This window comes from Hesperophylax consimilis, chromosome 22, assembly GCF_061612785.1.
Source record: "Hesperophylax consimilis isolate HC1 chromosome 22, BYU_Hcon_1.0, whole genome shotgun sequence".
In the NCBI taxonomy this organism is placed as follows: Eukaryota; Metazoa; Arthropoda; class Insecta; order Trichoptera; family Limnephilidae; genus Hesperophylax; species Hesperophylax consimilis.
This window is the reverse complement of record NC_142857.1, coordinates 6,276,957-6,420,861: the sequence shown is the minus strand read 5'-3', so window position 1 is coordinate 6,420,861 and position 143,905 is coordinate 6,276,957. Positions and strand designations below refer to the sequence as shown.

The 143,905-nt window shown below is 35.3% G+C and overlaps 3 protein-coding genes across 6 annotated transcripts; 2 read left to right on the top strand and 1 right to left on the bottom strand.

Annotated features, from left to right (window-relative positions):
- Positions 1–6,969: 6,969 nt before the first annotated feature.
- psidin (phagocyte signaling impaired) lies at positions 6,970–20,061 on the top strand. Its single transcript, XM_089645410.1, has 6 exons — positions 6,970–7,036; positions 7,222–7,446; positions 8,378–9,106; positions 12,021–12,589; positions 14,330–15,007; positions 15,894–20,061. Exons 1-6 carry the CDS (start codon positions 6,970–6,972, stop codon positions 16,173–16,175), a joined length of 2,550 nt encoding a protein of 849 aa, XP_089501536.1. The 3' UTR covers positions 16,176–20,061.
- Positions 20,062–34,759: 14,698 nt separating this feature from the next.
- Positions 34,760–122,707, bottom strand: Osbp (oxysterol binding protein). Of its 4 annotated transcripts, none has more exons than XM_089645328.1 (11): positions 122,389–122,707; positions 120,607–120,663; positions 87,413–87,548; positions 81,826–82,273; positions 53,607–53,737; positions 50,576–50,662; positions 49,923–50,121; positions 47,712–48,160; positions 46,129–46,314; positions 44,181–44,449; positions 34,760–38,874 (listed from the first exon to the last, which is right to left on the bottom strand). In XM_089645328.1, exons 1-11 carry the CDS (start codon positions 122,529–122,531, stop codon positions 38,652–38,654), a joined length of 2,328 nt encoding a protein of 775 aa, XP_089501454.1. In that variant the 5' UTR covers positions 122,532–122,707; the 3' UTR covers positions 34,760–38,651. The 4 variants fall into 4 exon arrangements, with proteins under 4 accessions (XP_089501454.1, XP_089501455.1, XP_089501456.1 ...); XM_089645329.1 differs by having other exon boundaries at positions 53,607–53,728; XM_089645330.1 differs by lacking the exon at positions 120,607–120,663 and having other exon boundaries at positions 87,413–87,561; positions 122,390–122,707.
- A 1,173-nt stretch (positions 122,708–123,880) lies between these two features.
- Positions 123,881–135,010, top strand: mms4 (Methyl methanesulfonate sensitivity 4). The gene is made up of 8 exons (XM_089645408.1): positions 123,881–124,078; positions 124,341–124,654; positions 127,005–127,184; positions 127,976–128,148; positions 128,673–128,785; positions 131,122–131,227; positions 132,206–132,288; positions 132,755–135,010. Exons 1-8 carry the CDS (start codon positions 123,979–123,981, stop codon positions 133,027–133,029), a joined length of 1,344 nt encoding a protein of 447 aa, XP_089501534.1. The 5' UTR covers positions 123,881–123,978; the 3' UTR covers positions 133,030–135,010.
- Positions 135,011–143,905: the final 8,895 nt, after the last annotated feature.

The window sequence follows — 143,905 nt, the reverse complement described above, 5'->3', positions numbered from 1 at the left end:
TTTTCTTTTATTATACTACACAGGGGCGGACTGAACATTTTTTTAAATTAGATGTTTTAAATGTAATGGGTTCAACCACAAGGCTATAGATTGCAGAAACCTAAAATCTTGTCCGAAATGCGCAAAAAATCATGACGTAAAAGATTGCATGGATGAGGATATTCAGTGCATCAATTGTATAATGACGAGTAAAAGATTAGGACTGAAACTAAATTGTAGTCACTCAGCCATGAGTAAGGAATGCCCAATTTATAAAAGAAAACTAGAAGCAAAAATGAGCAGAATTTCTTTTTTATAAACAAAAGTTACGAGAAATATGAAATTATATACTTGAACATACAAAGCATCATAGCACACTACGAAGAGGTCAAAATACTTTTAGAAGAGAAGAAACCTTTTATGCTTATGATGAGTGAAACACATGTGACTGAAGATATCCAAGATAGTGAAATTATATTTGATCATTATAATACCATCCGTTGTGACTCGCATAGCAGACATACAGGAAGAGTGATGATTCTCTTAAATAATAAAGTTCCATATGAAGTGATATCAAATCACCAATATGAAAAAAATTGTTGGATTTTAGCCATCAGCATTAAATCAGGAATCAAGAAAGGTGTATATACTGTTATTTATAGATCACCAAACACAAGTAAATGCGACTTCTTAACATATTTTCAAAGATGGAGCATGGAAAATTTGCAAGATGAAAATATTAATATCATAGTTGGAGATTTTAATATAAATGTTAAAGCAAATGCAGACATATACACAAATAAACTGAAATCTATTATTCAAACTGCAGGTATGAAACAATTAGTTAAAGATTTCACACGAATTACTAATACCTCTAAAACATTGATTGATCTGGTTATCTCAAATAAATTTAACCTATGTGTTAATGTATTAGATAAACCTAAAATTACCGACCATAATATGATTCAAATTCTATTAAATGACAGAGAAAACTACAACTCCATTAAAGAAACACAAGTAATAACATTTAAAAATTACAAAAGATACAATAAAGAACTCTTCATTCAGACCTTAGAGACTATTGATTGGAATGAAATAAATCAAATGGAATATAACAAAAAAGCTGACCAGATGATATTAAACATTAAAAAATCCATTGATGAAGTAGTTCCAGAACAGAAGATACGTAAAGGAAACAATAATAAATGGTTCACAAAAGAACTACGCACAATGCAGCACGATAGAGATACATTTTACAAGAGAGCACTCCTTACTAATAGTACTATGGATTGGAATAACTACAAAAAAATGAGAAATAAACACTCTAAAGACATAAAAAGAACGCATAATGAGTACATAAAAAATAAAATAAACTCGGAAGGAGGGGATCCCAAAAAAATTTGGAAAAGCATTAAAGAATTAGTACATGGCGATAACAAAAACAACATAAAAATAGTAAACTTCCCAAAAGATATAAACGAAGAAAACATGGCTAATAGCTTTAATAAATATTTTATAGAAAGCATCACTCAAATTAACAAATTAATACCCAACATTGTTTTCAACCCCACAAATGATAATAACAACTCAAACAAAGAATTATTGGTCTTCAGAAAAATAACTGCAGAATATTTATTTAATATTTTAAACAAAATTAAATCAAAAAATAGTTCAGATGGATTAACTATTAGTCTGATAAAAGATGCTTTTCCAGTAATTGGATCTACTCTATTAAATATTATTAATCAGACAATTGAAGAGGGAAAATTTCCACAGTCATGGAAACTGTCTACCATTATACCGGTCCCAAAGGTTAAAAATACCAGAAAATGTGAAGAATTTCGACCAATAAACACCTTACCGAAATATGAACAGATACTTGAAGTGATAATAAAAGAACAAATATTGCAATACTTAGATGAACACAATATTTTATACCAAGAACAATCGGGATTCAGATGTAATAATTCTTGTGAAACAGCGTTAAATGTAATCGTTGAAGAATGGAAAGAAGGAATGAATAGTAATAAATTTATCTTAGCAATATTCTTGGATTTTCAAAGGGCATTCGAAACCATAGGTCGAGAAATATTGATAAGAAAGCTTAAAGAAATTGGTTTCTCAACTCTAGCCATTAAATTAATAAAAGATTATTTGAAAGACCGAATACAGGTAACAAAAATTAATAATCAATTTTCAAAACCAATGGAAAATAAATTAGGAGTACCACAGGGATCAGTCCTTGGACCTCTATTGTTCATACTCTATATTAATGACATGGTGAAAATATTTTCACAATGCAAAGTACGACTATTTGCCGATGATACACTTATATATATAATTGGAGAAAACTATGAAGAACTAATACATATTTTAAATAATGAACTAGATAATGTATCAAGATGGCTAAAAATAAATAAGCTTAAATTAAATACAAAAAAAAACAAAATGTATGGTAATTGGTTATAAGAAGACATCCAGTGAACGCAAAATCAAAATTGATGGTGAAATTATTGAAAATGTTACCAATATAAAATACTTGGGAGTTATAATAGATTCCAAACTGAACTTTAACAAACATGCGGAATATACCCAAAAGAAAATTGGTAAAAAAATATCTTTTTTGGGAAGAATTCGCCAAAAACTGTCCGAAAAAACTGCAATCACCATTTATAACTCCATTATTGCTCCACATTTTAATTACTGCTCAACTATCCTTTTCCTGTGTAACGACCGAGAGCAAAATAAATTTCAAATTCTCCAAAATAGGGCAATGAGAACAATACTCAGACGAAATAGGTATTCAAAAGTAAATAAAATGTTAAACGAACTAAATTGGCTAACGGTGAAACAGATGTTGACCTTGAACACGATGATATTTTTACACAAAATTGTAAACAACCTGCTACCCAAATATTTTTCGAATAAAATTGTATACAACAAGGACATACACAAACATAAAACTAGGACGTACAATCAAATTAGGCTACCAAAGAAGGACAAAGCGATTACCCAGAATAGTATATTATATAAAGGGATGAAATACTATAACGCGCTGCCGGAAAACCTTAAGTCTGCCCCAATTGAAAAGTTCAAGATGTTGTGTAGGAGCCACATCAAGCAAGAAAAAAAAACATAGTATATTTGTATGTAATAATTAATTAGTCATTTGTAAACTTAAATGTACAAATTACTAAAATAAAAACAATAAATAAAATAAATAAAAAGCAAAACACTTTGATGTAAAAAAAAACCATAATATTAAACACGGTGTCCGGAAACTAGTGAAACAAGCTGGAAACTGGAGAATCTAATTTTTTTTTATTTATTTACCGAGCTTATAGTCCTGCTTTAACTCGTCCGTTTTGCAATTCATCAAATTTGTTTTGTACGTTCCGTTTCTGTTTCAAGATGTTGGCGGTTTAAATGGCTCAGTAAAGATTCTCAGTAATGTTTGAAAAACTAATTGTCATTGATATAGACAATTAATTATTCATCACTAACTCAATTTATCTAAAATATAAACTTATCGTATTTTATCTGATACAATACCATAATTATCATTGTTATGAACGCTTTTTGTTATTGGATTGTCGCCATTTTATGTCACCTGTAATATCTTTGTTTTTAGTATATGGACTAACCCACAGATGGAGCAAGATTATTATATAAGGCTAGCCTTAGATGGCGTTATCTGTCGTAAATAATAGGACAATGAATAAGGTGACAACTTCAAGGACGAGATCCAGATTATTCCAACCGCCTGCTAACTAAGATACGAGTATCTTAGTTAGCAGGCGGTTACGGTATACGCCTGTTTTGATTTATGCAAGAAAAAAACATGGCCAAAAAGTGCCTTTTATTTTATTTTGCGGATGAACATAAGGAGGAAGCATAAATATTTAATTTTTTTTCGATCATTTTATAAATAACTTAATTTGCCACATTATACAATAAAATCATAACCGAAAATGGGTTTGTAAGTAGGAGATTTTGAACTTTAAAGCAGTTTTAATAGGCCTTATACATAATTTTTTTCTGAGCTTATAAAAAAACTTATCTAGAAAATATTCGATTATTTCAAAGGCCAAGATGTATTCTACTCGCAGTATTTTATTAAAGCATCTGAAACATTTCTAGGCGACCAAATTTTCAAACCAAAAACACATTATTTTGCATTACTACGCATGGCATCGCCTTAAGAGTTTGAAATAATCTCGGAGATACCATATAATAATAATAATTATAATAATAATTGGATGACTTGTTTTTGTGCAAAATCACCTCAAGGGCGCTGTACAAACTTATAATACATCTCTACAGTGATCTATGTTATTACTTAACTATTAATGGAGATAATATATTATACAGTACAATACTTACCTGGTAGGTCACTTAAGATTAATACTTAATTAACATTATATAATTGTTTATTAGCGAAATTTAGATACAGGATTTAGGACATAATTGGAAAATTGAATATAACTGGACTTTCTCTTAGGAGTAGTATATTTAATTTAAGGATACGACAGCAAATGAGAAGAAATAAGAAAATATATCACTTTTGGGCGCATTTAGACTGCCTTCTGGTAAATCCAACATCCAACCCTGTTTATAAATTATTTTGTTAAGATGATAATCCAAATAAAATAGCATTATGATTGACTGAGAGTAGTGAAGTCCTGTTTTAACTCTACCGTTTGGCAATTCGTATGTCTGAAAATTTGTTTGTATGATCCGCTTCCGGTTTTTACTTTATTTGATAACTGTGAATGAGCTTTTCAATATTATGGTAGGTTCCTGCCTGAAGAAAGTTTTAAAAAGGAACTGTCATTCTTAGAACAAATTGAATAATTCCTTATTTGAAATTAAAAAATGTTATGGTAGTATATGTATAGCTACGTATTTAAGTATCTACTTACAAATCGGCTGTGGATCGATTTGCCGGCTTCTTTGTTTCCTCCTTCTTACAACATAAATTACAATTACCTCTTGGATAAAATGTCTCTATTGAAACTTTCAGAAAGAAGAATAAGCACAGATTCAATACTGTTACAAAGAATACTACATTTTAAAATTGACTGTCCCGAATTACTTCAATGTATCAATATCCATGTTTCCAAAAAACATGCCGACATTTCTTACCTTTTTACTTCAATAACACCAGGACACTAGCTTACCAAAATTCTCCGATTCCGAGACTTCACAATCTCGGAAACAAATATTCTGATCTGGGTGATATATTTCATTTGAAAACTAATCAGTATATATGTTGTATATTCCATCATTTTTATTCTTCAAGACACAAATAGACCTATGTACCCATATAACTTCTCCGCTTCTACTATTTTGTTTTTTTGAATCTTTTAAATTCAATTATATGCGTGAGGTCTCATTTTTGCCATCATGTTTACATTCTTCTTTATTTTATTAATTTTTAAGTGTTTACTCTGATACAAAATGCTTGTATTTTAAAAAAAAAGAAAAGCCCACTAGAGCGTGTAATAAATAAATAAACATGAGTCACCGTACACGGCAATAGGCATTTCAAGCAAAGTTTCAATTCTGAATAGTGGTCTTACACCAGGGCGATACTGAGAGTATCTTCTGCACTGGGACGTGCCGCATGTTTGTAATTAATAAATTAGCGTATTATCCAAGGTGGATATTTTCAATTACGAACTTACCAAATACAAGAGGTCCGTGGTTTGTGAATAATGTTATGTCTCTATTGTTTATATGTCTATTATGATTTGATGTATGTCTACAACCTCTTTCCATGGCTATAAATATATTGATAAATGTTTTGTTTTGTAATTTTTCGTTTTATATAATCTTTAGTTTTGTATAAATTTTTAAAGTCACAATCCTTTCTTACAAATTTAATTTACTTATTCCTTATTATGCTGTCTCAGTAGAGGTAAGTCACAAGTAGGAAATCCATAATTGGTTTTATTTTGGCTATATAATACTTATGTACAAACTGAAATAAATGTAAGCTGTCGATTTCCCGAAAATTAATAAATAACAAAAATCAAATAAAATTCGCGACCTTCGGATTACTAGTCGAGCACACAGGCCTTAAACAAATGTCAACAGATTGTTCACTTACAGATATTAATTATAGGAAAGCTGATGTCTCATAACATGTCATTATTTTATGTAGTTTTATATTTATTCAGCTCACAATAATTGAAAACTCCCAGTTTTCATATTATATTATTGTAATATAATATTACATAGTCCGTTCAAGAATTTTATTTTTATTTTACCAAATACATATTTCTTTCGGTTATTATTTATTATTTGTCCTCCAAAATTTCAGTTTTCGCTGTTTTCCAATTATTATTATTATTATTTATTAATTTAAACACCCTAATAGGCTTTTACATTATGCATATTTTACATAATTTACTGCATAATACAGTGACAATAGAAGGTTTCATAACATCAACACAAAAATAATATTTTTTTTAAGTTAACAACATATCTACAAGAAAACAACAAATAAACGCAATCGCTCTAATGCTACATAAAAATGTCATTCAGGTATCTCTTAAAAACAAGCAAACTTATATGAAATATGTCGATATTTGAGGTGAATTTGTTTTCAAGTGTGTGAAAGCGAGAAATAGGTGCATGTTTTTATTCATGTTTTCCAGAATTACGAATGAATGTTAATCAAAAACTTGTGTTGAACTCATAAAATTTATTATTTACGTACAAATATATATATTCTAATATCATTATAAATTTGATTTTGCTCGTAAGCTAAATACCTAATACAAATGTTGAATTTTGAGCGGGAAACTCGTACGTTATTATTCTTGATAATAGATGTCTCTGAAATCTCTGAATCGCGTTAGTAATAAGGATAACTTTTGCATGTCATAAGCGTAATACGAGAAGTGACAGTCGTGGATACTGGTGAGCGTGTAGCCGGCATGGCGTAGCCGCTGTAGCCGGTCGTTTTGTCTTCTCCCGTCAAAAATGGCGGCGAAGTCGCAGCATGTGCACGACAGTTGCGTTGTCGAACGCCGCTTGCGTCCGATTTACGGTAAAGTACGCTCAAGTCTCGCCACTAAATACCCGCGTCCTCCGATGTGTGTGCTTCCTCCATTTATCAGAAAATTTTACCGCTGACAAGGGTCGTAAACAGGCCCGATCGTCCTTGCCGACCGCCGACCCATCCGTCAGAAAGTGAACTGATTTGTAAATATGCGTGTGTTGTGTGCCTTGCAGATTGGCTGGATGTCGGCAATAACAAGAAGGCGCTGCAGGAGATAGAGAAAGTGCTGAAGAAGTCTCCCTCGCTGCAGTGCGCGCGCGCCCTGAGATGTTTGGCCACTTGGAGGTTAGGGCGCGAGCGGGAGGCGCTGGGCGGGCTCGGCGCGTTGGCGGCAGACCTGCCGGCGGACGATGCCACTCTGCAGGTCATGACCATCTGCTACCGCGAGTCCCAGCAGCGTGAGTGCTTCTGCAACCACCGTTCTCCAAATCTCTCCTCTCTTCATTCATCATTCTGTTTTCCTGTCATGTGATTCTATTTTTGGGTCCGAGTGAAATCTCCTAAATCTATCAAGTTAATGTGTTACAGCGAGTCCAACGTCCTGAATGTCACTATCACCGACTCTCCGAACGTTTCCACACTTCATACATAATTATATTTCTCCATCATGTAATTCTATTTTGGGTCTATGTGAAAAAGCTTCTAAAACTATCAAATTATAATAGTGTGATGGAATTGATGGGTGAGATGAGATGACTTTAGAAAAAGATTTCCTTAATTAGAATTGCACATCTTGTTTTTGAGTAAGTTTTCAGAAAATATGGCCTAAATTGTGCAATTTAATATTTTATTTCAACTGCAAACATCTTGATATATTATGTTTAATGCCATAGAAATAGTCGTGTAAATTGAATTAGATTTCATATTAAACTGACAGCCAACCGGGTTTCGCTTATCTCAATTTTCATCAGGGCCATTATATTAACTTTTTTCAATTAATATATTTAATACATAATGTCTCGCCCCGAGGTATTTGCTTCCTTCGAAAAAGTAAATTACATTTCCGTAAATAATAATAATATTTTTAAAGCCAGCTCTAGGTTTATGGGCCAGCGTTGGACGGAGTTTGGCCCAATATCAAGATTATATGTGGGATCAAACCATTCACACCGTGGCGGTAAAATTGTCATAACAAAAGTAGGTATCGAAAAGATGGCGTTTGTATTAAGACGTAACATTGTCAGGAAGGTACTGGTTTGCTTCTCGCACAGTGCCAAAATGTACTTACATATCTATTTGTCTCGGTATTAGGATGTTGATTGTTAAAGTTCATGAGACCTGTCGTACGGCATATTGACGATATATAAACATACAATACCTGTATTTCAGTGGACAAGGTGTGCCAGATGTACGAGGCGGCCGTGAAGAAAGATCCGCAGAACGAGGAACTCCACACGCATCTGTTCATGTCATACGTCCGCGTCGGAGCACTGGAACGTCAGCAGCACGCAGCCATGCAGCTCTTCCGCCACAAGCCCAAGAACCCCTACTATTTCTGGGCCGTCATGAGCATAGTCCTGCAAGCCACACGCGGCGCAGGAAGTACAGATCCGATACGACGCGGGGTGCTTCTAGAACTAGCGCAACGAATGGTCGATCGCTTGGGAGAAGAAGGCTTACAAGCGGAGCAAGAGTTACGATTGTATCTCCACGTTTTAGAGCTTCGCGGGATGCAAACTCGCGCTCTTGAAATTCTAGCAGGACCACTCGCAGCCAGACTCCTACCCGGTGCGTGGCCTGCGGCAGCTCTACCTTTACTAACACAGATCTTGGCGTGGCGTCGACTTAACCGCTTGGCGAAAGGTCTGTTGAGAGAATCGCCTGATCGCTGGGATTACTATCTCGTGTATCTGGATTCTGTCTTCCGTCTGATGGCCGGTGAAGGTGAAGTTGGGGACACTCCTGGAGAGGGAGAGGAGCAGGCCGATGATAGTCTCGCGCTGTGTGCCGCTTTTCTGCGATCCTGTGGGGCGGACAATAAGAAACCCCTCCGAGGGCCGCACCTCGCTTTACTGGAGTTTTACCAGAGGCTCAAAGTGCAGGATAAAGATCCTCAAAGTAAGTCCACATTCATACTATGTACAATGATTTCAAAACCCATCCGAGCAATGTTATGATTAAAAATCAAATAAATAACTGTCCTAATTCTCACTAAAGTTATTCTGTTTGAGCAAATTTTATTGAACATAATATCAACACTACCTATTGTTTAGTTTTGTGCAAACTAAGATTAATCTGACATATCAGATTGCTCCATATCGTTGCGCAAACAAAATTGTAAAGTGATAGATTCTACTAATGGATAGGAATCTTTAATAATACTGGTGTGTCTGATATATCCCAACACAACAAAAATTGATACGTATAAAACTGCTATATTTACAATGATGTATTAAATTTAATCACTTCGCCATTAAGATCTTGTTACACAGTCAGAAAAGTACCGAAGGGAAGATAAAATATGACAAATGTAACACAGAACAAATGTATCCCATTCATTATTACATCAGTTGTTTCTTTGCCTCAAAATAAGCTGATGATTTTTTATTTATTGTTATTAAGTTTAATTTGTAGAACTCCATTTTATTTTTTTTTTATTTTTTATATATACAATAATATTATTATTGGGTTTATAAAAACAGTTTATTTTTAAACAAGTTCTGCTGTGTAATTATTATTACGCGTGACAGCTGTTTCGCCCTCTGAAGGCATTATCAAACTGTGGGTAGCCCACTTACAGACGATACATTTATATTATTTCTAGGTAGGTATTTTAATTTCATTTACTGATTTCTTAATTGATTTCTAAGTAAAATATTAAAAATTATTAATGGTTATTACCCCAGCAAAGTTTCCCCAATTAGTGTAATGTTTAAATTTGACTGAATGTCTTTATGTTAGTTATTCCCAAACGATGACTCATAGGGTTATTTTAATAGCATAATTAAGTACTTCATAGTGCACTCATATTTGCATTAGGTTTGAAGATATCTAGTAGGGGTGAACGAATTATATTTGTTTGTTCATTAATTAGAATAGCTTTCGGATTATTAGAGTTTTTGTTAATTTCTAATTGCTCTAAAAGATTCAGTTTACGGCCTTTATTTTGTACGTGTAACGGAGTTGGTTTATTATTATCATTAAGTGAGTGATTTTCATCTAGGAGATGTTTGGCAAATTGAGATTTTATTTTATTATTATTTTTAAAAGATCTTATATGTTCTTTAAACCTTGTGTTAAAGGACCGGCCCGTTTGTCCAACATAAACAGCGTTGCATTCGTCACACTGGAGTTTATAAATGCCACTATTTTGTAATTTGAGTACCTTACTTTTTGAGTTTTTAAGAGATGATCCTAAGTTGTTATTTGTGCGGAAGGCAATATCTAAACCACACTTTTTGAGGACTTTGGCAATTTTATTAGATGTCTGTCCGATGAATTCTAAACACCCGAATTTATTATTCGTCTTATTATTAGTCGTTGGGTAAATTAATTTAAGGTTATTTTTGTGTTTGTTATTATTAATTATTTTTTCAATGTCTCTACCCTTGAAGCCATTATTTTTAGCAATAGTTAGGATTGTATTTTTTTCCTTCTCGTATGCTTTCTTGTCGAGTGGGATATTAGTAAGCCTATGTACCATTGAGTGGTAGGCAGATAATTTATGTGACCATGGGTGTAAAGATTTATAATTAATGGTCGTATCTGTAAACGTAGGCTTACGGAAAATTTCAAACGTATGTTTATTATTTTCTCTACCGATAGTTAGGTCTAAAAAATTAATTTTATTATTACTCTCTCTTTCAACCGTAAAGCAGACAAGAAACCGTCAAGCATGGTCACATAAATTATCTGCCTACCACTCAATGGTACATAGGCTTACTAATATCCCACTCGACAAGAAAGCATACGAGAAGGAAAAAAATACAATCCTAACTATTGCTAAAAATAATGGCTTCAAGGGTAGAGACATTGAAAAAATAATTAATAATAACAAACACAAAAATAACCTTAAATTAATTTACCCAACGACTAATAATAAGACGAATAATAAATTCGGGTGTTTAGAATTCATCGGACAGACATCTAATAAAATTGCCAAAGTCCTCAAAAAGTGTGGTTTAGATATTGCCTTCCGCACAAATAACAACTTAGGATCATCTCTTAAAAACTCAAAAAGTAAGGTACTCAAATTACAAAATAGTGGCATTTATAAACTCCAGTGTGACGAATGCAACGCTGTTTATGTTGGACAAACGGGCCGGTCCTTTAACACTAGGTTTAAAGAACATATAAGATCTTTTAAAAATAATAATAAAATACAATCTCAATTTGCCAAACATCTCCTAGATGAAAATCACTCACTTAATGATAATAATAAACCAACTCCGTTACACGTACAAAATAAAGGCCGTAAACTGAATCTTTTAGAGCAATTAGAAATTAACAAAAACTCTAATAATCCGAAAGCTATTCTAATTAATGAACAAACAAATATAATTCGTTCACCCCTACTAGATATCTTCAAACCTAATGCAAATATGAGTGCACTATGAAGTACTTAATTATGCTATTAAAATAACCCTATGAGTCATCGTTTGGGAATAACTAACATAAAGACATTCAGTCAAATTTAAACATTACACTAATTGGGGAAACTTTGCTGGGGTAATAACCATTAATAATTTTTAATATTTTACTTAGAAATCAATTAAGAAATCAGTAAATGAAATTAAAATACCTACCTAGAAATAATATAAATGTATCGTCTGTAAGTGGGCTACCCACAGTTTGATAATGCCTTCAGAGGGCGAAACAGCTGTCACGCGTAATAATAATTACACAGCAGAACTTGTTTAAAAATAAACTGTTTTTATAAACCCAATAATAATATTATTGTATATATAAAAAATAAAAATAAAATAAGCTGATGATGTTTTTATTCTGTAAATCATTTAAATTTAATTTTCAGGTTTATTAGGAGACGCCACAGAGCTGCTTGTCCAATACTTCATTGTGTTTGGCGGCAAGCCCTGCTGCGTGGCAGACCTTCGTCCCTACCTCCCGCTGGGCTCCAACCTGCCCCCCTTACTCCTCGCATTAGAACCCCCGCCGGGGGAAGAGGATGCCGTCTCGCTCCAACGTCGTGTCACCCTGGCCCAACTCTGCTCCTGTTGCGGTGCGCCCTGGCCGAGCCTTCCCGACCTCGCCTGCGCGCCGCTCGAGGCGCACAAACGCTGGTCCGAATCCCTGGCCACGAAATCTTCAGCTCCGTTACTGCAAGGTCTGAAAGATCTAAGAGTCGCGTTGCTGGCTTGTCCCACAGATTACCATTGCAAATTGCTGGCAATGAAGTTCTACCACACGCTGGGGTGCGCGTGGGGCGCGCACTCACTGCACGAGGAGTTGGACGTGAAGCATGTGCAGTTGGACTCGTTGTGTCACCTGCACCATTCGCAGTTGGCGCGGTCTGGCTTGCTGGCAATGGCGAGAGAGATCTATATCCAGACAGTCAAGTTCTTTACCAGTAGCTATAAAGACGTGAGTATCTTTTCTTATAGAGTAATTACATATTAATCATTTTTCTTCTTTCTTAATTCTTCAAATATCAAAGTTAATTTTCAAGTTCTGTGAAAGATTTTTTCAAGTTCTGTTATTATTTCATTTCTGTCAAGCAACTAGCCTATAATGATATACTAACAAAACTTGAATAAAACTTTCACAGAACTTGAACATGTACGTTGAAATTTGATGAATTGTTCAAATTCTCCGAAACAACCCGTCCTAACAGTTATGACAAAGACTCGGTCGTTACGAAATCAGTTGGATTGTTTATTGAGTTATCGTAGTTAAGTAAAACAATTAATTATATTTGAATAACAGTTGCGGTGACGGCTCGGTCGTGACGAAACCGCTGTTCCGAGGTTGTTTGAATAAAATGTAAAAGAAAAATGAACACGTGGTTTCGGTACTTTTTACTTTTAATTGACTTATTTACTCATTTTATCTTATGGCCCAGTTTAAAACGCAACTTAGGCCTATTCATGTACATGATATTATATTACAAATAGCATATTTCATAGAAATAATTATCTCGAAAACTTATCTCAACAGTTGTGATTTACAACTAGTTTTAGATATGATAAGATTTTATCAATTTTTAGATAATAATTGTCTCAAGAAGTTTTCTCAATAATTTTGATTTTGTTGAACAGTTTTAGACTTTTTTTTCAATTTTTGGTTATTATATTAATATTTCACAATATGTTTAACAGAACCTAATTGAGTCGTCTTAAATTTAAACTGAAGCTGATAGAGCTTTTAATTGGTTTATATTAGTAGAATCGAGCAGAAGAAATGCACAAGTGTTCCAGCTGCTCTGGAGCCAGTGAGACTACGGCACCCCCAATTGGAGTATGCTTGTGAGGCTGAAGGTAGTGGGGAGGGGAAGAGGAAGGTGGGGGAGTACCTGGCTACTCAGATCTAGTCACCAAACATGACCAAAGCCATTTCAAGCGACGTTTGAATTCTGAATGGTGGTCTTACACCAGGGCGATACTGAGAGTATCTTCCACTCTGGAACGTGCCGCAAATATACAAAATATTTTTTTTAATGAGTAATTCGTGAAATAACACAAATGGACATTATATTTACATAGCACATATTTATTTATATGCATATATGTACTTTTTTTCACATATTTCTATGTAACATTTGCCTCCCTTGCAAAGTCTGCGTTTCTACCTGTCTAATGTTAACCTTTGCGATAGAAAATTTGCGATTAAATGATAGATAAACTGACGTTATTTATGTTACGTACATAATTTTGTTCCTTACTGCGATAATGATTCACTTTTTGGCTTTGAACAGTTCAATAGCTTTAACCTGTGGAAAGCCGTAGCGGAAAGTCCTCAGAATACACTTCACCGCCAGATGAAAATATGCAGGACTGCGTGAAAATTACCTTGGCGTATTTTGCTCAGTAATCAGAATAAAAACTACAATGTATTTATTTTTGCGATTGTTTTCTGTTTACGTATTTATCAGAATAGCTAACTTTATCTAAAAACAACAAAAAAAAATCTTGTTTGGGAGACGACTTACATTCTTCAAAGCATAATGCTTAACATCGCATCACAAAAATTCCAGCATGGATGATATTAGAGCGTTCACATGTAACCGAGCTCCGTTGTATAAAAGCCAATCACGTCTGAGCTAAAACCAGTTGACTGGTTAAAGCTATGTTTTTTCAACTAGTAAAATTATTTTCCTCTTTTCAGAGTGTGGATCATCTCACTTTCTCCTACAAGTTCGGGACCTTCATGAAGTTGACGGAACTGATGGACTGGAGGGAGCGCCTTCACAATTCTCTCTACCACGCCTGGTGCTCCGTAGAAGGGACGCATCTGGCCCTGTTGGGGGCCACCACCCCTGCCCAGGCCTCTACCCTACTCCAGGCAGCCCCTGCGCCCCCGGAGTTCCACATACTCACAGATAACAGGGATTTGCAAGTTTCCGCGCACTGGGACGCCCCGGCCGCCCGAGACCAAACAGCTAGAGAAGAACAATTCCGTCAAGAACTCACATATTTAAAAATTCGGTCGTTGCTTATCGAAGGTTTGCGTGCTACGACTACACCTGGACACACAATTTCCATACGCGATCAGTTAGCGGAACTTTTGACTGCGGAGCGAGCTAGGGCTCCCGAAGCTGTGAGGCCGCATAGTGCGGCGGGCCCCCTGCCTTCGCGCCTGCTGTCCCTAGTACGAGGGCCTGCGCTGGATGCCTGTCTGGCAGGGCTGTCCTGTCTGGGAGTGCCCGCCCTTGAAGAGCCCTGCGCCAGGCTGGTGCAGGAGTACTACTCTAAGACCCTGGCTGCGGTGGAGCGTCAGACCACAGCTATAGACCCTCTGTGGACGCACCGGGAGACCATGGAGGAAGTGGTCAATTTCCTCGAGGTGAGCTTCTTTCTTGCACTGTTCATTTATGAAAGGTGTATAAGATTGACACTTCTTTAGTAGAAAGTAGTGTAAGGTGAATATATGACGTGGATGTGAATGATAAAAGAAGTTGAGGATGCCCAAGGTAAACATGACACAATCAAATACTTGAGTTGGATGTCAAGTGTAAAACCAATAGAAGAGTGACTATATAACAAGTCTCGCATATTACGTTAAACAGAATATTTCTTATCTAGTAACATGTCATCTAAAATAGTGGTGTTACATATTAGAAATGTTGCAATTTACTTTCTTTTTTATTCCCTTTCTGTGTTTAAACATGGTTTATATTTTACTAGCTGTCGTTAACCCGACGTTGCTAGAGATTATGAATGGTTTGGAGAATAGTTTAGAGGTTGTGAATTCTAGTGTAACTGAAGGATGCATTTTTATGGCAGAAACAATATTATTGCGGAGAATTGAAAATTTACTTTTAAATTTAAGTATTTATGTCACTTGATTGGGCCATGTCTTCTTCGGATGTCCTCGACTTCTACCATTCTCTTCTACGTCGTACATTCTCCTTAAATCCTTTCTTCGTTTATCACATATGCCACATTTTACTACACTTAAGTATTTAACTGATTGGGCGTCTCCGCCTTTTTATATCATTCACTTCTGTTTACCATATTGTTACTGTTAAAAAACTACATTATATCAACTATGTATTACATTCTGGTGCAGAAATAATGCCCTAGGACACACCCATACAGATATCGCCTTTTATTAATATAGATTTATCTTATTTCTATTAGTTATATAAAGGAGTTTGTACGAAGACAGAGTTGTCTGGCGGTCTATCCTTTCTTAGTTAACGTTATTTATACATATTTTTGTGTTGCAGGTTGTATCCTTCCTGTGCGTCGTATGCGGGCAATCCAGCGACACCGCACGGGGACCCAAAGGCAAGGGTGCGCGCAAACCTGCGGGGCCTCTAACTGTTGCTCTACAGGAAGCAGTCGCAGGTCTAGCCCCCGCGCTAGCCTCCTGGGCCTTACCATCCCAGCTGGAGGCCCTGGGCCTGGAGCAGCCCCTATGCCCGCTGGCCGGAGGCCACGTCAAGGCCTCCGCCTGCCTAGCGCAGGCACTCAAGGACAAAGCTAAGTACCTGGCAGGCCTCGCGTAAGACTGATGGACTCGGTTTCACTGTGATACCTTTATGGAATATGTGCTCTTGTTATTGTTAGACGATGTGCTTATATTGATGGCCGAGTTCGAAACTGTCACAAAATTAACAATAGATAATAGAAACAAATGGAGATATGACAGAGTTGCTGAAATGGCTTTGGGCATGTTTGACGACCAGATCTGGATAGCCAGGTGCTTCCCACACAGTCCCACTGGCTCCTGACGATTGGGGAAGGCATAGAAGCTTGCCGACTCTCACAGAACTACGACCAAACTTCACAGTCTATCAAAGCTTCCCAGCTATGAAAGTGATGCGTTTGGTGTGGGTAGAAACAAAGGTGGGGCAACGCTCCGCTTTGATGATATGGTTGTATGGTTGAACGAGTTTATTAGTATTATTTAATGAGCCGGCAGCGTTCTAATGATGCGCTCATATCTGATTTGTCAAATTATAGCATTCTGGCATGATTTATTGGACTATATAGACAGAACAGATTATTCTCCACAATATGAAAACAAATCCTCTTGTGTCAACACTCTTAGGTGTTTATAAGAACAAAAACATAAAATTTCATACAAAGACGTACCGTAAGACCAAAGACGTTTCCGTATCAACTGTTGATACAGCCGCGTGTGAGTATAGACTTTTTGCTGTAACAACAGTTGATACGGCCGCGTGCAAAGAGTTAATTGTTTTATTATATTTTTGTTGGCGGTGAAGATTTCTTGGATGCTAGAGCAACTATATATTTTTTTTTATATTAACTCCACACAGGAGGCCCTGAAGAAAATAATTTCCCTCAGGGCCTATGTCATCTTTGGGGATGCTGTGTGGAGGGTCTTTTTGTGGAGAGGAAGGAGTGAACATGGGTCTTGAAGAGTCCCATGTTGTAGGAGGGAGGAAACAGAGAGGCCGGCAGTTCGTTCCACAGCCGAGCTGTTGAACTTAAGAACGAATCGTAGAAGCGACCCGTTCTCATGTGACAAATGTCAACTGTGTACAAGCGTTTGGCGTGTATCCCGACTACGCACCGGTGCCGAAGGGATCAATGACGCTAGTTCCTCAGAGCATCTTCCATTGTAATACCGATAGAACAAGGACAGCATACCTACCTGACGCCTGTGCTCTAAAGATTGCAGTCCGTTTGTTAAGATTGGGAAATCTATCAAACGGACCGCCCGTTTTTGCACAGAGTCAAGGGTTTTTTCAGGTATTTTGGGGCTCCGGACCAGAGATGGCTGCCAAATTCGACAGTAGGGCGCACTTGCGATTTGTACAGGGTCAGCAGTTGTGTACTATTAAAGTATCTGCGGGCCCTGTACAGTACGTTCAGCTTCTGAGAGGCCAACTTTGCTCTGGCTTCGATGGAGCCCCCGTACCTGAGCTGGTCACTTATAGTTACACCAAGCATATCAATCGAAGGCCTGTTCGGAAGATTGCTTCCGTTGTATAATATCCAGACAAAATTTTGAAAGTCTCAATCAAGTCCCCCCTTTCTCTTCTTTCTTTAACCTTAGTAGTTCCTTAAGTCAATCTTCATATTGCCGGTCTTTCAAAGCTCTTGCTATTTTGGCGACACTTAGCGCCTGCGGTTTAATATTACACAATAATGGTTCATGTCCCTTCTCCCTTATTTCTATTATTTATGGTTGTAACATTAAATTATTTTGCTTGCGCCAATGAGAAAGACGGTGTTGGCGAGGTCCATTGTAATCCTATTGTGTCTTACCATTCTATTGTTAATGAAAGAGGAGGAGAATTTACAACATATATAATCATGTTTTCGAGTGCAAATGTTACATAGTATACGAATCAGAATTAACGTAGTCATCATAACTTCAAAATGTCTAAAAACACTTCTCAAGTATCCACTGTGCAAATGTAATTAAATTAACCATTAGGATACGACCAACCACAATAGCAGTTTAGTTAAAACATGACTACCTTCAGGTGCACTGCAATGTGCAGTGTATAGAGCTAGGTTTTAGAAGTTTTGAACGCATTTCAATATTGTCCATGAAAATTATTAAGTAAAACGTTGACATTGTAGATGCCTGTCAATTATTTCCATTATATTTGGCTTTGAGATATTTACAAAATATGAGCCGTCTTCTAAGGGTTAATTAAACCCACATGTTCAAATACATTATTTTTTTAAAACTGCATTTTAACAATTCAATAAATAATATATCACTAGAAGTGCCTTCTGTACAAACTTGAATGGAAACAAATGTTCCATTTAGCCCAACTGCCCTGCGTTCCGTCTCACTTACACTCGCCTCATGTTGTAATTCTCCCATCTCATTTGAATTTAGAAAGCATAGTTTTGTCCATAATATAGGCCCGAATTGGGCAAATGTTTGTATATCGAAACACTCCCACAAGGGTAACCAGATAACTCATCAAAATGATAATTCAACACATCTATAAAATGTGTTGTAAAGTTATGAAAAGTGATGAAACAAAAATTAGTTTTTGTTTCATCACTTGACTTTATATCACCTTTTGAAAGTGTGTTGAATTGTCATTTTGAGGAGTTATCATGGAACCTCCAACAAGACACTTCTTGTATTATTCTTTATTCTATGATTTTAACACTCTCAAAAATATGGTGCCTTGTCTTATTAACCAACTTTAAACAAATATCTCACGGCTTAATAAATCCACTTCTAAACTTTGGCTTTTCTGGTATTTTTATGAATTGCTTTATTTTTTAATAAAGGAAATTTAAAATATGTAAACATTTTTTACCATGAGATTTTTAGATTGATTTCCTCTTTGCCAAAGATGTTATTCTACTAAAGAGGATGTTAAAGCATTAATAATCATTGAATTATTTGTACAGCGCCGTTTTTGTGAGAAAATCACCTCAAGGGCGTACTTTGAGCATTATTAATAATGTGATGTTTTTACTTTCTGCTATTTCACAGTTGATGTTATAAAGGCTGGCTTGTTTTAAACTCTCGTCACATTTGATGACCATCATAACATCGATCGGTGAAATTTTGATTTTGAACAGTCCCCAAATTTCGATCAAATTCATAAAATGTTTGAAACAACTCAATCTAAATGATTTTGACTTTTTTTGTGTTAATTTTCATCTTGTTTTGAACTCGGCCATTGATAGTAGATGGAAGGTCTATTAGACTAAATTACTTTGTACGTTTATGATATATTATGATATAATGTTAAACTCTACAGGTTGCTGTGTGGATGCCGGTTGAGTGTTTCGAAAGTGAGATATCGTATTAGTCTCGATATTATGGGGCTTAGATTTTTATAAACATTTCATAATTGTAACTGTTTTCTAATTGACGTAATGTAACATTGTAAGAAATCAACGATGTTATATTATAGCGGATGTATTGGGAGTTGGCGGGTATACAGAAAACTTATCTTATTTATTGTGTCAGGGACTTTATCTTTAAATTAAAAAGTGCTGCATACAGGAGATACCTAATATCGAAACGTCACGCGTTTAAATAATGGAAAATATTGTAGGAATTTATCAATTGTTCACAGAGGTAGATCGAATGTGAATGCAATAGAAAAGAGATTTGAAATTAATGCTAGGCCAATGTGAGCTTAAGAAAGGGATATTTATATACTTTGGAAATGTATAGTGGATGGTCAGAAGAAGGGGTGCAAGGGAATGTATAATGCGCGTGCAGATAGAAGAAATAGTCAGAGACATCCAAAGATGATTGAGTGAATCAAATATTTTAGTCATGTCATTTGAGTGAATCGAATACTTCAGTCACGTCATGTGAGTGAATCGAATACTTCAGTCATGTCATGTGAGTGAATCGAATACTTCAGTCACGTCATGTGAGTGAGTCAAATACTTCAGTCATGTCATGTGAGTGAGTCAAATACTTCAGTCATGTCATGTGAGTGAGTCAAATACTTCAGTCATGTCACTTGAGTGAATCAAATACTTCAGTCATATTATGTGAGTGAATCAAATACTTCAGTCATATTATGTGAGTGAATCAAATACTTCAGTCATATTATGTGAGTGAATCAAATACTTCAGTCATGTCACTTGAGTGAATCAAATACTTCAGTCATATTATGTGAGTGAATCAAATACTTCAGACACGTCATGTGAGTGGATCAAATACTTCAGTCATGTCATGTGAGTGAATTAAATACTTCAGTCAAGTCATGTGAGTGAGTCAAATACTTCAGTCATGTCACTTGAGTTAATCAAATACCTCAGTCATGTTATGCGAGTGAATCAAATACTTCAGTTTGTCATGTGAGTAGCAATCCGACAATGTATGAATGTAAATAAAGCTAAAAGTGGTATGCCAAGACAGAATTGTGCGGCATTCCAACCTCTCAATGTTTAGAATCTCCCTATTTGACCAGAAATTATAATATATGTCAATGTGATTTTTGGAAACTTGAATATTTTTTCCAATTGTGTATATGCAATATATGTAGTTATTTATGTATGTACACAATATATCTTTTAATATTTTCATCAAGTGCCAGTCATCATGTTCAAAGAATGAAGTTTTTTTTTAATGTTAAATGTGTCAGTTTTATCATTGTACAACCAATTTCATACTCCAATACAAATGATCTGATAGACATAAGAATTGGATCAATTAACAGATTATAAATATTTTTTTATTGAAATTTTTTACTCAATTAATTTCACTGTAAAACACTGCAATCTCATTGTATCGTTAGTTTTAAAGGTATGTTTTCTTCGTACTTTCAGTCAATTAAAACTTTACAATGGTATATTTCACAATGATTGTAACCACAGTATATATGTATCGACGAATAATAGATTGCCACAACACACTAATCAACACTACTTGAAGTTGTTGCGACTTTACACAAACTTTCTGAATTTCGGCAGCTTAAAATGTACTAATCGGCAATTTCTAAGAATAATTTTTGTATTTGGACTCATCTGACATTATTTGTCTCGAGTACACCGTAATATGTCTAACATCACAATAATCTGCACTAGTCAATGCATCACATGTTGAAAGATCTATTTAAACCTTGTAACTCAATACATAACCCAATCTGGCAAGATGTCATCTGTGATGACAATTCGTCAGTACACCACAACATAAAATTTTATGGAGTTATATACATGGTGTCCGGAAACTCGTAGTACAAGCGGGAAACTGGTGAATCTACATCACATTTGGAGTCGATTTTGTAGTATAATTGTTTTTGATTTGAGCTTTCGTTTTCGAGTAAATCGAGTCAGAAGTTTTTTTTGCTATTTGTTTTTGGGGTATTATGCCGTGTTGCGCTAACTCCTTCTTTAGCCAACGTTTCGGACAGCATTGCAGTGTCCATCATCAGGGCAGATGTGTTGATGATGGACACTGTTGGCTAAAGAAGGAGTTAGCGCAACACGGCATAATACCCCAAAAACAAATAGCAAAAATACTTTTGGCCGTGAAAATCTTAAATCATATTTGAGTCAGAAGTTGATTTTTTTTTTGATCAAATTCTTATAAATTATTACTGAAGATCAAAGTACCCAACTAATTAAAACTATTTAAAAATTTAAAAGTAAAACAAATAATGACGAAAAAATTTGAACCCTGAAATAGCCAAAAAATATATTTTTTTAGTTTTTTTTTTTTTTTATAAAAATGCTCAAATCAAAAAACTTTATGGTTATTTGGGTTCCCCGTGTGGTATACATTCTCCAGTTTCCGGCTTGTACTACGAGTTTCCGGACACCATGTATAAATAGAGTCTACATTCCTTGCAATATCAGTGTGAAATGATGTTCCCGTGCGGTAAGTAGGAAGGGGGGTGTGGCGGCTGTCGCCCGAATCCTTCCGATGACATTTTGAAGTTATCGCTGGAGACCTGCGCTTTGTAACCGACTGATATCTCTCATCGGACAATGATCCGATATGCTTGACCCATAATTCGAACGCCAAAGCTTACTCTATCTATATAACTCATTGGGAGTTTCTGACTTTTGGCAACGAAACCACAGTTTTCTGCCTTAGTTACTGTGTCATGTGTTTACCAAAGTATTGTAACTCAATCTAGATGTCATCTGTGACGACAATTGGACAGTACCCCATAACATGTTTATGGAGTTTCTGACTTTTGTCAGCAGCATGACAATGTAATCTATCTGAGCTGTCACATGTTTTACTCAATCGGACAAAACGTCGTCTGTGATGTTACTTACACAATAAGTTACTTTGAGATTATGTGATTGCAAATACTCTAATGTAATTACTTTGCAATGTTTTGCTAATATTCTCAGATTCCTTATTGTCTTTATCCCCCCATATTGCATTTTTATGAAAGTATATAATAATACTTTACCTAAAAAGTGCCAACACCCCAGCAAAGGTTCTCCTAGCGAGGTGTTCACAGGTGAACACTTCTTATTAGATAAATAAATCATATTTTGTGTTGATTGCGGCTAGCATCTATTAGAAAAAGACCTGATAAGTTTGATGGATTTCATAATACATATTATAGTTTATCTGGGAATCCTTCTGTATTTTTTTTTATAAATGACCCAACGATTGGGATTCAAAATTTGAGAACATAAATTAAATTTTCTGGATATCTTGTGACAAAGACACAAAGAAAAATCATTAAGTTCGCTCCATTAGAAAGGCTTGCTGATAAGCCATTTAACATAGGCCTTAAGAGAGACCCTTGAGGCAAGCCCGGCCAGCTCCCAATGACCACACTTAATATTGTTAACGTCTGCCATATCATAAGTTACGTCAGAAGAGGTTAGGTCTAGATCGGGCCAAGCAGGTTGTAAAATTTGTATAAAATACTGAATAATTATTGTAAATATTTTTATGAAATGCCTTTGACATTTTACTTTTGTCAATAAAAAAGTTGAGAATGTCCTTGGTTTTCTTATTCTGTACCCCATCATCATCATCATGGTGCTGAATCCCATTCAATTAGGGAGGCGGGTGTGGGTACCGCCGCCCCCGGGAACTATTCATTGGATAACCAACACCTCTGTCATGGGTAACCCCAAGTAGTTTGCTATGTTTGGTGACTTAGCAGGGTTTCTCAGGTTTATAGGGTGAGATTCTCGGATGGGTCTTAGTGGCGGATGCGTCTGCCCACCAGCTGCGTGGTAAGCCGGATCGGGAGACCCTTTGGCTTGTACAACTGGACTCTCCTCTCTCGCCCCAACACCCTGTACCGCAGTCGGAGGCATGGATTCATGCATCAATCCTGGAGACGCTGACCTTCCTTTGCTTAAAAAGACCTTCCCTAAGGTTTGGGGATCATCAGATACAAATATGAAGTTCAACATATATCAGATACAAATATGAAGTTCAACATACATCAGATACAAATATGAAGTTCGACAAACAATACGTTTACCAAGAAGTTAGTGGCTACTTATTGTGTTATACGCCCCAAAACTAGTTTAGGTGGAACTTAAAATGATTTGTAAAAGCATTGACATTTTTGGTAATAACCTAAAGAAATATCGATATGAAGTAATGCATACGATCGATTATTAATATGAGAGTATGGAATGTATTGGGAGCATCTCCTATCCTCTTCCTATTTTCGTCTTCCTCTCCCCTTCCTTTAACACCAAATTAATTTTAAGATATTAAAACTTCATTTCTAATGTTAATCATAATTTACTCATTAAAAAAATAACTCGACTGGGCTTCAAAAAAGACACACTAAAACTACTATCAAACTATCTTAAAGACAGAACACAAAAAACAAAAATTGGGAATAATTATAGTTCAGAGACACAGATAAAAAACGGAGTTCCGCAGGGAACTGTGCTTGGCCCGATTTTATTCTTAATTTATATAAATGATTTATGTAATTTTGTAATCCCTGGTAAAATTGTTTCTTACGCTGATGACACGGCAATAATAGTGGATGGTAATAATTGGACAGAAACTTTTTCGAAAGCAACTGTACGTATTTCACTTGTTTCAAAATGGTTAAAATACAACAAACTTGTCTTAAACTACAGCAAAACATTTTACTTACCTTTTTACAAAAACATAAAAAACAAACCAAAAGACAACCTTAAAATTAGAATCCATAACGCAACTTGCAATCAAGACATGTGCTTCCTGTGCAACAAACTCGCTAATGTCAAAAATATAAAATATTTAGGAGTATCAATAGATATTAATCTTAATTGGAAATCACATATTAATCAAACCACTTCTAAACTAAGATATCTTACCTAAATATTTTATAGACTCAAGGAAATTTTAAACGCTGAAAAATTGAAAATGATCTACTTCTCCCTGGTGCAATCTGCAATCACTTATGGCATAATAGGATGGGGTGGTGCACCTGATACATTTATTAAGCCCCTACAAATAATTAAAAAACACATAATTAAAGTCATATATAACAAAAATAAAACATTCTCGACCGACCTATTATACAAAGAATCTAAATTATTTCATTCGTAAATTATTTATATTACAAACTATGAAATATTTATTTAAAAACAAAAATAATTTCAAAATAAATGAAAACAGAATGAGCAAAAGAACAAATAATATATTTTACACCCCCCAAACAAATACTAAATTAATGCAGACACATAGCAGTTTCATTGGTCCTCGTACATTTAACCTTCTACCACTACAAACTCAAATGATAAATAAAACAATAGAATATGTTAAGGAGGTAAAATTATGGCTGAATGACGCAGATATTGAAACGCTTTTTATATAAATTTATTGATCCTTTCTACAACTCACTTGCTGAAACTTTATAAACTATTGTACATAATGTTTTTTCTTTACTTTTATAATAACTATAAACAAAAAAGAGTCACCGAACCTCGGTAGTGTGCAGTCGTGTTTACTTCCAGTGCTCTGTGTTTAACGGCTGACTGACGGCGGCGCGGCATACAGATAAGATTTATTTATTGTTACATTTTCGTATTCATTATTTTTGTTTCTATTGTTGGTTTGCGACGCAGTTGCGTGTATTATTTCTATCATTTATTATTTCTTAAATAGTATTTATTGTTTAATTTTTTTTTTAATTTGTTGAAATGGAGGAGGATGAAAATCGACCTCCTGACCCTGAGTCCATTTCTAATATTGCAGACGTCTACGATTCTGATGATTCCCAAGCTTCTGTAACCATTCCTTCCCGAAAACGACGACCTCCGCTTTGTCTTAATGTACCCCCTAAAATTAAATCTCTTTCACAAACAAACGAATCCCCAATCTCTCATGGAAGTTATAATGATACCATTCCTACAGAAGCAAAAGCCATTGAGCTTATGTATTCTATTTCATCTTCAGCTCCATTTATTGTTAATGTCCAAAGGACTGAACAGGGGAAAATAATTCATCCCCTGGATTTCGGTAAATTTATTTTTAGCTCAAAACTCAATAACCTCGGTATTATAAATGGATCAATAAAACCGGAAGGTCGATACAAACTATCCATAGAATTTAAATCCGCCACATTAGCTAATGATTTTGTTAAAAAAATAGGTTCTCTTTCAAATAATAAATTTAAATCTTTCATACCTACTTTCAATTTAACCAGAATGGGCAGAGTAATAGGTATCCCAACCGATCTATCAGAAGCAGAAATAGTAGACGCTCTTAATGATTCTCAATTAACTCCAAAAGTTTTAAAAGCACGTCGTTTGAATTTCAAGGATACTTCCACCGGCACCACTATATGAAAACCTTCCCAATCCGTTGTTATCACTTTTGAAGGTCAAACATTACCATCCCGTGTATTTATTTATTATAACGCTCTTCCCGTTGAAGTATACAGATTCCCGACGATCCAATGTTTCAAATGTTGCCGTTTTGGCCATTCAAAACCTATTTGTCGTTCCCCTCCTCGTTGTTTCCATTGCGGAGAGGATCATCTCTTTGAACAGTGTCAAAATACAACGAATAACCCTATTTGTATTAATTGTAAGGGCAACCATACTGCTGTTAGTGTGGCCTGTCCAGAGTTATCTAGACAGAGAAATTTCAAACAGTCAATGGCTGCAGACAACATTTCCTACTTTCAGGCTTCTAAATTATTCTCTCCTACGAAAAAATCTTTTGCAGAGATAACGTCTAACGCTTCTATCTTTCATTTTTCTTCCCCTAAATCCCCTCTATCATCTTCCCACAAAGAAACAATTTTCAAACCGATAAAATCTAATCCAAAATTTATTCCTTCTTTCGATAAAAAACTACATAATGATCTTTTACTTAACCCAAATGGGAATAATAAATCCCAGGCTCCCAATGGGACTGCCTTAAAAAACTGTTCCACTTCCGATATCTTACCTAAAGTCATGATTGAAAATTCTTCTTTTATTCAAACTTTAATTACCTTATTAATTACGATCCTTTCAAATAACAATAAAGTACCGTCCAACGCTGCCGATTATATGAAATCTTTACTCTCTAGCCTTCCCGATGTATCCGCAACTGAGCAAAATACTTCAATGGAATAGTAGAAGTCTATTCGCCAACAAAATTGATCTTATACAGTTACTTGATGAACATAATATTTCAGTTGCTGCCATCTCCGAAACGTGGTTAAAACCCTCATACCAATTTAAGATTCCTGGATATCATTGTCTAAGACATGATAGACTGGATGGCAAAGGTGGCACTGCTCTTATTATATATAATTCTATCCCTTTTAAACAAATTATTTTCAACACTCTCCCCAATAATTTTCAGATAGTAGCAGCTGTTGTATCTGATATTACATTACTATCAATATATATCCCTCCCTCTACAATTTTTGTTGAAAACGAATGGTCAACATTTATATCCCAGATTCGTCCCCCGTATATGATACTTGGGGACTTCAATGCTCATTCTCCTTCTTGGGGCAGTGAGTTAACAAACCGTTCTGGCCATAATCTATTAGAATTTATGGATACCTTTAATTTATGTATTCTAAATGATGGATCTCCAACTCGTTTCACTGCCCCTCAACATCGGAAAAGTGCAGTCGATTTATCTCTTTGCTCATCTTCGGTGATTCCCATATGTTCTTGGAACATTCTTAAAGATCCACTTTCCAGTGACCATTTTCCTATAATAATTACCTTCTACCATCTATCTTCCACGCATTCCTTTTCGATAAACAATAGTTTTAAATTTAAAACGAAAGACGCGAATTGGAGAAATTTTTCTTCAGAATTAGACTCCATTGTTCAAGCATCTAAGTCTTCCCTTGTCAACACTAGTTTACAATGTGAATTATTTCCTAACATGATAATAAAAGCTGCAGAAAAAACACTTAAAAAACGTAATGTAAACATTAAGATAAAACATTCCACCCCATGGTGGGATGAAGAATGCACTAGTGTCGTTAAATCCAGAAGAGAAGCAATTTCCATTTTCCGTAAATGTATGTCTTTCGAAAATTACCTTTCTGTGAAACGCGCCCAGGCAGAAGCGAAACGCGTTTTGAAAAACAAAAAGCGGTCTGGATGGCGAAAATTCTGTGAACGCTTGTCTCCTGAATCTCCCCAGTCATCCGTATGGTCCAATTTAAAAAAATTCGGTTCGTCATATACTCCCCAGCGTTCCAAACATATTCCAGAAGAAATTATTATAGGTTTTGCTGATAAGATAGCTCCTCCGTCAGTTGCCAGATCTGAGGAAATGCCTTCCTTTATTTCTTATCCATCTCACTCTAGCTGGCTGGACTCTCCTTTCTCAGTAAGTGAATTAAATCGAGTAATCAATTCCCTTCCAGACTCTTCTCCTGGCCCTGATGGAATCTTATATAGTTTCATTAAAGCATTCTCAGACATGTCGGTTGAATATTTTTTATCCCTAATTAATTACATGTTCGAAACGGGATTTATTCCTGAAGTCTGGAAAGTTCAAAAAATTCTTCCGATTTTAAAACCTGGCAAAAATCCATCTGAAATCTCATCCTATCGTCCTATTGCTCTTTCGTCGTGTTTAATGAAAGTAGCAGAACACTTGATAAAGAACAGATTGGAATGGTTTGTTGAAAATAACAGAATTATCTCTCCTAATCAATATGGCTTCCGGAAAAAGAAATCAACCATAGATAATTTAAGTCTATTAACAACAGACATCCGTATATCTCAGTCCCTTAATTCTTGCACTCTGGCCACATTTCTCGATCTTTCGTCAGCTTACGACGATGTATTAATTAACATTTTGAAAGAAAAATTAATTAAAATAAAAATTCCCTTAAAACTAGTTCAATTTATTATTAATTTACTAACAAACAGATCCATTATTATCCACTTTTCCTCAAAAACGATAAATCGCAAACTATGGAAGGGGTTACCTCAGGGGTCCGTAATCAGTCCATTATTATTTAATATATTTATAAGTGATTTAGACAATGTAATTCCTTCATCTATCAAGCGACTTTATTTTGCTGATGATTTCCTTATATATTTATCACACAAAAATCTATCGCGCGCTGCGAAGGAATGGTATTTGGCTTTACATAATATTAAAGTTTGGTTGTTGACAAATGGGATGAATTTAGCTACGTCTAAAACCAAAGTAGTGGCTTTTACGCGCAAAAGAAAAATACCCCCCTTTTCTGTCTGCTTTGATAATGTCCCTCTTCAAATCGTTAAGCAAATTAAATTTCTTGGACTACTTTTGGATCATAAACTTTCCTGGCTCCCGCATATTCAGAACATTTCGGCTAAGTGTGAAAAGGGGCTAAATATTATGCGAGCTGTTTCCAGAGTGTGGTGGGGATCTCATCCTACTACTCTTAAATTAATGTATGGTGCTCTAGTGAGAAGCCATTTGGATTATGGAACATTTCTTTTCGATCCTCTTCCTAAATATTTGGACAAAAAACTTGAAAGAATTCAGTCGAAAGCGCTCAGAATAATTATTGGAGCGATGAAATCTTCTCCAATTAATTCTCTCCAGGTAGAATGTGTTGATCCCCCCTTAATTTTGAGGAGACAATTCCTGGCTGATAAATATATTTTTAAATCTTTTTCTGTATCGCGTCACCCTTTAGAACAAAGCCTTGATTATTTGTTCAGTAACTTAAATAACGAAAAAAGATCGACAGATAAAAATCGACTTCCTCTCCTTCTAAAAAGTTTTCTTTCATTCAAATCTCTGTCCTCTTCCCTCCAAAATCTACAAAAAGATCCTATCCTTCCTATTTTCACTATCCCATTTGATTCTATCAATTATATCCCCAATGTTATAACTTCAGACTTCCGAACTGATATTTTAACCTCATCTAATCAAAATGTTGAGGAAAAATTTAAAAACATTACATCTTCTAAGTTTCCAGAATTTTCACTCATTTACACAGATGGTTCTAAGTCTGATAACAAAGATTGTGGAGCTGCGGTACACATTCCCGAATTCGATTTAGATTTGTCTTATAAATTGCCTAAAGAAATTTCTATATTTACTGCAGAATGCTTCGCAATTGAACAAGCTTTGAGCCAAATCCAGCTTTTCAATATTCGACGAGCCTTACTGTGCACTGACTCACTAAGCGCAGTGTTGAAAATTTCCTCAAATATCCATAAACCAGAAGACTATATTATTTATAATATCAGAAAAACCCTTAAATCTTTAAATGAATTAAATTTCGAGACAATATTGGTTTGGGTCCCTGGCCATTTGGGAATTGAGGGTAACGAGAAAGCCGATTTTCTAGCTAAACTTGGAACAATTTCTGGCTCTAATCCTTTACATTTTAGAATTCCTATCTCTGACGTCATCCCAATTCTTAAATCCAATATGATTCGCTCCTGGGAAGAAAATTGGTCTGATACGAAAACCCGAACTGGTGCTTTTTATGCTGGAATACAAAATCATATACCAAGTAAACCTTGGTTCCACGGCAAGAAAAAATCCAAAAGATTTATTTCCTGTATCTCGAGAATGAGAATTGGTCATTGCTCCATTGCATCCCATTTGTTTAAAATCCGGGTCCTAGATAGTCCACTCTGCCAGTGCGGCCTGGAAAATGAGACTCTTGATCATGTTTTCTTTAATTGTAAAAATCATTCATCTTTCAAAGGCATTTATCGTTTACTTATAAAAATCACCCACCAATCTCCCCTTAGTATTCCTTATTTACTTTCTCTTAACAATTCTCGCATTTTCTCAGTTCTATACAAGTTCATAGACTTGAATGACTTCAATATTTGAGATTTCCTATTCCCGTATAGATTTCCCATAAAATTATAACCATCTCCCCTAACTTTAACGGCACATAGCACTCTTTTTAGGGTGAATTGCCTAATACAAAAAAAAAAAATAAAAATAAACAAAAAAAAAAAAAAACTTTTTCTACTTATATACACGGTGTCCGGAAACTCGTAGTACAAGCGGGAAACTGGAGAATCTACACCACATGGGGAACCCAAAAAAACATAAAGTTTTTTGATTTGAGCATTTTCAAAAAAAAAAAAAAAAAACCAAAAAAAAAATTTTTTTCGGCTATTTTAGGGTTAAAGTTTTTTCTGGTGTTTAGGGTTGAATAACAGATGTTTTAACCCTGCAGAGCAGAAATATTTTATGATTACACCGGGTTAAATGAAGGGTGATTTCAAAATAATGCTTCAAATCCGAGTTTCTTCATTTGTTTTACTTTCAAATAGTTTTAATTAGTTGGGTACTTTGATCTTCAGTAATAATTTATAAGAATTTGATTAAAAAAAAAAAAAAAAATCAACTTCAAACTCGATTTACTCGATAACGAAAGCTCAAATAAAAAAAAAATATACTACAAAATCGACTCCAAATGTGATGTAGATTCACCAGTTTCCCGCTTGTACTACGAGTTTCCGGACACCCTGTATACATATTATACTTAGGTACTTGAAATATAGTAATGGTTTTATATTACCCACACTCAGGCAGTGCCTTAGTGGGTTTTCATTTATTTATTTATTATTGGATAATTTGTATAGCGCCACTTTTGTGAGATATCACCTCAGGGGCGCTTTACAGTTGATGCAGGTATTACAGAAAATATAAATTTTACAAAAATAGAGTGAAGTTAAGTTAAGTAAAATGAAGTAAAGGAACAGGTGACACGAAGATAGAAGATGGAGACTCTGCAGCAAGAATCCCTTTCTTGTGTATACAATTTGGTAATAAATATTATGTTATTATTTACTGTCTATTATTATGTATAATATCGAGCCATAATCGGCAGAACAGCGTAAGCAACGTTTTTTGTCAAATTACGATTTTTAACGAAAGCCGTTCAATGTTACCTAATACGTATGCGACAAAAATATGACAGTTCTATCTTACGCCTGACGCTTTTTTGGTACCTGTGCCTTTTAGAGTATGAACTTCCTTACAAATCTTATAGGCGAGCAAAACAGCGCAACCGACGTCATTTGATAGCGTAAGCGACAATATGGTCGGTTACGTTCTTACACCGAACGGTAGAAAATGTTCCAGTTTTGTCAGTTAGCGTCCATAGCGTGCGTTTAAGGGGTAAAATGTCATTGTGTTATGAAGTAAACTAATACAAAATACTTTTCTTGTGCAGATGGCTCCACAAACTCGAACGCGTAAGATGGTAGAAATAGCAATACAGTATATAGCCAATACCTCTTCATGTTCACCGATTATTCTGCCAAAGATAGATAGTGATTCAAGAAAGTCACCTACATTACCGAAACCTTTGACTACTGTCCGTCTAGTAGATTACACTGATAGCGAAAGTGATTCGATGGACATTCTGGAACCCCCCCGATAATAATTTAAGAACAATTTTATGTATTGACGAGGAGCCCCATAATCAGAAAATAGATGTTTGTGATGGGAACATTTCAGCAACAGCACATTTAAGTCCGATTGTTCAATTCTCCGATACTGAATTATGTTTACATTTAGAACCATCTGAAGAGTCTTGGAAGCCTGATTCAGATGATGCAGATGCAGAAATGAGCAATGAAAGTTTCTTTATTTGCAGTGTTAGTGATCCACATTTATCTGTTGGATATGCTGGGTTAAGGAAATCAAAATTAGTCCCAAAGAGAGTGCGAAGGAGAGGAGAAAAATGTACTGGACAGCACAAAAGTGTTAAACCAAATCCGTGTCTAAATAAAAAATGTGGCAACAATTGTGCCACTCAATTCAGTGAAGAAGATTGCCTTAACATACATGCATTTTATTGGGGCGTGGCCAGCAACGAGCGGCAGAGGGACTGGCTTCTTTTGTGTATAAACAAACAGCCAATCAAAAGAAAAAGGGCTAAAAATGATAGCAGAAGAAACACATCATATAAATATGTCATAAATTGGAACAGGAAAAGAGTTCAAGTCTGTCAGCAATTTATTTTGAAAACTCTTGACATCGGGCAAATGACTATCAGGCATGCATGCAATAATATTTTAGAAAATAATTTTTTTGTAAAGCCGATATGAGAGGAAAGCACGAACCATCCAATAAAACGGACCAAGAAAAAAAGGACATGGTAATAAAGTTTATAACACAATTGCCCGCTGTTCCATCTCACTACTGTCGAAATAAATCTTCGAAAAGATATCTTCCTGCCGATTTGCGTAATGTGAAAACTGTGTAATAAACATTGAAAATGTTAATTCATTAGATGAATCTGGGCATAGTAACATTGTGAGTCTGAATATTTTTATAAAAATATTTAATACGAATTTCAACTTGGGTTTTCATTTACCTAAAAAGGACAAGTGTTCTTTATATGAGAAAGTGAAAAATTTGTCCGGTGACGAGAAGCTTCAGCAAACTGAAATGGATATTTATAAAAGTCACCTCAGCGAAAAGGAAAAATGCAAATAGATCTTCATTAATGATCAGGCTAAAAGCAAAAATGATAATGATATTTTGTACGCAAGTTTTGACCTCGAGAAGGTGCTAACCACTCCCCATGGAGAAAACGTAAATTTGTATTATAGTCGAAAATACGCATACTATAATGAAAGTATCTACGAAAGTGGAACGAAGAATGGATATTGCTTTCTATGGGGTGAAACTGATGGCAAGCGTGGCTGTAATGAAATCTGCACAATAATGTACAAATATTTGGAAATGATTGAAAAAGCGAGGAAGAAACCCAAGATTTTATTGTACTGTGATAGCTGCGCTGGTCAAAATAAGAACCGAGCAATGTTAGCTATGCTCTCTTATTTCATGAAAAATGCAATGTTTCATTGAATCTTTAGAAATACGTTACCAGGTCACACCATGATGCCGGTCGATTCCATTCATGCGACAATTGAAACTTTCATCAGGCGCAGGGTGATTTGGGCTCCATCAGAATGGCCCACCATAATTTCCAATGCAATCATTGTTGTGTCACATGCAGAATTCCGGGACTGGAAATCCTTTGCTGCTGCTTACATTTCTTCAAAATTTAAAATTAAATTTGGAGAGTTACGACAGGCCTCATTTAAAAACAACTCATCAAATATTGAAGTAATGTAAGGCTTTTTCAATGAGAGTAAGATTGAGCTCTTAGACCTGGACAATGCAATCAGATCCCGATCAAGTGCCGCGATACTTCAATCGCTGCCACCAACACTGTACAGTGCTAAATTGCCAATATCGGAGATCAAGTATAGGGATCTTAAAGGTCTCTGCGAGAAAGGTATTATTCCTGAGAGGATGAGGCATGAATTTTTGGAACTGCCACATGGATCCTCAGTGGAAGATACCTTACCTGAATCCGACCAGGAAGACATGTGAATAGTTTTGAAAAATGTGGCTCAAACCAACAAAGTTTTGAAAAATTGCCGATATAAGTGCTATTATTAAAAAAATATATACGTTGTATCTATTATGTTTATTATTTGTTAAAATATTTTTGTTTTATTTTTATTGTTTTGGAAATAACATTTTTATTTTTATTGTTTTTAGAAAATAACATTTTTTCTTAATTTTCCCTGTAAAGTACAAGCAAAATAATTAAAAAAATATTACTTTAAAAATATATATGTTTTTTATTAGTAGTTACTTATGGCCTATAACATGATAAATTTTTTTTAAAAATCTACTCCAAATAGCGTAAGCGACATTTCAGAGGGAAAAAAATCTGTTAGGGTTACAGGCAAAACAGCGTTACCGCCACTATCTCGACAACTGGAGGCATTCAAATAAAAAGTATTTTCATTTCATACAGGCAGTAACCAAAGATTATTAATCTTGATTAACCTAAATCCTTTTTGGAATCAAGTAAGAAAGTTAATTAAAAAAAACCTTCTCCTGTATAATTTACAAATTGTCGCTTACGCTGTTCTGCCGATTATGGCTCGATATATGTAAAGAAATGAAAATAAATAAAGTAAAAAAAAAAAAAAAAAATGAACTTTAACATAAGAAACTTCATCTGTGGCTTGACTTCAGTTAACTTGTATATTTATATCTATCATTGTATATTATATAAAAGCTGTTTGTTTCTTACAAAATAAATAAATAAACAACTGTCCAATACATTTTTTCTTCAATGCTGACTTCTTCTGATGTCCTCTGTTAGAAGTTGTCTTGTCACCGGAGCAATCTTCAGACAACAAATAACCTCACTTCAGACAGCAGAACTGAGATATTAAATAGGGTTGAAAAGGATAGGAAGAAATTTAACTCAAGTTAGAACTTAACATTGTTTATTTAATGCAAAAAAACACTTAACAAATTAGCATTTACTACTTAAGGCCTCATCCACACCCCTCCTCCCTCCTCCCTCTGACACTGGCACGTGCCGTCATATTATATTTACAGATAACAAACAGGAAAGTTTACAAATTCACAGGTGACGATTATTTCTACCAAATCATACTTAGACAGACGAGCGTAACAGCGATGATTCAACAAACCCAAACCAAAATACTCGATTGTTACTTTACTGGAGCCAACTTATAAAATAATTAAAAAATCATTGTCTTGTCATAAATCATACTGAAATACAGTCAATTTAAAAACAGCATCACACTCTGTAAACAAGAAGACATTTTTAAAATGCAATAAGCAACATTTAGGCTGGGAATATGACAGTCGATATTGATAAATACAAGAGGTGACTGCAACACACAATATATCAACGGCTTTATAAATTACAAGCGCAGATGGGCGATGGACGGTAAAATGATTTGTAATAAGTACTAGACATTTGCAAATAAATATCAAAATTGTATGCACAACGCATTTTGTTAGTTCCCATTGTGAAATGTGTAAATTAGTACGATTTCTTCTCGATGAACATGGTTATTGCACGTTCTTACATTTGAAATTGATTCAATAAAAATTTTAATTTGTAATTATAAGGTACCAAATTAAAATTGAACGCATATCGCAATTTGTAAGTATTTAAAATGATATCATACTGGTTAATATAGTTTTTTCCACTGTGATGATGAAGGGAATAAAACTCACAATTTCCACTCACTCTTTGTGGGTTAATCAATACACTCCTGGCAAAATGAAATAAACGCCAAAGGTGGTCTTTAAGAAGATAAGTATTTTATCATAAAAAAATCACAGCAATGCAGACAGAGTTCAGCCGCTAACAGCTAGTTTCGATGTGTATTGTAAGCTAAACCAGTAGCTCGAAAGTAGATGTTCAAAAGCATCTTGTGTCACTTAACATAAACAGGATAATAATAGATAAAGTTGTTTTAAATATTTGAACTAAGAATTTTAGTTCATAACATATAATATTACATATTCTTTCCACCTTTTCAAAGATTATCTATGTATGACAAAGCAATGAAAATATAATTTTTAAGTTCGCTCTTGTAACGTAATATTTGCAATCAGGTAGTTATATTGCATTTGGCGGGTCGAAATCATTCTTCAAGCACATTATGCCAGGCAGCGGTTGCTTGCACAAGGAAGCGGATGGGATTGTGTGCAATAGTGCGCAGTTCATTTCGCGTACATCAGATACGAATATGAAGTCCGTAAAACATCGATTACAAATATGAAGTTCGGCAAACATCAGATACAAATACGAAGTTCAGTGAACTTCAGATACAAAGATGAAGTTCGACGAATATCAGATACTAATTTGAAGTTCAGCGAACATCCAATATAATATGAAGTTCGGTGAACATCAGATACAAACATGAAGTTCGGCAAATATTGCGTACAAATATGAAGTTTAGCGAACATCAGATACAAATACGAAGTTCAATGAACATCAGATACAAATATGAAGTTCGGCGAACATCAGATACAGATATGAAGTTCAGCGAACGTCCAATATAAATATGAAGTTCAGCGAACATCAAAAAATATAAATATAAGGTTCAGCGTACATCAGATACAAATATGAAGTTCGGCAAACATCGATTACAAATATGAAGTTCGGCATACATCAGATTCAAACATGAAGTTCGGCGAACATCAGATACAAATATGACATTTGGTAAACAACAGCCCGCTCGGAGCGTTCAACTCGGCCCCATTAATAATACCTTGTCGAACAAGACAGAATCCGATGAACACCACGGAAGTCGTTGTTACGATTAATAAATATTAAATTCCTATATTCCAATAATAACTAAAACCAATTTAAATCAGCCGGTAAGTTGCTCAGAAGCTCAGATTTTTATGTTACACCACACCACGTCCTACTGACTGGAGCTAGTGAATCTATCTCACCCCTATCAGGTGATAAAAAAGAAGTTCAGAAGAGTAAAACAAAAAAAAAAAAGAATTTACGTTTAACACATTTCGAGTTCGGAACCAAAGCCTTGTCTCGTCATAATTAATTAACAACATAAAATAATTCAGACCTTATTCAGAGATTTCTTGCAAAAAAATTAAACTTTTTTTATTCACCAACCTCTTGTTAATAATGTACAGAAAAAAAAATTGCAGGATTAATTAATTAGGATCATAATAGATTGTACACATTTTATTGTAGTTCTGAGCAAAATACTGACTCACGAAAATTGGACTCGAGACATTTTTATTTTACCAACGATAATGTTTAATAATTATAAAAGATTAGAGTCCATTTTTATATAATAATTCTGTAATAACTAAGCCCTTGGAAAACAACACTAAAGGCGCTCTGCCGATAGCTTCGTCATAACCTATCCGTCGGTCTCATAAACGACGCTTGTAACAGACAGAGGTTGAAAACAGTGACGGCTACACGGACTGTTGAGTGTGTCAAAACAGAAAGAAGTACAATAATCTATAGAAATAAAAATTTAAATGTTTGTTTGTTCAAAATCTTAAATCTCCAAAATTTCTTCACCGATCGCTTTAAAGATTGCTATATTTTATAGATGTCACCTGCGACAGGTAAAAATACTTTTTTTTTCTGTTGGACAAAAATGCTTTTTTTTTAAACGGCGCAATCTGTTGGACGTAAAAGCAACACGCGCTATTGTTTCTCTATCTGCACAGACACACTGAGCCACAGCAACGCGTGGCGGGGTAAGGCCAGTTACTAACATTGTTGTAGCCAAAAACTTTTTTTACAAAAATCATTTAGTATTTTTCAATGGTAGCACTCCAGCATACCCAATAGTCAAGAGTCACCACTGGCTACAATGGAGTTACTGGAAACAGCAGTAACATAGTAGTCAGTAGTCATCTATCTCTCCCTCATTCCGCTTGAGTCACAGCTGCATTATAAAAATGTTTTTTCGTTTGTACATCTTTGAGAATTAGGGAGAAATTGCAACGGACCACTCAGTTACCTTAGTTTGTTTGTAACGCCCCTAACCTAACCTAACCTCTCTTACGGTTGCATACTTCGTCTATGAGGTTACAAAATACATCTCAGCTCTGACCGCTGTTTATTCGTTTGGAAAGTTACAATTATTAATAATCTAACCTAATTTATCTTGCCGTTACATGCTTCGTTTATGAGAATTGTGGTTAAAACATAGTTCGCTTGGTTGTTCAAACACCCCGGTTAATGAACTAACCTTACATCTCTTACCGTTACATGCTTCGTCTATAAAATTACAATGTATATCTCAGCTCTGACCAAATTTTGGTTGTTTGTAACGGCCCAGTTAATAACCTAGGTTAATTGAACCTTACCGTTACAGGCTATGGCTATGAGGTTACAACGTATCTCTCAGCTCTGACTAACTTGTTTTGGTGTTTGCAACGCCCCATTTAATAACCTAACCTAACATCTCTCACCGTTACATGCTTCGTCTATGAGGTAACAACGTATATCTCAACTCTGACCGAAGTTTGGTTATTAGTAACCTAACTTATTCGAACCTCTCTTCTTACCGTTACATGCTCCGTTTATGTAAATAAGGTTACAACGTGAATCTCAGCTCTGATCGTAGTATGTTTGGTTGTTTGCAACGCTCAGGTTAATAACTTAACCTAATGTCGTCTATGAGGTTACCACGTAGATCTTATCAGCTCTGACCATTGTTTGTTTATTTGTTTGAAATGACACGGTTAATAAACCTAACGTAATCTCTCTTATCGTTACATGCATCGTTGAAAATGAGGTAACAACATAGCTCTGATGGAAGTTTGTCTGTTTGGTTGTGTTGAGTTAATAGATGTCCGGGCATCGGGACCAGTCCTGGCGCTCTTTGCACGGCCAGTAATCGCCCGTGTAGAAGTGGGTGGTGGAGTCGGTGGGCGTCTGGTGGCGGCTGAACCAGGCGGGCTGCTCAGGAGCGGGGGCAGGGGACGTGCCGGCGGCGGCTGCTTCAGCTGCGGCCTCGCGCTGCCGCCTCTTGCAACGCTGCTTTTCCTCCAATCGCAGCTTCTCGCTGTAATAAATATTTATATATATATATATCAAAAGACGTAACGAATTGAGAGTTTAGTGGGAGATTAAAAAGAGAGAATAAAATTCCCTCAGATAAATTAAAAATCACAATTATGCTTGTCTCCGTATTATTTTATGATACAAGACACTTGACATAGACATTTATTTAGAGATAATTTATATAATAAATCACCACACTAGGTTCATGGAGACCAATAGAACATACATAGTTATTTTGCATGAAGTCTAGTGTAAACATATATTTTCGGGTTCTGTGAAAGTCCTAATGAAGTTCTGTTTTTATATCATTATAGGCTAGTTGCTTGACAGAACTGAAATAAAAACAGACCTTGAAAAAATCTTTCGCAGAACTTGAAAATGAACATTGAAATTTGATGAATTGTTCAAATTCTCCGAAACAACCCGTCCTTACATAGTCTCACGTCTCGATTACTGCAACGGCATTTATGCCAGCCTACTAAAATATCAAAATGACAAACTTCAATCAGTGTTTAATGCAGCAGCACGGCTCATAACCGGGGTGTCTAAATGTTCGCACATTTCAGAACACCTTCATAACCTTCACTGGCTCAAGTGCCCTGAAAGAATCCAGTACAAATTGTGCTGGATGGTGTTTAAATCCATCAATGAAATGGCCCCACCCTACATCTCTGAACTATGCGTCCCGGAAAACACTGGTCTGAGGCAGTCAACTCTTAGATCAGCAACATTATCAGCTGTAGGCAGACTGATGGAACCTTAGCGCAAGCCAAATACTAAGTTTTCGGAGCATCTGGGCCGAAGGCTTGGAATAAACTCCCTCCGGAACTAAGATCCATAATAAGTCCAACAGAATTCAGGTCTAAACTAAATTTTTTAAACTGTAATACCTTTAAAGTAAATATACTATTCCTGAGAGCTTAATTTAACTAATAAACAACTAGTAAATTTTAATTAAGTGTTAATCTCAAGTGACCTACCAGGTAAGTATGGTACTGTATATTATCTCCATATCGTCGCATTAATTCGTAGACTGCGTAACTCCAAATTTTTCGAAAATACGTTTTTAATGCCATCTGGTGTTAAAATTAGACCCGCATCGACTAGTAAAACTCGAAAATTTAAAAAAAAATTAACCTTTTAGATAAACACAAATTAGAAAACTGCGTAAAATTATGGTGCCATTTTTACTCGCGAATACTTCGTAACTCCTTAATTCAGTATTGGCCGGTGAGCCGCGCACGCTTGTTGTGTTTTTGACTGAGGAAATTTATTTACGGTGTAATAGTTTTACCGTGAAATTAACTGAGATAAGTTGATTAATCAATTTTGAACATTTTATAACCTTAATTTTAATTGTGAAGTCACGAATAGTGTTTTGTATCTGTAGTCTAAACTGACGTCTTCTGCACCGTGTGACGCTCTGCCGTAGCTCTCTTGTTTTATGTGCCTCTGCGGTTTCGTAAATACCTAATAGGTCCTTGTTCTGTGATTATCTCTTCTTCAAGGTCACCATCTCTTTGCAAGTGGATCTCCTCCTGATGCATATCCGGATCCGGTTCTTCACTGTCCTCTTCAAACAAACCCAAAATATTTACGGTGGAACGTGCGGCAATTCCATCTCGTCTCTCCTCAGACACAGTCCGTTCTCTGTCAGGCATCTTCCGCGGGTCAAGCACATGTCTTGGTATGCCATCTACTTCGATGTTGTTGACTGAAGTAAGTCCTGTCACCCTTCCATGCACGATGTGCATCTCCCATCTACTGGTTTAACCGCAAGAAGATCGCCCACTTAGAGCTCAGTCAATACTTCCTCTTCTATATTCACTTGCGCAGAAGGGTGTCTCCACGAGTGTGAAGTGTGAACTATACTAGACAGCGCAATACCTCGATCATCCTGACTTTTTGCAGCCAAAGATTGTACCGAAACACTGCCTGCAGGGGATCGCTTCCACTTCTGGCTGCAGTTCTCTTTATTGTTTGATGATGTCGTTCAACTATACCGTTTCCAGCTGGTCGGTATGCCGCGCAAAATCTTTGACGAACATTCCATCTCTTACACTTATCTGTAACACTGTAGGAACAAAATGCAGTACCATTGTCCATGAGAACTACTTTGGGCGGGCCTCTTTCCTGAAACACTTCTTCCAAATGTCTGATAATCGAAGCTGCACTATCTGACTTGATTTCCCGCCACACGGCAAATCTACTTGGACCGCAATCGATAAATGTGAGTAAACATTTCCTACCGAAATGAGTAACATCAACTGCCAAGCGACTCCAGGTTGTCACAACATTAAGATTACCCGCTTCATGGGATGATGGTGGAGGGTCAATTGTCCTGCATTGTACGCAGGAACGCACGCATCTATCGACGTCCTTTCTTCTCGCCTCGGGATCGACCAGCCGGGCAAGATGAAGCGTTCACTTTACTCCAAAGTGATGCTGAGCATGAAGAGTTTCTACGCTTAAAGCACATGTTTGCTCACCAGTTCCACTTTCAAGTCTCTCCCACCTATCTTCACACTCTGAAGAGTCTCTTTCACAACGTTTCCTGTCATGGCTACTCTTTGCCCGGGTCTTGCAAACCCTAGTAAGTACATCAGTTTTATTTCTACAGGACAACAAGGGTGATCGACAATGTCAGATCAAATTCTTCTACAATCTCCTTCATCAACTCCAAGCGTCACTTAACGATCATCTCTGACACGACTACTCCCGGTCAGTGTAGATCTCACCCAGCACAAAACCGTCGCCGAATCTGTAATGATCTCCAGAGTTTGAAGATTTCACTTGAGAGTCAGATTTAATCCCTTAAGGAAGGAAAAGTACCAGCATTTACAAGACTTAAAACAGACATTAGAAAAGGATTACCACTCCTTTAACGATAACCTTCCGCATCATTAAAATCATTAAAATGCATCTAAATAGACTGCCTCGACATACACATACATTGTTGTGTTTTATTTTGTAAATGTAAAATTCCTATCTCCCAAATTTTCCGCTAGGTTGTTCATAAAACTGTTCGCAGAAAAGTATGTATCTTTTGTAAAATGCGTATCTCCATTCTCGGTTTTTACGTAAACTTCGTAACTCCGATTTGAAATAGAAAGCCTTAACTTACAAAAGTTTAATGATTGAAAATAAATTTCCAAATATATTATATGTTCGAAACATAAATAAAAAGAATAAGCCGTCTTTAATTTTTTTTCACTACGAGGTTTTTTGTGCCTCCTGTAAAATTTTACATTTGGGAGTTACGCATTCTACGAATTAATGCGACGATATGTAGTTAGTAGATCATTGTACGTAGAAGTGTATCATATATGTATTTGTACAGCGCCAATGCAATAAATCGTCCAAATATTATTATTATTATTATATAAACATGTCGAAAATCGGAAGACTTAAATAGAAAGTAGAAAATATAAAGACATATTTACTATGATCGCTCTATTTGTGTAACAGGCCCGCTCATTTGGCATTAACTTCCCTCAGCTCTTACTAATCTCCAGAATTTAAACGGGCTTTAAATACATAATTATTAAAAAATCTTACCATTCACAAATCTTATCTTCTTTTCAATATGTATTTTATAATAAGCCATATTCTCAAACTTCCGGTAATTGTTTAGTTTCGGTTGCCTCCTTATTGTACCTTTTTAAAATGTCTGCTCAGAAAATTCTCATTTCTGAGCACAAACTGCCTCCTGTTTTATATTATGTTTTAGTTTTAATGTTCTTGTTTTGTCATGTCCTGCTGTTATTGTTGTTCTAAGTTTTGTCATCTCTTGTATAAACAATATGTTTAGTGTTATAATATTAGATCTGTATTGGGTAAGGCAAACTGTAGGAATAATTTTAAGGACATGACCACTATTCTAGTAGATTCTCAAGGATTGCAGGTCTACCACTCTGGCGCCACTAGTTTGTTTTATATGAACCTAAGAAATATAACGGAAGATCCATTGATGTATTATACTAGATTAGCCCTGTCTAGTTAAATTCATTTAAAAAATAATGCCACGTAGCGTACGTCACAAATATGGAGATGAACTTAACCTCTCAGAAAAAGACTATTATTTACTTTGTGTTCCTTTGCGAACTGTCAAAACGTGAAAATTTTTGTGTTATTCAGGAGTTTTGTTAAAAGCTCCATAACTCACGTTTTGGGAAACGTAGCCTCATTCTAAAAAATGTTTTGGAAAGATTATGAAATTCACTATCGTATTGTTTTGTTATACGTAAATATTTGCGTTTCTAAATATACATTTTCTGAAAACGTCAAAAATATGTAAAAATCGCTGACCATTATTTCAAAGCTGTGAAAAATGTATTTTTTTCTGAGTATCATAAAGAAATAACACTTTATATATTGAAGAAATATAATTAAAAACTATTAGTCACCTCAAAATATTAACCGTCCAAACTAAAATATTTTTAATAAATTATTTAGAAACGCAATAAATTATGAACGAACAAGATGACAGATCCAATCGCCTTAGATAATGCACCTCTACTTTCCATAGATATTCTTGAATACAGACGCGTAGCGTTATTCATTATCGATACTCTGTTTTTTAAATCATTGCAATCCGTATACTAGTGATGGAAATAAATCGATTTTTGTAAAATCTCGCGCGTTTACGTGAAAAGACGTTCTAATGTCTTGACCGCTATTATCATATTTACGTCTTTTGACGTTCTAATGTTCTGAGTGGTTAACAACCCAACTCTGTTTAAACTGCTTGTACAAGCGTTCAAACTCGTAACTCGTAATATGGACATAATTCAAATTTAAAAATTTGGAACTGGGTTATTTTTGTGATTGAAAAAATGAACTTACCCAGCATAGCTGAGAAGTAAAATAGCTTACTCTAGACCAACAAAAGGTAAAACTCAATGCACAATGCCCATTTCGCATTGCGACACAATTCGTGGGCCTTTTCATAAATGTGCACGTGAACCAAACCAAAAATTGTGTTGGGGTTATGTTTAAATGAATACGCCGTGTCTAGTCTAATTTAGTCTATGGGAAGATCCCATAGGAGCTGATATTATCAATGCACCTTTGGGATTTGGGATTCATTTCGGACATGCTAGGGCTTATGCTTCGAGCAGTACGAATATCATTCGGATGGGTGGAATTTTTAGCATGGAATTTGAATGTGGCGCTGTTTAATTTTGATAAAATTATAATTCAAGTTTATCTGATTTCCTTATAGTTATGGGAGTTCACTAAACAAAAGCACTTTAGAGAAAACCGCCACCGGGTTTCGTACGGTACGCCCTAATGACGTCTGTTTACCTGTTGGCTGCGTCCCAGCGCCCCTCCTCCATGAGGCGCTGATCGGGACGATTTCTGGAATCCGTCGGGGCCACCCCTTCCTCGGGCTCGTTAAGCTGCGCCGCCAGCAGCGTGAAGCCGTAGTAGCGGTCACTGTCCTCAGGGGGCAGCACTCGCTGCCACGACGTGCTGAACTTGCCCGACTTGCACACCGTGCTGTCCGCGTTGGTGCTGGTCACCGGTGCCATCTCGATATTGCTGTCCCAGTGGCCCTGGATCACCCAGCGCGGCTGTAATACACCATAATACGGTTAAACGGAATAAATGCTTAGTACATAAATGGCAAACCATCTATAACAATACTATACACTATAACAATCTTAACATCATGTCAACAAGACTACTCTTTTACATTCAACAGAACCAACTGACACCAAATACAGACTGAAACAACGGTTATATGAGAACCCATCAAAATGACAATTCAACCACCTTTAAAAAGTGATATTAAGTCATTAAAAGCGATGATCACTTTTCACCGACTGAAACAGAAACCACTCAACTGCACTAAAAAAACACTACTTAATATATTTATAATTCATCCAGTAACTTTTAACTATACAGATAATTAAATTTTACAGATATGTAAATGAAATTCCCAGCATCGGAGATCCCAGTGTAGATATCTTTATCTCTATTTGTAACGAAAAAGGAAGATACTAACACATATACATGTTATAAAAAAAAAGAAATGAAAAAATATAGACTTTAACTTGAAACATACTCTATTCACTGACGATAATATGAATTTAATTACTTCTATCATTTAGTAAATCAAACGGAATGACGATACACAATGTCAGGCAGTGAAAGAATGTCCATTTCAATTCAAAATTCAAAAAATATTTATTGCACAAAAAGAGTACAAAGGGTATGGCTTATAGGTTACATCCTATTTCTTCCAGCTAACCCAACAAATACACATTATATTACATAACCCAACAATTACATGTTAACAAATAAATAACAGTAAATAAAAAATAAAAAACAGAGGTATTTAATTCATGTAAGGTATTCATTTAAGGTGTAGTGACATTTGTTTAAAAGAAATGTTTTTAGTGTTGATTTAAATTTAAGTGTGTCGGTTATTTGTTTGATGCTACGTGGAAGGTTGTTATATACTTTAATGGTCCTTTTTGAAAAATAGTTTTGTTTGCTTTTGGGATTAATAGGTTTTCTGTGAACCTTGTAGCGTGTTTATGTGTTGAGTTTTTTGTGGGAACTTTTCTGGAGATGATCGTACTAACAGGCATAACTCCATTATACAGGGTGTATCGGCAAGTACCCGACAAACTTTAACCAGCTATTCCTCAGCACATTTGGAGTAAAAAATATTATGGGCGCTTTGCTGTCCGGTAACATTTTTTTTCCATTAAAAACAAAAAATAAATAAAAAATCCACACTCCGTCACTGTCATTTGCCTTGTTTCTCGCGTTCAACAGCTGTTATTAGCAAGTGCGTCAAAAAGTGTCCTCGCTCTTTCGTACACACTAAATAATAATAGTCAAAAATGAGACGAATGGTGCTGTGCCATTTCGTTGTGATTGTAAAAGCGCGCCAACGTAGGTATGTATGTACATTATTCAACGAAACTCGAACAAAATATTGCCAGATGGGTTTTCAAACTTTGACAAAGGATAAAACATTGGTGACATGTGGTGAAAATATGAATGTTACCGGACAGCAAAGTGCCCATAACATTTTTACTCCAAATGTGCTAAGGAATATCTGGTTAAAGTTTGTTGGGTACGTGCCGATACACCTTGTATATATGTCCGTCACTGTCAGAAGTTTAAGATTTTTAAAAATTGGTCTACACGAATCCCGGTGATCAGAGTTTGTAATTTTTCGTAGGCACCTCTTTTGCCCCTGCTCGTCCACCCGCATCTAGTTATCATGATAAATTACCTTGCTGTCTACGTCCTTGACGATTCCGGTGACCTTACGCTGCGTCTCCTTGGAGAAGTAGGAATAGGGCAGGTATTTTAGGTGACAGCGCAGCCCTATGGCCGCCCCCTCTCCCACGATGTCCATGTCCCCGTGCTCGTCTACCCACAGCTTACCCACAATTATATTGTGTACGGTTGTTGTGACCTGGAATATTAAATGGGTGTCACAATCAGTATTCAACTGGTCATGGTTGGAATAAGAGTGACCATCTTGGATGTTAGTGTTAGGGCTGATTACGCCCAACTATCTCACAAACTGGGACTGTTTATCGGTTTTGTCACGTTGCATGAACAATTTTCATTTTGAATCAATATTAATCCATGGTAGCCGCGCATAGTGTTTGAAAATTATGCGCGGTCATCTTAGGTACTAGTTTGTGGGCCTTTCATACAATAAAAACAAAAATGCGTATCGACTGTTCCAAAGGGGTACAGTGAAACTCACCTAAGAAGTTCCCACTTGAGAACTTAAGTTTTTTCGGTCTCTTGAAAGCTGAATTTGAAAAATGTCCTGATTTATCCTACATATAGGGTTTAAGAAGTTTTTTTTCCTAATTCCTTGGAAACTTCTTAACACACTTCCAGCGGGAAAGGTAGTTCTATCTTTTACGTCGGTCCTACTATGTACTCCTATTTGAATGGCGGAAAAGGCATTGCTGTGCAATAATTTTATATAAACTTTTTATATCAATCTCTTTGTGAGGGTCCCAACTAAATGTATATGTATTTAAAAATGTGAACCAAATCTTCCCCATGTTCTAATTCTTGTCTTTTTTATAGAAAGAATATTTCATCAAAAGGAAACTATATTTAAACTCGTAGAATGGGTAATAACATCCTTACATTTATCACGTTCAATCAAAAATTGTAATATACATATACTTTTTACAAGTAAAACATCACTAAATAGCCCAACACTGACTTTAATCCAGTTTATGGATTTGTTACAAAAGTAGGCTTTAATTTCAAACAATAATTTTATAATTGGAGTGTGGTGAGTACTAGTAAAAATTATTATTTAAAATTATGAATTATTTTCAAAGATATAGCTATTTAAATCAAAATCCATTTTCTCGAATGGGATCCTTGTTTTCGCTCGCATGACATGTGTTTTATTGTACAAGCGACAATTCATCGATTTTCTAATAAATATCCAACTGAAAAGAAGAGATATGTCTGTTTATCTTGGGATGATCGCATCTCTAGCACCTGCAGACAAGCCAATATATTTGGCTTAGCAGGACCTTAAAATAACTGTAGCTTTCTAAATTATAAAATAAAATTAAAAATCAAAAATAATCTAAGATGGCCACCAATCACTACATAAAACAATACATTATTTGAACTAGAGCTGAACCTTTTTTACAGCTGGCGTTGCAAACACATGTAATGTAAAAATAATCAATAATAATCCATATGGACTCTGATCAATCAATTAACTCTTCATATAAAAAAAAATATATGGCTCCAAATGGCTAGGCTTTTTATGCAGGTGGCACTGCGCAAAAAAAAATCTCCATGTAATAAAAGGATGATGCATACCTTCCTCCACTTATAGCGATTGCCCGTATTGTTGAACTCGACGTAGGCATTTCCCAGGGGAATGATCTGCAGGTACTTGCCGCGGAACTTGGAGGTCATGGTGAACTCCTGCCAGCAGCGCCAGCCGGCCGCCCCCTCGCAGTACTGCGCCACCATGGGCGGGTGGTGGCTGACCTGCTCGCTGATGGCCCTCCAGCCCAGGTCGGCCATCCGGTCGCACTCGTACGTCTCGCCCAGTAGCGGGTTGAAGGGCTTGCCGGTTCGGTGGGTGGTGGTGGCGTACGACGATACGGTGAAGGCCGCCACGTGGGCCAGCTGCTCGGTGGCGTCTTCGCAGCGGGCCGCCGCGTCCAGGACCGACGAGTATTCAAACTCTTCCGTTAGGCGTTGGAGGAAGGACAGTGGCTCGCTGAAGTTTACGGGAATGGGGATTTTGGATAGTTCTTTTCCTGTAACATGAAACATACAACAGTCAATAATAAGTCTAAAATTCATCAGTGTAAAAGCAAAACCTTATATTATGGAACTATGGCATCCCCACATTAAGGTACATGGCAATAAAGATCTGATGGAAATTGCTACATTCTCATAATATTTTTAAAATAATCTGCGTGTAACTCGGGTTCAATGAACTCTAGTACCGTAATTTAATGATTCAGATAAGCAATAAAATAGGCACCACAGAATTTATTTGTTTATTAATTTACATTTTTAACATCATCTTGTAATGTCGACTGGTCGGTGGCCGAGTTGACATCGCCCTTGGGTCCCACTCAGGCGTAGTGTGTTCAATTCCTCGGCTGGCAAAGTCCTCCATAACAACACAAGCAACATTTTCAGCTTACTGTGGTGATAGTAGGAGATTTTCAAATATTGTCAGGTTATTTGTAACCCGGGAATGTTTGTCTTTCTTTTTAAAAATAGTCTAATAACAGTGTTCATTCGAAAGGTAAATTTCTAATCGTCTTTTGGCAATGATACTGAAGCAAATATTTTTTTTACAAATACTTTCAGCTTCACAAATCCTTAAATAATAACCCGCGATTTTTTACAGGTCTGCACTAGTACATACATAGTCCTCGTTCAAGAGTAGATCGAAAAGTGTGGGTTTAGCCATTTTTAATGACAATGTAGCGGTTATGTCACTGCTCCTAGGGTCATCAATTCATAACCAGACTGCACGAGTTAAACAGCTGAGACAGCAATCAGTCTTACGAAACATTGAATAAAAATATCAGTACCACAATACGTAAACTGCTGATTTGCATACAGGGTGATGCAAACGCTCATACAATAAACCGAGTCAGCGGTCCTGCGGGTTCGACGTCCAGACGCTACTCCAACCCGTGGCAGACGAGAACAAAGGAATCAGCAGCTATATAAGCGGTGGAGGACCTAAGTACGTCAGTCATCATTCCACATCACTCCAGTCAACAAGTTCGACGCGACATAATCCTACCCGAGATCTCCGACTCAGCGTAGTGGAGGAATCGGCCATCATGGCCGGTTCCCCCCGCATCACGCTTCGATCCTTCTTCACCTCAACGCCCTGGCCCAGGTTATCATTCCTGGCCAGCGCTAACCTCACGCGCCTAGACTCTACGATCAGCTTATCGTCGTCTGCGCCTCGGCTCCGCGATCATCGTCGCTAGCCTGTACCTCCCGCTCATCTGCCGACCAGGTCCATTGCACCTTCGGCTACCTCGTTCACGCTGAAGTACCCAGAAGACTCCTCGCCTTCATCAGTGCTGAACAAGTCTACGAGTCCGATCTCCATCAATGCGGTGTCGACCCACTGACTCGCATCTCAACCATTCTACCGCAGTCATCGCCGACTACGCCTGGTGTCATCATCATCCTCGACCTAGAGCCATCTCCCAACTGCGCAACTCAACTAATGTATTATCCTGACTCTCAATAAACACTGTGACAACATCCTCATATTTCATTGTCTCACTACCAATTCCCATAACAAGATATGAAATGCCAGATACTTCCAAACATTCCTATATCGTTTCTTCTTCGCCTACCCCTCTAAATACCACAAGTCTCAAAACATTCCTTAAATGGGAATGCCGTAGTACCATTGACTTAATTGAACTCCTGTGCGTTAATACATAAAAAATATATTGTAACAACTTTCGATTTTAAGAGTATCATATTATACCCAGTTGTTTCACACAGTTGAAGACATTTTTAAAAAATACATACCGATGCAGTTCTTCATGATGGACCAAAGGTTGAGGGGGTAGTTGGGCTTGTCAGGGATGCGCGTGCGGCGGACGCGGCCCTGCGGCCCCACACCCCCCGCCCCCGTCGCCACCAGCGACACGTGCGCGGCCTTGGCGCCCACGTCCAGCGGGCCGGCCCGGTTCTGCTCGGCCCTGCTCTGCTCCGCCACAAAGAGGACCTAGAATATTTTACAACATGATTAGCATCACAGATAAAAAAAGCAAAGAACAAAGTTTCGAAAATTTGTAATAAATCTTTTTTATATCAGTAAGAGACTATATCTATGCATATGTCGATTTATAACACTAAATATGAAAGAGTCTAACTGCTTTCAAAAAAAGTATTTTATTTATAAAAATGTTCAAAAAAAGAAAAATTTATCAGGAATCTTATGTAATGTGGAAATATCTATGCATATGTCGATTTATAACACTAAATATGAAAGAGTCTAACTGCTTTCAAAAAAAGTATTTTATTTATAAAAATGTTCAAAAAAAGAAAAATTTATCAGGAATCTTATGTAATGTAGAAATATCTCCCACACAATCAGCATTTCGACAGTTTTTTTTTTAAGAGAAATACATACGTTGCAAAATATAGAAGCTCTAGGGGTTAATGCATTATCTCATTACCTGTGTTGTCTCCGTCACTGTCTCTGTCTCGGATCCTTCAGAGCTCTCGTCGTTGTAGGAGGAAGAGTTTCTGCGGTGACCCTGGACCTGGAGACAGACAGATTGGTTAGCGAGTGGACTACTGGAGGAAATACAGTGCTCTCTTACTAATCCACTACCCCAAAAACAGGACAAGTGTACAATTAGCGGAAGCTGGTGGTAATTTTAACACGTTGACTGCCACAGCAATTTTCAGAATTCCATTCTAAAAAGCTAATTTAAATATTCTTGTACTACTTGATTTTGAATAAATTTTTTATAATTATATTTTCTATTCTTTTGTTCTCTTCCCAGAAGCCATCTATCCATATTAGCACTGATTTACTACGAATTTTATCATATTTTAGCAAATATGGCAAGTAAACACACTATGAGTTATTTTGTAGTCGGTGTCCTAGCAAGGAACGCAATCTATGAGTTATCTCGTAGTTGGCAGTCAACGTGTTAAAAATAAATTCAAAATATTTGATTGATTTTGAAAGATTTTCATATCATAATAAAGTGTTACCGTTGGTCGATGCGCAGATTCGTTGCATTTTCAAAGGCGAATTTGTATTATACTACGTTTAAATTATCTACGAATTGTATGTATAAGAATTTTGTTTTTATTTCAAATAAAATTACTAATAAATAAATCCGAGCACGCGTTTTGCGATGAAAATCCCTCAATTTGACTATTTATTTATGGTCTTACAAATTTGTATAGTTCCGATTTTTTTACAAAAATAATTTACCAAGACATTATAGAAACATTACAAATAATTTATGACCAAAAAAGATATTCTTAAAGTATATAATAGTAATTAATTTCAATTCGCATTTGTTGTTTGTTCGTTGTTTGTGATTACCACGGCGCAAGCCGAAATTTTGTCATTCTCCGCTGCGACAGGGCGGCGAACGGACGTCTAGACTAGTCCACGCCGGTCTAGTTAATAACATTTTGAAGAAATTCTTCGCTTAAAAATGGGGAGGAAAATACCCTTGGAAAAAAGTTTTATTAGAAAACACAAATTACGACATCAAAAATGTACGTGGGAGATATATTTTCAGAAAAAACAAGGGTTAGTACCATCATAGTATCCGTGTACATTGTACGTACTTATATGTTACAGGGTCGTTCAAATGAATCAGTCAGAATACGCATATATTTTTTATGACATTTAGCGATAATTTTCTGTTGTTTAATTTCCAGGGAAAAGAATCAACTATGGACTATCAGGAGTTTATGTTTATCATAGATATTCCATGTATAAATGTTAAAACTTATGCCAAAGTACATGAAACTGTTTGTGATTGGTGGTCAAAAAGTGCCACGAACCAAATAAATTTTGATTTGTGATGTGCGATTCAAATCATGTTTTGTTCATAATTTCTATTCTATTGTCCAATTCACTATTACATGGGTGTAATTCATAATTTCTATTCTATTGTCCAATTCACTATTACATGGGTGTAATTCAACATATTTAATATTTTTGTGTTACTTTTTTTCAGTTTCATAAAGTCATATTGTGAATTGAGCCTCTTGTTTTAGGAAAACGAGGTTATTTTTGACATACTTTCCTATGATTTTTCAATTGAAATTTACCTCAATTGATATGTTTAATAACAATTCGAAAATTAAACAATAGTCAGGTCTTTCTACCTCCATTAACCATGAAAACAAATACATGAAAACGATACAATATTATGCAATACCTACCTACATAAATACATATGTAGGTAGGTACCGTAGAAAATAGTTGGAAATAAAACCTAGTTTTGATATATATACTACTTCAGTTGTAAGGAATAAACCCTATTTTCAATATCATACGTATCAAATCAAGTAATACTTTAAAGATAAGTATTAGAAATAAAACATAATGGTAATAGTATATTCATATACCTACCTATTTTGTATCTACCATGTCAACGCACTGCATTTGTATTTATTTATGTTTACGTACTCCGACGTATAATTTACAAATATGTATGTAACTACTTATTTATTTGAGGAACATAAACAGTCTTAGTAATACAATATACATAAGAGGATAACAAAAAAAACAGACCAATTATTAATGTTCACAGATATTCAGAAACATAAAAATAACCTGTAAACTAGAATATTTAATAAAAATAGAAAGAAAAAAAAACAGAATAAAGCAGCAAATAAGAAAAATAATAATACTCACTTATAAGAAAGAAGAAAGCTACAACCGAAAATTCAACAACAATAATTGTTATATCATCGGAACCATGCTGTAGGCTTCAACAGCTGCGCGGGGTGTACAGCTCGCAGCGGAATGAATGCGGTATTTCTATCTCGTTCTAAAATCGCGAGACCGCCTTTTAACGAAATTTGAATTCTCGGCCGCTGGTTAAGACGCCTTAAAGACTTCTGGCAGGAAGCCGACAATACAGGGTGTATCGGCACGTACCCGACAAACTTTAACCAGCTATTCCTTAGCATATTTGGAGTAAAAAATCTTATGTGCACTTTGCTGTCCGGTAACGTTTTTTTTAATAAAAAATTTATTATTCATATTTTCACCACATGTCACCACTGTTTTATCATTTGACAAAGTTTGAAAACCCATCTGGCAAATATTTTATTCGAATTCCGTTGAATAATGCACGTGTGTACCTATATTGGCGCACGTTTACAGTCACAACGAAATAGCACGGCACCATTCGTCTCATTTTTAACTATTATTATTTAGTGTGTGCGAAAGAGCGAAGACGCTTTTTGACATACTTGCTTATAACAGCTGTTTAACACGAAACGCAATGCCAATGACAGTGATGTAGTGTGGAAATTTTAAATTTTTTTGTTTTTAATTGAAAAAAAAATGCTACCGGACAGCAAAGTGCCCATAACATTTTTTACTCCAAATGTGCTAAGGAATAGCTGGTTAAAGTTTGTCGGGTTAGTGCCGATACACCCTGTATATTCTCTCGCTTATACAGTCTTCAGAGGGTTATTGTACTCGGGAGGTTCTATACTCACGGGGATCTTGATGATGAAGGAGGAGGTCTCGTCATGTCCGGACAGGTTGGTGCAGCTGCCTCCGTCCTGCGCGTCGTAGAACTCGTGCTCTTCCTCTTCCTCGCTCTCCCGGGAACTTCCACCTGGACCACCAAAACATATAAATAAACCATTAACCACAACAATTATGTGACTAAATCAATGTGAAATATCCCGCAGCAAGCCTTCCATTGAAATGCTCGGTGTAACTCTAAGGACAGGTTGTTTCGGAGAATTTGAACAATTCTTCAAATTTGAAAGTAAATTTTCAAGTTCTGTGAAAGTCCTATTCAAGTTCTGTTATTATATCATTATAGGCTAGTTGTTTGACAGAACTGAAAGAACACAGAACCCGAAAATGAACGTTGAATTGATGAATTGTTCAAATTCTCCGAAACAACTCGTCCTAATTGGCCAGCACAGGCAAGATTACTGCGTAATGCATAATAATATTCAAGTTACGTGAAATTTTAATTTTAAAAAATTGGAACTGATAGGTATAAATCGTATCAGACAAGCGATACAGTCTGTACCAAAATTATTTTATGAATGAATAATTATTTTTTGAAATGTGTATTTCTTTTGTTTAAATGTTTGACAGATGCTTGATAGATGTCGTAAAGTTTATGAAAGTTCGAAAGGCAAATTTCTTCTTTTGAAATGTAATGATTTTGAGGCAAACATTTTTTTTCACCAATACTTTCAGCATCGCAAATCTTACAATTATAATCGCGGAAAAAGTCGTTTGTTGGCTGCCATTTGCTAAAAAAAGATACCGGACGGTTTTTGACTGCCACTGTACGACACGATATCGTTTCGCGATGAAGACATTACTTAGTTAACATTTCGTGATAAAGATAAAATATATCGCATGTTTTCCTTCCTATTGAAGAGGTTTGTTTACATTTCACGCTTTTCGACTGCCAATATCGACAGGGCATTAGTAATAATATACTATATATATTGTAAAAACATAACATAGCTATCGTTACGTTTAAGTATCGCAATTAAGAGAAACTGCTTTCTGGGAAACTGGTGAATATAAAATGTTTACGTTTGGCGATGAAGACATCATGTTTTCGCTTCGCGATGAAGTGAGAATGTTTTAATGTCACGAAGAAGATGGTGTACCAGGCGTCAGAAACTAATACCTACAATAAAATATGCATTGCAGATTCTTACAGAAATCATAAAATTTTCGTTTCACATTGAAGACAAAATATATTTCATAGTGAAGAGAGTATGATTCACGATAAAGAGATGTTGCTTTAATTTCGCGATGAAAAGTGTATTCGTACAGAAAGCATGTTATCGTTTCACAATGAAGACAGCATGTTTTCGTTTCGTAATGAAGAGAGCATGTTTGCGATAAAGAGACAATGCTTTAAGCCTATGACAGACCACGCTATGAGCGCGCTATATTTTCGTGGCTTCGCCTATTTCAGCATGTGGCTCACACATACATTCCCATTTGTAGTGTATAGCGAGCGATATGCTGAAATAGACGAAGCCATGATGCGTATATAATGTGTCGACTACCTTAATCTCGCGATAAAGAGTGTACCCGTACAGAAAGTTTGTTTTCGTTTCACAATGAAGACAGAATGTTTTGTTTCGTAATGAAGAGAGAATGTTTCGCGATAAAGCGAATGCTTCCATTTCGCGATAAGAGTGCATCCGCAAAGAAAGCATGTTATCTTTTCAGAATGAAGACAGAATGTTTAAGTTTCGTAATGAAGAGAGAATGTTTCGCGATAAAGAGAATGCTTCCATTTCGCAATGAAGAGTGCATCCGCAAAGAAAGCATGTTATCTTTTCAGAATGAAGACAGAATGTTTAAGTTTCGTAATGAAGAGAGAATGTTTCGCGATAAAGATAATGCTTCCATTTCGCAATGAAGAGTGCATCCGCAAAGAAAGCATGTTATCTTTTCAGAATGAAGACAGAATGTTTAAGTTTCGTAATGAAGAGAGAATGTTTCGCGATAAAGAGAATGCTTCCATTTCGCAATGAAGAGTGCATCCGCAAAGAAAGCATGTTATCTTTTCAGAATGAAGACAAAATGTTTAAGTTTCGTAATGAAGAGAGAATGTTTCGCGATAAAGAGAATGCTTCCATCATAAAGAAACCATGTTTTCGATTAACAATGAGGACAAAACGATTTCGTTTCGCGATGAACAGATATAGTTTCGCTTTCCGGCGAAGAGAGAAGAGAGAAGCCCCACCGCGGTACGAATAAAGCTAAAGTGAAGCAGTGTTCCCGATACCGGCGGGTAGCGGATTACAGCACGGCTTCAGTCGGCCAAGGCTCCCCAAGGCCGAGTCGTCGCGCGTCACCGATCACCGTGCGACCTTGGGCCGGGCCCGGCATGCAGAACTGGATGGTTCAGACTCTGGACTTGGAATTAATGAATGCGCCCGGTAGACACTGTATATTAATTATGTTGACCGGGTGCAGATTCTATAGAATCAACGGTCCAATTAAGCCTGACTGCGCAAAGTCGAGAGCGTATTTTATACGAGAATCAAAACATAGTCAACGAAAGGATTTTAAAAAAATGTATAAGAGAGAAAAATATTCGCGGGTTTCGAATAAACTGATAATATTTGAATTCCTCATACTGCCATCATTGTAGTGGGAAAATGTTACTTGTCAATTCCTCCAAGTGTAGATACAATATGACGCGATTTGTACCGATTTGAAAGGAAACTGATGTCGACGATTCACAAAATACCTTTAGGTAAGCTCCAAGGCACCCCAGGCAGGCCAGTGAAAATTTTCTTTACTTCTGACCAGACACTCCCACCGAAATATCGGCTTATATATTATTCGCATTATACACGGTGTCCGGAAATTACAAGTAGCACAAGTGGGAAATTGGTGAATCTACATCACATTTGGAGTCGATTTTGTCGTATAACTTATTTTTAGTTTAGCTTTCGTTTGCGAGTAGAGCGAGTTTTTGAAAGGCAATGTGATTCTTGGGCAAAATGCGTGCATGTAAACTCGACCATCCTGACAAATTGGCAATTGCCGATCATTTAATTGAAACCCGTCATTACTTTGGATTTGTTCCGGAAGACAATTGGACAAATGACAACAAAGAGTCAATTGAAATTCACAAAAAATCCATTCATATTAATGAAGACGACTGGGTTCAATTAGTTATAATATATAAAACCATTTTAAATTATACTGTAATACCAGCTCTTAGAGGATCGGAGCTGGCAACACGGTTTCGCATCTACATAAGCACACCACAATCTTCTATTACACATCTGCCCTGATGATGTACACTGTAAAACTGTCCGAAATGTTGGCTAAAGAAGGAGGTAGCGCAACACGGCATAATGCCCCAAAAAGTAAATCACTATAATACTTTTTGTCGTGAAAATTTCAGATCATAACCGAAATAATTCCAGCTTCACAAATCCTACAATCTATCATAATATTCCGTGTTTTTTTGATGAGTCTGCGCTAGTCTAATATACATAATAACAAAGTTAATGAATCCGCCAAGCGACTTTGTATAGTAAGTATATCAAATGAAATAATATGCACTCTTGATAATGCCGCAATTTAATAAATTATATTGAGTTTGCTGACTTTGTTTGCCGATAATAAATTACGTAAATAATTAGTGGAAGCAAGTGCACGTGCCTTTGTCATAATATTGCAATGGCCATCGGTAGACAGTCGTGTTGGGTCATTACTTATTTTATTAGGAGCGGGAGCTACGGTATCATTTCTATATTTTCTTACGGCTTAAAGAGTAGACTCAATTGAACTACGACTCAATTGAAGAACAACTCAATTGAACTACGACTCGATTGAAGAACAACTCAATTGAACTACGACTCAATTGAAGAACAACTCAATTGAACTACGACTCGATTGAAGATCAACTCAATTGAACTATGACTCAATTGAAGATCGACTAATTGAAGATCAACTCAATTGAACTACGACTTAATTGAAGAACAACTCAATTGAACGACGACTCAATTGAACGACGACTCAATTGAACGACGACTCAATTGAACGACGACTCAATTGAACGACGACTCAATTGAACTACGACTCAATTGAACGACGACTCAATTGAACGACGACTCAATTGAACTACGACTCAATTGAACGACGACTCAATTGAACGACGACTCAATTGAACAGGAGCCGCGAGCTCACAGCGTATGAGAATACCGCACAAGAGTCTCAACTGCTCCCAACCGTCTGGAGCCCGTCAAAGTATGGCACCCCAATTGGGATATGTTGTGAGGCTGAAGGTAGTGAAGAGGGGAAGGAAATGGAGAGAAGAAGAAGGTGGGCCGTACCTGGCTATTCAGATCTGGTCACCAAACACGGCTAAATCAATTTCAAGAAACGTTTCAATTTTAAATGATGGTCTTATAACATGGCAATACTGAGAGTATATTCCACTCTATATAGCTCCCCACTTATGAATGATCGTACGACTTTTGGTACCGGTGCGCCACCTCGTACCACGAGAAAAAAAACTAGATAGTTAGTAGGTATAGGTACATATGTTCAAGTCCAAATGGCGGACTGTCAGACGCCATTCATGTCTCTAAGTACGTAATAACAATTAATATTTGATAATTTTAATGCAACTATTCTTTCTAAAATATCTCTTGATAACAAAAGAGTAACGGTTCAATTGAGCCGTGGTACGGTTTACCGGGAGTCGTAAGAATACGGCTCATCAAAAATAGCTAGCTCAATTGTGCGGCTCACTCATAAACGACTCATCGCTATAGACAAGTCTACCAAACGATATTTCGTTATCCACCATATTCATAGTAATTTATTTTTTTACAGTTGAATATAATATATCGCACACTCGCAACCACACTAAGTAAAACCAATATAAGTTGAGACAACCTGTAAATAACGATATCTGCTACAAAACATAAATATCTAGTCTAAAACTACCACTTTTTTGTACTCGGAGAGCTATTAATACAATTCATTTACTTTTTAAATTACCAAAATTACTTCATAGACTGCACACAAGTACTGTAAATATCCGTGTCCTTGTAAAGGCGAAGCTTAATGCTAAATCACTATTTCGATTAATCTTTATAACGAATTGGTGTACATGATGATACGAAAAAATATGCTTTAGATAAATTGAAGGTTATCCTATCGTTTCGCTTGAGTAGAATACAAATAAAAATTACTCAATAAAAAATATTAATGTAAACTAAAATGTTCAATTTTTTCAATAGAAATGTATGAACGCGTAAATGAAACAACATAAAAAAATACAGTATTATAGCTAAGATTTTCTGTGACAGTTTCACTTGATTAACTTTTTTGCATTCTTAGAAAATTATTTACAAAATAAATAAAAACCAGTTTTGTTCATGAAATCGAACGTTTCTAGACTCCGTTTGTCAAGCGATTTTAATGCCTATTACCTACAATATAAGGTATACCAAGAATATACACATTTTTGGCTTGTAGCTTCCCCTTAAATCTACTAGACCCCATCATCGTTTCCACCGTGACAACTATAACACCATCTATTCATAAATATAATATAACTATAAATATAATATAAACTTTATATTAGAATCTTTTGCAAAAAATAAACAAGTCGACTGCATATATACAGACTTTTCAAAAGCATTCGACAAAGTATCCCATAAACTAATAACCCGAAAACTATTTGCCCTAGGAGTAAGAGACAACATGCTAAAATGGTTTACTAGCTATTTAACTAATCGTAAACTATTTGTTAAAATAAAATCTTTGCTATCGAAAGCTTTCTGTGCGACCAGTGGCCTACCGCAAGGTAGTCACCTTGGTCCGGTTTTGTTTCTCATTTTCATTAACGATATAACAAATTGCTTCGACGATGTCGAGGTATTGCTCTTTGCTGATGACATCAAGCTATACAAAAAAATAACTGATGTAAATCATTGCCAAATACTACAAATTAATAAGTTTAAAGATTGGTGCGTACAAAATAATCTGTTTTTAAATGTAGACAAATGCAAAACCCTGACTTTCTGCAGAAATAAAAATCCTGTTTTATTTGAATATTCCATTAACAATACAGCTTTAGAAAGAGTCACGGAAATGAGAGATCTCGGAATTATTTTGGATGAAAAACTAAGTTTCGCCAATCATATCCACCAAATTGTAAACAAAGGCATGAAAACACTAGGCTTCGTATTAAGAACAACTAAAAACTTTAACTCCATACAAGCCATTAAACTGTTATACATATCTCTAGTTAGAAGCATAATTGAATATAACTCAGTAGTTTGGTCTCCCTCTTACAAAATTCACATTAATAACATTGAGCGAATACAAAAAAAAATTCTGCGTTTTATAAATTTTAAATTAAATATCCCACTAGAAGACTTACAATATCATTTCTTATTAAACACTCTAAAAATACACACATTGGAAGACAGGCGTAAAATAAACGACTTAACTTTTTTATTCAAGATTCTAAACTCTAAATTCGACTGTTGCGAACTTCTGCAACTCATAAACTTACGAATACCTACAATAACAACACGACAAAATACACTATTCCACTGCAACACACATAAGCGCAATTACATTGCGAACTCCCCAATACAACGGTTTCACACTATGGGAAACCAATACTTAGGTGATGTCGATATATTTAATATTAACTTTGCGAACTTTGTTGATTACGTAAAAGACCTATTTCAATACTATTCCTAAATGGAAGTTATATTTTTGTAAACCAGTCAAAACGCTGTATTTTTTAATTTATGTTCTTGTTATTTTTAAGTTTGTTTCTCGCATATACTTATGTAATTTTATTTTTATTATTTCTTTATTTTCTTTCTTATGTTTCAAAACTGTCATTAAATTTGTACCACCCACACGTAAAAGCCCTCTGGGCGTTAAATAAAATAAATAAATAACTAGTGAGTTAGCTAGTGAGCTAGTGAGTTAGCTAGTGAGTTAGTAGTATTTCTATGTTGTTTTTGCACGGATTAGTGCGACCAGCGGTTTTCACCGAACTGCCAATAAGTACATTAATAGACCAAACTGAGATAATGGACTTTGAATTGGTCAATGACTGTTCTCTATCAGCATTTTAAAAAATCACGTGCTTGACTCCTCGGGTTGTACTTTCTGTGATCTCGAAGTGGGAGATTTAAATCACATATTTTTAGATTGTCCCTTCCTAAACAAATAATATCCTAATTATTGAGACAATATTAGCGATTTCTAAACGAAAATCCCAAACAGAAAAATCAGAAAATAATTCAATATATACTAGTGTTTCATTCAACAATTACTGCTTGTTACATTTTGTTCACCTGAAACAACCAACTTTATTTTATACGAGAAAGGCATTGTAAGTGCTAAATCTCTCACTAGTATATATTGAATTATTTCGCGGATAAGAGATAAGCCGCCATAGCTCAGTGGTCAGAGCTGTCGACCGGAAATCGAAAGGACACGGGTTCAAGTCCCGTTGGTGTCATGTATCTTTTATCAGGAGATTTTTCAATGTGGATGAGTGTTTCAGGCTAATAATTATTGCTTATAAAATAGTGCTATGCATAAAAAATCTTGCCTTATAACTGTCTATTCAATCATCATACCCATGGCCTCCCTATTGATCAACACTGATGTTTTGTTATAACATTAGTTTACCAAAAAAATAATAAGTACTCATATTTTATTAGGAAATGCCTGCCATCACCTTTTTAACAGGATTTTAATAAATTAGCAATATGTACTCTGTACGTTTCTCCGTGTAATAATAATAGTAACATGGCATTTATATAGCGCAGTTTAGTGTTATTTCACTTCAAGTGCGCGTGTACGTCAAACGACGTGGAAGTAGTACGTAATCCTGCTAAGTTAGCGAATTCTCGCATGTGATAGATGAAAAGTTAATAAAACGGTTACAAACTGACTTCAATCTAAGTGCAAGAATTCCCAATTCCCATAGCAATCTTCTTCTCATAGCACAAAGCCCTCGGAGGAAATAATCTAGAGACGAGCCACTGATGAAAGAATACTATAAAGTATAAAATACTGGGAATGATCTATCACCTATAAAAACATTATAGCTGACGATGATTACCATTACAAACAATAAAACACTTCTCAGAAAAACTTAATTACGAAGCTGATGTCTGTTTTCTGAATAGGCACAACTCCCGACCAAGAGTATTAAAAAAAAAATTGGGTTTGCGAATTTTTCATTATGTTTTTTTTAAATTTCCGACTTTATGTCCGGGTTAAATCTTCCCCATAGGAAAAATTAAACCCTTCCACACATTTTTCCACAAATGATCATCTAGTCCAGGGGTCTCCAAACTACGGCCCGCGGGCCGTATCCGGCCCGCCAGTGTCTTCCATCCGGCCCGCGACATCTAATGACCAGTGTCATCAAGGACCCGTGACAGCTAATGGCTAAGACCTGGCTCAGAAGGGGCGAAAACTCCGCGAATTTTTTCGTGCGAATAAATAAATATGCTCGTTGGCGAGGAACTTGGCACCAATACATTTCCGCCACAAGTATCGCGCGAATATATCAAGAGGAATTTTTTGAAAAATGTTTATTTGATTCGCAATGATATCAAGGTCTGAGAAACGAGTATCAAAAAATATCTTCAAAGCTACGTTATCTAAAGCTATATTTTCATCCCTGAAAATTCTATTGTCTACCCCCCCCCCTCCCTAGGACAGAAAATATGGGTGTCTAGAAATTAAAACGGTTTTGGCCCTCCGAACTCACTGGAGTAGTCAATGTGGCCCTCCGGCTGAAAAGTTTGGAGACCCCTGATCTAGTCAATCAACATTATGTAAGTGCATTATATAAGCAAAATAAATACAAAACAATACAAGAACAACACGTAAACTCACCAGAGATCAAATGGGAAAATAATTCACCGACTCCAGATAACTATTTTCATATCAGAGGGTTCGGCTCGGTAGAACTCCTAACAGGGCCTATAAATCCTACTGATCCCTCAACATCTCAAATCTTTCGTAATCCTACATTATTTAAAATGAAATTTTTTGATAGATCTAATACGCCTAAATTTTGAATGAGATTAATATTTTTATAGTCTCAGAATGCCAAATTCTTTTTATCTCGCTTCCTAAATTTTTATTATTATTATTAACAGTTAAAAAATCGGTTAAGTTTTTAGATTCTCACGGCCAAAAGCATTTTTGTTGTTTGTTTTTGGGGTGTTTTGCCGTGTTGCGCTAACTCCTTCTTTAGCCGACGTTTCGGACAGCGTTGCAGTGTCCATCATCAGGGCAGATCCGGTAGATCCGAAGATGTGTGATAAAACACATCGTGTGATAAAACACATCTTCGGATCTACCGGATCTGCCCTGATGATGGACACTGCAACGCTGTCCGAAACGTCGGCTAAAGAAGGAGTTAGCGCAACACGGCATAACACCCCAAAAACAAACAACAAAAAAGTTAAAAAATCAATCCATAAAAAACAAAACCAACCAACAGACCGATGTTTACTTCATTTATGACCTGCTGTAATGTCATCGGATTTCATTACGTGATTGCCACTAAAAGTTGATAAATGCATTGTCATCGACAACGAGCCTATCTGCCGAGTTTCAGCTCGATCGGATGTCGGGAAGTGGGTTAATTTCCACTTCCAAGATTTGCATATATTACATTACCGAAAACATAAGTGAAATTCAAATAAATGTACATTTAAAAATGAGGCATCTTGCCTTCTTTTTGAGAAAAGAAAATTTCAAACTCGGTACTAGCCGGCACGAGAAAAAGTGAGATACCTGAGGCGTATGTGTGGTAAAACCGTGTCGAAAATGTGGACATTCGCAAAGTATCAAAGGTAGATGTAAGCATAATGAGTTTAAGAAAAGGACGCATAGATGGTTTGGGCAAGTGGAGCGAATGAACGAAGAAAGGAGTGTAAGAAAGATATTTGACGCGAATGATAATGGTAAAAGAGTTGGGGGACGCCCGAGGAACACATGGCACGATCGAGTGAAACAAATACTTGACTCGGGCCATGTCAAGAGTCAGAATAACAGAACAGTATGTATAAGACGATGCATGAATGTGAATGAGGCAAGGAGTATGTGTGTCAAGATCGAATTGTTTGGCGGTCCGTCCTCTCTGCCTACCCCTGCAGATATGGCGTGATGATTTGTTAGTTAATTTATAAATACAACGAGATTCTAACAGCCTTATGCGATATAATCATTTCGCAGTCCAAAAAAGAATAAAACCTTGTACCGAAGAGTTGCTAGGCTATCAAATACTGACGGTACGTCGTGCACCATTAAATTTTAATTACAATATAAACATAATCACAACAAATCTCTAAATAGTATAAAATAAAATCGCTAACCGCGTCTGTCTGTTTGTGTGTTTAGTTCTTCTAAACTACGCAACGGATTTTGATAGGGTTTTCACTATCATTTAGAGTATTTCTTCCGAAAGGTTTATATATATAAAACATGCATATTATATTTATAGAAAGTAGAGAAAAGTCGATGTTTTGTAATCAAGTCGTAAAAAATATTTTGAAGCGCTTACATTGTTAACGCTGGCTAAACCTTATTAGATACATCAAAATAATGTACTACGGAATTGTGCATCTTGAACAGGCCTACAGAAAAGTCCTAGGAGATATTTGCCTATCTCTTAAGGATAACCCCCACCAACGCCAGGTACACGTCAGTTAGTAATATAATAATTGAAAGTTGCATTGTTGTATGAAACAAAAACTATTTTATTTATTATTTAGTTTTTAAACCAAACATTCTTAAAGATTTTGTAGATATATTACAAATTCAACGTAAATATTTTTTGCACAAAATATCGTTTCTGCCCTGAGATATAATTAAAAAATACTAATTTTGGTTGAATGCCTGCGATTGAAACTTCAAATGTTTCAAATCAAATTTGTTTTGAATGTAATCGTCATTTTCAAAATTGGAACTGATGCGTCAAGAATTCGCGAATTTCTAACTATGAACTACATTTCAAAATTGGAACTGATGCGTCAAGAATTCGCGAATTTCTAACTATGAACTACATTTCAAAATTGGAACTGATGCGTCAAGAATTCGCGAATTTCTAACTATGAACTACATTTCAAAATTGGAACTGATGCGTCAAGAATTCGCGAATTTCTAACTATGAACTACATTTCAAAATTGGAACTGATGCGTCAAGAATTCGCGAATTTCTAACTATGAACTACATTTCAAAATTGGAACTGATGCGTCAAGAATTCGCGAATTTCTAACTATGAACTACATTTCAAAATTGGAACTGATGCGTCAAGAATTCGCGAATTTCTAACTATGAACTACATTTCAAAATTGGAACTGATGCGTCGAGAATTCGCGAATTTCTAACTATGAACTACATTTCAAAATTGGAACTGATGCGTCAAGAATTCGCGAATTTCTAACTATGAACTACATTTCAAAATTGGAACTGATGCGTCAAGAATTCGCGAATTTCTAACTATGAACTACACTTCTTCTGAGACATTTTTCAGAAAACTCTAGAAAAAATTTTTTAGCACAAGGCTGCATCGCAACTGATATAATCAATGCATGTAATTGATTAACCCTTCAGGCCTCTGGCACATTGACCGTTACATTTCTTAAAGATTCTCACAATGTCTGAGAGTCACAAAGTCTGAGAATTTACGTGTATTTTCGCTTCTCAATAAAATCCAAATAAATGGAATATTTCTGAACGTATCCGAAAACTAATAACTGTTTTTTAAAGGTGATAAAATACGCATTCAAATATTATTAAAATTTTGAAATCAAACATAAGTAGTTTTAAAAATTACTCACCTTACTTTTTTTCATCTAAATTAATGACTGATAACAAAAAAATCGCATATTTTATTAGACAAATGTATCGTAAACATCGCCTCAAACTAACTATCAACTCACTATTTTGTCGTTTCATATAAATATCTACACAAATAAACAAGTAAATGTTCGTTTGTTCAAAATATTAAATCTCAGAAATTTCTTCAGCGATTGCTTTAAAATTTTCACACAACTTTGCATTCGAATACGCGTGTGTTTTTATATACCTATATTATATAGATGTCACCTGTGACGGGTAAAAACTGTGTTTTTTTAACACCGCCATCTGTTGGACGTAAAACCAACATGCGCTATTGTTTCTATATCTACACACACTGCACAGACAGAAAACAATAAATAAAATGCATATTCATGTATAATTTTTAGCTAGCTCGATAGATTTACATGTTTTGATAAATAAAATTACGAAGGTTGGTTATTATTTTAACAACAAAATATAATGTAAAACAAACAACATTTCTGAGAATCGAACAAGTCATAACATAAATAATGCAATCACGATGTTGCACTTATAAAACCTAGACAACTTTGTATCACAATATCACGATCAAAACTTTCAACGTACACATCATTTGATTATGCTACAAGTCATACGGAGAAAAAAGAGTGTTGCTAATTTATCAAAAATCCCTTCAAATTATTAGTAATCCGGTTAAAAACGGGATTACAGGCCGTTTCCCGATATATTTAAACACGAATATAAAGACGAAATGCCAAAATGTTAAGATTTTTATGAATCGTGTTCCGACATCGTGCACGGAGAAAAATGTTCAAAAAGTGATAGCATGCCAATTTCCTTATAAAACATTGGTCATTCAGAATATAGCGTGAACACGAATTCTGTTCCTAATAAATATCGTGACGGAATGCGACAATATCAGTATTTGTATGAACACGTGTTCCGCATAAAATCTCCGCTTTTAACTCAATTGTCAATTCATTCATTAATGGCATGCAATCCCGTTTTTAACAGGAAAACGAGTAATTTGACCAGATTTTTAATAAATGAACAGTAAATTATATTAGTAAGTTAACTCCATGTGATAATACAGTGGTATTTTACTAAAAGTTTATCAGGAAACGTGTCAATTTATTCGTTAAGGGCCAGCAACCCAGTTTTTAATACGAATAATTTGAAGACATTCTTAAGGCGAAGCTTAGTGCTAAATCACTATTTTGATTAATCTTTATAACAAATTTGTGTACATTATGAATACCAAAAAATATGCTTTTGATAAATTGAAGGTTTTCCTATCGTTTTGCTTGAGTAGAATACAAATAAAATAAAAAAAATTACTTAAATAAATAAATGAACGCGTAAAGGAAACAACTTTTAAATATGCAGTAATATAGCTAAGATTACCTGTGACAGTTTCACTTGATTAACTTTTTTGCTTTCTTATAAAATTATTAACAAAATAAATAAAAAACAGTTTAGTGCTTGAAATCGAACGTTTCTAGACTCCGTTTGTCAAGCAATTTTAATGCCTACAATGTAAGGTATACCAAGAATATACACATTTTTGGTTTGTAGCTTCCTCTTAATAAATTAGTAATACTCATTATTCATTATTCTCCGTGTAACAGGTTTGTTTATGTTTTTTTCTTGATATTTTTACCACTTTTCTTCAGAGTTCTGTTTTGTCACTGAACCAATCAAATAATCCAAGTATTATTATTATACATACTAACTACTGGGACGAAGCCGAGCACGAAAGACATTAATTTTATAAGCACACGCAAACACACGTCACAATGTTGTTCTTATCTAAGAATGTTGGTCACTGCATAAAATCTCGAGCAAACATTTCCAAAGCATACAGGTGAAAAAAAAAACTTAGCGGAGATTCCGCGATCCACTTTCACGGTTCCACTGTAGTAGCGACGAGAATACGTACATATTATATTATACTACCGGATCGGACAGTGAGATTCTGTCACAAATCAACCTATTTGTGTCGGAGACTCACACTCGGGGACGTCGCCACAACTTGGTCTATTGCGAAGCGAGTCGTTCAAATCCGGTATCAATAAATTCCACGCATTCTTCGAAACCTACAACAGTGAATTTACAAGGTTTTGGCAATACGTACTGAATGTATCAACGGTATGTACTTACTACAAGTGTGAACTATAACTTCGGAACAACTCACTTTAATAGAAATTGTTGTATCTTCCTTATCGTTATACAGGGTTTTCCAATAAGAGGTGTTATTTTGATATTCAAAGAAACTTTTCAATGGTTTCGTTGCTTGTGTGGCACGTAGCGCCGTCTTGTTGAAAGTAAACTTTGCCCAGATCAATACCATCCAATTCCGGCCATAAAAAATCATTAAACATCTCTCGATACCGCAATCCATTCACCGTAACTGTTGCTCCAGCCTCATTTTCGAAAAAGTAAGGTCCAATGACTCCGCCGGACCATAAACCGCACCAAACAGTCACACGTTGAGGATAGAGAGGCTTTTCAACAATAACTCTTGGGTTTTCTGAGCCCCTTGCTTGTTGACGAAGCCACCGAGGTGGAAATGGGCCTCATCACTCAAGATGATTTGCATTTGATTAACTCAAGTGAATTTTAATAATTTAATTGCATTGTTGAAGCGTATATTGTTCCATTTTTATTAATGGCGTAGTTTCTACTTGTCAAATGTCAAAAAATGACAGCTTCAAAAGTAACATCTACCGAAATAGCTGGCTATTCAAAATAACACCTCTTATTGGAAAACCCTGTAGTTAGAAACTAAACATTGTTAGAAAGAAAAAAAACACCAAGCTTTAGATTCAAATATAAAAATTAACCGCAACCACAGAATAATTTAAATAATACCACTATGAAACTAAACGTTCCGACCGCAATTCGGGAAAAATTTAAGAATCTTTGTGATTATTTTTATTAATTACTAGATGTACCTACCCCGCCATGCGTACATACATTTGTCAAATAAAATATGTGTTTTTTTAAATATAACGATCAATATGCCAGAGGCCTGAAAGGATATATATACCAATTTGACAGAAAACTGATGAAGCAAGTTTACTAATAAGGCCTTCTGACTCGTGAGCTCAAATTGATACGAGATTCACGATTCACGATTCACGAAAAAATTTAGGTAATAATCACAAATCACAATGACACGTCCAACGCACCTGATCTACACAGATTTGAAAGAAAACTGATGTCCCCACTTTACAAAAGGTCTTACGACTTTCAAAGAATTTCAAAGCTATCATTTGATTCAATTTCACTTGGAGTATAGAATATTGAACCAACTTTAGTCACACGGAGTCCATTACACATTTCGACAGGTATATCTTCCCGATAAGTGGGGTCGGGCGCGCGAGGGAGGGTTAATAATATATACTAATAATAAAGAAGTATGTATAGTAATCACCGGTTTATGAAATGCGCGAATCGTTATCCCCTTTTGCCAACTGTACCGTCGCGTGCTGCCGGCGCGGATATCTTTAGAATACTAGTTCACTAGTTGATCAGTCAAGTTGGAAGTCGCGGTCACGTCACGCGCGCCGGGCAGGGGAGGTCAAACTGCGGGCCGGACGCATTCCAAGCGAGGCAAGGGCCGGACCCAAACGGAATGCAAAAAATGTCACGAAGTTCTATCGGAATATAGCCCTGGTGATTTTTGTTATTTTTGTGTATGTATACCGCACAAGAGATCCAACTGTCCGAAGCCGGTGGGACTACGGCATCCCCAGTTGGCAAATCAAAGCCATTCAGTCCATATAGACTCAAAGGCACACTAACTAACTAACAATCACGCCGTTTCCCGAAGGGATAGGCAGAGAGGACGGACCGCTAAACAACTCGGTCTTGGGACACACATCTTGCCTCATACATCGTCTCACACATACTCTTCTATTGTTCTGACTCTTGACATGGCCCGACTCGAGTATCTGATTCACTTGATCGTGCCATGTCTTCCTCGGGCGTCCCCGACTTTTGCTACTCCCCTTTCTTCGCTCATTCGCTCTACATGCCCTAACCATCTAAGCGTCCCTTTCTTAATCTTAATCATTACGCTTACATAAGCCACACAAAATACTGAAGTACAAACATAGGCATATGTATAAAATTACACGCATATATCAATATAAAAAATCTGATGAAATGAAATAAAAAATATGCAAATTGATTCGCTACAAGATAAGCGAATGTTCGTTGGCCGTATTTATTAGTAATTTTTAGAATGGAATGAATAAATTGGATGTTTATGTATTATAATGTATTATTCTAGGAGATAGACATATACAATCACTGACTTTTCTTTAGGCCTTTTTAAGATATACAATTCCGTAGTACATTATTTTGATGTATCTCATAAGGTTTAGCCAGCGTTAGCAATGTAAGTGCACGAAAATATATTTTTACGACTTGATTGCAAAACATCGACTTTTCTCTACTTTCTATAACTATAGTATGCATGTATTATATACATAAACCTTCCGGAAGAAATTCTCTAAATGATAGAGAAAACCCTATCAAAATCCGTTGCGTAGTTTAGAAGAACTAAGCGCACAAACAGACAGACGCGGAAAGCGACTTTATTTTATACTATTTAGAGATGTCTGGAAGAAGTTTGGGTACCATCTTATGTCGTTGTGTAGGTATTTAGCTAGTGTTTTTTTTTATAAAAAATTGTAAATTATTTTTTTTATAATTAATAGACATGAAAAATATAGTAAAATAACTCGCAAACAAATGATGTTTGTTTAAAAAACATCAATCTAATGATTTTTTTAAAATTAACGTTAACTTTATTTTCCTTTAAACCAGCTTTATTCAAGGTTAAACGCAACGCTCGTTGTATTCTACGTGTTCACAGATGGCGTTAATTAATTAATTTTGTTTAAATACGCTTTTGCAAGGTATTGCTTTACAATATTAAGACAAATCATTTGTTTGCGCCCTCATATACGCAATATGAATATGAATAAATAGTTTTGTCCATATAAAAACTCAATTCTATCGAGAAAGGCATACAAATACAATATTGGATTGAATCATCGGTAAAATATTGTATTTGTGTGCCTTTCTCGAAAGAATTAAGTCTTTAAACGAACAAAACTATTGATTCATATTCATATTGCGTATATACGGGCGCAGACGAATAATTTGTCTTAATACTGTAAAGCAATACCTTGCAAAAGCGTATTTAAACAAAATTAATTAATTAACGCCATCTGTGAACACGTAGAATACAACGAGCGTTGCATTTGACCTTAAAATTGACTTTACTCCAAAACGTGATTTTTTAAGTTAGCAACTTTTGGCAATAACCCCACGATATATTAAAAAAATAAATTACGAAATCTATTTAAGACGCCACAAAATTAATCTTACAAAGCTAAAATTAATTACGACGTCAGACTTTGATTAATATAATGTAGAAATGGGACATGGTAAAACACTTCCTTTTGATATAAATAATTAATTTAAAATATATACAGATTCGAACAAGGCTCTTTAAAAAAACAACACTTGATTTTAACTTAAATATTAGTATTAATTTAGACAACTATTTAAGTCGGGGGTTTAAGTCCCCGATGGTTTGAATGGGAAATATGTAAATAGGAGTGTTAGAGGGAGTGCGCCAACTTTAAAACCGATAATAATTAAGCGAAAATGATGAAAATATTAAAATAACACGACTCGTTTTAAATAGAGCAAAAATCTTTCGATAAATGCTTAAGTTGCATTTAAAGATACACTGCGATATTTTTCGTGTCTATAACATATTAAATAACAGAACAAAAAGTGTTTTTAATAATTTTTCGGAGATACTTTTCGATTTTTTTCTATTGAGTGAATTTCATAAAATTAAAATTTTTTGGCATAACAAATGTATAGATATCATCTTCATAAATAACATATATTTTTTTGAAACTTAAAAAATTAAAGAGTTAACGAGAACGTTGTTATAAATCGGTACAAATTGGGTATGCGGGGGTTTAAGTAAACATGCACAAAATAGGAAATTAGGGTGTTGTTAGTTTGGGTTATTTTAATAATTTTTATGCGTATTTTCTAACCTCTGAATATAACTTGGATGGAGGAAAAAATGAATCTTTTACATTGATGTACATAATCTTTTACCATCTCTTAAGACATAAATAGACATTTCTTGTAGTAATTAAGTTGAAACCAAGTGCTATTTATACTTTCTTGTGTAATAAGTGTACAGGGGAATTCGAGGCTCCTCCGATTACCTCTCGCCCCGGAGATAGGTGGAAACTTGAGTGGCAAACGGCCAACGTGGGAAATGCCCATCTCATACAGGACCCCACCGAGAGACAGCCTGGGTTCTCATTGCCTAGCAAAATCTAGTTCGCCATCAATAGGTTAAGGTGCTCCCATAGCCGCTGTGCTCACATGATGCATTGCCCGCTGCATTCATTCCCCGGCGGAATTGATGAGGTTCACATGGCGACGCCTGAGGCCCTAGAATGGCTCGCAGGCCCAGATGTCCCTCTCTGACCCCCCCACCATACGAAAGGAGAGGAAGGGGAATTCGACAAGTTTATCGTTGTATTGAACTAACTGAAGTAAATTAATAAATTTGCACGTTAAAAATATTCATCCTTCATACTAATAGAATATTGATTCTACAATAAGTAACTATGAAAAAACCAATCAAAATCGTGGCATGTGACAAAAACGCAATGTACACACTTTGGCTAGAATGGCCAGGACTTCTCTAACTTACTTTTCTAACGACTGCTGTCGAAAGATTGAGAAGTTTTGTTTAAATTGTTCTATTGAGAATTACATTTTTTAAGCTGGAAGTTTTTAAGTCAGTAATTAGGGTAACTATGTATTTAACACTGATAAACGAGGTTCCGTGCTTCCGGTTCAGAGGTCAATGGGTTCACAGATGCTGCATTATTTGACATTTTAAAGATAACACAAGCTAGACAGAAAGCCAGTTGAACGAACAAAGTATTAATTTTTGTTCATATGAAACAGATACTTTGTGATGTGGCAATATAATTTTTAATTATTGAAGACAATATTAGCGATTTTTAAACGAAAACGCTAATATTGTCTTCAATAATTAAATATTACAATTTGAGGTTTTACTCAATAAAGTTATTCCAAAAAATAAATATAATTTTTGTTCATATGAAACAGATACTCTGTGATGTGGCAATATAATTTTAATATATAAAAACTCGAAAAGTAGTTGACCGATATAGCTGAAAATTTCAAAGATTGTTCTTATTAGTGCCAGGAGTGTTTAGAGAGTGGTTTAAATTGTAGAAGAATAACAATAACGCAATATCTCTACACAGGAATGAGATAGGGAGTAGAATTAAAGTCGATGTAATGTAGTTTTTTAACAGTAACATTGTAGTATATAGTAGTGAATGAGAAAGATGTTAGCAATAGCGAAGCATTGATGGGTTTATTAGTTTTAAATAAAACAATAACTTAGTAAGCACCACTTTTATTTTTTATCATCCATCCAATTTTTGCCAACCATTTCATTGAAACAGACCACACATTTAATAATAAAAGCACGGAGGTCAGAATACTTCATAAAAATTGGATAGGGATCAAACTGGATAACTTGGAGGCACTAGAGTTATGGAAAGCCAAAAACATTAATAGCAAAGTTGTCAACAATCAAATAAAACTAAATAAAAGCCCAATACTTGGTGTGTTCCCTTTTGACAAAGGTGCACTCTCTTCACAACCCCCTACCTACTCCAACTACCTCCACCACTGGAGCTCAGCTCTATTTGTTGCAACCCTATGCGAAAGCTTAAATTGATAACACGCGATACTTGTAGATTTTAAAAACCCGCTAGCAAACAACGCTTGATTTCAACTTAAATATCTAATGGAGACAAATATTTAAGTCGGGGATTTACTCGACGCTCACATTTAAATTTTTTCTGATGAACGTATTACTAAAATCTCAAATTTGTAGAGGGATTCCTACGGATGTAAGTAATTTATATTCAAGATTAATAAAAACAGGACCTTAACATTAAAATATTTTATGTAAAACGGTTTTAAAATTTTATAAAACGTTTTTCAACTATAAAATTAGCGGTAAGCACCAGATTTTATTTTTCTAGACGTTGAATTAGTAACATCCCGAGGGATCACTCTAGAAACATTTGATATTTTATTACCACGTTCATCAGATATAATTAAAATACACCCCACGGAAAGATGGATTTTCGAGGCCTGCTACGGCAAAGTCGACCGTAGGTTGGTCCGTTACGCCGGGTCGCGCGCCGAATATTGTTTTTACACGACTTAAAGCCCCGTAATAAGCGTTTAAAATGGTTTGAAAGTTAGATATGAAAATACTAATGTTAGAGGGAGCGCGCTAATATTAAACAACGAAAGCAAAAATCTTTCGACAAATGCTTTAGTTACATTTAAAGATACATTTTTTTTTCATTCATGTAACAAATTAAAAAAACAGAACAAAACGTGTTTTTAACAATTTTCTTACTTATTGATTTTTTTGCTATCGAGGGAATTTCATATAATTAACGTTTCGGCATAACAAATATACAGATAATATATTAAAAAAAAAAAAAAATTTTCGGAACTTAAAAACTAATTGGGCTTAATCACGTATGTCGTTATGATTTCCATTTTATTTTAGAGATTGGATAGGGTTAATTCAACCGTACGTCTGTCCAATACACAATGGCTTGCGTCGCATATTTGTGTGCACGGTTGCTTCACTTACGTCATTAAGATTCTGGCTTTATTTTTGGGTATTGTCTCGTCTTAAGTAAACATGCACTGAATAGGTTTTTAGGGTGTTAGTTTGGTTTATTTAAATAATTTTCGCGTATTTCCTATCCTTCAAACATAAATTGAACTTTATAATACATCTTTTACCATTTCCCACGATATAAATGGTTATTTCTTGTAGTCATTAAGTTGAAACAAATTGCTATTTATATATTTTGCCTAGTAAGCGTGTAGCGGAATTCGACAAGTATATCAAGTATACAAGTATATCAAGGTGATTTTCTCACGAAAACGGCGCTATATAAATAATCCAATAATTATTATGAAGAAGCTGCGGTTGTACCGAAACCCGGCCAGCATTACATATAAAATGAAAGTGGTGGTTACTAAGGAGGGGTTTCGGAGAATTTGAACAATTATTCAAATTTCAACGTTAATTTGCGAGTTCTGTGAAAGATATTTTCTAGTTCTGTTATTTTTTATTTATTTTTTATTTATTTTTTTTATTATTTAACATTATAAATGATAACAATATGCAGACTTATAAATAATTTGTTCATTATTATTCTATTTCTCCATAAGTTGAGCTCCAGGAGCTCGTGTTTATGGGAGGAGTCTTTACATTTAAATTATTGTTATTATTTCAGTTCTGTCAAGCAACTAGCCTATAATTATATAATATCAGAACTTGAATAGGACTTTCACAGAACTCACAAATTAACGTTGAAATTTGATGAATTGTTCAAATTTTCCGAAACAACCGGTCCTTAGTTATTGTTTTATTTTAAAATATGAATTACCAAATTAATGAGCAGTAGCTACTGGACTAACCGAGATAAGCGCCCATAAGAGAAGTCTGCTCCTAATATGTCTTCGTCAAAGGTCTGAATTTCTGAGTGACACTATTATTTCGATTGAAAATTACAGGCGAGATTTCGACTGACATATTTTTACATGACGTTTCTCTTGTTCTATTTTTAAAAGGCTATTCTAAATAGAGAGTTCTTACCCACAGAGGACTGCCGTTACAACGTTATAAAAATTAAAAAATATATATATATATTACCCTACAACACCACACTGTTAATTTGGCTTTTATATTATTTATTTATTTCTTTACACAATTTTCAGTGGCTTTTACATATGAATAATAAAAATAATTCTATATTTATTATACACTAGCTGTACCTAGCCGAGTCTGTCTGTGTAGATAGAGAAACAATAGCGTGTGTTGCTTTTGCGTCCAACAGATGGCGCTTTAAAAAAAACATATTTTACCTGTCATAGATGACATCTATATAATATTTTAAAAGACATGTGTATTCGAATGCAAAGTTGCGTCAAAATTTCAAAGCTATAAAGCTAAGGTGAAGAACTTTCGGAGATTTAATATTTTGATCAAACGAACATTTTTATTTTTATTTATTTGGATAGATAGAAAACTGAACTGCCTCGGTAACAATTTGTATTTGTTAAGTGATAAATTGAAGATCTCCACTGACTTTTGTGTGAGGTGTAAGTGTTTCTCTCCATTATCCAATATTCTGGGCAATGAGGAATACTTATGGTAGTTACTCCCAGAATTTCTGCACTGAAATACATAATTTTAAGTATTACATAGTGAAATCCGAAAGCTTATTAATAATGCAAGTATGCAAGTAATTCTGTAATATCCGATGACACATTTAGAATTTTATATAAAAATAACAAGTCAGCGAAAATCTTTTTGACAATTTAAGGCGATTAATATTTTACGTCGTGTAATATTTTGAATCGAGCCGCTATCAATAACACACCTTACGTAGATGGCGATAAGGCTTAAATTCACGCTTAACACCATCCACCTGTTTTGATGTATGCAAGAAAAAAACATGGCCAAAAAGTGCCTTTTATTTTATTTTGTGGATGTTCAGGCACAAATATTTAAATGTTTTTCGATCATTTTATAAATAACTTAAGTACGAGCGTCTTGTATTGTGACAGTTGAACAGTTATTTCAAAGCTACGTAGCTCATGGTGGAAACTACCCAGTAAACTGAAAGATATTTATAAATACTACACACACTACGTGATTCCATAAACTAAGCCATACTTTGTTTAAGTATCGTAAGTTTGTTATAGTAAAGCGCACCTAAGCGAAATGACAATAAGCTACGCTATACAAATGATATGTTATTATTATTATAAAACTAAACAGAGGAAACTTACTGATAAAAAAATGCTAATATCAACAAGTTATTCGTATTCCAGTTAAAAACGGGAATGCAGGCCCTTAAAGAATGAAATGATAGGTTTCCTAATAAACTTTCAGTAAAACACAAATGTGTTATCACTATGTCAAAACACGTGTTCATAAAAATCCTTACATTTTCGCATTTCGTCATTATATATTATAAAGACAAACGCAGGTGCATGAACACGTGTTCCGATATTATTACGAATTTACAAAAAGCTTATCAGTAAGCGGCCTGCAGTCCAGTTTTTAACTGAATTACCAAGAATTAGAAGAATATTTTGAATAAATCAGTAATATCTACTTATTTTTCTCCGTATACACAGACAAAATCACAAAAAAAAAATTTTCTTCTTCAAAAACTGTTTTTTTTATTTATAGAAAAGAAGCTTAGGAATTCATTGCCTAATCTTAAATTCCGGAAAGATTTCACCAATTCAACTAAAATAGAAAATGTTTGCGAGCCACAGATTGAAAGCCCCTCGCAAATTGAACGCGCCGATCATAAAAACGGTTTATAGCAATATATAATTTCGCTTATCAGTGGCAGCCGAGTGTCAAACTCCGCACACACTGCCTGACTGAAGACTTGGTTGACAACCTCCACCCGGCGCTGCACGGTGCAGCACGAGGGACCCAGCAGCAGTGGGCACTTAGCCAGTGGCCACTGTCTGCTGTTTACCGCACCGGGGAACACTTGGTGCACGTAACAACAGCATGACAACACACAAAACAACAGAACTGGACGAAGCAACAGAATGGTAAAATACCATCATTCAGAATCGGAATTTTGCTTGAAATGGCTTGAGCTGTGTTAAGTGACCAATCGCCGGAGACACTTGTGAGATATTCACACAATAAAAAACGTAAGAAGAGAATGATAACACTGTTATTGTGGACGTTGAAAGACTAAAACATATATCGTTGATAATTTGTGACCACTCTTTCTGATGCATGCGTCATTTATGAGAAATAGGGAGAGATTACGGCAGAGGTTTAGCGCCATATTTACTGTATCACAAGACAAAAAATGAATAATTTTCTGCAACACATACACAACCAAATAGCAGACACACTCGCCAACCAATAGGATGGAGAGATTACGACAGAGCTATCAGCAGCAGAGTTACTGTATCACACGACAAAATATAGCATTTTTCTGCAACACATACACAACCAAATATTATTCGAAGTATCATACAGTTAAATATGACCGAAGGAGATAGGGTCCCATTAGCTTAGTTGGTAGAGCGGCGTCCCGGCAAGGCTAGGTTCCTTGGTTCAAGTCCTAGATGTGATCGCTAATATTGTCTTCAATAATTTAACATAACTTTTGCCTCGCGGAAAACTCGATAGGCGTAACAAAATAATAAGTGATACTCTATGGTCGATCAGCTGGGAATACCGCCGACAGATCTGTGGCAACCTCTCTCTATCTCTTTTTCTGATAAAATACTTTGTGTATCTGAAGGAGAGGTCACAACAGAGGAGTTCTCAGTTGCAGGGCCCACGCTGGCCACTGTTCCAAGAAACACAGTGACAATGCTTTGATACTGACGCTCCAAAAATGATTAACTGGGCATACCAGTGATAACTCAGTTGTAAGTTCTTTATTTTTCTTGCGTATAGTCGTCGAGCGAAAAGTTGTTAACTGCAATGTCATCATTCTTAGATACCAAATTAAATCAACACACACACACCCAATATGAAAGCAAAATATATAAAGGTTAATCAAAATTAAAGTGTAAAGGTACACAAATTAAAATGAATATTGTTTTATTCTGCAGTGGAAAAGATAGGCTACAATGTAGCTCTCAGGGGCAGTAGCTCACGCCATTGACGTCATCCAGCCGGTGAGAGATCCATTGTGACCCGTATTCCAGTCAGTTACAGTTGATACGAGAAATTAAAATTTACTATGGTAGGAAAATTCTCCATCGTTCTCATAAATGCAGTAGCACTAGCTCTGAGGCAGCACTATGAAAGCACACTGCAGTATTTGTTGCACACACTACGAGGAACTATACATAACTATAAGAGTATATTTAAATATAATATATTCGTGAATACACATAGTGACACGATGCTTACATTGGTAACGTACTCATTTAGCAGCGAAGGTCGGCGAGACCGGCACACAACACGCGGAGCGCGATACTAGCGGGGGACTGGCAACTGGCACTCGGCAGACTGGCTAGCAGGAGCTAGTAGCCAGTAGCCAATAGTGGCAAGAGAATATTGGATACAGACTAGTAAGTGCCTAACGACATTGAGATTAGCGGTGTGTAGATTCACCCGGAATGAGTTCTTGAACCTGAGTCCTTTGAGGGAAGCGGATCCCAATCATATGCCTTTTTTAAAATCAACCTCTCACTTCCAGAGAACTTATAGACACAAATTCCTCTTCGTATGTATCCAGCGCTCGGCAGTGTGGCTTCCCGCATTCGCGTTCATCGCGCGAGTTCTCCTGTGCGTCTTATGCTACCTATACACATACACGAGCCGAACTGCCGAACTGAACCTAAATTTTTGGGAAAGGAACGAAGAAACCTCAAAGGGCCTCGAAACGCCGCTTGCGGTTGCTTCGTTCTTTTCCAGTAATTCGTTGCTTGGCTCTCAAATGTATGCGTAGCATTACAGTTCGTACCCAAGAACTCGGAACCTGGACCCACTCCTAAAACCCGAGTTCTTTTAAAAGGAAGCACTCCTCGGAGGCCTCCGGTAAAACGCAGAACCTACACATCTCTAATTGGGATAATGAGGTAAAAGGAGACACCTCGCCACTAGTGAGATATTTAAAATAAAATAATAATGAGAAATCTCACAAAAGTAACAACTGCAGTTCAGCCAGTGGGGCTGTTGTATTCCTAATTTGGGGATGTTTTATGTTGTTAGGCTGAAGTATTCGGATCTACTCACCAAACACGTCTAAAGCCATTTAAAGCAACGTTTGAGTGGAGTTACTTCACTAGGGTGATTCTGGGAGTATCTGTGTAGAGTGGTGACCGGATAACTGATCAAAATAACAATTCAACACACCTTTGAAAAGTGATATAAAGTCATGAAAAGTTATGAAATAAAAAATAGGATAAATAGGTTAAGTGGATTAGGTTTATAGGACACTTTTAATGACTTTATCAGTTTTTAAAGGAGTGTTGAACCTGAACATGGAACCGTGTGGACAGTAATATGTCATACCGCGAAAATGATAATTGGCAGATTTGAGTGAAGAATAGGTAAATCGTCAAAATATTTATAGGATATAGATCAGTGATGATATGCCCAAAATTTTCGAATCCATTGGGGGTGGGTGGGGTTGGCTAGGGAATTTCGGGAGACGAATAATTCAACGAATTTCAGATACGAATAATTCCCCCCATAATTTCAAATATCCATGGGAGGGTAGGGGGAGGGGCTGATTAGAGAATTTCGGAGAGAATGATTCATTACAATATTTTCAAAAACATAGTATTTATGATATTTTTAAAAAATTGGTCCCAGAATTCAAAAACCTCGATACGTTTTCGGTGGATATTAATTAACTGAATTCGGTAGATCTTCAAATGATTCGATAAATTTTCAGTTTGATTTTTTAAGAAAATGGGTAGATTTTTGCCGAAATTAGTAGATCGACTAACATTTCGGTAGGTATGACATCTCAGCGTGTGGAAAAGAATTAGTGATTTTTATCTCGAAAAATCAGGTCGTGGAAAAAAAAACGCAGTAGCCAGCAAGTCATTCCAAAGCTGCGGAGTAAAATCGCGTATTGACAAGAAACGGCTCGTTGTCATGTGACAAGTCAATGTCAACCATATACAAATGTTGGGGCTCCAGGCTGTGCACTGATGCCGAAGGAGAATTGGTATAACGCAAGTTCTACGAAGCACCTTCCATTGAAATACCGACAGAAATCTGTTAAACCAGCCAGCGTATTTTCCCAAAACCCACTGCACATAACAAGTATGTTATCTTTTCTTATTCCGCGGTGCATACTGAGGCATTCAACTCTCAGATAAGAAACATCATCAGCTGTAGGCAGACTGATAGAACCTAAGCGCAAGCCAAATACTAAGTTTGGTGATCGCGCTTTCGGAGTATCTGGGCCGAAGGCTTGGAATAAACTCCCTCCGGAACTAAGATCCATAACAAGTCCAACAGAATTCAGGTCTAAACTAAAAATTTACCTCTTTAAGCTCTCATACCCTTAAATTTATATATATCAGCATTCTTGTGTTGCCTATAATACATCCTAATCACACTTTACTTATTGGATTTACATTATTCGAAATCTCTCTTATATCGGGGGACGAATCACGTTTAGGTAGATGAAATCTGATCATAACCTTGTACTGTAGTACCGTCCAGCATAAAATTTGTTTTTCCTTTCCTAAACACGCTCATTTAAGAACATAAATACATATTGATAAAATAAAGACCGAAAAATTCAATTATGTCCTGTGCGTGCGAACCGTATCTAAATTTCCCTAATAAACAATAAACAGTGTTCAAAAATCTCAAGTTACCTACCAGGTAAGTATGGTACTGTATATTATCTGCCTGTACAAAATATAAATAAATAACTGTTATATCTCTGCTTTACTTGCACATTTAGTGGTGGGAACTCTTGTGAAAAGTGAAAGGTTCTTTTACTATAATTGCGTTTATTTAAGTTACAATAAATAAGTCTGGATTTAGCTACACTGTTCATTACCCGAGGGTTGGTAATTCTCTGTTTCTAGAAGCTTGTTGTCTGGCAATAATATCCCACAGACAATTGCTACACTCTAGCGACATCTGTCGGACTCTGGAGTAAGCTTTATGACTGATGCCATCTATCGCTTGAAAACCCAACTTATTACCAAACATCACAATAACGTATGCTTATATTTGTACAGCGCCCTTCAGGTATTTATCACAAACGGCGCTATACAAATCATCCAATTATTATTATTATACCTATTCTGGGACTCTTGAAATTGTCTTGCATATATACCTACTTATTTTTATATTATATACATAAGTAGGTATTTTCCCTAAACCGACTGCACACATAAGTACGTCGTATTTTGTTATTTGGCGGAATATTCTCTGCGCATGTTCACGCATTCCCACTTCTTCTGGGATAAGGTATTATTGTTAGCAAATATATAAGTATATCGACTTTTGTTACACGGCCGAATAACCTCAATAGAAGTGTCCGAGGGACCAACTGTCGGGGATCAAGAGGCATGCATCTACACGAGGTTTACAACAAAGCGAAAATAACGGGGCTCTAAAGACATACTCCATGAAAGGAATAAAGAAAAATAGATAGAAATCAGAAAACACTTACTGGGCGGCTGCGCATTGACGCTCTTTTCGAGATTATCGTGCTGCCTAGCAAGCTGCTCGACAACCTCCTGCAGCCGCTGCTTCTGTTCCCTCTCGTGCTGCAAGAGGCGGCCCCACCGGCTGCCCTGCGCGCGCGCCACCGCCAAGTACTCCTGGCACGCGTTCATCATGACGTTAGTCGCGATGCGGAACAGCGTGGCCCGCTCGGCCACCTGCTCGTCCTGCTGGCCGAGGTCCGCCAGAGCGCGCTGCAGGGCGGCCCCGTGCTTGCTGATGAGCTCCGCGCACGTGTGCAGCGTGTCGAGGCGGGCGGCCAGCTCGCGGGTGGCGGCGGCGAACGCCTGCTCGGCGGGGGCGGGGGCTGCGTCTTCTTCTTCTTCGCTCTCTGCGGCCCTGATTGCTTTGGCTTTAGCGAGCTCTAGCGCTGTGACCCAACTCTGACGCTCCACCTAATCAGAAACATTCGTAATATAATTTTTTCTGGAATAACTTCATGAGTAAAACCTCAAATTGTAATCTAAGAACAGGTTGTTTCGGAAAGAAACAATTCTTCAAAATTCAATGTTAATTTTCAAGTTCTGTGAAAGATTTTTTCAAGTTCTGTTATTACTTCAGTTCTGTCAAGCAACTAGCATATTTTATTTTATTTAGGAAACAAACAGTCGTATATTTAATCATAAACAGGAATTATTAATATGTTCTAGACCAATAAAGTTCCATAAACAAAATGCTATATTTTCTAGCAGATATGATGAATCAACAAGATTGTTCACGATTTTGTATAAGAATAGAGCAAAATAATATAATGATATAAAAACAGAGCTGGAATAGGACTTTCGCAGAACCCGAAAATGAACGTTGAAATTTGATGAATTGTTCAAATTCTCCGAAACAACCCGTCCTTGATATGCGCATATAAATAAAACAAGTAGACCGATATCGCTGAAATCAGCCTGCGTATCTTTGTACTCGAAAGTTAATAGACCGATATCGCTGAAATCAGCCTGCGTATCTTTGTACTCGAAAGTTAATAGACCGATATCGCTGAAATCAGTCTGCGTATCTTTGTACTCGAAAGTTAATAGACCGATATCGCTGAAATCAGCCTGCGTATCTTTGTACTCGAAAGTTAGTAGACCGATATCGCTGAAATCAGCCTGCGTATCTTTGTACTCGAAAGTTAGTAGACCGATATCGCTGAAAATTTTAAAGTTTGTTCTTATTAGTTCAAGGATTGTATAGAGAGTGGTTAAAATGATAGAAGAAGTCGGGGACGACCGTGAAATACTTAACCCAATATCTCTGCACAGGAATGAGACACGAAGACGAATTAAAATCGACGTAATGTAGGTTTTTAACAATAACATTGTGGCGTACATTAGTGAATGGTGGGAGAAGTCGGAAACGCCCGAGAAAGACATTAGCAATAGCGAAGCATTGAGGTGTAAACTAGTATTTAATCATTAAAGACAATACTCTCAAACTAAAAATCCGATACGACGGAATTTTTTGTCTCTATCGTGTATGAATCGTTATTATTGTCTTAAATTATTAAATAGTAACATTAATCATCTTAAAATCCCTCAGGCCCCTTGCATATTATTCTGTCAGAAGATATTTAAATTTATCTTTATATTTGAAGAGTATTTTCGCTTTGCAATTAAATCCAAATAAATGTAATGTTTCTCAACATATTCCAAACCAAAAACTTAGAAAGTAGTGAAACACGCTTTCAAATTTTATTATTAGAAATAAACAAATGATTTTTTGAGTATTAACATTTTTAAATTACTGAAGTATATTTGAAAATTATTGATAATTAAAAAAAATGTTTAAAACACACACACACATTTTATTATGTAAATGTATTACAAACGTTACTGTCACCTCGCTTTGTTTCGTTTCACATAAAAATTGTCCATGCAATATCTTATTTATTTCACCTGGGATGAGAACGGTTCTTAATCATAGCTAATGAATACATGAGTAAAAAAAAAATAATTAAAAGGAAGAATTTGCAGAGATAAAAGAGAAATTTTGAAATCAAGAATTATATGCTCACGAATTGTAATTGACTGATATTAAAAGTGTAATGAAAATAAAGTAGTTTTAAAATAATTTAAATCACGCTAAAAAAATTAGTAAATTATTTTGTGCGTTATAAAAACGTTAGAAAGGAATTATAAAAAATGTCCAAGAGTAGCAAATTTTCGTAGCGGGTATATTATGTGATCATAGATTATGTGATGAATTGATGAGTTATTTTCTGCATTAGTATTGTTGGCTTCTATATGAAGAAGTCCAGTACACCTCATTTGGAAAATTTAAGACGAGACAATACCCTAAAATAAAGAAAGAATCCGACGTAAGCGAAACAGCCGTGCACAAAAATCAGGGACGCGCGGCCCTGGTGTATTGGACAGACCTGCGATTGAATTTGCCCAATCAAATCTCTAAAATAAATTGGGAATCTTGAGAACACATAAGTGATGAAGTTGTGTAAAAACAATATAAGGCGAGCGGCCCGGCGTAATGAACGGACCTACGGTCTATTTTGCCCAAGCAGGCCTAGAAAATCGATCTTTCCGTAGGGAAAGATCTCACTAAACTAAATTCTCAAAATTTTATAGAGGGATCCCTCGGGAAGTTACTAATTCATCGTCAAGAAAAATAAAATTGGTGCTTACCGAAAATTTTCAAACCTTTTTATACAAAACATTTTAAATCCGGGTGGTGTGTAAAAGGTGTTATGTTATGCTGTTTTAGGAGTGTTGAAAAATGTTTTTCGAAGGACCTTGAATGTTGGTGTAATAAGGAAGTTGAGTGAAAAATATTTTGACTTATAAAAAATATTTTTTTAGATTCTCACGGCCAAAAGCATTTTTATTGTTTGTTTTTGGGGTGTTATGCCGTGTTGCGCTAACTCCTTCTTTAGCCGACGTTTCGGACAGCGTTGCAGTGTCCATCATCAGGGCAGATCCGGTAGATCCGAACATCTTCGGATCTACCCTGATGATGGACACTGCAACGCTGTCCGAAACGTCGGCTAAAGAAGGAGTTAGCGCAACACGGCATAACACCCCAAAAACAAACAATAAAAATATAAAAAATATGTTCATGAAGATCAAAAAATATCGATTCTAAATATATAAATATATTTCTATATTATTATTCTTAGAATTAGTTAAACGTTCTTGAAAAAGCATTCAATAGCAATAGACTGTATACGCTCCACGATTGGTCGAAAGAATTCTGACGTCACATGTGTCGTGACTTGTACGTACAACGGATCACCTATGGTGCATCTCTTTCTATTACATGAGAGATGGTCGGTTTAGAGTATAGGCCAAAGGTATAGGCCAAAGGTTTATTTGGGTTTGTCAATTTTTTTTTTAAGTCAAAATATTTTTCACTCAACTTCCTTATTGATCTGTGGTCAACGCCGTCATCCAGTTTCCCGCCATAGTCCGCACACCGCAAAGTGTGCATTTTTTTGGTTATGTTATGTTGAATATCAGGTCATTTTAGATAGATTCGTGTCGAATTAATACATTGTTTCTTATTTTGAACACAATCAAATAATTCAGGATGGATCACACAAGCATTCAAATTCATTCGAGCTCTTAAAACTCGCGGCCTTCGCATCGCCGCCCTTTCACCTGCATCTGTAAATCAAAAACCTAGGTATCCATAATAATTCGCAACAAAATTCGACTCACTTCTCCGCTGTCAAACTCGGAATGTTTTGACGCCATCTTTGATTCGAGGAATAGCGCCTAACGTGAGGTTCGAGCACTGATTAGTCAAATCGAACTTTAACCCGAGCGTTAGCGTTATTCAGATATAGTGAAAACGAAAAAATGACTAATCCGCGGATTAGTGCTTAGTCAGAACATAATCAGAGATAGTGAAATACCCCCTTAACCAATGACGGATGGCGATTCGGGACTAAGTATCTATTTAATTACTGAGCAGATCACGTAGAAACAATATTTATTCAGATATAAGATGAGTTATTTTGGTGGTTGTACCTCACTGGCCGCCTTGATGTGGGAAGTGGGTACATGTTATGATCGCGCGAGTAAATGGTGAGTTATTTGCTGCATTAGGGTTGTTGACTTCTACGAGTATGTGAAGGAGAATAGTGTGACTAGGACGCCTCGTCGTTACATTTAAACCAATTACGGATGGCGATTCGGGACTAGGTAACTATTTAATTACTGAGCAGATCATGTAGAAGCAATATTTATTTAGATATAAGATGAATTATTTGGGTGGTTGTACCTCACTTGCCGCCACGACGTGGAAAGTGGGAATATGTTGTGAATGCGCGAGTAATTGGTGAGTTATTTGCTGCATTGGGGTCGTTGGCTTCTGTATGAAGGAGCATAGAATGACTAGGACGCCTAGTTGTTACATTAAACCAATGGCGGATGGCAATTCGGGACTAGGAATCTATTTAATTATTTAGCAGATCATTTAGAAACATTATTTATTCAGTTATAAGACGAGTTATTTGGGTGGTTGTACCTCACTGGCCGCCTTGATGTGGAACGTGGGTATATGTTGTGATCGCGCGAGTACTTGGTGAGTTATTTGCTGCATTGGGGTTGTTGGCTTCTACATAATCTACATGAAGGAGCATAGTGTGACTAGGACGCCTCGTTGTTACATTAAACCAGTGGTTCCCAAAGTGGTCTATATAGACCCCCAGGGGTCGATATCGGCTTGCTGGGGGTCTATGTCAGCGAGAAAAAAATTTGGGGGTCCACGAGATTCAAATGGGGGTACATACGAGCAGATCCCCATTTACCTCAACTCAATATTTAGGAGTTCCGTAAATGACACAATACACCTAACACAGTTTACGTAATACTAATAATTGACTGAGAAATTACTTATTTGATATTTGTATGGTTATATATCATAAAGTTGTTTATTGAGGTATATAAATAGAGTCTATGTTCCTTTTCTCGTCAGAATTAATATATTCAAGCAACACATTGCACATTGGAAGTCGGGAATTTTCCTAGTTCCCCAACTTGTTTTTGAAAAACGTGCAGGGTAATAATGACGTTCAAAATTTATATGTACTTCACACAGACTTCAAAACTAAGTTTGAGGACATTTTGACTCTGGAAATGGAAGGTTGAAGAATCGGATATCATATGACAAAAAGAACTGATGGGCAGTTCTGTAGGGCCAGCTACAGAAAGAAATTCCCGTTGCTTATCCTGCTCCATTTTCATTTGGTGTAATACCTCACAAGGGCGCCCCTGACTGCACAATGCAAAACAGAGGAACTATATCGCCACCCGGTTGTAGGGCAGGCAAGGGAAGGGAATATTTTTACGAAAAAAAATCAATGATTATCACATGGGACGTTAATAGATTTAGGAAAATTCAATATTCGGTAGGCAGGGGGTCTACAAAAAAAAATATTTTTGGAAAGTGGTCTACGGGGCAAAAATGTTTGGGAACCTCTGCATTAAACCAATGACGGATGGCGATTCGGGACTGGGTATCTATTTAATTATTTTGAAACAATATTTATTCAGATATAAGATGAGTTATTTAGGTGGTTATACCTCACTGGCCGCTTTGATGTGGAAAGTTTGTGTCCCGCCATTGGAGATGACGAACGTGCACGAATCCACGGTGTGGATGAGAGCTCCGCCCAGCGTAATAGTCCCCCGGCACGTGTGAGCCATCTCTGCCTGATTCCTGCGCACCGACCAACAAACCAAACGTATTGTTATTTATTTACATCTTTAAACATTAACAAAATTGACATTCATATACTTCTTGAGAGTACAATACAATAATAATGTAATAAAGAATAAAAAATATTTCTTGTTTGGAAAAAATTGTCACATAATCAATTTTGTTCCGTGAATTTGAGGCTATATGGAGTGCAATGCTGCGTATATAGGCGCGAGCCGAACAACGAATTACCGGAAAGGAACCAAGCAACCTCAAGCGGCGTTTCGGGCTGATTGAGGTTGCTTGGTTCGTGGTTCGGCTCGCGATTTTCTTCTCCTGTTTATACGTAGCATAACTGAACGTATCTGACAAACTTTAACCAGCTACTTTTTAGTTTATACACGGTGTCCGGAAACTCGTAGTACAAGCGGGAAACTGTTGAATCTACATCACATTAAGAACCGACTAAAAAAAACTATTAAAAAAATTCGATCTTAGAAATCCTATTTTTTTTTAATTTTTACCTTTTCACATGGTTTTAAAAAACTTTTAGAGCCGGGGTCTAGGCTTCAAAGCATTTTAAAAGACATAACAAGCTGATATTAACTCCTTAGCGACGATTTTTTTTTCAATTTTTTTCCAAATTTTCGTAAAAAAAATTCTAATTTGCACCCGTTTTACTCGAAAACGAAAGTTCAAATCATAAAAAAAATTATACCACAAAATCTACTCCAAATGTGACGTAGATTAGGTTTCCCACTTATAATTAATCTTTTAATTAGTTTGATTGCGAAACGTGATGCAAGTACAAAGCATAGTGTCACAGTTTTTACATTCCTCTTCATTAAGGCTTCCTGTAGGTATAATTAAAAATACTAATTTCGGTTGTCGGTGCATGGGTGAAGTGAAGTGATTGCGCATTCCTGCGTAATTGCTAAAATTATTCAAGTCGAATTAATTTTTAATTTTCAATATTGTTGTTAACTGTTATGTGTAAATCATATCAGAAAACGATAAAGTATGTACGGAAAATAATTTAATTAATTAAATATTTTTTTGAAATGTGTGTTTCTTTTGTTTAAATGTTTCGACAGATGTCGGAATCTTTTAGTTTTACTAACATTCGAAAGCTAAATTTTTATAGGTATATATTAAAACTTTTAGCTTCACAAATCATACAATAATGGTACCCCGTGGCTAATTTGTTCGCTTTTGGGTACAGCTTATAATGGTATCATAGAAATCGTTGTCTCCCTTACTGTCATATGATCTAATTAGAAAGAGAAAGCACCACGCTTTATATTAAAATCAACAAGTTAATCACAGAATAATGAGTTACTTACCGCTATTTAAAAAGAAGAGAGATGACAATAAGGTTGTAATACATGTGTTTAATAAAATGTATGTACGAGTCGTTGTGGAGTGGAGGAAAAAAATTATACGTTTATTTCTAACAATAAAATAATAAACAGTTTTTAGTTTTCGGAAACGTTCAGAAATTTTCTTTGGATTTAATTGCAAAGCGGACAGAATATGCCACAGGCCTAAGGAGTTAAATAAGAATTTAAAACTTTTTTAAAGAAAGAGTAATAACTAATAAGCAGTGATAAGCTCAGTAATCAACGGTTTAAAGTCTGACGAGTGTGTCTATATCGTATTAGAACCAGAGCAATTTTTATTAAATTTAATTAATTCTACTCTCCTAAAAGAATATCAAGCAAAAGATAGAATTTTTGTACTACATCTACTAACCATCCCGCCGTTCCCGCAGGGGTAGGCAGAGTGAACAGACCGCCAAACAACTCGGTCTTGGAAAACATTCCTTGCCTCATTCACAATCTTCTGTTATTTTGACTCTTTTATTTTTATTTTTTTTATTTGGTAAAATATTTTTTACATTTCAAAGTTTTCCTGTAATGTTGGCCACACTGGGTGGCTTGCCCGTTCTGAGGCCTTCATTTTATAATATGAAAATATAATCTACATAATACATTTGAAGAGAAAATAATACATTTAATATATAATCTTGTGTGTTTGTGAGTGATGTGTGTTTATATTGGTTTTGTGTGTTGCGTGTAGGTTTTATTTTTATTTTATGCTATGACATTTTGGTAATATTGTCTTTTTTGTTCTTTAATCGATTTTGTAATTTTGTGTGTGAATTTATTTTTATTTTCCTCAATTTTAATTTCAAGTTTTACACTGTTGAAAGCTTTTATAGCATGGTATTGGTAGTGTCTTTGTCCAAAGCTTGAATTTACTGTCGGAGTTTTTATGTTTTCTTTGTACGCTTGTCTAACTGGTCTGTTAGTGTTATATTGTGTATGTTGAATTTTTTTTGTCAAAAATGTAGTTTAGTAGTGTTTTAACGTATAATTGGCGTATATCTAGTAAGTCACAGATGTTGAATATTTGGTCTGTATCAGTCAGTCTATGTTTTTTTAGAATTACCTTTAAGATCGTTTTCTGTGCGGTTTCTATGTAATTGATAGCCGAGTTTGTTGCTCCTCCCCAAGCAATAATTCCATATTCTATTATTGATTGGCAAAGTGCAAAATATATTGTTTTCAATTGTTTTATTTTATATATGTTTCTTACGTTTAGGAAAATGACATGACATGACCCGAGTATTTGGTTAGTGCCATGTCTTCCTCGAGCGTCCCCGACTTATTTTACCATTCACATTTGCGTCACATATTCTCATTAAACTCCTTTCTTCGTGCCCAAACCATATGAGCGTTCCTCTATTAATCTTTCTTGCCTTGCAACACGTATGAATCAAGGATCTCATTTCTACAGAGTTCAGCCTACTTACATCCTTCCTCTACCAATTCCATGCCTCACTGCTATACATCAGGGTAGGTACCAGAACTCCATTGTAGAATGATAGTTTCACTTCTTTGAACAGTTTTTTGTTAGCGCCAACCGCGTTCAGTCCTCCATTAATGGAGTTACCTGCATTCACCCTTCTTTCAATATCTTTCAACTTCGTGTACAAAATAGCGATTTTATTGTGTTAATTCATAACTCACGCAGCACGTTCACAATTCTCATTAGACAGTCCCCACGTTCATACAATGTATATAGTATTATGGCGTATATATTACTATACTTGCCGCATTGCATCACACTTCCCAACTTGCACACGGGATGGGGAAACTCCTTGTACGGTGATAGTTATTATAAAGTCGGCAACTCTACCTCTGTCAAATAATCACGAATTAAATAGTCCTAACTGCTTATCATTTATATACCGGATATACTAATAAGGAACATTTTATTACTGGTAGTTCTTTAAACAGTAAACTTCGCGTAATGTTGATTATTCTGACTTGACAGCTCGTGCGCACTTGAGGAATAAAAAAAGCAATAATAATAATATACATATATTTTTATTATATTGGTTTGACTGACAATTGAATGTTCCTTCCAAGTGACTGGAGTCAACCACGCTACCGACCTTACCCGATACCGACCGGGAAGGACCGACATTTATTACGTACATTAACTTCTGCAATGTCGTCCGATTTCAGATAAATACATTTAGTATCTGCGTAATTGATACCAAAAGTTGATAGAATGTATTGTCATCGACAACGAGTTTATCTGTCGAGTACCATCTTGATAGGATTGGACAGGTAAAATGTATACAATAAGGTATTTTCACTGATTTTTCAATTCTCGAATTTTTTTTCAAAAAAAATTATAATAATGAAGCCATTTTAATTTTATTTTTATGTTGACGAATAAATATTCTATAAAGATTTTCGATTTGTCGCCAAAACGACAAAATTATAATGGGATTTTTATATGGAAATGTATTAGCGTTTAACTTCTTAGGCTAATTTGTTCGGTTTTGGGAACAGCTATTATCCGTGGAGCAAATTTGTTCGCTTTTCGGAACAGCTCATAATATATGGTCTCATAGTAATTATTGTGTCTCCCTTACTGTCATCGTTAGAAATGTGAACTAAACGGTATTAGAAAGAGAAAACACCAAGCTTTATATTCAAATCTACAATTGAATTTTTTATTATTTATTTTTATATAAAAATACAAAAAATTGAGGTGGCTGTAATGTTTATACCTAGTACGTTTTTCGAATAAAATATATGTTTTTTTCCTTGACCGTAATTTTAGTGAAAACCTAAGGTGAGCCATTTTTTAAACTTTTTAATGTTTTTTTCTAAAAATAAATTTTAAAAGCGTATTTTGTCAGCAGTTTTTAGTTTTCGGATACGTTCAGAAATATTCCATTTATTTAATTTATTGTGACGCGGAAATACAGCATCTTTAAGAAATATAACGTTCAATATGCCAGAGGTCCGAAGGGTTAAAACTTCATTGATGAAATGGATATAAAAGATTTAAAAAAAAAACACATTAATCGGAAAATCGCATGTGTCGTAATCGGCGAACGTGATTCTTTGTAAAATTGTCTTATATCATAATTTGTAATGTCACTATTGTCTTTGGTCTTATTTGCCTGTGTCATGACATCAACTGTTTACCATAACTTTTAAACACTCGGCGAACTAACAAGTTCAATAAATATTTGTCATATCATAGTATACAAATCGTGTTCCATTCATTACACTTTAATATAACAACTTTGACCTTGACGATCTCATGGTTACATCACAACAAAATATAGGTATACACGGTGTCGGGAAACTCGTAGTGTAAGCGGGAAACTGCGGAATCTACATCACATTTGAAGTCGCGTATAACACAAATAATGAGTGTTCGTTTGATCAAAATCTTAAATCTACGAAAGTTCTTCGCCGATTGCTTTGAAATTTTGACAAAACGTTGTATTCGAATACGCGTGTTTTTTATATACCTATATTATATAGATGTCACCCGTAACGGGTAAAAGCGTGCTTTAAAAAAAACAGCGCCATCTGTTGGATGTTAAAGCAAAACGCGCAATTGTTCTGTTTGCAGACAGACTGAGCCACAGCAACGCGTGGCGGGGTACAGCTAGTTAGTCATAAAAACAATAAGGTAAAGATTTGATAAAAACTACGCATTTCAATGAACGTATATTAGAGTGGAGTGAAAAAAAAAACATTTTCTTGTTCCTGGTATTAAGTATTGCTTAACAAGAAAAACGGTGCAGGAAAAACGTAGTTTTAAAAAGGCTGTATTTTTTATTGTGCTAGTCATAAACTTTTGATAGTGTTTGCTAATTTCTACTAAGTCAATAGGCACAATGTAACAACATGCATAAATAAATGAAAAAAAAATGTTTTTGGCTTTTGAACCAACCGAACTGTCGAGCTGAACCTCAACTTAAGGGAAAGGAACAAAGCAACCGAAAATGGCAAGAAACGCCGCTTGCAGTTGCTTCGTTCCTTTCCCGTAATTTGTGGCTTGGCATACCATAATGTATGTAAAAAATTACGGTGGAATTATACTTTTTTTTTTGCATATTTATTACATACAGTCTGAATTTGCTACAACATTTAAAATGCCATTATACACCAAAAACAGCAATTTTAAAACATGATACTTTAAAAATAAGTATTAAAGATTTGAGATTTACACGGCCAAAAGTATTGTATTGATTTAATTTAAATAAATTACAGTTTACACGATAAAATCCTCGGTAAGCGACATTAAAACTTCATCTGTTTGTTTTAAAAATTTTAATTGCATTATGTCAATTTTTAATAAAAAAATCTGAAAGAGTATTTCACCTGCTTTCAAAAACAGAATTTTATTTTTAAATACGTTCAAAAACAGCGAATTTATCTGGAATCGAATGAAATTCAAAAACATTTTCAGTATGTCAGCATTTTGACAGTTCACTTAGAGAAATAATATTTGGATGATTTGTACAGCGCCGATTTGGACGATTTGTACGATTTTTGTGAAAAATCACCTCAAGGGCACTGAACAAATATAACATATTTCTACAATGCACTATTTTATTACTTACCTACTAGGAAAAAATTCGGTTTATGGGAGTCACTCGAATAACCGAAATTGAACTTGATTTAGACTAATTTCAAAACTCTATAACTCAGTTAATAGTGCCGACCCCCACCTAATTCTTACAGATTCGGATTCCCCAGCCCTAAATTAGTCTAAATCAAGTTCAATTTCGGTTATTCGAGTGACTCCCATAAACCGAATTTTACCCTAAAACTATATGTACAATGCATTTGACCAATGAATGTGATGCTGCGTTAAAATGTACATGCATTGCAACATGTGAGAGGCTCCAGGGGTTAATAATATAATATAAATAAAATGCAAGTCACCCTGCATAAAGTACAGGGTGTTTTAAGAAACAACTCAGTTTTAAATGGACACAGTGGGTGGCAATGAGAATGGAGCATATATGTATGAAAACAGCTGCCCAAGGCATGCAATAAATCGATAGTCCTCACATACATATAGTGTTTCACGCTACGCTCATACCGCGAAACTACAGGGGGTGAAAGGTTGCATTCATGATAGTAAAAAAAATACTTTACACTATATTTTATTTTTAAGGCGAAGCTTAATGCTAAATGGCTATTTTGATTAATCTCTATAACGAATTGGTGTACATTATGAATACCAAAAAATATGCTTTAGATAAATTGAAGGTTTTTCTATCGTTTCGCTCGAGTAGAATAAAAATATAAATGTAAACTACTAAAATATATTATTATTTTTTTCAATAGAAATGTACGAACGCGTAAAGGAAACAACTTTAAAAAAATACAGTATTAGAGCTAAGATAATTTGTGACAGTTTCACTTGATTAACTTTTTTGCTTTCTTATAAAATTATTTACTAAATAAATAAAAACCAGCTTCGTGCTTGAAATCAACCGTTCCTAGACTCCGTTTGTCAAGCGATTTTAATGTCTATTACCTACAATATAAGGTATACCAAGAATATACACATTTTTGGCTTGTAGCTTCCTCTTAAGGCGATGTCATACGTAGTAATGCAAAATCATGTGTTTTTGGTTTGAAAATTTGGTCGCCGAGAAATGTTTCAGATGCTTTAATTAAATACTGCGAGTAGAATACATCTTGGCCTTTGAAATAATCGAGTATTTTTTAGATATGTCTTTTTATAAGCCCAGAAAAAAATAATGTATAAGGCCTATGAAAACTGCTTTGAAGTTCAAAATCTCCTACTTACGAATCCATTTTCGGTTATGATTTTATTGTATAGTGTGGAAAATTAAGTCATCTATAAAATGATCGAAAAAAAATTAAATATTTATGCCTGAACATGCACAAAATAAAATAAAAGGCACTATTTGGACATGTTTTTTTCTTGCATAAATCAAAACAGGCGGATGGTGTAAAGCGGGAATTTAAACCTTATCGCCATCTGCGTAACGGTTGTTATTGATAGCGGCTCAATTTAAAATATCACACTACGTAGTGCATCGCCTTAAGTACGGTTTAACATTGTTTTACTTACTAAGGTTACGCGTGTCATACGTATTAGCATTTTTCAACATTAACTCCACATATCATCTTTGGGGGTGCTGTGTGGAGGGTCATTTTGATGAGAAGACGGAGTGAGGATTGGTCTCGATGAGACCCCAGCCGACAACGTTCGAGCAGTTGAACTCAAGAACGAGTCGTAGAAGCGACCCGTTCTCATCTGACAATTGTCAACCGTGCACAAATGTTAGGACGCGTATTTGGCATGTTTCCCTACTATGTACCGGTGCCGAAGGGATCAATGAGACCTTAGTTCCTCGGAGCAATTGAAATACCGGTAGAACGAGGACAATATTCCTACCTGACGCCTGTGCTCTAAAGATTGCAATTTGTTAGTTAAGATAAGAGAACCTATTTTTTTATTTATTTATATATATAGAAGGTGTATCGGCACGTACCCGACAAACTTTAACCAGCTATTCCTTAGCATATTTGGAGTAAAAAATCTTATGTGCACTTTGCTGTCCGGTAACGTTTTTTTTTTAATAAAAAATTTACTATTCATATTTGCACAACATGTCACCACTGTTTTATCCTTTGTCAAAGTTTGAAAACCCATCTGGCAATATTTTATTCGAATTCCGTTGAATAATGCACGTGTGTGCGTATATTGGCGCACTTTTACAATCACAACGAAATGGCACGGCACCATTCGTCTCATTTATAACTATTATTATTTAGTAGGTGCGAAAGAGCGAAGACGCTTTTCGACATACTTGCTTATAACAGCTGTTGAACCCGAAAAGCAATGCCAATGACAGTGATGTAGTGTGGAAATTTTTAATTTTTTTGTTTTTAATTGAAAAAAAAATGCTACCGGACAGCAAAGTGCCCATAACATTTTTTACTCCAAATGTGCTAAGGAATAGCTGGTTAAAGTTTGTCGGGTTAGTGCCGATACACCCTGTATACGCCTAAAAAGGCATAGAAGTGATACAAGATGCAGTGTACATAGGAGAATATGTATTATACAGGAGATATTGACAGTAAATAGATGTACATAGTCCATTTTAAAGAAGGTACAAAATACACACTTGTAAAATTGTGATTACAAGTATAATGGGATAATATTAAAAAATATGAAGCAATATTAGTAAAACGTGAGAGTAACATAAATTAAAAAAGAAACGACACAACACTACATATGAGACAAATCATTAAAACTAATTTACCAATGCTACTCTAATTTGTAGGATTCAACAAAGTGTTGGTGTAGATTATGCTTAATTCTATATATGGAGTCAATAAATAAATCAATAGCGCCCCCATACTTGTTGCCCAGATCATGCATCCTATTGGTCAGTGAGTGTGTCTGATAGTTGGTCGAGTATGTATTACAGAAGAATGTTATATTTTGTCTTGTATTCCTAGACGGCACATGTAGTTTAATAGTGGCAAGGATGGCAGGACTATCAATTAAGTTAAGTTATCATTATTATTACCTATCAAACGGACCGCCCGTTTCTGCAGAGTCAAGGGTTTTTACAAGTTTTTGGGGTATCAGATCAGAAGTGCCTACCAAGTTCAACAGTGGACGCACTTGTGATTTGTACTTGGTCAGCAGTTGTGTACTGTTAAAATTATGCGAACCCTGTGCAATACGCTCAGCATCTGAGAGACTAACTTGACTCTGGCTTCGATGGACCCCCGTGCCTGATCTGGTCACTTTGAGATACACCAAGCGGTTCCATGATAACTCAACACAGTGACAATTCAACACACTTTTAAAAAGTGATATTAGAAACGATGAAAAACAAAATTTAAACCTAACTTAACCTAACCTACTTAACCCAGTTAATAAAGTTTTTGTTTCATCACTTTCCATGACTTCATATAACTTTTTAAGGATGTGATGAATTATCATTTTGATGATTTATCCGGTCACCACACCAAGAACATCAATGTAAAGCATGCTGGGAAGATTGCTTCCGTTACTTCTAGATTTGAATATAAAGCGTGGTGTTTTCTCTTTCTAATACCGTTTTACCCTCCACACAGCATCCCCAAAGATGACATAGGCCCTGAGGGAAATTATTTTCTTCAGGGCCTCCTGTGTGGAGTAAATATAAAAAAAAAAAAAAAAAAAAAGATAAAAAAAATTACCATGACAGTAAGTTTTTGACGGCCTCCGTGGTCGAGGGGTAAGGCTCTCGACTAGCAAGCCGAAGATCGCAGGGTTCAAATCCCGGCGAGCGCAAGTACATTTTATTTGATTAATTTGTGTTATTTCACAAATCAATATGTCTGTGTAAGACCACCATTCAGAATTTAAACGTTGCTTGAAATGGCTTTATCCATGTTTGGCGATCAGATCTGAATAGCCAGGTACTCCCCCACCTTCCTCTTCCCCATCTACACTACCTTCAGCCTCACAACATACCCCGATCGGGGATGCCATAGTCTCATTGGAGCCAAACGGTTGGGACTCTTAGAAAAAAGATAAAGACAACGATTTCCATGAGACCAAATGAGCAGTTCTCAAAAGCAAAAAAAAATAGCATGAAGTGTTAGAGAACTATCAGGAAAAAAACTGACTAGTACAGTAGAACAAACCCCACCCAAACCGTGAAATTGTACCTTGCTAGTCGCTGGAAATAATAATAATAATATTTGGCTAATTTATACAGCGCCGTTTTCGTGTATAAATTAGCCAAATCACCTCAAGGGCGTTGTACAAACATATTTATTAAATAATTAATACTACAACTACTGACTTAAAACAAGCGACTTACATCTAAGACTTATATCTAGTGACTTACGACTAAGGCCTATAACTACTGTCTTACAACTAAGGACTCAGAAAACCCCCTACCCAAAATCTGGTCCACGGAGAAAACGGTGACCGGATAACTCATCAAAATGACAATTCAACACACCTATAAAAAGTGTTCTTAAGTTATGAAAAGTAATGAAACAAAAACTACGTTAAATTTTTTATTTTTTTTTATTTATTGTCAATTTTTTTGATACATACAGTTACATATACAATTATACAAAATACAAGGAGTAACAAAAAAATCCCACAAAGGCGAAGCCTGTGCGTGGGCATTATAAGGTGAAAATCAAAACAGTGGTGGTTATATTATCTATGGTTTAAATGAAAAAAGAGATAAGAATAAAGAAAAAAAATAAATCATATAGTACATTTGGTTATTTTAATAAAAAAACAGTTCAAAAGAAGTTAAACTTTTTTTTTAATTTAGATGGTAACATAATATCAAATATAGGTATAATATTCGTATAACTTATAGAAAAAATTCTCTTACTTCCAGATACTTTTTTACCCAGCTTTTGACATTTATTTTATACGAGTTTAGGTTTTGGCACATCTTGATGGAACTCGGCAAGGAATTAAACAATTTTGGGCCAATATAGTTAATGTGTCTTTGGGCTAGCCTAGTTTTGCAGTGAGGCACTGTGTACATGCATATGTTGTGTCTCTGGCTAGAATGATTTGGATTTTTACAGAAATTATAAGGACGAGTGTATACAAATTTAAGACATTGGACACAGTAGATCTGCCTTAGTTCCATAATGTCAGTTTCCTTAAACAATTTATCGGTGGGATATGTCTTGGTCTTCTGGTGCATTATCTTAATGATAGACTTCTGAATAATTTCTAGAGGTTTCACATGGTTATTGAATGTTCCTCCCCAGGCGATTATTCCGTAGGAAATGGATGAAAGTACCAATGCATATTACTAGTTACATATGTAACCTATTTAACCTAGTTTTTGTTTCATCACTTTTAATGACTTTATATCACCTTTCAAAGGTGTGTTGAATTGTCATTTGAGGAGTTATAATGAAACCGGAGAAAACTTACTGCTATAAAATATTGTTAATATTAAAATCCTGGTCAAATTGTTCCTTTTCCTGTTAAAAATGGGACTACAGGCCTTCAACGAATTAATTGAAAGAGTTCTTAACAAATTATCAGTTAAAAACTAATGTTTTGAGGACGGCGGAACACGTGTTCATACAAATACTGATATTGTCGCATTCCGTCATGATATTTACTAGGAAAAGAACGCGTGTTTCGATATATTCTGAATGACTAATATTTTATAAAAAAATTGGCATGCTATCACTTTTTTAACAGGATCTTTTTTCTCCGTGTGGGATCTCCTAGGGAGGAGAACTAAGAAAATATTCTACATTTAAAAATTATAATAAAGTAATAAAAATTAAATATTAAAAAAAAATTAAAAACATTAAGAAATATTTGCATTAATAAATAATATCTATTATTGGCAGTTTGTTTAATTATGATAAACAGTTAATTCGTAACAAAAGTATATAGTTTATATGGAGTAGTTTTTGTACTGCGGCAATACAAACGTACTTACAATTATTCAACATAGGTGCAGAGTCGACGATTTATCCGTAGTGATGGGTAAATTTATTTGTGGGGAATATTCACGAAACGGGGAACATTGCGGGAAATTTCATGATGTTTACAAACATATCATATGAATTAGAGGTTCCTGAAGACGAAGATATAAGCCGTCAAAACGATAAGCGAGTGATGTCACGGTATATTAAACCACAGGACACAACTATAAAATTAGCGGAAAGCACCAGATTTTATTTCTCTAGATAATGAATTAGTAACTTCCCGAGGTATTCCTCTATAAAAATCTAGTAATACGTTCATCAGAAAAAATAATTAAAATAACCCACGGAAAGATAAATTTTCTAGACCTGCTAGGGCAAATTCGACCGTAAGTCATTCTATTATACAAGGCCGCGCGCCGAATATTGTTCTTACACGACTTCATCACTTACGTCGTTAAGATTCCCGCTTTATTTTTGAGATTTGCTAGGACAAATTCAACTATAGGTCTATCCGATACGCAAGGCCGAGCGTCACATATTTGTGTGTATGGCTTCTTCACTTACGTCGTTAAAATTCCGATTCTAGAAATTCCTTCGTTTTAAGATATTTTTTAGGTTAAAAAGTTGAATTGTTTGTATGAGAAAATAAATATTCTTCTATGGAAAAATATTTTATTTTCTGAAAAAAAAGAAGTTAATTGATCTTTTTTTATTTCTACCACCATATAGAATCACCATCCTAAGTTAGTGCAGTACCCCCCGGACACCCTGTATATTAAGATTTTCATCAAAAAAAGGAAAGCAAACTCAATTTAAAAATTAAAAATCCCGACTTTGGGAAATTTTTATCATTAGGTCAGGGAATATTCCAGAATGCACATCACTAGTTATACGCTTTGCTATCAGTTTGTTTACACAAGTGTTGTTATCTGTCGGAACTCAGCTGGCTTATGTTATGATAATATTACTCGAGAGGTTAAATAAATACTTCAAATTCAATTCATCATAATTTTAATCACTAATTTATTACGGCATAAATAACGCCTTTATTACGCTCGCCACAAAGGCGATTGCACCGATACAAATTCTACTTCTTTGTATGTTTGATACATAAGTTTTTTTATAACGTAATGTGTGACAAAGTCCAAACGAAACAGATGGCAATGACGTCATGACTGATGAATCAAGGAAATGAGATATTTACATTAATTTTAAATCATTTGAATACAGTGCAAAGGCTACTAGAAATATTAATAGTATTTTTTTATAGTAAAATAAACAATTTTTATGTCACAACAAAATACATGTTTTCTGTTGTATTTTAATTATAATTTTAAAACCAATGAAACTTTGAAGATGTTTCGGATAAAACGAATTGTAAGCTAATATTTAATAATTTGATTCATTAAGTTTGGTGATCGCGCTTTCGAAGTATCTGACCGAAGGCTTGGAATAAACTCCCTCCGGAACTAAGATCCATAACAAGTCCAAAAGAATTCAGGTCTGAACTAAAAACTTACCTTTTTAAACTGTCATACCCTTAAATTAAATATACCATTCCCGAGAGAAAGTCCAGTTATATCCAATTTTCTAATTATGTCCTAAATCCTGTATCTAAATTTCGCTAATAAACAAACATTTAGATCATTTTAATTAAGTGTTAATCTCAAGTGACCTACCAGGTAAGTATTTTACTGTATATTATCTCCATAAATAGTTAGTAATAACATAGATCACTGTAGAAATGTTTTATATATTTGTACAGCGCCCTTGAGGTGATTTTGCACAAAAACGGCGCTATACAAGTCATCCAATTATTATTATTAATTCCTACAATCCTACTTGGCTTACCTATTAGATTCTTACACGCCGGTTCAAATTCGGTAAAGTTAACATGACCTTGAGCCCGGATTAGGGCCGGTATATACCTGCACCGTGATACAAATCAAGTTTAGAACTATTACGACCTTACGCTAGCTAAATGATTATCAACTGTGTAAAGTTTAAAACACGTTTATTAGTAAAGGGGTAAAACTGTAATAAGCCTGCGGGATGAAGGAGGGTTGGAAAATTTTGGGTTGTTGGATGGTGTGGAGCCGAAAACCGCACCTTACTTCAGCCGTGTTACAATACAAATATACATAAAATATTGGAAGAACCTGGCTATTTAAACCTAGTCTCTAATCTTAGATAAACCAATTTCAAGCAATGCCTCGATATTATATTACTAGTCACCTTACACAATGGAATTAAATAATTAAAATAACTACCAGGTAAAAATATACTACGAAAATTTCAATAGTTCTATTTGAATATTGTAGATGGCAGCACTTCCATTAGTATCGAAGGTGTACGACAGACGTTAGCGTATTAATAATATAGTATATTGCATTAATCTATTGTATAATTAAATGCACAATTAATCGCTCTCATAAAGTAAATTTATAATTAATTACATATTCAATGTCGAATTTATCTACAGTGGACATAGACTAAATAAGACTAGACACGGCATAACCATTGAAAAATAACCCTAACACAATTTTGGTTTGGTTCACGTGCACATTTATGAAAAGGCGCACGCATTGTGTCGCAATGCGAAATGGGCACTGTGCATTGCGTTTTACCTTTTGTTGCTCTGGAGTTAAGCTATTTTGCTTGTCAGCTATTTTTGCTGGTAAAATTCCTGACGTCACATGAATAACACACCCACAAGGAATCCACCAATAGGGTGATTCATGTTAATTATTATCACGTGAGGATATACAAATATCACGCAACCAATGCGTGATAATTATTGATGTATTAGTCGTCTAGCGTTGACACGCGTGACAGCTCAAGTGTGTGTGAATTATTTGGTCCGTGCATTTTGCCAATCAGGGTTGTATTAAGTCGTTATTGCCTTTTGGGTAATATCTGCTTCGCCTTTTCGATTTTTTGTAGAAGAATTGATAGAAATAAATTTGCGTCATTTAATGAATTCATTTTTTAATGGGTATTTTCGCTTAGCTTTCCCCACAAAACCGGAAAAAATGGAGAAATGGTTAGAAACAATCCGAATTCAATTATGTGACAATAACTGGGTACCATCAGCAGGAAACCGCGTTTGCTCTAATAATTTTCAAACATATTTATCTCACTGCAAGCGGCCTCCGACGTGTAGACTGCAAAACTTTGCCTGTTTTTCCGGTAATTATAAAAAACTTTATAAAGTTTATTATGGATTGATCAGGTTTTAATTGATAATGTCGGTGTTTTCAGGCTGATATCGGACAGTCGCTGTCCACTATGGGCACAGGTCCTGCGAAAAGAGATACCGTCATTGTTTTTTCTCGAACAGGACTGGTTCTCGATCCAGCTGAACCTTTTTTTGTAATCGAAAAGCCGGTTGTTCCTCTATCAGAATTGCAACAACCGATGTGCGTGGATGCCGTAAATAATACGTAAAATCCTATTTAACGGGCGTAAATAAATAAATAAGTATATATTGTAATCATGTAATCTCCACCCCCCTTAACCCTTACCCATACGCTCTCTGAAGCTCTGTCATAATCATTGTTGCTTATTCAATTAGGTTGCTTCGTTCCTTTCCCATAATTCGTGGTTCAGCTCGCTTGTGAACCCGCAATATATTATGATTTATCTCTCTCTTTAGGTTAATCTTACATTATGTTTAATGTAAAGTCGTTAGGTTAGTTTTAGTACTTAGGTTAGTTTTCAATAATTCTATCTTGAAGAAGGTTGAGAAACTAGCTGACCAAAACTAGTTGACACAATTTCTTAATTCTAACAAAGTGGTTGAAGACAAAATAACTTTTAATTGAATGATAGTAGTATAGTTATTAAATGATACGTAGTGTTGTTCTAGTCTCTATAATTTTATGTTACTGTTAAATTTTTAACTAATATTATTTTATGCTCATCAGTTTTAATTATTTTGTATCACTTTCGACAGCTTACAAGATATATTCTGTTTTAAAATGCATGCAAAAGCCAGACTGGGCATAAAACCAAATTAAATTAAATGATTTCAAGTCACAAAGTGATTGCTTTCTTCAATAATTATATATCATTCTTTATAAATACTGTGGTAAATTAAAAAAAAAACCTATTCACAATAGTAAAAATATATACGTTTTTGGTTCTATAAGACCTGTATAGAATTCAAAACCAAAATATAAATTAAATTAAAATCATTTTGTATTATTTATCAATTCTTTCCTGATTCAGCCCTTATTCAGCACATAAAATTTGCTGTAAGTGTTAGTTTCTTTTTGGCTTTATGTCCATATTACAAAACCTCTGACAACAAATTCTCCGTGGTTTTGATTACGAGTTTGAACGCTTGTACAAGGAGTTTAAACAGAGTTGGGTTGTTAAGTTCATCTCCATATTTGTGACGTACGCTATGTGGGGTCATTTTAAAAATGAATTTAGCTAGACAGGGCTAATCTACATCAATGACAGTGGAAGATAGAGAGTGGTACTCTCAGTGACCATTCATAAGAAATATAAAAGTTGGCTGATATAGATTTAGCTCTTATACGATCGACAGATTTCCCTGTTTAGGGGACAGATTGTAATATTTAGAAGATAGAGGTCACGTGGAAATGTTTTGTCTGTTCTACCAGTAGAACTACCATTCAATGTTCATGATTGATCACTTTAGCACTGATGCACAGCCGAAAGACAAGCCCAACGCATGCCCGACATTATAGAAAACGATCGACATTCGACATACCGTCACCTCAGTTGGAACAAGGTTCTAAGGGCCAGTTGCATCGAAAATAGTAAAAGTAATGTTAAAAATATTTAAACTGAGTTAAAGCCCTAACTAAAGTTAAGCTGAGATTCAACATAATTGAGTTGCATCAACATTAAAAAAGTTAGTTTAAAGTTATCAGTGTTGCCAATTATCAATGGTCTTATTGATTGTTCGCCCTTTTTGTCTGAGATTAATTTTAGAGTCCCAAGCTTTAGAACTAGAGACAAATCACTTTTTCATCTTCAAAAATGTTCTACTAATCTCAGACAAAACGCTTTTATATTCAGAGCGTGTACCCTATACAATAAGAATTTTAATGATATTGACATATTTTCGTGTGGTTTTAGGAGCAATTAAAAAATATACCTTAGCAGTATCTATAAGTTATCATGTTGTTGATATAAATCCCGTCCAGTTGCATGTGATTCATTTTATAAACGTTTGTTGAGTTTAGTTTTAGGTATATACATATATTAGTGATTATTGGTGTTGAGTGAGGATAAAATTGATATATTGTAATTTATTCTAATATCCTATGTTATTTTATTTTATTTAATATTTTGTTAATATTTTTTACCCACGGGTACTGGACCCTTGATATTATTTGTAAATTGATTATTTAAGAATGTAAAAAATCTGTTGGTTTTCCCAAATAAATAAATAAACTTATATTGAAACGAATTTTCCTTGGATTTGATATACCTATTTAAATTTTTTTTTATGTTTCTTTATTCTTTGAAATTATTTATTACATGCATTTAGGATTTTTCGACCATTTTAGGACCATGCTAGGCACATGCCCGTGTTATTATTAAAACTTATATTGCAACGAATTTTCCTTGGATTTGATATATTTAAATCAAAACTTATATTGCAACGAATTTTCCTTGGATTTGATATATTTAAATCAAAACTTATATTGCAACGAATTTTCCTTGGATTTAATATATTTAAATCAAAACTTATATTGCAACGAATTTTCCTTGGATTTGATATATTTAAATCAAAAGTTATATTGCAACGAATTTTCCTTGGATTTGATATATTTAAATCAAAATAAATACACAATTATTTTTATGGGTGGCAACACTACAGATTTTCAGCAAAATTTCTACAGTCGTTTTTTGACGTTTGTGAACAATGAAGTTACGACATTTATTTACAGCAGTAGAAGTATATATTTTTTTAAATTAATACACTGTCAAAGAGTAGGTTTAATAGTTGTTGATATATTATTTTTGGTGGAATATTATTTTGACTGTTTCGTACAATATTTCAATAGAAGTGTACATTTGTTGGAATAAATTAATTTGTTTTCAGTTATTGTGATGTCGTTGGTAATGACAATGAGTAAAGTTGATTCCCTAATCACATTTCCATAATAATAACCCGAAATCTAGCAATAAAATCAATCACTTTCTACAATGATTGGTTCGTGGTTTGAATTCCTTTTTTCCTATTTCCTTGTCCGTGAATCCGTAGGTTGCGTGTTTAAATCTCAAATAAAATCTCTATGCATCTCCCTTTCAAACCAAATTTTTCTTATTGTTTTTGGACGTTTACTACGGAGCCAAAATACAAAAAAAGCCATGGTTAGTCAGTTAAGTGACAAGATCACCAGTATAGCTATAGCTAGCAATTCCCAACCTTTCTCTTGTTCTCTACTTTCACTTTTGACATAGCACTTATTCCGGGCACTTGTGTATTCACCATTATCAAAACATATATTTAACTGAAAATAAACTTTTTTTAAATCTAATTCCGGGGCCCAGGCCGTTGTCAAAAATTTTGCTACTCCACTGGTATAGAAGTAGTGCAAATTACTATCATTTAAAAATAAGTATGGCTTCATGTAAAGTTTATCATGTGAATTATTATGAATAAATTAACAACGTATTTGCATAATAATGGGGGCATGATATAAAATTGTTATGTTGCACGATATAACATCATTATATCACACGATATAACGTAGCAGAGAGGTTAATAACAAACAATATATATTAATTCTATTAGGCTAGGTGGCAAGTTCAATCAGTCCCAACTTTTAGAACAGTTTCTTACAACTTAAATGGACAGAAGTAGGGTTAGCAATCCCGCACCTTTTCCAAATCCCGTGGGATTGCGGGATAGAATTTATAAATCCCTCGGGATTTGTGGGATTTTTTTAATTAATGGGTATCAATTTAAATAATGCTAACATTTGTTTTTGGATCAATTATTATTTTTCATACTATTAAAAAAAAATGAAAAGTTGACATGGTAAGTCATTTAAGAAGTATTAGTATTATAAAAATAAAACCCGGCATTGCAAGGATATTTCTCTCTACTTTCTATAAATATAATAGGCATGTATTATATACAAAAAAAAAATTAATAAATCGTTATATTCACATATCTATTGTACAATCAATGTGTATATATTTATGGGACGTGTGGAATTGCACTAACCTCCCACATCCCGGAATAAAAAATATTATTATATACATACACCTTCCAGAAATTATTTTCTAAATGATAGTGAAAACCCTTTCAATACGTAGTTTAGAAGAACTAAGCGCACAAATAGACAGTCGCAGATAGCGACTTAGTTTTATGCTATGTGAGATTTAAAAGGTAGCAGAATAAGTACCTATTTTAAGAAAACTTCTCCACAGTAATGTCGATGTGAGGCCAATAATCTTTGGTACTAGTAGTAGAAGCGATAAATACGGGCTTCTGGGCATTTTGACGGTATTACGATTATGACGATTCGCAATCGCAAGCACGTGAAAATCAAAACAGCACGTTTTTGTGTAAATATAGTTTTTTTCAATCCCGAAATCCAGCAAAATCCATAAAAATCAAGAAAATGCGGAGGATAAAATATTGCTGAAATCCCGCTGAATGATTGCGGGATGCGGGAAAGCGGGTGCAGGATTACGGGATTGCAAACCCAAGACAAAGGATGTGTTCAGTTGATAATCGCTTACAAGTCGTATTTTAAATAAGTTGATTATGAATTGTATGTAATTAGATATAAATTAATTTAATAAATACAGGAAAGTCCAATTATATCCAATTTTTCAATTAAGTATTATGAAACATAAAATTTTCTAATAATCAATAAACAGAGTTAATCTCAAGTGACCTACCAGGTAAGTATGGTACTGTATATTATCTGCCTGTACAAACTATAAATAAATAAGAATAATAACATATGTACATTCTAGCATCACGTTCATTAATCAAATGCATTGTACATATAGCTTTATATTAGTGATCGACGAACCGGTGGATGCAATCTGTTAGACATTAATTGATAATAGTTTGACTAGTATTTGGTTAGTAATAATAATAACATAGATCATTATAGAAATGTATTTGTACAGCGCCCTTGAGGTGATTTTGCACAAAAACGGCGCTATACAAGTCATCCAATTATTATTATTAATTCCTACAATCCTACTTGGCTTACCTATTAGATTCTTACACGCCGGTTCAAATTCGGTAAAGTTAACATGACCTTGAGCCCGGATTAGGGCCGGTATATACCTGCACCGTGATACAAATCAAGAACTATTACGACCTTACGCTAGCTAAATGATTATCAACTGTGTAAAGTTTAAAACACGTTTATTAGTAAAGGGGTAAAACTGTAATAAGCCTGCGGGATGAAGGAGGGTTGGAAAATTTTGGGTTGTTGGATGGTGTGGAGCCGAAAACCGCACCTTACTTCAGCCGTGTTACAATACAAATATACATAAAAATATTGGAAGAACCTGGCTATTTAAACCTAGTCTCTAATCTTAGATAAACCAATTTCAAGCAATGCCTCGATATTATATTACTAGTCACCTTACACAATGGAATTAAATAATTAAAATAACTACCAGGTAAAAATATACTACGAAAACTTCAAGAGTTCTATTTGAATAATGTAGATGGCAGCACTTCCATTTGGATCGTGTGTGTACGACAGACGTTAGCGTATTAATAATATTGTATATTGCATTAATCTATTGTATAATTAAATGCACAATTAATCGCTCTCATAAAGTAAATTTATAATTAATTACATATTCAATGTCGAATTTATCTACAGTGGAAGATAGAGAGTGGTACTCTCAGTGACCATTCATAAGAAATATAAAAGTTGGCTGATATAGATTTAGTCCTTATACGATCGACAGATTTCCCTGTTAAGGGGACGGATTGTAATATTTAGAAGATAGAGGTCATGTGGAAATGTTTTGTCTGTTCTACCAGTAGAACTACCATTCAATGTTCATGATTGATCACTTTAGCACTGATGCACAGCCGAAAGACAAGCCCAACGCATGCCCGACATTATAGAAAACGATCGACATTCGACATACCGTCACCTCAGTTGGAACAAGGTTCTGAGGGCCAGTTGCATCGAAAATAGTAAAAGTAATATTTAAAATTAACAATATTTAAACTGAGTTTAAGCCCTAACTAAAGTTAAGCTGAGATTCAACATAATTGAGTTGCATCAACATTAAAAAAGTTAGTTTAAAGTTATCAGTGTTGCCAATTATCAATGGTCTTATTGATTGTTCGCCCCTTTTGTCTGAGATTAATTTTAGAGTCCCAAGCTTTAGAACTAGAGACAAATCACTTTTTCATCTTCAAAAATGTTCTACTAATCTCAGACAAAACGCTTTTATATTCAAAGCGTGTACCCTATACAATAATAATTTTAATGATATTGACATATTTTCGTGTGGTTTTAGGAGCAATTAAAAAATATACCTTAGCAGTATCTATAAGTTATCATGTTGTTGATATAAATCCCGTCCAGTTGCATGTGATTCATTTTATAAACGTTTGTTGAGTTTAGTTTTAGGTATATACATATATTAGTGATTATTGGTGTTGAGTGAGGATAAAATTGATATATTGTAATTTATTCTTATATCCTATGTTATTTTATTTTATTTAATATTTTGTTAATATTTTTTACCCACGGGTACTGGACCCTTGATATTATTTGTAAATTGATTATTTAAGAATGTAAAAAATCTGTTGGTTTTCCCAAATAAATAAATAAACTTATATTGAAACGAATTTTCCTTGGATTTGATATACCTATTTAAATTTTTTTATGTTTCTTTATTCTTTGAAATTATTTATTACATGCATTTAGGATTTTTCGACCACCATGCTAGGCACATGCCCGTGTTATTATTAAAACTTATATTGCAACGAATTTTCCTTGGATTTGATATATTTAAATCAAAACTTATATTGCAACGAATTTTCCTTGGATTTGATATATTTAAATCAAAACTTATATTGCAACGAATTTTCCTTGGATTTGATATATTTAAATCAAAACTTATATTGCAACGAATTTTCCTTGGATTTGATATATTTAAATCAAAACTTATATTGCAACTAATTTTCCTTGGATTTAATATATTTAAATCAAAACTTATATTGCAACGAATTTTCCTTGGATTTGATATATTTAAATCAAAATAAATCCACAATTATTTTTATGGGTGGCAACACTACAGATTTTCAGCAAAATTTCTACAGTCGTTTTTTGACGTTTGTGAACAATGAAGTTACGACATTTATTTACAGCAGTAGAAGTATATTTTTTTTTTAATTAATACACTGTCAAAGATAGTTGTTGATATATTATTTTTGGTGGAATATTATTTTGACTGTTTCGTACAATATTTCAATAGAAGTGTACATTTGTTGGAATAAATTAATTTGTTTTCAGTTATTGTGATGTCGTTGGTAATGAGAATGAGTAAAGTTGATTCCCTAATCACATTTCCATAATAATACCAGAAATCTAGCAATAAAATCAATCACTTTCCACAATGATTGGTTCGTGGTTTGAATTCCTTTTTTCCTATTTCCTTGTCCATGAATCCGTAGGTTGCGTGTTTAAATCTCAAATAAAATCTCTATGCATCTCCCTTTCAAACCAAATTTTTCTTATTGTTTTTGGACGTTTACTACGGAGCCAAAATACAAAAAAAAGCCATGGTTAGTCAGTTAAGTGACAAGATCACTAGTATAGCTATAGCTAGCAATTCCCAACCTTTCTCTTGTTCTCTACTTTCACTTTTGACATAGCACTTATTCCGGGCACTTGTGTATTCACCATTATCAAAACATATATTTAACTGAAAATAAACTTTTTTTAAATCTAATTCCGGGGCCCAGGCCGTTGTCAAAAATTTTGCTACTCCACTGGTATAGAAGTAGTGCAAATTACTATCATTTAAAAATAAGTATGGCTTCATGTAAAGTTTATCATGTGAATTATTATGAATAAATTAACAACGTATTTGCATAATAATGGGGGCATGATATAAAATTGTTATGTTGCACGATATAACATCATTATATCACACGATATAACGTAGCAGAGAGGTTAATAACAAACAATATATATTAATTCTATTAGGCTAGGTGCCAAGTTCAATCAGTCCCAACTTTTAGAACAGTTTCTTACAACTTAAATGGACAGAAGTAGGGTTAGCAATCCCGCACCTTTTCCAAATCCCGTGGGATTGCGGGATAGAATTTATAAATCCCTCGGGATTTGTGGGATTTTTTTAAATTAATGGGTATCAATTTAAATAATGCTAACATTTGTTTTTGGATCAATTATTATTTTTCATACTATTAAAAAAAAATGAAAAGTTGACATGGTAAGTCATTTAAGAAGTATTAGTATTATAAAAATAAAACCCGGCATTGCAAGGATATTTCTCTCTACTTTCTATAAATATAATATGCATGTATTATATACAAAAAAATATTAATAAATCGTTATATTCACATATCTATTGTACAATCAATGTGTATATATTTATGGGACGTGTGGAATTGCACTAACCTCCCACATCCCGGAATAAAAAATATTATTATATACATACACCTTCCAGAAATTATTTTCTAAATGATCGTGGAAACCCTTTCAATACGTAGTTTAGAAGAACTAAGCGCACAAATAGACAGTCGCGGATAGCGACTTAGTTTTATGCTATGTGAGATTTAAAAGGTAGCAGAATAAGTACCTATTTTAAGAAAACTTCTCCACAGTAATGACGGTGTGAGGCCAATAATCTTTGGTACTAGTAGTAGAAGCGATAAATACGGGCTTCTGGGCATTTTGACGGTATTACGATTATGACGATTCGCAATCGCAAGCACGTGAAAATCAAAACAGCACGTTTTTGTGTAAATATAGTTTTTTTCAATCCCGAAATCCAGCAAAATCCATGAAAATCAAGAAAATGCGCAGGATAAAATATTCCTGAAATCCCGCTGAATGATTGCGGGATGCGGGAAAGCGGGTGCAGGATTACGGGATTGCAAACCCAAGACAAAGGATGTGTTCAGTTGATAATCGCTTACGAGTCGTATTTTAAATAAGTTGATTATGAATTGTATGTAATTAGATATAAATTAATTTAATAAATACAGGAAAGTCCAATTATATCCAATTTTTCAATTAAGTATTATGAAACATATCTAAAATTTTCTAATAATCAATAAACAGAGTTAATCTCAAGTGACCTACCAGGTAAGTATGGTACTGTATATTATCTGCCTGTACAAACTATAAATAAATAAGAATAATAACATATGTACATTCTAGCATCACGTTCATTAATCAAATGCATTGTACATATAGCTTTGTATTAGTGATCGACGAACCGGTGGATGCAATCTGTTAGACATTAATTGATAATAGTTTGACTAGTATTTGGTTAGTAATAATAATAACATAGATCATTATAGAAATGTATTTGTACAGCGCCCTTGAGGTGATTTTACACAAAAACGGTGCGGTACAAATCGTCAAAACATTATTATTATTATTATCACTGCTAAATTATAAGTAATGTGTAATAGGTATAGCTTGACAAGGATAACTATGCATGCAGCCAGAAGAGGAACTAAATAGTTATGTTTTTTGTTATTCGGATGTCAAAATATGTATTATAATTCTACTGGGTATTTCAAATATAATTATTATTGTCATGATAATAATACTATGCAAATTAATGGAAAATCGTGTAAAAAGTGTTTCATTAAACATTATTCTCAAAGTTTTGGCATTCATGAACTTTGAAAAACTACAAAAAGTGATGCATTAAAAATTATTCTTAGTTTTGGCATTCAGGAACTTTGGAAAACTATGAAAAGTGATGCAATAAACATTATTATTGAAGTTTTGGCATTCGTGAACTTACAAATGTTATAAAAATCCTACTTTGAAAACCTATAAATCATGATCCATTAAACATTATTCTTAAAGTTTTGGCATTCGTGAACTTTAAAAAGCTACAAAAAGTGATGCTTTAAAAATTATTATTAAAGTTTTGGCATTCGTGAACTTACAAATCCTATAAAAATCCCACTTTGAAAACTTATAAATAGTGATCCATTAAACATTATTCTTAAAGTTTTGGCATTCATGAACTTCGAAAAACTATAAAAAGTGATACATTAAACATTATTATCAAAGTTTTGGAATTCATAAAACCTATGGAAAGTGATGCATTAAGTTCAAACGCGATGCTTGTTATAATCTAGGTGTTCATAGATGGCGTTAATTGATTAATTTTATCAATATACGCTTTTTCCAAATTATTGCTTTACAATATTAAGATAAATTATTTGTTTGCGCCCGAACGTACCCAATATGAATATGAATAAATAGTTTTGTTCGTTTAAAAGCACAATTCTTTCGAGAAAGGCATACAAATACAATATTGGTGTAGGCAGACTGATAGAACCTAAGCGCAAGCCAAATACTAAGTTTGGTTATCGCGCTTTCAGAGTATCTGGGCCGAAGGCTTGGAATAAACTACCTCCGGAACTAAGATCCATAACAAGTCCGACAGAATTCAGGTCTAAACTAAAAACATACCTATTTAAGCTGTCGTACCCTTAAATTAAATATACCATTCCTAAGAGAAAGTCCAGTTATATTCAATTTTACAATTATGTCCTAAATCCTGTATCTAAATTTCGTTAATAAACAATTAGATAATGTTAATTAAGTGTTAATCTCAAGTGACCTACCAGGTAAGTATTTTACTGTATATTATCTCCATAAATAGTTAGTAATAACTAGACATCGGATTATATGCACTAACAAAGTGCCAAAATATGCATACAAATATGCACTAAAAAAGGCCCAAATATGCACTAAAAACTCTTGATTTGCCCAAAATATGCACAATTCAAAATCAAAAAACCATTTATACTTTTATATATTTTAATTAAAGACCGTACAAAAAGAGCAAAATATTCTTAAAATTATGCATAGTTTTTGTGACAATATACAACTAAGTATTTTTCCAAATTTTCGAGCTCAAATTTGTGACGTTTGTCACCCAGTATTAATTTGTACGCCGAAAACGACCTCTCTACGTCAACTGACGTCATTAGACAAAATTTAAAATTTGGCGCCATTTCTGAAGATATCTGTTTAGGCAGGGTACCTGTGCCGTTGATGTAGGCACATTCACATTCATATCTTCAAGACTCGGGTTTTTAAGCAAAATAGAGTCTAACTTTTTACGAATCTTTTCTGATATTGAATTAGGAAGGGCGTTGGCGAGTTCGATTATTGTTTCCAGTATTTCTATTGCTTTAATTAGAGGAAGGTTTTTTGTTTCCATTTTTTTTATGGTATCTGGTAACTTGTGGAAATGTGTTGAGATGAGGGCGATATTCTGTTTAATGGATGCGTCTTCAAATGCTAGCTTGCTTGAATGAATTGCAATGGCCTCAGAACTGTCAAATTGCCCAACTACTTGTTTTACGGCCTCAAATTTTTCAGCATAGAATAATACTGACTTTAGCCAAGAACCCCATCGAGTAATTATGGGTTCTGGCGGCAATGCTAGATTTGGCAATTGCTCTTTATAAGACTGCACACGTGACGGTGCTTTTAAAAACACTTTTTTTGTAGAGGAAATCAATTTATTAGTGTAGAGGAAATCAATTTAGCTCGTGCCCTACGCGTCATCGTCATCTAGCTCCCTATACGTAGATGATACCTCCCGCTATTAAATGAAATATGCATTAACGTCGTAATTAGAGAGTTATATGCATTTGCATATGCAAATGCATATAATCCGATGTCTAGTAATAACATAGATCACTGTAGAAATGTATTATAAATTTGTACAGCGCCCTTGAGGTGATTTTGCACAAAAACGGAGCTATACAAGTCATCCAATTATTATTATTGTATCGATGATTCAATCCAATATTGTATTTATTTTACAGACAAAACTATTTACTTATATTGCGTATATACGTGCGGAAAAAAATAATTTGTCTTAATATTGTAAAGCAATACCTTGTAAAAAGCTTATTTTAATAAAATTAATTAATTAACGCCAACTATGAACACGTAGAATATAACGAGCGTCGCGTTTAACTTTAAAGGTTATTCTCAAAGATTTGACATCCAACTGTACAAAGCCAGGTTGGGAAGTAACTGGCTATTCAAATCTGGTCATTAAACAATAAACATGGCTAAAGCCATTTCAGGTAACGTTTCAGTTCTGAAAGGTGGTCTTTCACTAAGGCTTTAAATTAAATTATTAGTCAGGGGCCACCCGAGAAAGACATGGCACGATCAAGTGAACCAAATACTAGAGTCGAATCAAGTACCTATATAAGATCAATGCATTAAGGTAAATTAAGATTCCTAGCACCTGAGTGCGCCAAGCCAAGAGTTGTGTGGTGGCCTTTCCTCTCTGCCTACCCCTCGGGAGAAATGGTATGATAGTTTAGCCAGTTAGTTCTTTTAAATTAAATTAGAATATTTAGGAATCTATCGGAATTATTTGTTCCTCATAAAACAAAGTGATTTATTTGGCAACGGTATTATCCAATATCTATGGTGGCAACATCACCGACTGCAAAGTTATCTGTGTCAAGCAGTCAATATTGAAAACTTATTGTTTGGAAACTGGTTGATATTGGAAATAAATTTAAAATAACTATTCCTCACGCCGTTTCCCCGCAGGGGTAGGCACAGAAGACGAACCGCCAAACACTCGGTCTTGGCACACACTCCTTGTCTCATACATACTCTTATGTTATTCCGACTTTTAACATGGCCCGACTCAACTATCTGGTTCACTTGATCTTGCAATGTCTTCATCGAGCGTTCCAGATTTCTTTTACCATTCGCAATATATTTTCCTTACACTCCTTTCTTCGTTCATTCGCTTTACATGCCCAAACCATCTAAGCGTCCCTTTCTGAATGTCCCTCATTACGCTTACATCAGCCTCGCATCCTTTGCGAATCTCCACATTTGCCACACGATCATGCGTGGTTTTACCACGCATACACCTCAGGTATCTCATTTCTACAGCAGTCAGTCTACTTTCGTCCTTCCTCTGACAGTTCCATGCCTCACTGCCATACACCAGGTAGGTACCAAAACTCCATTGTGGACTACTAACTTCGCTTCTAGGACAAATTTTTGTTAGAACATTTTAATTTAGTAATTTAAAACTTTTGGGAGCATTAAACTACATTTCACTGTCCTACATGTTGGAAAAACTAACCCTCACTTGCCTACAAACTTAATGGAACACCTCTAAAAGCAGTGACATTACAACAAGACTTAGGAGTTACCATATCACAGGACTTGAAATGGGAACCACACATCGCTGGAATTGTGAAAAGAGCAAATTCACTAACGTATCTAATCAGGAAAACCTTCCTTGACCTAACACCGGCATGATGTTAAAAATATATAAAACATATGTGCGACCTCTCCTGGAATATGCTTTCCAAATATGGAGTCCTTACTTCGCAAAGGATATAAATCTGTTAGAGAGAGTACAGAGACAAAATACCAAGAGCTCTGAAAGATCTACGATACGAAGATAGACTCAAGGAACTAAGATTACCAACCTTACAAGAAAGAAGAGAAAGGGGTGAATTGATCGAGACTTTCAAAATTTTATCTGGACATTACAGTTGCCCTAGCATCCAAGAAATCTTCACTACTAATAAAAATATAAATCTCTATAACACTCAAAAAAAATTACCAAAACGCCTTTTGCATCTAATCCTAGAAAACACTTCCTTGCAAAAAGAGTAGTGGATGCTTGGAACAAACTCCCACAACATGTCATCGATGCAACAAATATAAATCAATTCAAAGCTCTATTGGATTCACATTTGGAGAGAAGAAAGGACTTAGTTCAAACTTAAAACAACTCAATTACTGTCAAACTTGTTGTGAAATCAGATATGAGCGCATCAGCAGAATGCTGCCTGCTCATTACATAATAATAATAATAATTTACCGCACTCACCTCCAAAGTAATAAATAATCTAGACTACCAAGACATTTAAAGTAACAAGTTCTTTCGTGTACATAAATTACAGAATAAATACTTTGCAGAATAAAAATTAGAAGCAATCCAAATAATGAAGTAAATGGGTTTTAACAGAATGCGTCTAATACTAACAACAGTGACTGCAAACGATTTAGATGCAATTAAAATAACAAACTGTTTACATCAAAATCTATCAAATGTATACGAAGCCAAAGTGATTACATGAACATCTACTTATATATTTATGATTGAAAATTAAGTAAGAAAAAATAAACAAATAACTATTTGGCACTTTGTCCAATTTTTTTTACAGATAGCTAGATTAATAGCAATAGCTAATGATGGAAATGACGTAGTGGACTGAAAATAGTTGCGTTGACGTAAAATTTGTTAGTTCCTCTTCTGGCCATATGTATAGAAAAGTAAGATTTTTTTACATTAACCCAACACAGAAGGCCCTGAGGAAAATAATGACTGTTAATTTTGTCAGGTCAAGCTAACATTGAAATATAGACATATTGTGACAACTAACAGGTAAAATTATACCACGATAGCTCTATGATAGTTATATGTTTTGTTCTTTGAAGTCATCAAAGTAATATACCACTTCAAGATAGCCAGCTAGCCGCCTAACGTCTGGGAGCCCCATTGAACACAAGGCTGAAAAACTGCTTCTATCGCAACACGTCCCTTAAGAGTTGTGGCGAACTCATTGGCAGACTTTGGATGTGAAAAACAAGCACCTTTTTGTGGATCCAGCTATTAAAATGCCATCTATCTCCCTTGGAAGTTGTGGACCTCACCAAATCATATATGATCCATAAATGGGGCCTAAAGAATTCTGAATTGTAAGAATTTACATATCATTCAAACAGAACACCGCATAGAAGAATGAACCCTTCATCAGTTCCCCGTAGGCACACACACAGACTCCTGATCTTGTCGATCGGTTGAATAATTTCAGCATCCCACTTTGACCTTCGCCAAACCTGCCGAACCATACGAAGGAGAAGAGTAATCAAAGTAAAGTTCTATCCAAACACCAAACCAGACGAGTCGTTCAAGAACGAGCCGCACAATTGAGCTAGATCATTTTGATGAGCCGTATTCTCTTGAGCTCACGGCTCCCGTTCAATTGAATCGACCCTTTGAGCTGTGAGAAAATATTGAGCTGGTACCGGGGCTGCCGCTCAATATTTGCTACCGCTCAATATTTTTGCTAAACCAGACAACTACCCAATATGAATAGATATTCACTGAGGGATTTTGTAGGACCATTATTGGGACACTGTCACCTCAGAAGACACATTCAGCTGTTGGAAGTGGAGCTAAACCTGTAAAAAGTATGAAGAGAATATAGAAACTCATTCATATATGGTGCCAGTATCCCACCTTGATGGGAAGAAGCCTTAAGATACTTTAGGAGTTGAATACCATGTTGTGGATCGGGAGACATGGCCAAACACTCGGAGACAACTCTGGTGAACTTCATTAAGAAGTAGGCCACTGTCAAAAGAATAACGTGAATTGGAGAGATAGCACAATGGATCTATGGCCTGAGAGCTTACAGGAGCTATTCAAAGTTTCTTTGAATCAACAAAAATGATAGTAAATGGGTATTCAAGGCCCAAATGATCGCCAAATAAATCATTACTCAAAACATTATTTGAAAGAAGTAATCAACAGAAAATGTGTTTAGATTTCTTTGATGTCATAATAAACAATGTTGAGATACAATGTTTAAACGAGTTTATTTTAACACTTCCGCCCTGTATCTATTGTTTATTATCAAAAGTCGGCCAAGCCAGTAGCAAGTTGAGTCATAAAGACATAACACAGTAATCAATTTAGTGATGACGTGCCACTCAGCAAATTTTGTATTACTTTTGATCTTTTCGTGTTAAACTTGCGAAATGCATTGTATTAACTGTTATATTACTAAAAGATTTACTATTCTGTTTTTCAATAGCACGGACTATTTCTATTCCGGTTTTGTCTGAATAATAGGAATTTTACCATACATCTAGTAGCATGTCCGAGAGAGTAGTTCTCTTTTTAATGTTAATTTGTAGCACAATTTCCACTGCATTATATCAAAATTTACAGAACCCATAGAAATTATAAATTACATCCATTTGATGAAAGAATTAAAATTATTAATATTCTGAAACAGAAGACTTGTTTCTGACTTGGCTAGACTTAAAATTGTTAATGGAATTTTAGACAGCCCTGATTTACTCAGCATAATTACCTTTCATATAACTAGAACTACTAACAATATCTGGACTGAGTCATTTAGATGTACCTAGATTGCATGCAGTTGGTAATAATTTAGCCGAAATAGTGGATGTGTTCAACTGCACCGAATATAGTTACAAGAAGGCTATAATAATGGTTCCATGATAACTGAACACAGTCACAATTCAACACACTTTTAAAAAGTGATATAAAGTCATTAGAAACGCTGACAAATTTTTTTTTTAACCTAACCTAACCCACAACCCAGTTAATAATGTTTTTGTTTCATCACTTTATATAACTTTTTAAAGATGTGATGATTTATCCGGTCACCATAATAACATACCTCAATAATAATAATTAATGTTAGCATAATACTATTATTCTGCAAGGGTTCCTTAGATGAATTAAAAGGGAAGATATGTTACTGAGACAATGTACTGGGTCCAGTGGACAAGCTGGTGATTTACTGCGTTTAGTATCGCATATAAACACTTCAGTCTAAGCTATTTTTTGTGAAAAAAATGCATTCCTGTGCCTTGCACACATCATTCTCGAGCAAAAACCAAATCTGATGAGAATTTCTTTTTATTCGCATGCACTTAAAAATTACTTATTATTCGAATAAATACAATTATTCATAATGGTTTTCAAATAAAATAAAGTGAGACAGCGAACGCAGAAACACGTAAGAGTATAAAGGACAACCTAGTGACAGTACGTCGTATTCTACTACTCTGCTCGGTCGTCTGTTAACCAAGAATGAGGGTAAAAGCCCACTAACTGGTGAGCATGTTCGCGGCAAGCAGTCTGACCAAGATGTCGATACAAAAATGCTTGTCACTCGCCTGTGAAGTCATGCTTGCCGCGGACACGCTCGCACGTCAGTGGGCCACTTTAAGCTCGCAACTGGTGTCGCGAAGAGGTAAGAAAAATTAGGGGAAATCATAATAATATAGTCATTTCATTCATTCATACAAATTGTGGCTATTCTTTTCTCGTGCGTTTCGTTATTCGATTTAAATCTAGAAATAGGAACGTGCCATATTGTTTGTGGGATAAGTATGAACATAACGCGTCTTTATATTTATGTCAATGATGGGTTCTAAATAATTTCAATAGCAAATTTTACTTCGTGATTACTCTTCCACTAAATTATTATGTATATTACATGTTTTTAAAAGCTCTTATAGGTGTATAATATGAATACGTAGTTAATGTATTATCAAGGATATAATTGAACAAACTCTCTCTGTACCTGGTAAGTATGAATAGTCAGGATTTTACTGTACACCGTCGTGTTTCATGCAATATTGTGAAACCTCAGGTGATGAAAATATAAGGTAAAATGTTGAATATCTCTAATCTCGATAATGCCCAAACACAAAAGATAAAAATTACTTTTATAATTACGTCCGGTTTACTATATTTATAAAATCATTTAATTGGACCTCCACGTTCCAGATATTTTGCGAGCATGTACTAAAACGATTGAGTAAATAAAAGTACATTACTTGTTTTTCTGCTTTTTACCGTTGAAAGCCGTAACCCTTTCAACAAGGCTTGCTACAATCGTGCATTCAGATTAAAACATTATGCAAACACAGTCGCGGAGCTTGCAATCTTGCAGTTATGCCTTCTAAAATAAGGGGGAGGGGTTAATGTATGTATTAATTTTCCCGGTCCCCGAGAAATTCAAAGGTAAAGCTTAAATATACAAAAAAAAAACAAGAAATACGTAAGTAAGTAAGCGATATTTCAACCAGTTTTGGAGGATAACCCCCTGAAGTATCGCAATATGAATGTGAGTGTGGTGATTTAGCGTAACAAATGAGATGATGTGATAGCGCTACGGCAAAATTGCGTGACTAATCTACGGCTAGCGTGGTCTAGTGGTAGGGCTGGCGGGGACTCACCGCTCGCGGGGCCGCGGCTGTCTGCGCAGGGAGAGCGCTCTCACGGGCCCCGCACACCTACAACACACACACACACCCGTCTGTCTCTACATTACACCACTACACCCCCACTGCCTCCAATGACAAACAAACAAACAACCCCTCCCCGACCGATCAACACTCGGTCAGATACATTTACATTTTTGGGAACAATAATATAATAATAATCGACAAACAGAATAGATAGATGTGCAAAATAAAATAAAATATTTAGCTTAGAGTCAGTTCTTTCCGGAAATAATACACGTAACCTCACCCATCGTGTTTAAATGCAGATAAAAAATTTAGCTTAGAGTTGGTTCCCTCACTCGTTTGGTTTAACCGCTTCTGTGCCAAGAGCGAGTTAACTCGCATTCTTGGCCTGCTGTGTACACTTCTACCTACTGGCATTTAAAAGGTTAAATAAACTTGAAGGAAGTAGTTTAACGTCAGTTCTTTCTAAAAATAAAACGCATTGGATTGTAACTGACAAAGACAAACATTAACCTTAGAGTCGGTTCTTTCCGGAAAAAATATGCTTAACCTCACCGGTTGGATTGCAATAAAGGTAAAACATATGACTTAAAGTCGGTTCTTTCCGGAAATAAGACACGTAACCTGATTGGGTTTTTATTACATCCCAAAAGAGCAGGTACAAGCATACCGCTAACAGATCTGTTCTTGTAACATCTCACTCTCAAATAAAGAACGTTACAGAAATACAGGTTACAACGAAGCCATCAGTGGACTGCAATCTATTTGTACAAAGCCGCTGTTCACATTGGGTGTCAAAAGATCTGAAAGCTTCCTAGAATTTACGCCTGATTCATATGTATTTACACCGAGCGCTTAGCGCTTTTTTGCTATCTGGTAGGTACTTGCAAACAACAAGTTAATATAATGTATTAGTCATGGATTTAATAAATTTTCAAGCAGATAAAGAGTTAATCTAACAAACAATTCGTGTTTGAGAGTAATTCAGACATAAATTATTGCTAAATATCAAATTTCATTAAGAAAATATGAAAAATGATAGTTGTAGAAGCTGAATTCGGTCTACATAAAGTAACTAACTTCTGCAACTAATGTTTTTTGATCCACGGTCGTAAAAACAGATCAGAAAAATTGACAGGCTGAGAAGTGAAGTATGAATATACTATTTCATACAAAATCAATATTGCAATATTTGCATCGCACTAAAATAATTTCAATGTGAACAGAGTTATAGTCATCAGAAACTTTGTTGTCAGATTCAATATGTCAGAGGACAAAGTGACATTGACAGGTGACATTTGATGTCAGCTGTCAGTTAATTAAATTGTTCTGACCGAATACAGGGTCACTCGGTGTGATTCGTCCAGTCACTCGGTGTTTCGAAAAACAGCCATGCCCCATGCACCATTCCACACCCGAAACAGAAAGCCAATAAACAAAAAGCATTCCCTTAGACGTCGGTCCGTTTAGATAGCAGGTTACTCCCCAAACAGTGGCCTGACCATTTAAAGGACTTCAACATGCCGGTAAGGTAGAACTGGAGGCCCCGCTGATGAAACGACGACAGGAATACAATATTAAATTATGCAACTTGTTTACAACGACATTGACAAGACTCGATACGACCGAGTGACATGTAGACTTAAGTACCGAGCGACCTGAAATTGGGATGTATGCAAATTACGCGTATCAATTTCCGATAAGAACACAGTAAGAAGTATCGGCACGATTTGACAGGACAGGAGTCGACCATTGACAAAAACAATGTACCTGTAATATGACAGCACTCCGTTGGAGAGGACGAACCATCGCCTCTGGTAGCCCTTGAGATAATTCGTCCACTTGAAGAGCCAGCCCTTCATTTCGGGGTCGCCTTGCACGGGCACATTCTTCACGGGTGCCGTGTCGGACATTTTGCTGGGTTATTTCAATATTTTTACAAAAACATACTAAACACAGGCCACGTCCACCATACTTTTTTAGGCCATAGACTTTTCATACTGATTATTTATCATAGACAAGACATTAGACAGAACTACGACAGCATAAATAAACCTACGATAGGCTACCACCAAAGCTGCCAACATTGCCACCCACGCCTCATCGCAAAACGTCACTATTATTCTAATTTTTTAAAGGCTGTTCACCACGCATGATTGTGTTCTAGCCGTGAGTGGTTTATTTATGTTCTAGCATTGTAGCCTATTGCCGCTTCAGTCAGTGCGATTTTAGTTGAACGACTTTTATTGAACGACAAAAATTAAACAAGATTTCTTACAAACGTTCCAGTTTAACTCGAACCGAAATTGATAATCAAGATGGCGTCAACTGAAATTATTCGTGCGTCTCTATAATTTGACATTTTGCGAAATGAACTTAATTAAGAACATGTCACAAAAAAGACACAAATTGTCATATTTGGGTTAGAAAATGGAATCTAGGAAAAATTGAATTAGGTGTTTCTAATACAATTTTGAGAGAGAAAGCATTACAATATCAAAAGATTCTAGTTGGTTTATTTCCCTGAATTTTTAAAGATTCTTTGATTTCAACTAAATAACTACTATAAACAACAATTTAAGTCGGAAATGGTGTAAATACATGCACAAAATAAGTGATTTGGTTATTTGCTTAGGTTTTTTAAAGAATTTAAGCGTATTTCCTAACCTCCAAAATTAACTCGGAAAGTGGTTTAAATTTTACTCTCATCAAAAACTTTACTAAATTAGAAATAACATTTAGATATCTGACGCTGGGAGTATCATTTTCAAGTCTCCACTATCTATTCAATATTTAAATACCTACCAAACATTGTAATATTCGAAACGTTTACAGTACACATCATTCTTACCTTTATAAAATAATTCTTTAAAATGATTTAACTTTAAAATAAATATGAATGAAACTTATAATGTGCCATTAGAAATCACAGGATGCAAGGCCAAAGGCAAGGAATAAATTACCAATTTCATTTGAAATTGAAAATCAGGTCAAGTGTGTTACAAAATTTAATTCATTCTTTCAATTTTGCCCCGTTTTTTTTACAGGGCTAGAATCTAGAATCATCAATCGATATTATTATTTTCTCTATGGTCTGAAACGTCAAAACATATTCAGGCAACCAACACAGAACCACACAGAACAAATAAACAAGTATTTGAAAAATGACATCTGACGTTTGTGAATAATTTTTACCAGTTTTTACAGAGTTCAAATTTTTGCTCTTGTATTATTTTGTTTGACTATACTAAATAATATTTTATTGTTTTGAATTGTAAACCAGTCAACTATATTATGTCATTATTATCGTGTTTTTAGTTCATACAAATAAAAATTGTATTTGAATTTCAACTTGAAAAGATGGATGTTATAGACCTGTGTGGTTACGACGAAAGTTCCTCTCCTGCGACAAATATACATACTGGCAATTATGATTATGTTAGCGGTATTATTAACTCAGGTAAAATTATACATCTTTATCCTTTTGGGGAGTAAAAACTTTCCTAATTAGGTGGTAATGTCATAGCCTCATTGTTCCCAAAGAAACTTATTCTAAAACCCCTATTTAAATATTTGGTAAATATACAGAAAAGTGGGTGTATACCAACGTAAAAAAAAAACTAATAAATTATGGATTTTTACCCACAAATTAGCTGGCATAGTTTATCCCATTTACTATGAATCAAATTACGAACCCGCAATTAAATATATCATTATTTCAGAGTTGGACAACACTAATAGTGCTTTAAAACGTGACAAAATAAATATGTCTTGGACCGTGGAAGACAAAGAACAGGGATATATTTCTCTTCTATCTGACGATGAGGATTTGCCTCCATTACCAAAGTTGCCAAGAACTATTTCATCCGGTGTCTCTAGCTTGGGGGGTAGCCAGGATCCTTTGGGGCCGCCACCAGAGACCCCGGGGGTGCGCCTGGATCCCCCCAACGATCCCCCAGGTCCTGCAGAAGAGAAGGCCCGAAGAAAGGCTTTCTTGGCAGACCTCAAGAGCATGAAGCCTGGGGAATGTATGAAGGTAATCTTTATACTTTTCATACTTCCGTGTTTTATTTCTTTAACCGCTTGTTTGCCGGCATATCTTCATGGTTACGAAAAATTAGCTTACTAAAATAAATCTTATTCATTTGGTAACAAAATAAACAATGACGTAAGAGTCGGTGCTTTTTATTTCGTAAAGAGCAGCCATTTTAAAATAATAACAAAGTTACTACTGCGTCATTCTTTAACGCATCCACCTAACGTCCAGTTCGTGCAGTTTGCTTTGTGTTTTCTTTTTTTATATTATGAAAATGTTTACCAAGCTATGTCGAAAATATAATAAAACTTCAAGAATGTTGTCGCATTTCTTAATTATATATTTTTTTTATAACGTGCGAGAGAATTATTATTTTTTTCTAATTTTAAGTATTTGAGGAAACCACTTATGGTAGATTATATACTATTTTTATAAATGTCGTGGCATATCCCTGAGTTAATAGAACTCTGGAGACCTTTCGAGAGCAGCGCGGATTACATCTTCTACCTACGAGAATTATTTTGTAAACGCATCGAGCTACTTTAACCGCTCGAGAACGTACTATACAGGCCATCAAAACATTCCCGGCTGTCATTAACGGGGGACCTATTTAAGAACGCCTGCATCGCTACTGAGTTAGTCGCTAGCCAAACCACTGTACAAACTCCTAAACTCCTCTGGGGTGGCATAAGACCTCGTCCGTGTATACACATCTTGGATGACCAAATCACAATGAGGGACTAGTGTCGTCGTCTGCTCGCTGCGCCTCCCCTGGGGACAGGAACTGGACTGAGGATGGGCTGAACGTCGATTGGTGACCTTCCGCCCTGCTTCCAGGTACTCCGACGCTTTCTCCTCATGGTCTTCGGGATTTTTCCCAACCCCAACTCACACTTTTCGTCGAGGCACAACCGGTTTCCTGGCTCAAGGGCGCGGAACCTGGTCCCCGTGAAACCTATCCAATGCCCTGTTTTCTTTCCCTAGGTCTGCCTGTGAGCGGGCGACGACACCCCCCACCACACAAAGAGGCGCACACTTTACCAATGTTGCAGGTGGCTGTGAATTATTATTTGATTTGTTGATACTTTGTACATATGATTTGTTTAAACTAACAAAATAGAATAGATCTTACTAACAAGTTACTAATACGCAGCACTTGCATACTGCGAATAACATTGTATGCATGGACATTTTGGAGGTCTTGCTTTGAAATTTTAAATGTAGACTCGCTATATCAAAAAAAATTAGCGTTCTTGCGAGAGCTCTGAAGGGGTACCATCAGTACCTAAAACAGGGCGGGGAAGTGGTGGGCCTCCTACAGAATGTACAAACTACGGGGGGGGGGGGGGGGCAACCGTCCCCCGCTCCTACCCTGCACAGGGCGACGGGTACGTTCCTACCATTACCCCGCATCATCCGCCGTCAAAATTCGCAGCATCTTCGGCTTTTACCAGTGTTCACCAGTGCTGAACATCGCCTACAAGCCCGGTCTCCGCCCACAATCACGTAGAGCCACCAACTTCACTTCACTCCACCACCGTCCATCTCCGCGAATACAGTGTTGACCATCGGCCTGGGAAATTCACGACCGATAATTTCCACCAACTGCGTTGGTCATCGGTCCAAAGTCATCACTACTACTTCACTTCACTCCACCACCGTGCATCTCCGCTAATAATACAGAGTTGACCATCGGCCTGGGAAATTCACCACCGATAATGTCCACCAACTGCGTTGAGCATTGGCCGGAGTCCATCGCAACATCAACTACACTGACTCAATAAACACTGTGATATCTACAACCTCTTTCATTTATATGTTTCCTTACCAACCCCAAAATATATAAACTCATTATCTAGTAAGACGGTACAATTTATAAAACATCATTTTGCAAAAAAAAACAAAAAGTTTTTACAAAAATAGTGCCAGTTCTCGCACGTTTCAGAGTTTAACGATACATAATTGGAATTTTTATACTATGATTTTAACATTTTTATATGTATAATTTTTGCTTAGTTTTCCTCACTTCGGTGAATAAGAATTCATTCTATTATATTTTGCGAACTCGGAGTGAATCAAACCAAAACCGCTGGTTACCGGGGGTGTCGGTCAAATGCCTTTGAATTCAGATTCATTGGATTCGTTCTGGCCGGAATGAATCACTTCTATAATATGCAACGACAATTTTGGAAAAATTTATTTATATTTTTTTCTCGTACTATCATGCAGAATCACTTCTTGAAGTTTGTGCACTCTTCCTCCAGACACCATGTACAATATATTTTTGTTTGTTCTTTTCATCTGTTTAACCTTAATTATTGATATCTATTTAACATCTTGCTTATTCCAGTACATAACCCTCGAGGTAGACCCTGCCCTGCTGATTCGTGCGGAGTTCCTGCTGGTAGCAGGGGCTCTGGGCGAAGCGGGGGTGGGCTTGACTCCCGCAGCTCCCGCTACCCCCGCTGGCTGCCTGTCGTGGACGCGACGCCCGCCTCCTAACCGAATTCTTACGGAGCTGCGTGGACAGGTTATAGACTTATATTTATTTTATTAGTTATGTGTGATCCCTCATGTTCGAGAGGGTTCAGAAAAAGTTTCTGAGATCTGTCTACATGAAAGAGTGCGGCTTCTATCCGTGGCTTTACCCAATGAACTTTCTTCTGGTCATGCTCGGACTTCACTCCTTGCAGCTAAGAAGAGCGAGTTATGTTGCCACCCACTTATTTAGACTGCTGCGAGTCTATATCGAGAACTCAGCTATTTCGGAGCGCGTGAGTCTGTATGTTCCTGATGACTAAATTAGACAGCGTCATCATAGGTTCTTCGATCTTCCTGCCTGTAGGACCAACCTGCTAATTGTTGTGGGGAGGAGTATATTGCTCTTGAACCAAATCTCTTCGGATATTTTGTATCAGCGAGGAGATATTCAAAAGGGACACCTATTGATTCTTGAAAGAGTCTCTCCTCATGGATGCAATCTTTCACCACTGCCAGAATTAAAAAAAAATATGTGTAAATCTATTTTTTTTTGCAAATATCAAATGTAATTTCTTATATGATGTATAAAATTTTTGTTTCTATTGCACAAGAAGTTTAATAAAAATGATTATTATTATTATATCTTCACAAGTTAGTCAAACTTGACAACGGGTTCAATTAGAACGCTTGAGTAAGAATATTTTTTTTATAACATCCACAACCGAATTCCCGGAAATCTTCATCGAGTAATGTATTTATTTTGTAAATACCCCAACGTTCGAGTGGTTAAGCTGAGGAAATACAAACCCATCGAAACACATATATGTTAACTGTTTGCAGCTCTCCATGTCTACAGTGAGCCGAGAGCCTCACCTGTTGCTGGTGATGTTCATCTCGGAAGCCCTAGAGTTGCTGAAGACACGGGAGTTCTTGCCGCACCTGGCAGACGTCAAGAGAGCTGTGCCGGGGGCTCAAGTCACCCTACTGCTCTACGGGGCTGCTAGACACTTCAAGTTAAACCATTTGATCTAATTTCTTTTTAGTGATACAATACTCACAAGTACTACAAGTCTTGGCCGCCTCTGGGATTCCCCATTCCTACCAGTTTCCTACTGTTTCCTTCCAAATTCTTTCTGTCTAGTGTAAATTCCCTAAGGGTAATTTCCCGTAAATATATTTTTTGGGAATAATCCCGAAACGGGGAATATTGCGGGAACAATGACTGGCGCGGCAGTAGTGTGGCACTACCATTCGAATTATGAATTGTACTGAATTATTATAATTATATTCTTGTTCGACGTCACGAATTTTACCCAACTGCAATTATTGTGTCTCGTTCGACGTCACGAGACATGACTGTACACATTTTACACAATTACAATTATTGTGTCTCGTTTGATTGAGACATAATAGTTGAGAGCGCTATAGTTTGTCTATCTGCACAGACAGAATAAGACACAGGAACGCGTGGCGGAGTACAACTAGTTACTTATAGAATACATTGTAAAATATTAAAACAATTATTATCTTTTTACAGAAATCAAAAGAACAAGAAAAACTCAAGATGGAAAAATCAAATGAGAGGAAAACCAGAACCGGACAAGGATTTGATGGAAGTCACTGAGAACGATCTGGATTACTATTTAACCAGTGAGAACAAATTTGACATTTTATGAATACATGCAAACTTTTAGTTTCTTAGAACAGGCACTGCGCAATGAGAAACTAATGTTAACAAGCCCATAATGTATTCACACCTGTATTGCAGCTTATCCTCGATGTACGTTTTACTTTTAATTTTATTACATGTCTTGTGCACATATCCAATATCCTATTATATTATTTGGCCTAATGTGTTACTTATAAGTTTTTCTGTATCAAATGTGCAATAATAAATAAATAAATGTTGTTTGAATACAATCAATGTTGACCGGTCAGTGGCTGAGTTGGCATCGCGTTTGGGTCCCACCCAGGCGTCATGAGTTCGATTGATCGGCTGGGTAAGTCCTCCATCACGACACAATCAAGATTTTAAAATTACTGTCAGGTTAATCATAACGTAAAGTATTTAAGTTATATACCAAAATCCCAAAGAGATCGTCAGGAATTGTTAAAATAAATAAATAATTAAATTATAAATAATCTTCCCTTACCTGTCCCGCGCTGGAGGGGGATAATACACACCACCTACACGAGGGTTTGTGCGATATCTGACTTGTTTTTTACATCACATACTCTATATGGATAAACTTAGAAAATGATTTATCAAGTTTCTATTTTTTAACAAATATTATATAATATTATAATATATACTTATAAAAAAAAAATGTGAAGAGGATGAAGAGACTCCAATTCACCTATGGTGCCAATGTCCTGCCCTGGTGGGAACTAGGCTTAGATATCTGGGGAGACATACAGTAGAACCAGAAGACATAGCCACATACCCAATAACAACCCTGGTGAACTTTACTGTAAGGGACTGGGTTGTTGTTAAAGGATTGAGGTAAAATGGCAGATAGCACAATGGGCCTATGGCCTAAGTGCTCACGGGAACTATAACTAAATATTACCATTTGTTATTTCGGCTACTGGCATTATACCTAGCTCTCTCATTAAAAATTTAGGCGTATTAGATCTATCAAAAAATTTATATATAAAGATGCAAAAGTCGGTCATTTTGAATACATGTAGGATAACTAAAGATTTTTTAAATATTTATGTTGAGGGATCAGTAGGATTTATAGGCCCTGTTAGGAGTTCTACCGAGCCGAACCCTCTGATATGAAAATATCTGGAGTCGGTGAATTATTTTCCCATTTGATCTCTGGTGAGTTGACGTATTGTTCTTGTATTGTTTTGTATTTATTTTGCTTATATAATGCACTTGCATAGTGTTGATTGACTAGATGATCATTTGTGGAAAAGTGTGTGGAAGGGTTTAGTTTTTCCTATGGGGAAAATTTAACCCGGACATAAAATCGGAAGTTTAAAAAAACGGTAGATTAAAAATTGAATTAAATTATTTTCCCATTTTATCTCTGGTTGGTTGACGTGTTGTTCTTGTATTGTTTTGTATTTATTTTGCTTATATTAATGCACTTGCATAATGTTGATTGACTAGATGATCATTTGTAGAAAAGTGTGTGGAAGGGTTTAGTTTTTCCTACGGGGAAGATTTAACCCGGACATAAAATCGAAAAAAGGTAATATAAAACGGTAGGTAAAAAAAGAATAGTAACTAACCTTTAGGAGAGTATGGCCGTACCGTTTATGATCGTAAAAAAATATGTGTAAAGGAGTATGGCGGCGTTTGTGGAAATCCTATTAATAATACGAATTATTAATAATAATGTTCTGTATATTTTTCATTTTTAATATCAAATTAATTTGGTTATTTTGATATTATACATATATATTTTTTGAACAAAGTTTAATTTTTAATGATGCAATAAAAAAATGGTAATTTTTGAGGTAAAATAATTCACTCGTTTGAACACTTGCTTCTCTCAAAAACTCACTCTCTTAGAGGTTAATATCTGAGTGTTACTGGAAAGGGCAAAATTGTATTAACTATCCCGCAGCCAAGTGGGGGAGTAGGTAGTACCCAAAACTACTATCCTACTTATTTTAGCTTAAATACTTGACATATCATTTTAGTATTTTACTATTTCTGCGCAAGTACATAAGTTACCATTAATAATTGACTGAATAATTGGGATTTCTATAGTTTAAAAGCCCATAAGACAGAAAAATGCATGGGGTAGTTGGAAGACCCACTTGGTTACAAACGTTTTGTTTGGCATCTTGGCCTGTCAAGAGTTGAGAGACACAATCACTCCCTGATATATGGGGGACACTAGTGACCCCGCTTCGAGTGATGCGTGATTTTTTCCTTCGGCTACATGAAGGTTAATAAACGTTTGAAGTTTCTCCTTTTCATAAATACATTATACTTATGTTATTAAGCTTTCTTATGTGTGTTGCAGAATTACTGTTCTCGGAGTCAGTAAGCTGCGTGAGGGCGGAAACCCCCGCAGAGCTGGCTCAGGTGGTTCTGCAGTTCACCAAGGCTGTTGCGGAGGCGCCCTTCAAGTGAGTTTCACCCTTATGTTAACATCATCTTTTTTCTTTTCAACACTTATTTAAATCGTTCATTTCTTCTGCGCCCTTCAAAATTGAAAAACTATATTAAAAATAATAATTTCGATGTGACTCTATCTGTAACTTCACTTCAATGAACTCTATTACTTTTACATTGAAACAAAATTGGAACTGATTGTGGGAACAATTAAGACAAGCGATAAAGTAGGTACTTACCAAAATGATGTTATTTTAATCAACTAATTAATAATTCTGACAATAATAATAATTTTGACAGATGTCGTAATTTTTCAAGTTTTCTAACAGTAACACATTATACATCTGCCCTGATGATGGACACTCTAATGTTGTCCGAAGCATTGGCTAAAGAAGGAGGTACCGCAACACGGCATAATACCCCAAAAATATATCACTATAATTTACTAACAGTGTTCATTTGAAAGGTAAATTGTTTTTGAAAGAATATGGGCAAATATTTTTTATAGATACATTCAGCTTCACGAATCCTATAAAATTATAATATCCCATGATTTATCATGGGTCTGCGCTAGTGTTTAATAAAATATATGATTATTTATAATTTTTAGTAGTCATCTGTACCTGCTGCTTTTAAGATCTATTGTAATATGCGTTTTGTAATAATACATAAAAATAATTATTTTATTGTTATACTAGCTGTACCCCGCCGTGCTTTGCTGTGGTTCAATCTGTCTGTGCAGATAGAGAAACAATAGCGCTTGTTGCTTTTACGTCCAACAGATGGCGCTGTTTTTCAAATAAAACATACTGTTTTAAATAAAAAGCATGTTTTTACCTGTCACAGGTGACATCCATATAAAATAAGCATATAAAAATATTTGCATATTCGAACGCAACGTTGTGTCAAAATTTCAAAGCAATCGGTGAAGAACAATTTTGAACAAACAAACATTTACATTTTTATTTATGTATATATTTATTATTATACAGGAAAGAGAAGTATTCCCAAGATCTTCAGTCAGATTTCTACATGCGTGGAGACAATCGGGACTGTGTCAAAGTTGATGCACAAGGTAATACATAACCTTAATTTACCTACTATTATTACTCTGTGTCTATAATGAGTAAAGTTGGCATCAGTTAATGCGATGTACCACGTTGTGCAGCATTTGGAATCAGACCGCTAATAATAACACCCCTTATGTAAATGGCAATAGGGTTTAAATTCCCGCTTAACACCAGCCACAAGTTTTGATTGATGCATGAAAAAAACATTGCCAAAACCTGGGCTTATATAAAGACTTATCAAAGAATTGGTCGATTGTCAAAGGCCAAGGCCAAGATGTGTTCGCAGTATTTAATTAAAGCGTCTAAATTATTTCCAAGCGATCAAATTTTCAAACCAAAAATACATGATTTTGCATTACTACGTACTCAATTACCGTTTAACTTATTGTGAAATCAGATATGAGGGTACCAGCAGAATAGTGCCTGCTCATTTAATAATAATAATAATATTATAAAATATTGTCTTGCTAGGTAATGGCCTGCTACGGCTATGGAGCCAGGCCCTAGCCAAGTTCCCCCAGGGCGGGCTGGACGTTGGGCAGGCGCTCTGCCGGCGCTACCCCTCCCCTCACGCCCTCGTGCAATCCCTGAAGGGCTCCCCGGACGCAGTGCTGGAGACGTTGGCGGCCGTGGAAGTGCGCCGGGCAGCAGGACCCCAAGCGGCCCCACGGCGACTGGGCCCCGAGCTGGCCAAGAAGCTGATGATTTACTTTACGGCGACTGATGGGGATGTTAGACTCTCCTGAATATTATTTTTTTATTAATCTTTTGAAAATCGACAGTAGAATTTTATTATTTTTTACATCATAAAGAACCAATTATAAATTTCCCCCTTGTGTTAAGAAATGAACAGAAAAGTTACTCATGACATATCAGAAAAACACAATTTTATATTACTAATATATTCAGCTTGCAATTTAAAATGTCCACTTTTGTTTGCTTGCAGTTTGTTTTGCATTGATCTACTTTGAATAGTACGGAAGAGCATGTGGAGCGCGCAGGCACGTTAGATTGAATCTTATTTAGCAACTCCGGGCATTGAATATTATTGTTAACTAATTTATACAGCAATAATGCATCTATGTGATGCCTTCGTGTACTCAATGAATCAGTAATAAATAATGTAACACAAATAGATAAATACATCCCTTGGGGTGTAAGGTCGAAGATGTAAATTTCACGTACAAGTACAGGGTTTTCCAATAAGAGGTGTTATTTTGATATTCAAAGAAAAATGCCATTTTTTAATATAAATGATCGAATGTTTATTTCATTATAAAGAAGAAGGTATGCTGTTAATATTGAAAAATAACATCAGTCAAATGACCAGCACGACCACGCCTACAGGACCATATCCTTTTCATGAAATTTTCCAAAACCAAATCGCAAAGTGGCTGCTTTATGTCCTCGATAGCCTCACGAATTCTATCTTTGAGGTCTTGAATCGACGCTGGGCTGTTGGCGTAGACCTTCTCTTTCACGTGGCCTCAAAGGAAGAAGTCGCAAGGTGTTAAATCACAAGATCTTGGTGGCCAATTGTGATCTCCTCTTCGAGAGATAACACGGTCCGGAAACTTTTCCCGTAAAAGATCAATGGTTTCGTTGCTTGTGTGGCACGTAGCGCAGTCTTGTTGAAAGTAAACGTTGTCCAGATCAATACCATCCAATTCCGGTCATAAAAAATCATAAATCATCTCTCGATAGCGCAATCCATTCACCAATAAAACCTCTTATTGGAAAACCCTGTATTACACTGTTAGAATTACAAATGGAGAGAATTCCACCTGCTTAAATTACTACTACTGGAAGTGTATTGCAATTTCCTCTTTTAAATGTGAATACCGCACAAATTCTCCAACTGCTCTTCCATCTGTAACCCAGTGAGACTATGGCATCCTCAATTGGGATATGTTGTGAGGTTGAAGGTAGTGGAGGGGGGAAGAGCATGGTGGGGAAGTGCCTGATTATTCAGATCAACACATTCAGAAACACGGCTAAAGCTGTGTAAGAAGGTTGATTTGCGACTAGCTGTGCCATAATATTGTCAGTATTAATATATTATGTGTTGTATTTTGCGTGATGCATGCTAGGCTCACTACCTTTTAGAGCAATGTGCGATTGATATTGCTGATGCGGCTGTTTTCCTTTTTCATTGCAGTCCCAAAACACATCATAAAATTCTCTGTTGTGCCTACAAAATCCGAGCCTCACCCCTTTATAATGAATTTATTTTATTTTGCGAAGTTCAGGCACCAATATTTAAATTTTTTACAATCATTTTCCAAACAACTTAATTTATGTAATGCAAATATATATTTTTAAGCTCTTTATAAATCTTAGGAATGTTTTGAAGGCCTGATGCACCCCTACTCTTAGGAAATTAATTTGTATGCAGATTCAGATTTTATGATTAATGTGTAAGACTGCAACTCTTTTCTGAGACTTTTGACTCACTATCTGTGTCTGGGCCTTTATATAGGCAGTATTGGATGACACCTGAATTGCTTTATTTTTTGTGATACCTACAATATTAGTTTTTTATTAAATATTTCGCAAGTCCCTTAACCACTTAATGCTTTTGAACGAGCGGTGTTCGCGGACGGTGCGTGTATCGTACCGCGACAACCCGAACACTGCTCGCGTCTTTTGACTTGTATAAAAAAACGAACTGCGCTTCTCAGATTTTTTTATTGTTTTTATTTTTACTATAGTTAGTCTTGTTTTATTTTTTTGAATATGGTTAAGTTTTTTTTACATTTTTTATTGGTTCTGTTTTGTTTTTTGAACTGGTCAAAATTATGTTAACTCTTTATAAAAAATAAAATAACCTAACCTAACCTAACTAAAAACCGAGTATTAAGTGGTTAAATTGATTTGATAGTTTTTACAACCGTTTCATTTCATTCAATAAAGTTTGTGCAATAATTTTTTTTGTTTGTATTATTTCGCCCGCCATGTTAGACATGTTCCTGTGTTATGGCGGTTTGCGTTATATTGTTCCTATTATTAATAATTTAAATAAGCTTTTGTAACAATTTATTTATTCCATGTATTTCTTAAAACAATTGTAAATATTATTAACATTAAAAAAAAATACATAAAAAACGTATTGTATTTCTATCTTCCTGTTTTCTTTCCCATGCCCAACAAAAACACAAATTATAAAAATTATGCGCAAATAGGGTTTGCAGATCGTTCACTTTTTTCAAATCCTGCAGGATTGCGAGATAGAATTTAGAAGTCCCGTGGGATTGCAGGATTTTTACATTGAAATAATGCAAACATTTCATAAAATTTGAAACTGGTAGGTATATTGGGTAAGTTTTTTAGATTTTCACGGCCAAAAGCATTTTTGTTGTTTGTTTTTGGGGTGTTATGCCGTGTTGCGCTAACTCCTTCTTTAGCCGACCCCAAAAACAAACAACAAAAATGGTAGGTATATTGTAAAAAACGTCATTAAAAAGGTGACATAGTAAGTCTTTTACGATCATTTTTTACATAAGTCATCTTTAGTACTAGTAAAATTATAAAAAATATTGAAAAGGTAACATGGTAAGTATTTCAAGAATACTTTGATAAAAAAAGATCGTAACTATACTACACCAGATCAATCATCTTTGGTACTAGTGCTATTGTAAAAAGAAATTACAAATGTAACATAATAAGTATTTTGAGACTTTGATAAAAAGTACATTTTAAAAAGCATAAACATATGTGGAGAGTCCTGTCATTCATATGTGAACGGACACATCACGCAGCCTAGCAGCGGAAAACGCACTCATTGCTTTCTGCTTCCACACTAGTTGGTGGAACTGTCACCAAGAAGGTGTGTTCTAACCGGTTCCATGATAACTCAACACAGTGACAATTCAACACACTTTTAAAAAGTGATATAAAGTCATTAGAAACGATGAAAATTTTTTTTTTTTTAACCTAACCTATTTAACCCAATGAATAAAGTTTTTGTTTCATCACTTTCCATGACTTTATATAACTTTTTAAAGATGTGGTGAATTATCATTGTGATGATTTATCCGGTCACCGTTCTAACCAGTGAGGTGATGTATAGGGAAATTTCCCTAGATCTAGGGGAGTAAAATATTTTTTAGAGAAAAGGAAAAAATCGAGGGAAATTTTGACATGTTTCCGAAATTAGGGGAAATTTTGCATATTCTAGTGAAATTTTGACATATTCTGAAAAAATTTCGAAATATTCAAATTTATTTGCGGAAACTTTTATTTTACTAGAGGACACGAAAATATTTACTTAGATTTTGAAATATTGCGGGGAATAATTAATATCTAACTATCGAACAATTAGTCTATTACCTACACTATCGAAAATATTGGAAAAAGTAATAAAAAAACAAATGGTTAAATTTTTGGATGAAAATAAAATATTATCAACGACACAATACGGTTTTAGGGAAAACCTGGGTACTGGTGATGCTATAGCTAAAGTAACAAATACAATTATAAAAAAACTGGATGAAGGTAAAAAATGCTTGGCAGTTTTTATTGACCTTCAAAAAGCTTTTGATACAATTGACCATGAAATACTATTTTTTAAATTAAAAAAAAATGGAATAACACAAACAACTCTAAATCTAATTAAAAGTTACTTAACTGGAAGAGAGCAGTATGTACAAATTGGTAATAAAAGTAGCAAAACTCTATCAATCAAGTACGGTGTCCCTCAAGGAAGCGTATTGGGTCCAATACTATTTCTCATTTATATTAATGACCTTATGAGTCTTCCCATTGAAGGAGACATAATGAGCTTTGCAGATGACACTGTAATTATATTCTATGAACAAAATTGGACAAGCACACATAAAAAAGCGGAGCAAGGTCTGACTGTACTCCAAAACTGGTTAAAAGCAAACTCCCTTACATTAAATGTGAGTAAAACTAAATATCTAACTTTCTCTAAAACCAACAGAGGTCAACCAACGAATGAGCATACACTCAAATTACATGAATGTCTAAATAAATATCCGCAATGTTCTTGCCCGCATATAGTCCAAACTAAAACAATTAAATATCTTGGGATCGTAATTGACGACAAACTTCATTGGGATGCACACATCGAAGGAACCTCAAAAAAGCTAACAAAACTCATCTATTTCTTCAAAAAATTACGAAATATCTTGTCAACTACAGATCTAAAGAGAGTATATTATGCGCTATGCCACTCTCTACTGGAATATGGAATAATAGGATGGGGCTCAGCATCATCAAACCATATTAAACTACTAAAGAAAACTCAAAATTGGATCATAAAGACCATATTAAAGCTCCCCGTAAGGACGCCAACTACTGATATTTTTAATCTGTTTGATGTTCCAAGTTTACAAAAAATCTATGCTAAAAATATTCTAGTTCATCACTTAAAAAATAAACCAGAGGCAAACCCTTCTCACGATCATAAAACCAGAGCCAAGCAAACAGACATGCTAAATATTCCTAAATGTAATTCTACCTTTGGACAAAGAAACTCTGAATTTTTAGCAATTAAATTATATAATAAACTCCCTCTCAACATCAAACAAAGGAAAACGAAAAATAACTACATTAAGGACATCAAATCTTGGCTTAAGGAAATATCGGAAGAAGAACTAACTAATATATTTAAAACATCATCTTAGTTGCTGAAAACGTATTATAACATATATAGTCCCCCTCAGCACAGGATCTCCTAGTGAGGAGGACTTCAATGATCTGTTTTAATTTTATATATATATTTTATTTCATGTGCCATACAAAAATGTACCTAATTATTTTAAAAAGTAACTAAATAAAAAAAAAATAAAAAATAAAAAAAATAACTTTTCCCTGAAATTCTCTAACCATCCCCCCCCCCCCTTCCATGGATACTAAGGACGGGTTGTTTCGGAGAATTTGAACAATTCTTTAAATTTCAAGGTTAATTTGCAAGTTCTGTGAATGTCCTATTCAAGTTCTGTTATCATATCACTACTAGCCAGTTTTTGACAGAACTGAAATAATAACGACTTGAAAAGAACCTTCACAGAACTTAAAAATTTGAAGAATTGTTCAAATTCTCTGAAACAACTCGTCCTAATTTTTACGTAGGGAATCATCCTTCGAATTTCCCTTTGACGATTTCATGGGAAATTATTCTTCTTAGAAATTTTCTAACAATTGAGATGCGGCGCTTACATCCTAACATCAAGTTCAGTTCCTCTTTCATTAACAAAGATTTACCACCGCGTATTTATATAAGCAGAATGTTTTTGTGTTAATTTAGTATGTTTTTCAATCCCGCACAAGTTTTGCCGAAATTCCACGGTATTGTGGGATTGCATACCCAAATCACAGGATTTGTCTTCCCCATTAAATAAAATATTTTTGAAGCTGATATAAATGTATTAGTAGGAAGCAGAAAGTCTAATAAACATCGAATTTTCCGTGAGTCAAACTAATTTGGGAACATTTTACACAGATCTGATACCAGACATGCATTATACCAGAGATCCTCAACAAGTTCACAGAATAATAAACCCGATGAGTTTTTACAGGGAAAGATTTTAAACCAATCTAAATACTCGAAAAGATTACATATTCGGTATTATTCTTTAAATTAATAAAACACCTTACGCATCCAATTTTAGGAAAAACGTATATGCAAATAGAGTAGTAGATGCTTGGAACAAACTTCCATCGGTGTCAAATGTCATCGGTGCTATTTATATACAATTTAAAACAACTCAATTATTGTGAAATCAGATATGAGCACATCAGCATTATTTGATGATGTGGGCCTCACTGGGTGCTTTACACCTGCTGAGGCCCCCATTATACAATCTAAAACAATATATAGTGTTTAAATATTGAAGACAATATTAGTGATTCTTAAACGCAAATCTGAAACAGAAAAATCAGAAAAGGAAACGGTCACATCTGGGACTCGAACCCAGGACCCTTGTCTTTCCGGGACAATGCTCTACCAACTGCGCTAATGGGACCCTATCCTCATCGGTCACTTTTAACTGTATCATACTTCGAATAAGAACTACCAACGTTGTCTTCATTTTTTCACCGCACATTTTTATTGGCAACTATCTTTATGTATGATCGCAAGATTCAACCCGAACTAAATGCAATCCTAGACAGCGTCTTATAGATAAACCTATCTTATTGTTTTTATTTTTAATGTGCGACATCTATTGACTTTTTCTGCAAGTCTAGAAATGAATTATTATTTTTCGGAATAACTTATTGAGTAAAACCTCAAATTATAATATTTAAATATTGAAGACAATATTAGTGATTCTTAAACAGAAAAATCAGAAAAGGAAACGGTCACATCTGGGACTCGAACAAAGTCGAAGTCAATAGATGTCGCACATTAAAAATAAAAACAATAAGATAGGTTTATCTATAAGACGCTGTCTAGGATTGCATTTAGTTCGGGTTGAATCTTGCGATCATACATAAAGATAGTTGCCAATAAAAATGTGCGGTGAAAAAATGAAGACAACGTTGGTAGTTCTTATTCGAAGTATGATACAGTTAAAAGTGACCGATGAGGATAGGGTCCCATTAGCGCAGTTGGTAGAGCATTGTCCCGGAAAGACAAGGGTCCTGGGTTCGAGTCCCAGATGTGACCGTTTCCTTTTCTGATTTTTCTGTTTCAGATTTGCGTTTAAGAATCACTAATATTGTCTTCAATATTTAAATATTATAATTTGAGGTTTTACTCAATAAGTTATTCCGAAAAATAATAATATATAGTGTATTTGCGGCACGTTCCAGAGCGGAAGGTACTTGCCCTGGCGTATTAAATGTTATGTAATTACCTTCACTACAAATAAAATCAAATTTGACCATAATTATCATATAGCTGGCCAACTACTAAAAAAAGTTACACAAATTTAGTAATATCATAACACTTAAAATATTGTATTTTTCTTATGTTCGCAGTCATCTTGAATTCTCTTCTCCCATATGGAATCCTCAATATAATATTTACATAAATCGCATTGAAGCCATCCAAAGCAAAATTGTCCATCATTTAAATTTCAAATTAAATTCAAACATTGACATAAACAGCTCGATGGACCTTTATGGACTTAAGCCATTAAAAACTATAAGTGACTCCGCCGATATAATATATCTCCATAAAATTATTAATGGCTTTATTGATTGTTCTCCCCTTCTGTCTGAAATTAATTTTATAGTCCCGAGCGTTAGAACTAGAGAAAAATCACTTTTTCATCTCCATAAATGTTCTACTAATATCAGACAAAATGCGTTTATATTCAGAGCCTGTAGTGTATTTAATAAATTTTTTAATGATATGGACATATTCACATGTAATTTAAGAACCTTTAAAAGAAATGTAATAACTAACATTAAATAATTTTAAATATTCTACTGGAAGTTATCATGTTGTTGCTTTGAATCCTTTCCAGTTACTTACTTTCCAATTTATACTCATGTGTATCGAACGCATTACGCAATGCTACCCAAAGGCCGCAAAGCAGATGTCTGACCATGGGAGGATAAGAAAGCTGTATTTACCCGGCCGGCGAGTACTGAGCACAACGAGCGCTCGGACACAGTATTTACGTGGTATCCCCTCCCCGGCTGGAGAGCATTGGGCACATCGCAAGCCGTGGACCCAGTATTTACGTCGCATCCCCTCTCCTTTACCCAGGCGAAGCAACGCCAAACACTGAACAGCGTTGGTCAGCCAATCAGCGCAAAGCCTAGAAATATTTCTCTTTTCATACATAATTGCGCAAATTAATGTTAGATTTGCGTGAGTCTCGCCGCCATAATGCAAAATAAAAATATACAGGTTGAAAGGCTGGACTCGCGTCTATGTTGTAAAGTAATATTGAAATATGTAAACATTAATATTAAGTAGTTATAAGGATTTCCTCACACCAATGTCGGTCTGAGGACCCACTGATTCATATTGTACAATTTATTATAAAAACATTAAAAATGCTAGGGAAAAACAGTTTTCATGAGATGAAGCGGCGTAAAGAGTACTATTGAATAAATAATTTTAATATTGACTATTAAAGTCATATGAAAACACACGAAGCTGCACAAAAATGCACCTCGTTTACGCGGGGCGTTTCAGACGCGCACACACCGATGTGTGCACGCCCCCGCTAGTCCTATATATACCGCGCGTAAAGCGATCTCAAGTCTCTCTCTTCCGACATCTACTCTGACCGCTTCACTCTGGACTGCTTCTCCCGCTGGAACTACTACAACCGCCTTTGACTTCTGACCTCTCGCTTCCTTGGACTACCTACTGCTCTCTCCTTGGATACACGACATCACAGCAACCGGAAAAGGCCCTGAACATAAAGCAGCTCACCGACTAGAAGATTCAGCACCCCTTATTTACAGTCAATGTAAAGGACTTGCGTCTGATACACTCATGTGTTCAATTTAGTTGTAGGTATACCTACATTTATTATATTGTTATTATTGCTATTGTGTAGTGCTTTTATTGATTGCTGTTGTGTTGAAATTTTACAATACATTATGTTTTGAATTTTAGCTGGTTATTAGTATATCAGTAAACTTTAAATTTTTGAAATTATTAGTTATTAGTATATCAGTTAACTTTAATTTTTTTAAATTTAGCTGGTTATTAGTATATCAGTTAACTTTAAATTTTTGAAATTATTAGTTATTAGTATATCAGTTAACTTAATTTTTTTTTAATTTAGCTGGTTATTAGTATATCAGTTAACTTTAAATTTTTATTTATTTGTGTTCTTACATCTTCTATTATTTTTATTTATTATTTACAATATTGTATTTTTTGTAAATCTCTCAGGCCACGGGTACAGAACCCTTAGGTTTTTTTTTAATATTCTTTATAATTTTATGTGAAAATCTGTTATTGGATTTTATCTTTATTATTTAGTTTATTTTTATATATGTTAATAATCTGTTGATTTTCCCAAATAAATAAAATAAAAAATTAAATAAGACCACCATTCAGAATTCAAAACTTGCTTGAAATAGCTTTGGCCGTGTTTGGTGACCAGATCTGAATAGCCAGTTACTTCATCACATTCCTCTTCTCCATCTACTTCCCCTCCCCACTACCTTCAGCCCCATAACATACCATAATTGGGGATTCCATAGTCTCATTACGGTTATATAGCTCCAGACGGTTGGGAGCGGTTGTGACTCTTATGCGGTTTAACAAAAAACAAAAACTTTAACCAACAATTCCTGAGCATATTTACTGTCCGATGATATTTTGGTGTAATTAACAACAAAAATATATTTTTCTATCACGTGTCGCTACTGATCAGACTGATGTTCAAAGATATCCGATTTTTTTGCGCATTTTGTTCGTAGGGCATTAAAACATAGTCTACGACTTCTGACGGGGACTCAATGTATGAAAATTGCCTTTTGTCTGTGAAGACTGGTTTTACAGTTGAATCGCATGAACTTTCCATCCGGTAAGACCATATTGTAGATGCGATTGGCCCAAGGCGTAATCAATTTTAATTAGTTCTTCTACAGGGTTTTCCAATAAGAGGTGTTATTTTGATATTCAAAGAAACTTTTCCCGTAAAAGATCAACGGTTTCGTTGCTTGTGTGGCACGTAGCGCCGTCTTGTTGAAAGTTAACGTTGTCCAAATCAATACCATCCAATTCCGGCCATAAAAAAATCATTAATCATCTCTCGATAGCGTGATCCATTCACCGTAACTGTTGCTCCAGCCTCATTTTCGAAAAAGTAAGGTCCAATGACACCGCCGGACCATAAACCGCACCAAACAGTCACACGTTGAGGATAGAGAGGCTTTTCAACAATAACTCTTGGGTTTTCCGAGCCCCAGATGCGACAATTTTGCTTGCATATGATTCACTCAAGTGAATTTTAATAATTTCAATGCGCTGTTGAAGCATGTATTGTTCCATTTTTATTAATGACGTAGTTTCTACTTGTCAAATGTCAAAAAATGACAGCTTCAAAAGTAACATCTATCGAAATACATTCAGCATAAATTCCTAAGATTCATTAACTAAATTCACTCAAGATGATTTTTCGATGGAATTCTAACAATTAATAATAGTGAATTTTAATAATTTCAATGCGTTGTTGAAGCGTGTATCGTTCCGTTTTTATTAATAGCGTAGTTTGTACTTGTCAAATGTCAAAAAATGACAGCTTCAAAAGTAACATCTACCGAAATAGCGGGCTATTCAAAATAACACCTCTTATTGGAAAACCCTATATGTATCTAAAATGTTGCTTATTGTTTTGAAAAATATAAGAATACTATATGAATATACTTTTTTGGATGCGAGGACTACACTTTTCACAGAACTACTTGTTTTCTTATGTTAGGTTAGTAAATCACAGCCCACAGTTTAACGAGCTTTGTGTTTATTATGAAGCAGACGTCGCGTCTACTGTCTGTTCCCTGCACTATACAATATTAGGTAAGTACCTACATATGCACACTATTTACAGGTAAGTCGAGACTAGTACCTGCTGCTGTAGGTAGCCAGGTACTGAAGGGTACATCGGTACCTGTCTGTACTCTGTATGTAGGTACCGCGGCGGTGTGGATTATAGATCGAGTATCTATCTGGCTATGGCG

Excerpts from the sequence above, each read along its gene's own strand:
- psidin (XM_089645410.1), top strand. The coding sequence starts at position 6,970 with ATGGCGGCGAAGTCGCAGCATGTGCACGACAGTTGCGTTGTCGAACGC. Across the intron at positions 9,107-12,020 it reads GCAGGATAAAGATCCTCAAA|GTTTATTAGGAGACGCCACA; the intron begins GTAAGTCCACAT and ends TTTAATTTTCAG. Across the intron at positions 15,008-15,893 it reads AAGTGGTCAATTTCCTCGAG|GTTGTATCCTTCCTGTGCGT; the intron begins GTGAGCTTCTTT and ends TTTGTGTTGCAG.
- Osbp (XM_089645328.1), bottom strand. The coding sequence starts at position 122,531 with ATGTCCGACACGGCACCCGTGAAGAATGTGCCCGTGCAAGGCGACCCC. Across the intron at positions 53,738-81,825 it reads CGTCAATGCGCAGCCGCCCA|GTGGTCCAGGTGGAAGTTCC; the intron begins GTAAGTGTTTTC and ends TTATATGTTTTG. Across the intron at positions 50,122-50,575 it reads CAGTGACGGAGACAACACAG|GTCCTCTTTGTGGCGGAGCA; the intron begins GTAATGAGATAA and ends AAAATATTCTAG.
- mms4 (XM_089645408.1), top strand. The coding sequence starts at position 123,979 with ATGGATGTTATAGACCTGTGTGGTTACGACGAAAGTTCCTCTCCTGCG. Across the intron at positions 124,655-127,004 it reads AGCCTGGGGAATGTATGAAG|TACATAACCCTCGAGGTAGA; the intron begins GTAATCTTTATA and ends TGCTTATTCCAG. Across the intron at positions 131,228-132,205 it reads GTTGCGGAGGCGCCCTTCAA|GAAAGAGAAGTATTCCCAAG; the intron begins GTGAGTTTCACC and ends ATTATTATACAG.